This window comes from Misgurnus anguillicaudatus, chromosome 5 (genome assembly GCF_027580225.2).
Source record: "Misgurnus anguillicaudatus chromosome 5, ASM2758022v2, whole genome shotgun sequence".
Lineage (NCBI taxonomy): Eukaryota > Metazoa > Chordata > Actinopteri > Cypriniformes > Cobitidae > Misgurnus > Misgurnus anguillicaudatus.
This window is the reverse complement of record NC_073341.2, coordinates 28,415,919-28,537,814: the sequence shown is the minus strand read 5'-3', so window position 1 is coordinate 28,537,814 and position 121,896 is coordinate 28,415,919. Positions and strand designations below refer to the sequence as shown.

Below are 121,896 nucleotides of genomic sequence, written 5' to 3'. Positions count from 1 at the left end.
TTACAAATTCAAGTGGGCTGCTAAATACACTAATAAAGGCCCCAAACATGCTCCATAATAATAGGCCATTTATAACGAAGACCATTAGAATTCGCATTGCTTATTAAGCAAATGCCTTATTTAAGGAAAGGTGTAAAACCCATTTATTTTTCCCACAAGGAACAAAGCTGTCTTTCCAGATACGTGGTGTATTAACGTATAGTGCATCTCATTTATATTCCCTCCCCTACAGGCGTGTTTTGACTTGACAAACTTGCGCGTGCTTCCTGGTTTGAAGCACTATGATCTCAGGTACAGCCCAAAAACATCTCGATCGAGTGACTTGTGCACCTCGGACCGCTATGGTAGCGATTCTTGTCCTCATATCTGGCTAGCGACAAACTTTTGCAGTAGTTTAGTTCACGTGCGTGATGTCTGAGTCTACCGGGATGCATTTTTACTTCAGCTGTGGGTGAAGCGCAAGTCTGCACGCGCCTTTATCAGGAAGACTTTTGAAGTGTCCGCGCTTCCAAACATTAAGCAACCCGCTCGCCAGCGTACTTTAATTAAGCAAGATGTCTGATTCGGCGTCCAGTTTCTTGCATATAGGGGATATCGTGTCCCTGTATGCAGAAGGGACCGTTAATGGTTTCATAAGCACATTGGGGTAAGTGACTCGTATTGACTTCTCTGTCTTCCTGCCGACTCTCTCTCAACCTCATACAGCTAAATACGTTTGTAGATAAAAGTGTCTAATTTTTAGTTCATGAATTGTGTAGTTTTAAATAATTTTGCATACAGTATGCTTGACATTCCGATCTGTTGATTGCAGGATTTTGTCTTTTCTGTAGTAGCTTGTGTTGTACTCAAAGCTTTGATGTATTCTGGTTTTGGTTTGCAAAGAGACAGAGAGAGTTGCATACAAACAGGTGTTGTAAGTTAAAGTGCAGTAGCTTAAGTCTTGTCTAGAATGTGAAACACGTTTGATACAATAATTGCTGAGTATTTCTCACTTGATGTAGGCAATAATGTAAGAGCCAGTGTTTGAGGAAACATCATGATGTATTGATCACCACACACACACACGTTAGAGATAAATGTTGTTTGATCAAGGACACCTCCCACTTGTTCATAAAAAGTGACTAAAACTGTTTGCCAAGACATTATTTGCAAACCCTTTTCATAAATCAAACCACAATCTTAAACTTACACTGAAACATTTTGAAAAGAGTTTTGTTCGGATTGTTAAGCTGAAACCTTAATGTTTTTTTATATCAAGAGGTAACAGTTTTACTGAAGATAAAGAGTCAAGAAAGCGACAGATGTATATACAGATGTATATCTTAATGTGGTAAATAGTGTGGCTTCCTGAAAAGCAGTCCAGAGTTTTTCCTTGGGCTATTTTAGTTGTTCTGTTAAACAGGCTCACCAGGGTCTTATTGAGCTGACCTCGCAACCAAAAACATGTTTTCTGAGAAACCCTCAAAGACTGCTATAGTTAGTGTCAGGTTACTCTAAAGATAACACATAGGATTTAATAAGCCTATGTAATATATTTAGACCTTATCATTTAGTCAATAAAATATTTATCCCTCAGAACCCTTCTGAAATTGGGACATCCATGTTACAGGCCAGGACTGAAACTTTTATTAGACCCTGTGACCATTTTTATGAGCACTAATGATGTGCATCCCTGTGTAAAGGATCGATTTATTAAGACATACAGTACATGACATTGTGTTTATTTTCCCAGGCTGGTAGATGACCGTTGTGTTGTGGAGCCAGCAGGTGGAGATCTGGACAACCCTCCAAAAAAATTCAGAGGTTTATTCTTTTAAAATAATATTTTACATATATACTTCTATACTATATATTCAACGCCATGTCAATGTGTGAAAATGAACATGTGCAATGTTTACTTTGAAGACTGGTTTAGTCACAAGGCATAGCTATATAATGTTTACTTTATTTAAATGAGTATTGGTTTGTTGGTGCTAACTGTGTCAACAATGCAGCAAGCTAACCTCAAATAATAACCATAAATAAAGCTTTATTAAAGTGATGCCTCTTTCTGTGAAAACCAAGCTAAAGCTATTTTTTGTCATTTTAATGTTTTCGATATAAAATCATCTTACAAAGTGCAAAGAACATTATGTGAAAATATAACCTTGATATCTTATTGACTGAGTAAGGTCATGTCAAAGATTGAAATTAATATTTGTTGCTCTTAATCTCATAATTAAATTATGAATCTTGGATTTCACAGACACGGTCACACGTTATTTAAAAGTAGGGCTGCCAGGATTATGAAATTTGGCTGCCGGTTAATTGCCTAATAAATTGTGGCGATAATGACGATTAATTGGCTGTTTTATTGATTTGACATTTAATTCTCTTAAATTTTTTTTGCTTTGTCATGAAATAATTTTCACACATTGTTGTGATTATTTAAATTAAATATTTTGCAAGGTTTACCTGGCAGCAAAAAAGTGATATACATAACACATTTAATTATTTAATGAATATATCTTTCAAAAACTAAAAATTCTTTATAAGAAATTAACACAATAAAGTGTCTGAAAAATAACTGAAAATAAAAATGCAATCAAAATAAACTGACTATACCAGAACAGGCCCTAAATAGTAGCCAATCCTACTAAGGTCATATAAGTACTGGACCACAAGTCTGTAATTGCTGCAAAAAAATAAAATCCTTACAGATCGTTAAGCATTCTTCACTTCCCTAAATTTGGAATTGCTGTTTTGGAAATGTTTTACCTGGCAGTTCATACTGCTTATCAAAGTATTGATGCATTTCTTTAAATGCAGTTTGTTCCATTGTATTGAACTGCGGTTTATCGCGTTATGCTGCATTTACACCAACCGCGGTAGAGGCGTGAAGCGCGAGTGATGTTAAGTCAATGTGAAGACTAGTTGACCAGCGTCTGGACGTCCCGTCTAGCTCGCGCGAATTGAGCGTTGTGCGCGGTACACGTGAATGGTGCTCTTTGTGCATTTTGCGGTTCACGAGTTGAAAATTTTGAACTTTGGCGGAATTTTGCGTCGCATTAACCAATCAGGAGCCTGCTTGCTGCTGTCACTCAATCAACCAACGCTTGATATTGTCCATGAGCAGTCACCCGAAGCTATACGACACAAGTTCTTATTTCTATAGAGACAGGAATGAAAGGACCTCACTTGGAAGAGTGTCAGTGAGGACTTTGGGCAACCTGGTTGTAATACAGATTTCACTTTTAAGTCACGTGACGTTTATCGACTCGCACCGTTTATTTTCCCCCTATAGTAAGGTTACCAAATACAAACTGGTAACTTTCTCAATAAATGCACAATCAACATCAGTCATCTTGCAAACAAACAACCACATAGCACTTGCCCCTCCCCCAAGAAGCGGGTTTTGCCTCTGACGCGCCTCTAGTCCGCTCTACACGCGCAAATTCATTCAAACTGTTCAAGCGGCAAACTAGGTGCTGTAGAGGCGATTTTGATGCCTGAAACCCGGTTGGTGTAAACGCACCATTACACTGTCAGTTAAGAAGCGCCATCTGATACGGTCTCATTTATACACGCGCTGCAGCTCCCCCTTGTGTTTTTTAAAGAGATGTGCAATCATTGCGGTGATCTGAAATCATCGCGATTAGGTCAAGCAATTGCAACAAGACGATAATTTAATTATTGTGACAGCCCTAGTTTCAAGTAGAACAATTATGTGCAATTTCTCTTATTCGAGGATAGTGAATGAGTGATACTGATGTTGTCTAACTGTTTTTGATCCAGATTGCCTTTTTAAGGTTTATCCCATGAATCGATATTCTGCTCAGAAACAGTTCTGGAAGGCCAAACAGGCAAAGCACGAGAAGGATAAGATAGGAGACATGGTTCTTCTTCAGAAATTGCAAGTAAGCGACAAACAATTCATGTTGACTTTGAATCATCAAACAGAAACCCTTGTTTGCAGAGTTTTTAATTACAGCTGCGAGCAAAGCGGAAAATTGTGATCAATGTGTTGAATGGGTTTGCTCATACGCGTTACAGATGTAAATGTTGTTTGATGTCTTTGACAAATTTAATTATTTCTTTCTTTTATCACTTGTGAAGCATGCAGCTAATCTGGAACAAAAACAGAATGATGCTGAGAACAAAAAGGTCCACGGGGACGTCGTAAAATACGGAAGTGTCATTCAGGTGAGAACGAATAAAATATACCTGTTAAGATTTGCTGATATGTTTCAGGTTTTTTCTTAATCTCAAAGTACAAGGACCCATCTTCAGTCAAGCCTTGGCTTCGTACAAAAGCAGAAGTCAAGCTTTATTTTAAAACAAGTTCGTCGAGGCAAGCGTCCCCAAATTTAAAGCCTTTAATATCTTAAATGGAGAAAATATGTAGAATTTGTGCAGGTCTGCGGCGTAAGCCTTGTTGCTAGAAACAAAAGATTAAGAGGTGTCATAAGGTGTTCAGAGTAATGCATTTCATTTAGAGGCCAAACACCAACTTTGTAACTCAGATTTTATCATTTAGTCCAACGTTGGCCAACATTTACAACCCATTTAACAACAAAACACGTTTTGGGACTTGATTTTATGCACTTAATTTTATGATTGGTCAATTGAATGAATCACGTCAAGTGGGCGTTTCGTAGCAGAATGGAGCAGCATAGCTAATGGAAATGATCTCTGTGAAGAGGAGGGGCTGGAAAGTAAGGGAACTTTGTTTCTGAGGCGTTGGAAAAGGGTCAGAAGGGTCAATTTTAATATCATGTTGACCTGAAAAGTGTAAGAAAGTTAAAGGAAAAATAAACATTGTGAGTTTGTTAATGGTGTTTTAACTACACCCTCCCATCTTTATCTCAGTTAAAAACGGCTTGTTTCCTGATAGTCAGTGACGTCACATACTGTATAGATAATGCGCTTGCAGCAATGCACACACACTATAGGAAACAGGACCTTTTCCTGATACCACGGAGTATCCTGAAATAAAAACAAGCTTCAGATGCATAGTAATTCCTATATGTAATAGCTTTTGCTTTCACATTTACATGACTGTTTTCCTCAGAGAGTCATGATTAAAGCAGGTTCACCCGAAAATGTTTAAAGTTCTGTCATTATTGATCCTGATGTATTTTATAGCCTGCTTCATGTACCTGTAGAGATCTTAGAAAGCATTATTTAACTTGAATGATGAGCTGGCAAATTCATCTAACATATATTGGTTTATAATGTATTAATATAGTCCTGTGGCCATAGACCAGTGCCCTACATAACACATTCAGCTTTGCGGGTCCAATTCTTTGGTATAAAAATGACGTTGCATTTCTTGTAAACACACAGAACTGGTCCCCTAAACCAAACAATAATCATAATTATCTGTCTCAGTGTTTATTTGACATCAAATTAAAACTTGACACATAAAGCCTGCATTTTAAACGAACCCACGCAATCTTTCTGTGGCTTTGTAAGTCTTTTTACTGCTAAAATAACACTCCAGTCATTATTAAAAAAACTGTTAAGTGGTTAAAAATGATAAGCTCTGTTAATGCCATTCAGAAAGCTGTAGTGTGGCCATTCAAACCATTTCCATTCAAGAATTTTTATCTAGAAAAAGGAAGTTCATTCTTGCTGAAAAGCTTCTTATTGCAGCAGCAAAAAAGTGTATCTTGAATGGACTGTAAGTTGCTTTGGATAAAAGCTGTCAAATACATGTATGTAAATCCAAACAAGGGTTCTAATGAATGTTTATGTTTTTTTTAAGCTCCTGCATATGAAGAGTAACAAGTATTTAACAGTGAATAAACGTCTTCCAGCGTTGCTGGAGAAGAACGCTATGCGTGTTACTCTTGATGGGACGGGGAACGAGGGATCCTGGCTTTTTATCCAGCCGTTCTGGAAGCTCAGAGCAAATGGAGATAACGTAATACACACACACACGCACACACACGCACACACACGCACACACACACACAAATATACAGAATAATAATAAACTCGTCCAAACTATGGCATAACAAATGTAACACTGGGAATTATGACTAAAAACATCCAAAATAAATTAAAAGGTATATTTTATCTCAAGTGCGGTCACCCTTTGCCTAGAAATAGCAAAACCATACTGGAGTCATTTTATCAAAAAGCTTCTAGAAGTTTCACCCTACGATGAATTTTAAAGAATATTGAAGGCATTCACATTTAATCTGTGCTCTTATTGGCTGCTTTTCCTTTAATATTCAGTCGAAGTGATCTATTTCAAAAACAATATTTTAAAGCTCACATAAGACATGCTGTTTCTGCATTTCTGATGTTAATCTGGAGTACCTATAGGGTAGTATTACATCCTTTATATCTCCGAAGAGTCTTTAGTTTAATCAGATTTATAAAAGATTAGCTTTACCGGTTCTTTCCGATAACGTACAAAAAAATGAAGAAGGAGGAGTTACTACCGTGGGAGGAGTGAGTACGAGTCATGCAACACTATACAACACTTATAACTTATGATTCACTACATGTTCGTGTCATTTATATAATATGCACGCGCCTATTTCCAACATAAGACAGAAGTCTTACTACCGCATGCAACTCATGACCCGGTTGGAACTTTTCAATGAAATCCAGCGCATCAAACACACACGCAAAACTCCGCTGCTACTCCGGATAATAAACTATATCCATTGTTTTCATAAGGCTGGCTTTCTTCATCTTACATCCAAAAACACACTTCTTCATTCGTGCCATTGTTGAGTTTTAAACTCAAAATTGAGAAATTAAACACAGCTGTCGCGTGATGTGATGTTTGCAAGTTCTAGCGTCTCCAGCTGATTGACGGGTGGGCAGAGTTTTCCGGGGGAAGTGCCCATATAAAGAAGTGATACGTATAGAAACCCCTGAAACGTCAGCTGGACCCGTAATCGAAAAAAACTTTCCGAAACTTGTACGAACCCTGGCGAAGTGCATTCGGCACAAAAATACTCTGTAACACTCCCAACTGCTTTTTTGACACTTTGCCTACGTTTAGCATGAGGAAACAACTCTATAACTGTGTTAATAAGTCGAATGAATGAAATACCATTGAAACACCCCTTTAAAATAAAATTTTCGGTTTTTAATCTGTTAAAATTACTACGAGAGTAATTTCAAGCATCTAACCATAAACCTTCAGATCAAAAGATTTTTAAGATCATCGTTTACATTTCAGTCAAGTGTTTCGAAACTTCTGACTGGTAGTATTTGACTTGTATACTACCAGTCAAAAGTTTTGAAACACTTGACTGAAATGTAAACTATGATCTTAAAAATCTTTTGATCTGAAGTTAAAATATTTCCCAGATATTCACCTTTATACCTGTACACACGCATATGTGCATTTCTTCAAAGGCATATATTCACCTACACATCATTTTACAGTTTGTAGTCTATCCAAATAGAGACATACGAGTTCTGTACACACACACACGTTCAAACTCACAAAGTTAGGAAAATCCATGCAAATGATCCTCATACACATTTAAACAGGTTTACTGAGCTAATACAAGTTTAAATGTTTGTAGATTGCTTATCCCTTGTGTAAAATGATAGAAAGGTACATATTTGCCTTTCAGATATATGTGATTATGACTTTCACACTTGAATTGTTTGTGCTCTGTTTCAGGTGGTAGTTGGAGATAAGGTGATGCTAAATCCTGTTAATGCTGGTCAGCCTCTCCATGCCAGTAATTATGAACTTCCTGATCATCCGGGTTGTAAAGAGGTCGGTCAGCTACATACTGTAGACATACATATTCTGAATTAGAGAGTTTATGGGCGATTGTAAAAAAAGAATCAACTAATTAAATTTAACTTCCAAACAAGAAGTCGTTTGTAAAACCTATTAGTAATGGCTATATGAAGAAAGGTGATGTTATATAAGTAAGTCAGCTTTGTTAAGTAATGTAAGGATGCCCTCTACAGATCAACTCGGTGAATAGCAACACAAGCTGGAAGATCACTCTCTTTATGATGTTCAGTGATCACAAAGATGAAGTCCTCAAAGGAGTAAGTGGCTTGCTGGAGAAGCTTCTCATGTTATTGTTCAGCTCAATCACATTACAGTATAAATCATGGGTGACTGTTGTGTATGTCGTTTTTGCATAGGGGGATGTGGTGAGGCTTTTTCATGCAGAACAGGAAAAATTTCTGACCTGTGATGAGTACAAGGCTAAGCTGCATGTATTTCTACGCACAACTCTCCGCCAGTCCGCTACATCAGCGACCAGCTCCAATGCATTGTGGGAAGTGGAGGTAAGCAGCGTTGTGGTATATAGTATGATTTAGACTGGGAAGTGTGGTTTAGATTTTAATTATGTTATTAAATTTTATTTTCAACTTTATTTAGAGTAGTTTATTGTTAATATGACGACTCTGTTGCAGTTCAATATTTGGACGTCTTGTTTTCTGTAGGTTGTGCATCATGATCCCTGTCGAGGTGGAGCTGGACATTGGAACAGCCTTTACCGATTCAAACATTTGGCCACAGGCAACTATCTTGCTGCTGAGGTAAAACTCTCTGCATAAAAATAACAGGGTTCCCACAAGTCCTTGAAATCCTTGAAAGTTTGTGAATCTGGGAAAAAAATTCAAGGCCCTGGGAAGTTTTTGAAAATATACATGCATAGATACAAGTCATTGAAAGTGCTTGAATCTGTTTAATGCAAGAAGTTTTCTGGAAAATACCCATATTGTTCCCTGTGTAGTGTAGGATAATATCATAAAAATTCTAGACTTTTTAAGCACACATGCTAAACTGTTCGCTTTAAATGCTTATATCTTTTGTATGCGAATGTTGATTCATACCAAAATGCTTTTTTGCATAGTTTTGTTTGACACATGAAAACGTCTTGGGTTACGTATAGGGATGCTTCGATCAATGCTGATCTCCACTAAAAATACATGGCTGATCACTATTCTGAATCGGACAGCCGATCTTATTCACAGCTATTTCATGTACTACGGCTTTTGATCAGTAAGTCCTTATCGATCTAAAATCACTGTTAGTTTTAAACCGTTTATAACATACATTTGAAAAAGCAACACTCGTCAAACATAATTATTAAACATATTCTTTATTATCATAAAAAATACCTGAAAAGGTTTGAAGAACAGCAATATGAATATCCTTAAGCCATTTCCTGGAGCTACGTGTCATCATAGCTGCGTGTGTATTGTTCTTCGTCTACAGCGCATTCTGAGTTTCTGCACGAGAGCGCCCCCGGCTTTTGGATGTAGCGGCATTTCGCCGTAATTCATTGAGAAGCATAGCAAGCATAATCGCCGATCGAGGGAACGAGACGCTGCGTCTCCCTTGCCATAATTCCTGCATCCCTGTAACGCCGTCTTTGGCAATATTTCAGATAGCGATATAGTTCCTGGCTCCCGCGTCACCATGTCTTTGTTGTTAAGCCGGTGAGGCGTAACCGAGACATTTTCATGTGTCAAACACAACTATGCAAAAATGTGTTTAATTTTACCCTTGGAGGCATCCCCAAAGTGTCACCGCAGTGACGCAGTGCGAGTTCCCTTGAAAGGGAACTGTAACAATGTATCTTAAAATGTAACACAATGTAACCTTGCTCTCACTTGAAATGTATCCCCACCAGTGTTGGGTAGAGTTACTTTTAAAAGTAATGCATTACAATATCAAGTTACTCCCAAAAAAAGTAACTACTTTCGTTACTTAGTTACTTTTCATGGAAGGTAATGCTTACGTTACTTTTTAGTTACTTTTGCGTTACTTTTTCTTGGCTGAGGCTTGATCTCTTTCAGGCCTTGCAGGTTTTTTATGACTGAAAAGTTCTGCATTCAGAAATTGCATATTTCATCACAAAAATGTCGAGCTCCGGCCTGCCATCTCAGTTTCTGACTCAATCTGTTCCCACACAGGCGTGTGCACATAGAGTGCATAATGTGACTACGTTTAGTTTAATTCAGTACATAATTTTTTTTGATCGAATTAATTAAACTAAAAAGTAACTTGCATTGTTTTTTTGAAAAAGTAACTCAAACATTAATTTGTAAATTTTTTTAAGTAATGCGTTACTTTACTCGTTACTTCAGAGAAGTAACATTATTACGTAATGCACGTTACTTGTAATGCGTTAGCCCCAACACTGGTCCCAACATTTCCTTGAATTAGTCCTTGGATTTGAGGGTATTAGACCTGGAAAGTCATTGAAAGGTCCTTGAATTTGAAGTTAACTAAGTTGTGGGAACCCTGAAATTAAATATAATGTGTGTTTATTTATGTATTCTATAATATGTGTATTTTTTTGTGCGGCAGGAGAACCCAGGCTACAAAGAAAACAGCAGCAATGAAATAGAAGTAAGTGAAAATGGATAGCTGATGGCTTGCTGTTATCTAATACATAATAAAGCTAGCAAAAAGCCAAAAATGGCACATTGTGGTACTTTACATCTCAAGAGACTCTTTTTTGAGTTCAAGACTCTCCTGAAAACAATACAGATTCTCCTTTGCTCATATATTCTGAATACTATACTGTATGTCTTTTTTAAGGTTGTCACTGAACTGTGTTTTACTCTCAGGTGGACAGTGCTCGCATCAAGCGGAGTCTCGGTGAGAGAATAAAGTACAAGCTGGTCGCAGTGCCTCATGGGAATGATATCGCCTCTCTGTTTGAGCTGGATCCCACCACACTGCAAAAGACCGATTCATTTGTGCCAAGGTATTTATTCGTGTCTCTCTCATGTTATGTTTATTGTAAACCAGGTCTTGATTTAATCCTCTGCGTATTGGCATGCTCTCTTTCTGACAGAAATTCTTACGTTCGGTTCCGTCACCTGTGCACGAACACTTGGATCCAAAGTACCAACATTCCTATCGACATTGATGAAGAGAGGCCAATTCGATTAATGGTAATTTGTGTAAACTAAATAAATGTCACAAAGTCATTTTATTTTTATTTGAATTACGTGTAACAGTTTTAAGGTTGGATTCACTAACAGTTAAGCCATGTGTGCAAGCCATAATACAGTAGTTATTTATCAAATGATGATCTCCATCTCTACACCTTCATAGCTGGGGACCTGCCCGACTAAGGAAGACAAAGAAGCTTTCGCCATCGTCTCTGTGCCGGTCATGGAGATTCGAGATCTAGACTTTGCGAATGACGCCAGTCTTATGTTGAGCACCGTGGTAGACAAATTAAACATTGGTTTCCTAAATCCTAATGATAGAAGGTAGAGTTCATGCAACACAGTCAACAACAAAAACTTAACTTATGGCTTTTTATATTTTGTGTATGTGTCATTGAGGAGCACATGGTTTGTGTTTGTGCACAGATATGCCATTAAACTGCTTGAGGATGTGGTTTTCTTTGTTGTGGACCAGTTTAACAATGGCCAGCCCGCCCTGGAGGTGACGATGAATAAAGCCAACCGAGAGAGACAAAAGCTCATGAGAGAGCAGAACATTTTAAAGCAGGTAAGATCCTAACACCTGGAAAAGAAACAAGGTTTTGCAATGATTGAGAAAAACACATGTGAAAATGCATTTAAGTATAAGGTTAAAAAATATTTTTCATTTAAAAATGAAAGGTTTTTCACAGCGATACTATAGATTAACTATTTTTGTTCCCCAAAGAACCATTAAGTCAAAGGTTCTTAAAAGAACCACTTTCTTATATTTTTATAGTCTTTTACCTCCCAAAAAACTTGTGCGAAACGGAAATGTTCTGTTGATGTTTAAGGTTTCATGAAGCCAGAAATGGTTCTTCTATGGCAATATTTCCCAATCCTGGTCATCGAGGACCCACTTCCAGAATGTTTTAGATGCACCTGATTTAAATCATCAGCTGGTTAGGAAGACATGTTTACCATTTTGGAAGGAGGCTGATACGTCAAATCAGGTGTTTTAAATAAGGAGACATCTAAAACTTTCTGGGAGGGGATCCTCGAGGACCAGGATTGAGAAGCATTGTTCTATGGCATTGTTTAGCATAAGGGTGTAATTTTGATGTCTTATTATCTGCTCAGATATTTGGAATCATTAAGGGCCCATTTAAAGAAAGAGAAAATGAAGGTCCCCTCCTGAAGTTGGAGGAGCTGTCTGATCAGAAGAACGCCCCCTATCAGTACATGCTCAGACTGTGCTACAGGGTTCTGCGTCACTCGCAGGAAGACTACCGTAAGAATCAGGTACTCCAAACATGAATATTAGAGAATACTAGAGAATAGGGGTGGGATGAGACACTTGCTCGATGAGACACAAGATTGGGTCCACGAGAATAAGACGAGACAAGATTTTTTTTTTTTAAGAAATCATTGATGATAAAATACATGAATGGGAAAATGAAGTTGTATAATTTGAAAATATTTAAAAAAACTAATTTAGGACTGTACCTAAAAATGATTTTGCTAATTAATAATAAATGTAATTTGATTTTGTTTTGTAATAAAAATTAGTGAGCAATAACCCTACCTAACCTAAAATGACATATATTAATGATGATGCAATAATAATTGGTTCAAATAGAGTATAAAAACCAAGATACGCATTTTTTTACAAAACAAAAACATAAATATACAGTACTGTGGAAAAGTCTTAGGCCACCACCACCAGACTTGTTGTTTAAGAAGTTTTATTTTGTCCATCCATATTTATTTTTTCAATCTATTTCATTAAGATAGAAATAGAATATACAAGAAATATGTTAAAAAAAAACTAATTTTCAGGACTGAATGTCGTCTTTAGGCATTGTCTTGTTTAGTGTGACCTCTCTTGGCACTAAACAAATCTTGAGCGTTTTTGAGCAGAATGAAGTAAAAAGACTTTAAAATCTTCTCTTTAAAATGAGAAATTCGGATTTAATTTTGTTTAGGTTTAAGAGGTCCTGCAGTTTCCTGCTATTGCTCAAGTGTAAGGGGATTTTACCCTAAAAACTTGACACATTAGTTTACAGTTTTATACAGTTTTTAATACTATATACACATTTTACTGTATTTTCTGGATGTATTCTATTAAAAAGACTGAGAAACAATTATATATGATCACTATAACATTGCAAAAACAACAAATCTAATTCTGGCATGGTGGCCTAAGACTTTGCACAGTACTGTATCTAATAAAAAACAGCATTATCCATTATAACAAATGCCTGCAGAGGGTGCCAGCGGACTCATGATTGTTAAGTTAAGATTGTTACGATAAGTCGCTCCGGAGTACAAGTCGCATCATTCAGAAATGTGTTTTGTAAATAGGAAAATAATATGAAGAGTTTCGTTGCAAAACGAGATAAATCCATTTTTTAACATTTTTGTCAAAACATGTTTATTATTATCTTATCATGTTATTATTTTGTTTTATGGTGCTACTTAGCTGTATTTTTTAAGTTATGAAGGTTTAAATCAAAACAGCAGTTGAATTGAAATTAATTGGAATGCACAGCCAAAAAACGAGATTTCTGAACAATTAACAAAACGGTGGTTATCTCATTTTGCAACGAAACTCTTCATATATGAGTCACAATGGACTTTATGCCGTGTTTATTTAGAAAATAATTTCACAAAATCCAAGCCCAAGAACAGACATTTAATCTGGAAAGGCAACTTATTCAACTAAACAATGGCACACAGAACAGCACACTGAAAAGTTATGCCTAAGTGTTTATATAATATTACCATTTATTCACCGACCACAATAGCATATCGAACATACCTGTTAAATTAACAGGACAAGCCAAATCAAGTTCAAAAAGGTCCCGAAGTCATTCCACATCACTGAATCCATTAAATTACATAAATACAGGAGCTGTAGACAGTAATGGTTTCTCTTGGTTCATATGAATATTTTGACATATAAGTTGCACCTGACTAGAAGTCGCAGGACCAGACAAACTATGAAAAAAGTGTGACTTATATTCCGGAAAACACGGTTAATCTTTTATTTGACTTTTTTACTGAATATGTTAAGTCTTTCACCTTTTTGCCTTATAGGAGCACATAGCCAAACAGTTTGGAATGATGCAGTCTCAGATTGGCTATGATATTCTGGCTGAGGACACCATTACAGCTCTGCTACACAATAACCGCAAGCTGCTAGAAAAACACATCACTAAAACTGAGGTGGAGACCTTCGTCAGTCTGGTTCGCAGGAACAGAGAGCCTAGGTCAGTGGTTCTGTCAAAAAATCATAAATGGACCACAGAGAAAACAATTAAATGATTGTTAATTGTTGACACCCTAATGACTACCTAAAGTGATGCTTAGGACCATACTGTAGTTGGCAACATGATGCACAATGATTGTACCCTTAAACTATTTAAGCTTAATTCTTCCGCAATGGTTTACACACATTCAGTCACATGATCGTTCACACTATATATGCAAAGTGGTCTAAATATTGTTGAAAGTACATAAATTACAGGAAATATGTACATAAAATGTAGAAAAGACCACAGTTTTAAAGGGACACTCTAGCTCCCCTAGAGTTAAACATTTGATTTTTACCGTTTTGGAATCTATTCAGCTTATCTCCGGGTCTGGCGCTACCACTTTTAGCATAGCTTAGCACAATACGTTGAATCTGATTAGACCATTAGTGCTAAAAAATGACCAAAGAGTTTTAATATTTTTCCTGTTTAAAGCTTGACTCTTCTGTGGTTGCATCGTGTAAGACCGACGGAAAATTAAAAGATGTGATTTACTAGGCAGATATGGCTAGGACTATACTCTTATTCTGGTGTAATAATCAAGGACTTTGCTGATGTAACATGGCTGCAGGAGGTGCAATGATATTACGCAACAGCCGAAAATAGTCTCCTTAGTAACTTTCAGTGGCAGGGGACTATTTTCAGGCACTGGCTAATATCATTGTGCCTGCTGCAGCCATGTTACGGCAGCAAAGTCTTTGATTATTATGCCAGAATGAGAGTATAGTCCTAGCCATATCAGCCTAGAAAATCTAAACTTTTAATTTTCTGTCGGTCTTAGTACACGATGTAACTACAGAGTGATGTTTTAAATAGGAAAAACATCGAAACTCTTTGCTTATTTTTTAGCGCGATGCTAATGGTCTAATCAGATTCAATGGATTGTGCTAAACTATGCTAAAAGTGACCCGGAGATCAGCTGAATGAATTCCAAAACGGTAAAAATCGAATGTGTAACTCTAGGGGAGCTGGAAAATGAGTATATTTTCAAAAAAGTGGAGTGTTTCTTTTTGCCAGACTTTGCCATAAGGCGGCTTCTGGCAAAAACAACAAATCTAATGGTGGCCTAAGACTTTTCCACATTACTGTATATCAAGTGTAAACTGAGCCAGTTACAGTAGTCTGTGAATGCTGTTACATGTTTTTTATGTTTTTTTGGGCAGGTTTCTCGACTACCTTTCAGACCTCTGCGTCTCCAATAATGTGGCGATCGCTGTAACTCAAGAGCTGATCTGTAAGTGTGTGCTGGATGCCAAGAACCAGGATATTCTCATGAAAACAGAGTGAGTCGACGCAGTCTGCAGTAAATTGTCATAAAGATAAAGATGCTCTTTATTTGTGTGCATTACTTTGTGTCATGTGTTTGGATTCATAAAGGCGTCGACCTCCAAAAGACGGTCATACCTCTGAATACGTAGAAGAATTTGGAGAGGAAGATGAAGTTTGGTTGATCTGGTCTGATAAGGCGAACGAGACCCACGATAAGAGCATTCGGCAGCTTGCCCAAGAGGCCCGGCAAGGAAATTTGCATGACGAAAATGTGCTTACATATTACAGGTACTGATAAAGTAGATTTTTTTCACTACAAGAATACCCAATCCCTTATTATCAATGATTTAAATAGCATATTATTGCTGAGAAACTGAATAAAAAATGTTCACAACTGCACCAATCAAAAATTTTTTTGTTTTTCTCAAGGTACCAGCTTAAACTGTTCGCCCGGATGTGTTTTGATCGCCAATACCTGGCCATCGATGAGATCTCAAAGCAGCTGGATGTGGAGCTGATTTCTCTGTGTATGATGGATGAAACGCTTCCCTTTGATTTGCGGGCGTCCTTCTGTAGACTCATGCTGCATGCGCACGTGGACCGTGACCCTCAGGAGCTTGTGACACCCACTAAGTTTGCTCGCTTGTGGACGGAGATCCCCACCTCTATCAGCATCAAAGAGTGTGTTGAAATATAGGACACACACATACAGAGCTAAATAAAAAAATACTATGAAGAGCTCAGATGCAAAAGCCGCTAAACGCCACCTCCGTTAAAATAATGTAATGATGATATTAACCAAATTGTCTCGGCACATATTAAATCAAATACTTTCGCTTTAAATCTTAGCCTCAGGGCATTCAAAAATTATGAAACAACCATGGATCACATGTAAACATTGGTCCCTTGTGAGTACTTGAACCTGAACACAACACAAATGTGGCAGCCACATGCATTACAGCGCTCCATGTGTAGTTCAGTTTCTTCATTTTTACATTTTTTAATTCTGACTTCCATCATTTCATCATGATTTTGCATACTTTGTCGTATCCAAAGAAGTAGATAAAAGCTTTATTGCCATTAAAGTGAAATGATTGAACCTAAACATAAGAGTCTGATAAAAATGCTTATTTACAAGAAAACATGTCAGACACACTTGGAGGGTTTTTCATTTGAACTTTTCATATAATACTATAAATACAATATATTGTGTACCACAGTTGCTGAACCAGCAACATGCATCATGACATTTGTATTGTATTACCCTATCGTACACAGTTATGTTAAGACATCACACTCTGAACATTTCTTTGTTTCTTTTTTTTAGTTATGATTCTCACTTGGACAACTCAAGAGACAATAAGAAGAACAAGTTCGCCAATACGATGGCTTTTATGGAGGAATACCTCAACAATGTTCTCATTGATGACCTGCCGTTTGCCAACGAGGAGAAAAACAAGCTAACGTATGAGGTAGAGTTATTAAAATTAGTTTTTGAGGTGTCATCCCTGCTAATAACATTAGCTAGCGGGCTATATGCTAACACTGGGTGTTACTAGTGATAAAATCATTTTGCTTAGTAATACAATTCAGTAATCGTAAGGTAAAGTATTCCTAAGATAAACTAATAAGTTATATAGATAGGAATAAGAAAGTGAAAAAATAGGATTTAGCTGATAAGCTCAACGGAGCTCCGGGCTTGCGACTCGGGGTCACTCGTCTCTCAGCCAACTTAATCGAATTTTAAATATAATGGTCTGCATGGGTCTCTATGTGTTAGGTCTTTTGGGTGGACCACTAAATTGTACTGGAATATGTCTCAAAACACAATACACAAACTAATTTTGTAGTGGTTTTAATGGTAAAAGCTAATGTTTACTAATAGGATTTTTTAGGATGGTTTTTATTGGAGGATGGAGGCATTTTGATTACAGGACTGAAAGTAACATGACTAAGTTTTAAGCATAGATTTGGCAAATACATGAATTATAGCTGCAGTAAATATGTGCCCATAGCATAAAGACACTTAGCAAATTTTAATGATTTACCAAAATGTTTTATTTTAAAATAATCCAATAACATCAAAGAAATAATATAGGTAACAGGACTAAACATTAAGATTGACATTCATAGTAACAGCATCAATATCATAAAATATACAGAAAATGAGAAAAGTGACTTTCACATGACCTTCAGAAGATCCAGATGATGTCACTTCCTCTTGAAAATGTGAGGGGGGAACGTGTTGGGTAACAGGATTGAGTGAAATCCTGGGGACATAACTAAAATGTGCATTTATCTAAAATATTATGACTTTTCAATGGTAAAAAAATATTTAAAGCAATGATGGGATAAGGACCCACATAATTTTTTATTTTATATATATATATAAAATAAAAGAAAAATAAATTATAAAAAATATGTATAGTTTTTATTAATGTTTTAATATATTTAGTTTAAATTTGGTGTGAGATTGACATGCAGGACACTTCGCTTAATAAAAAAATATTTTAGAGTTAGTTTTTTTTTGCATTTTTATACATATGGGGTGGTTTCCCGGACAGAGATTATCTTAAACCAGGACAAGGCCTTAGTTTAATTAGGAAATATAACTAGTTTTAACCAACATGCCTTACTAAAAACATTACTTGTGTGCATTTTGAGAAAAAAAACAAAGGGCACTTATGTATTTTAAGATATGTCAGTGCATGTTGTTTTCAGTTTGGACAGCTATTAAATTTAATTTTAGTCTAGGACTAGTCTAATCCATGTCCGGAAAACCGCCCCTTAATGACCTGGGGACAGAAATGGCACTGAATTGGTGGAATGACCCTTCAACTTTTTTGACTAGTTAGTAGAGTTAGTATAAGTGAATAAAAAGTTGAATAGTCTTAAGTTAAAGGCGGTGTGCATGTTTTTGAAAAACACTTTGGAAAAGGGAGTCGGGCTGAGTACCAAAACACACTTGTAGCCAATCAGCAGTAAGGGGCGTGTCTACTAACTGACATTGTTGCCTGGGTTGCGTATGTGTGTCTACCAAAAGAAGGTCCAGATTCTATTGGGGTAGGGGCGTGTTTGTTAGGTGATTTCAAATATCAACATCAGCTTTCAGAGATCATGCACCCCGCCTTTAAAACAATTTTTGGCAAATTCTATCTTGGCAAAAAGGTTGAAATGACTTGACTTACAAACTTATTATTTTACAATGCAGGGACTTTTATCACCAAACTGTTCAAACATATACCTTGGATGCATTCTTTGCACTGTTTGAACGACAACCTCTTCTGTAAATATTGACACTAACATTACGTTGCTTGTTAGGTGGTGAGCTTGGCGAGACATCTCATCTACTTTGGGTTCTACAGTTTTTTCGAGCTCCTGAGATTGACCCGCACTCTTCTGGGAATCATAGACTGCACTCCGAATGTTGCCACACTCAATCCCTCATTCAACGATGATGGTGGCGGTTAGTATCTGGAAATTAGTTCACATGTGTCGTGTATATATTTATCCGTTGTTGCATTCACAATGAAGAATAATGGAACTTAACTTACCTGAGGTTAATAATTCATGTCCAAAATGTGTGAAATCTTCTCTTCTTAGGCAAGAATGTCAGGCGCTCCATCCACGGCGTTGGACAGATGATGTCCACTATGGTGTTGAACAGAAAGCAGTCAGTTTTTTCCGGCCCTGGTCGTACTGGTGCTATGGACAGCCAGGCTGGCAGTAAGGATAGCATTGACACACAGGACATCACTGTGATGGACACAAAACTGAAAATCCTTGAGATATTACAGGTAAGGTGATGATTGTTGAAAAACCACTTTTGCGGTTTAGTATTATTGGAAACATCTAAAATTCTGGTTTTGTGCAGTTTATCCTCAGTGTGCGACTGGACTATCGGATTTCCTTTATGCTTTCTGTCTTCAAGAAAGAGTTTGTGGAAGTCTATCCTATGACAGATGCAGATGCGACGCATCACACAGAGCACGATGGTAGCTTGTGTTCAAATAAATATGCAGTATGAAACTGCTGTGAATGGCACTAACATACTAACAAACTAACATACACTAACACCGTCTCTGTTTACTAACCTAATCATTGTACTCTGTTCTTTCCATTTTTGGTCTTTGTCTCAGAGCAACGTTCTGGTGAGCGTTCTGGTGAATGTTTAATCATGAATAAATGCTTAGAAAGCATCACTTGAAGGTGATATGTGTGATTTCCAGCTTCATTTAGTGAAACCGCTAAATAAGCTTCCAAGCAAGCTAACTTGATCCTCAAAAAGTATAAACACTTTTAGCATTTGGTCTGACCAATGGCAGACTGAGAAGTGTTCAAGAAACGTATTTGATTATTTCTGTAATTATATTCATAGATGCTACAGTAGTGACACAGAAATTACACATTATACCTTTAAGGGAGCGCCATTTAAAACCAATAGATTTAGATTCAAATTAATAATACTTGACTGAAATGTTCACCTTTCTATTGTGCATTTTTATTATTTCATTTTTATTCAACAGCTTCCATCAACCTTCTGCAAATTGGAGAGCAGGCAGAGGCGATGTTTGGAATCGGGTATGCCAATGAACATCTGCATAACTGTTTATCAAAAGCAATACAATTATAGCATGTGACCTTTAACCTGACTTTTCCCCTACTGCTTAGCAAGGGAAACAGCATTCTGGAAGTGGACGATGAAGGTGGAAGAATGTTTCTCCGCGTTCTGATCCACCTCATCATGCACGACTACCCTCCGTTGGTTTCTGGCGCCCTTCAGTTGCTTTTTAAACACTTCAGTCAAAGACAAGAGGTCCTGCACACCTTCAAACAGGTAGAATTACAGCCTGCTCGAATATACTTATACAACAAAAATGTGTTCTAATATGTGGTTAAAAGTCTGCCTACACTGTAAAAAAAGATTTGTTGGTTCAACTTAAAAAAAGTAAGTTACCTGGTTGCCTTAAAAAAATTATGTTGAATTTACTCAAAATTTTAAGGCAACCAGATAACATGGTAGCTTGTGTTAATACAATTTGCTGTGAAAGAATATTCTCAGATATTGCAAGATGCATTCCCGATAAAAAATAAATTTAATTCTCATTTCATCACAAAAGTGAAGACCAGTTGTACAGAACATTATTAAAGGGGACATTTCACAAGACTTTTTTAAGATGTAAAATAAATCTTTGGTGTCCTCAGAGTACACATGTGTGAAGTTTTAGCTCAAAATACCATATAGATAATATGTTATAGCACGTAAAAATTGCCACTTTGTAGGTGTTAGCAAAAATGTACCGTATTTGGGTGTGTGCTTTAAAATGCAAATGAGCTGATCTCAGTGCAGATTAAAGGGCGGTATTATCCCCTTCTGACATCACAAGGGGAGCCAAATTTCAATTACCTATTTTTTCACATGCTTGCAGACAATGGATTACCAAAACTAAGTTACTGGGTTTTAGGTTGATACAAGCACTGGGGACCCAATTATAGCACTTAAATATAAAAAAGTCAGATTTTCATGATATGTCCCCTTTAAGAAAGTATGTTGAGAATGTGACTCAAAAACTCAAATAACCTTTTCAAAGTCCCATAAGGCTCTGAATGCATGTTGGACTTTACAAATGACATTGGTTTATGTAGATTTGAACAACTATTCTGTTTTGTTTCTCAGGTTCAGCTCCTCATTTCAACTCAGGACGTGGACAACTACAAAAACATCAAACGTGATCTGGATCTTCTGCGCACCATGGTGGAGAAGTCAGAGCTTTGGGTCATTAAGAAAAGCACCTCTGGTGGAGATGGAAAGAAAGACAAGAAAGACAAAAAAGAAAAGAAAGAGAAAAAAGAAGTTGAAGCGGTAAAGCATGCACTTTAATGCCACTTTTGCGTGTTACAGATCAAGGTTGGCCATTCGTGCCAGTTCCGCCGGACACTTCCCGAACATGTTTTCGGGTGCATTCTCCGGAAGTCGCGTTGCTCGACCGCATATATCATCGAGGTTCTCGCATTTCAGTTAAAATACATTAGAAAATTAAGATTTATTTCTTTTATACAATCATTGTAGTTTTATTCTTACCTTGAAATGTAACGGTCGCTTGATGACGTATGCGGTCGACCAACGCGACTTCTGGAGAACAAACCCAAAAACCTGTTCAGGACGTGTCCGGCGCCGGCGGAACTGGCACGAATGGCCACCCTATACAGATGTGGTGATTTGGTGAAAGATTTGCAATCTCCCTTTAATTTCTTTTGCAGCCGCCACCAGAGGAGGACACAGAAGCGAAGAAACAAAAAGTTGAAAGGAGCAATGAAAGCTACCAGAACGTCAAAGAGGTTTGTGATATTTTCTCTTTTTAATAAATGAAAGCAGGTTAGGCAATCACCAATCGCACATTCCATTTATGATGTTGAGAAATATCAACACAACACTGTATATCAGAAATATATCATTCATAACCATTTAACTTCATTAGAGTCTGATCTACTGATGGAAACATCTATTACTACTTGTATGAGTCAATATTTACATTTTTCTTTTGTTCTTAGATCCTTGAGCGTTTGAATAAAATGTGCAGTTCAGGTGTCTTTAAGAAGCAACAGAGGCTTTTGAAGAACATGGGTGCCCACAAAGTGATGTTGGATCTGTTGCAGATCTCTTACGATCGGGTTTGTGATCTCTTTGAAAATAACATCTGTACACGATACTTTATGACGCAGTGCTCTTTCAGGTTGTCTCCCACTCTGATAACTTAATTTTCCTTTTAACAGAATGACACTAAAATGCTGGAGATCATCAAGTACACGCACCTGTTCCTACAAAAGTTCTGCACAGGCAATCTGGAGAATCAGTTTCTCCTTCATAAACACCTCAACCTCTTTCTAACCCGTGGGGTGAGATTTTTTTTTAATGATATTTAAATTTATTAGTTAAGCAGGCCTATGCAGTTTATGCCAGAGTTTTCTTTAAACCTTAAAAGAAGAGGAGTTTTTTAAAAATCGTTCAAAAAAGACGCTTCGTGGCATAAATATATTTCATTTTAATGAAGAATAACTTGTTTATGTTTCTTTTTTGTGTGACATTGATTAAGTTAACCCCTAAGGCACAAACCCCATAAGACATTCTGAAATATATTGAAATGTTAAAAATATAATTCTCTGTTTGTTTGTTTTTGAAATTCTCAGCTCTTGGAGGCAGAGACATTGCAGCACATTTTCAGTAACAATTACCAGCTCTGTTCTGAGATCAGCGAGACTGTGCTGCATCATTTTATCCACTGCCTCGCCACCCATGGCCGCTACATCCAGTACCTCAACTTCCTGCACACAATCATTAAAGCAGAAGGGAAATACGTAAAGAAATGTCAGGACATGATCATGACTGAGGTTTGTCATTGTGACCTTGAGTTAAAATATCCAAATTACATTCAAATATACAAAAACACTTTTGTACTTTATACATTATCCCAAATGTTCCAACAATGTTTGAATCCAGATTTTTTTTTTTTACCAGTGTCTTTTGTTGTGTTGCCTATCAATGGTGTCATGTCCGCATTATTCTCGGTTTCTGCTTTAAAGCAACACTATGTAGTTTCCATGTAAAAATGACTTACAGCTCCCCCATGTGGTTGAAAAACGCAACAGTGCCTGGTATCAGACACTCTTCTGCAGGCAGGGGGAGGGGCGGGGCTGTGTTTCCTACCCTCCACCGCCACTTTCAGAGTGTGTTTGTAGCAGCTAGGAGGCTGCTCAGGTTGCAGCAACAGTAGAATTCATCCAGTTAAGAGTTATTCTATCACTGAAATAGTTTTAGAGACATTATTTAAAGGTAAAAAAACTACATAGTGTTGCTTCATGTGGCACTGCACAAACCAATCAGTGTATGACATCAAAGTGATACTTTGATGTCATACGGCGATTGATCTGTACTGCGTTGCATGCCGAATTTGTTGTAGCATCTAGCACGGCACTATGTTGGCTTACATTATAAAGTAATGGTTATAAAACCTTATATTATTACATCATTCATAAACATGATTTGTGAGTCCACACGATTTGATTTCCATTTGCAGTGGAGGTGAAGACCTCAACTCCCATCATTCCAGTATCACAGGATCATCAAGCTACGCCTCTGTTACTATTTTGTGATCTGTAGCAACAAAAATTACATATAGTACCTTTAATGAACAGTCAGATTAACAGTTAACTCTTTCCCCGCCATTGACGAATTATCTCGTCAATCCGCAATACTGCTATTATGACTTATTATCCGTGACTTATAAAACCCGGAAGTATCGCCCTAGGGCAAACAGCTGTTTGTCCATCTAAGTTTTGAGGATTGTCTGCGTCTGATCTTTATCAAAAGTTTTTTACAAAAATTTTATCATCTCAGCTTTTTGCTCAAAATTTGGTGTTTTTGAAGAAACCTACCCATATTTAAGAGGTTATAAAAAGAGAACTAATGAAGGTAGAATGAAACGTTTTTTGTTTGTTTGAAAGCAGAGGGTCTGTTCTTTAATTTAATGTATTGTATGTTTATATATTTAAAGAAGAACATTTTCTGGGAGGCATTAAACTTTTGTGAAAATCATGAAAAATGCTGACGGGGAAAGAGTTAAATGTGATTGAAAGTGATAAACAAAGGGACTTTTACTTATAGTTCATGGTATATACAGTTTCACGGATTTTGTTAGATAATTACTCTTTTTATTTTCAGCTTACAAGTGCGGGTGATGAAGTGGTCGTCTTCTACAACGATAAGGCATCGTTTGCCACCATGGTTGAACTGATGACACAAGCGAGGGAGGGAGTGACGGAGGACAGCCCTCTGCGTTATCATATCTCTCTGGTAGAGCTACTAGCTGCATGTGCGGAGGGTAAAAACGTCTACACTGAGATTAAATGCACATCTCTGCTGCCCCTAGAGGACATGGTGAGAGTGATCACGCATGAAGACTGCATCACAGAGGTAAGCGGCTGATGCCGAAAACACTCGGTTATACCTACCGCATGTGGTTTGTGGATTTTTGAAAGCTCTTTTGTGCCTTCCAGGTGAAGATTGCCTACGTAAACTTTGTCAACCACTGCTATGTTGACACAGAAGTGGAGATGAAGGAAATCTATACCAGCAATCACATCTGGAAGCTGTTTGACAACTTCACTACAGATATGGCCAGGGTAGGCCCACTGTTCAAACTGATTTATTGAATTTATTACTTCAGCGCTATTGGGAATCTTGTTCATTCTGTTTGTTTGGACTTCCAGGTGTGTTCGATCCGTGAGAAGCGTATGTCAGACACTGTGCTGGAGAAATATGTTATTCAGGTGGTTTTAGACACTATAAATGCCTTCTTCAGCTCTCCATTCTCGGAAAACAGCACCACTACAGAGGTAATCTTTCATAATCTTTTTGCAAGGAAACAAATTAAACAGCTTAACATAGGTTAAGGAGAGGAGCCCCCCTCCAATATGGAAGGGACTTACATAAAAATCGCTGGCATAAGTCCAAACTCTGGAAAAACTCTGTGACTCCACACATACTGTATAAATCACACTGGGTTCATTACACCTTCCCCAATAAAAAGGGTATCCATTCTTGCAACCCAACTTAACCCTTCGAGAAGCAAGGAACTCCAGACAATGTTAATTGTTGATTTGGGCAATTCATATTTGTCCAAATTTACTGTAAGACCTGCCTTTCCAAAACGAGAAAGCAGGTCAGCAACATGACGCAAATGCTGCTCCCATGAATCGCTAATAACCACCACGTCATCCAAATAAACCGTATAACTCCCTCCAAACCTGAAACAAACTTATTTATTAAGTCGCTGGATAACCCCTCAGATCTCCTGAGCTATGGGGTCAACAGAACCTGCCAGTAGCCCTTAAGCAGATCGAATTTACTAACAAATTTCACAATTCTCAATCAAAATTACAATAACAATGCTCAATGCGTAGGTGTGGAAATTAATTTGGTTTAGTCACTTCATTCAGATAAACTTTACCAGCAAGAAATGGGATGCCGGCCGGCTATAAACTGAAATTCAGCTTTAAGATCCAGATCATAGGGGAGGTACGCTTAAAATGTTGGCGAATGGGCTCGGCATCCCTGACATCATGCTTACTGTTAAATGAATCAACATTCAACAAGCGGATGTAAGGGACCACACTGGGCTTAGCATAAAAGAATTTGCTAGAAGTGTTAATAAATATGACAAAAAATTTTCAACAAATATTTTCAAAAATGTGTTATTTATATTTTAACATTCTCTATTCAAAAACTTCAAAACAATGCATGATTTGTTGGAATCTGACAAAACAAGACAGAACTACACATGTTTACGCAAAGCAAAAACAAGATCAATTTATGTTAAATATATGTGTTATTTTTTAATTTTGACATTGAGACAGACAGCTTTAAGATACTGTAGGCTAATGCAAAGGTTTATTATAATGTTACACAACATATACTGTACGTTTCCTCAACATTTAACCAAACATTCACTTCAGATTGAACAGTTTATAGGTCCTACCTGTGTGAATTCTTGTCAAAACAGATATTTGCGTGTGTGTGCATGGAGTTCAGACGTCAGCGTTAGGAACGCTTTTGAGTCTTGTCACTCTTAATAACTCTTTTAACATCAATCAGGTCCCGAACTTTATCTCTCTTAATTATTTTAACATCAAGCAAGTCCTGCAGTCTATTTTGTATCATTCCTTTATGCTTTAAAATACGAACAGAAATTGCGTGTTGCGTTAATCACGTGTTAATAAAATTTGTGGCGTTAAAATGAATTTGCGTTAACACATTATTAACATGTTAATTTTGACAGCCCTATTTTCATGTAAATGTAAATCCATCACGATAAAATAAGGTCTAAGAATGTAGTTTTCATATTACAAAACCTTTTAGCAGTAATGACTGTAATAATAAAAATGCAGTAACTGTAATTGTGACAAGAGTATGCAGCAGACCAACACAAACCTCAGTTTTTTGATAATTGTATGTATTAAAAATAATAATACTTTTTTTTTATTACAAATAAATGTAAACTGCTATAAAAAATATATTTTCACGTCCAGACACATCTCTAAAAAACTTTAAAGTGACTTCTTTAAAAGAAGACCAAAATTAGGCTTCTAGACCAAAACATGCCAGAGTTATATTAATTTGATGATGATGATGATGATGATATCTTATTCAGGCTCATCACACCACAGTCAAACAGCTGCTACAGTCCACCATGCGTCTGCTAGACTGTCCATGGCTGCAAGCACAGCAAAAAATCCAAGTAGAGGCCTGTATTCGAACTTTGGCTATGACAAGTAAGTTTACCTCCTTAAATAAGACCCTTTCTCTTATTTAATAAGACACACATGCACATTATTTAAAACTTTTCACACTGGGCTGTGCATTTTCATTTCTGGGTATACAGTAGTCTGCATGAGATGAGTCACACATGAAAGGTTTCAACTACTGTACAGTATGTGCTTTCATGCTTTGCACACTGTAAATTCCCCAAATTGACAAAATCACAATTTTTAAGAGCTACAGTGCTTCAAAAGTAATTTTTTTCTCACAAAAGCTTTGAAAGTGCTTAAACATGTTCTTGTTTTGTTACCCGTCTCTCCTCACAACAAAGATTCGCAGCATATCTCTACCGGTGGAGCTTGAAGCTCTTGTCAACATGATGTTAAGTCAGAGTAACTCCAACACACTGTCTCGCACCATCCTCACCAGTAAAAACCTGTCACGCCTCACACGGCCTTCTGCTCCCACCAACCCCTGGGACTACAAAAACATCATAGACAAACTACAGGTGTGTACTTGTGTGTGCATGCAATTGTAAGACACCATAGGTCAAAGCTTAAATTGTTTATTTGGGATGTGTTGGTCAATGTATATTTATTTGTGACATCAGGAAATCAGTAACACACTGGAGGAGCGTCTGATGCCTCTGGTTAACGCTGAGCTATCAGTGCTGGTGGATGTGCTACATCAGCCCGAGCTTCTCTTTATGGAAGGCACTGATGCACGGACACGTTGTGAATCGGGAGGCTTTATATCTAAGTGAGTCAGAACTGGTGACTTTAATGCTTTTTCAGTACTATTGGTTTGAAAACATGTGTTTGGATTTTTTACATTTTAATTAAGTTGGCGCCTCACTTTTGTGCAGACTGATTCAACACACTAAAGCCTTGATGAACTCGGATGAGAAGCTCTGCATCAAAGTCCTCAGAACTCTACAGGAAATGCTCATTCGGGAAATGGACTTCGATGAGAAGGTGAGATTAAGTGCAGCAAAACTTCTCCTTAACCAAACTAAATAATAATAGTAGCAATTAAAGGTTAATCTCTATTTATTATGCCACAGGGGTTTGCCTTGAGAAAGGTGTTGCTTCAAAACTACCTCTATACAAACAAAAAGAACATAAAGACAGAAGTTCCTGAACAAGGTGGTGGTAATTTTACCTTTCAGTATTACACAAATTACACCAGAATGGTTAATGCTAACTGGACGAACAATAGGCACTTCTTCGTGAGCTGATGTATTTTGGGTGTGTTTGTGAAGGTGGAGAGGTGGAGAGAGACTGGATTGCTGTTGCAGCATTACAATGCCGACTAGATAGAGAAGGCGGCACCAAACTCTTCATAGACCTCATAACCAGCACAAAGAATGAGAAGATCTTCCAGGAGAGCATACAGTTTGCCATATCTTTGCTGGAAGGGGGCAACACCGAGATCCAGGTGTGAATACAGTTACCATAAAGTCATGTTCATACACTTAATGACTTTAATTGCAGGTGAATGTACCAGTTATTGAATTAAGAGTTTATTACAGTTATGGCGCTTTTCTATTGCATAGTACCACACGGTTTGGTTTGGTTTGGGTCAGGTCGGGTCAGCTCACCTCACTTTGGCGTGGTTAGCTTTTCCACGAGTTTGGTATCACTTTGCAGTGGGAGGGATTATAGGCGTGTCGTTATATTTGCGCTGTCTACTGCTGTGACATCATACAAGTGAGAGCGTTGTTGTACATTCCCATATATTTATTATTTCTCAGTCCAGCACAAAATTAAAATTGGCCACCACAAATAGATGTTTGCACATCGCGTTTATCACTAACGTTACCTCTATCTCACATGACAGTTTCCGTTCAAAGACCCTTGGCGTCAGTCGACCCACTTCGCTGAGCCTCATTTAAGTAGCATTTAATGCTGACGTGCTCGTCGCGAATGTTCCGCCACAAACTGCAAGTTTGGAAAAAAATGCTTATGGTGTTCCTGATTCTCAACCTGTGGATGTTTTTCATCGCTAAAAGGGAGTTTGGGAACTTATAGCAGAGCACAGATGATAACATGTTTGCTCGAGTCAGCGCAAGGTATAGCTAATATTTTACATTATACCAATGACGCTGGTAGTGACGATTCTCTCAGACCAATCAGTGATCTAATGTGTTTTCGCATCACGTTTGGTATCAGCTTGGGTCGCGTGGAACCCCAACTGAGCTGGTACTAAAAAAGTATCGGGTACTATGTACTGCACCCAATGGAAAAGCTCCCAAAAGTAAGCTGACCCGTCCCAATCTAAAACAAACTAAATCGTGGGGTACTATGCAATGGAAAAGCGGCATTAGTCAATCTTCATCGCTAAAAGTGATGAGAGATTGAACTTATTATTTTGTGATAACAACCAACTGACTATACTATATCTTGACGTATATAACTGGTCACCAATATTGATTTAAAATGCAGGACTTTATACTGCCCTACAAAGCCAAAGCGCAGTAACTACGCATTTGGTCAAAATTAAGTTAAGGGTTGAAATGGGCTTTGTGAGATCTGTTGCGTCTTGTGACGAAGTCTCCTGGTTCAATTTTGTCCCATTTCAGAGAAATGTGTGTGCCAAAATTGCAGTTACGTGTTTGACTGGCTGGTGTAAAAAACTTTAAAGGCATTTTTCTCGGTTTCAGTGTTTGCGTAGTTACTGCACTTAGCCTTTGTAGGGCAGTATAGTAATTGTTGTTGTTACAAACTTTTAAGTAGCTTGGATGGGAAGACTAATATCACTAAAGCACAATATTCAGGAATATCACACACTGCTTTATTGTGACCAATCAGAATCGAGTAATCCAGAAAGGCATGTTATAAGATGTAGTTAATGTGACTTGACAAAGAGTTCTGAAATTTTCCAACATAGAAGAGAAAAATGAACAAAACATATAATTTATTTAATGTAATTAACTGTTTTTCCAGATATATGGACCTAACGCTGCATGTTTTCATTTAATTTTAGATGAATCAGTCTCCAAATGCAATAGAATAAAATTTCATTAATTTGAATAAATATTATTATTATTATTATTATTATTGAATGCATGATTTTATTTCTTAAACACCTGGAGGAAACTTATAAAAACAATTATGAACTGAAGAATATTCATGACATTGTTATAAAACTATTTGACTGAGTATTAAAGGAATAGTCTACTCATTTTCAATATTAAAATATGTTATTACCTTAACTAAGAACTGTTGATACATCCCTCTATCATCTGTGTGCGTGCAAGTAAGCGCTGGAGCGCGCTGCGACGCTTCGATAGCATTTAGCTTAGCCCCATTCATTCAATGCTGCCATTTAGAGATAAAGTTAGAAGTGACCAAACACATCAACGTTTTCCTATTTAAGACGAGTAGTTATACGAGCAAGTTTGGTGGTACTAAATAAAACGTAGCGCTTTTCTAAGCGGATTTAAAAGAGGAACTATATTTTATGGCGTAATAGCACTTTTGGGAGTACTTCGACTCGGCGCAGTAACACCCTCCCTCTCCCATTATGAGAGTGAGAAGGGGAGCGGACTTTTCAGGCGAGTCGAAGTACTCCCAAAAGTGCTATTACGCCATAAAATATAGTTCCTCTTTTAAATCCGCTTAGAAAAGCGCTACGTTTTATTTTGTACCACCAAACTTGCTTGTATAACTACTCCTCTTTAATAGGAAAAACGTTGATGTGTTTGGTCACTTCTAACTTTATCTCTAAATGGCAGCATTGAATGAATGGGGCTAAGCTAAATGCTATCGAAGCGTCGCAGCGCGCTCCAGCGCTTACGTGCACGCACACAGATGATAGAGGGATGTATCAACAATTCTTAGTTAAGGTAATAACATATTTTAATATTGAAAATGAGTAGACTATTCCTTTAACACTTAATGACATTTTAATGACAAATTATATTTGTACCACTGTAGTTGAGGTGAAGAAAAATATTAATGACACTGTTATAAAACTATCTGACAAGAGTATTAACACTTAATAACATTTTATTTAAATTGGTATCACTGGTAAAAGTGGTCAGTTGTGTTGTCTCGGTAATGTCAAGCTGTCATGACAAAGACATCTCAAACAATGTCATATTTGCATTAAAAAGTAGATAATTGAGGGAATGACACTTAACGACAGTTGTCATAAACATGCATAAAACCTTCTTCATGTTTGTAGCACGTGTCATGTCATGATTATGAAGGTGTCATGTCAGTCTTATGAACACCTCTTCAAGTAAAGTGTTACCAAACTGAATCCTGTTTATTTTACATGTTTTGACAGAACTCATTCTACAAACTCATGATGGGTGATAACAAGTCTGAGAAGTTTTTTAAAGTGCTGAATGATCGCATGAAGAATGCTCAGCTGGAAGTCAAATCCAACATTTCAGTCAATGTGGGGGAAATGAGCAACAAAGCTAAAGATGACAAGGATCTAGAGCCAGGTAAATCAAAGGAGAAAGCCACATGCATTACTTATTTCTGCTTATTGGATGATTGTGAAAGTGGAACCTTTAAGCAATAACATCATTTTGTGTTAACTTTAACATTTTTTAAATACTAGATGTAAATTATGCCTACACTTTTTATGAATTATGCATTAATGCATTGCTAATAAATGAAATAAACTTCAGTTTTTGGTGTTTGCTGCAGGTGGAGTGCCTTCCTTTGCTCAGCCTGAGCAGGCACCTCAACAGCCTGAGCAGCAGGAAGTCGAGACAGAAATGGGTCCGGTTGTCACCATCATGAAACCCATCCTACGCTTTTTACAGCTGCTCTGTGAAAACCACAATCAAGATCTTCAGGTCTGGCCAACCTCAGAAACTTGCTGAAGTGTTTGTTTTTTCTGGTCGGTTTATGAATTTATAGCTTAGTTTTGGTACCTCTCTGATGCCAAATTAAGTCAAACAAATTAAATCAACAAAGCTGTCTGTGACCACAGTTTGCAGAGTAGTCTGTAGTTTCTGCTTGATGTTGGCTGTTTAAAATCATGCCATGTATATGCCACAGCGTAATTGTATTGTGTACATAGTAGATTGTCTAAGGCCGTGGTCTCCAACATGGTGCCCAGGTTGCCCGCACGAAGTCTGTGAGTTGTCCGCCAAAGCACGTTCTGTTAATAGCCTCAATTTTAATATTTATTTATTACATATTTTTATATGGTTTCTTTTATGTATGTTAACATTTTAAATAATGATAAAACATATCAACAAGTAAAATAAAATAAAACCAACAAGTAAAACTTTAAAAAGTAAAAGTTTTGAATGGACTATTTAAAAAAAGTAGCCCTGCAGACTGTTTATATCCATTGTGGTAGCCCTTGCTCACAAAAAGGTTGGAGAACTCGTGTCTATGGCTATATACCATAATACTGCCCTGCTTTTGTGTGTACATTGAGTTAAACCTCATCCTTCGGTCATATTTTTAAACATGTTATTTCTGTATGTTAATATATTTTTTCACTTTCACCTTAGAATTTTCTTCGCAGTCAGAGCAACAAAACAAACTACAATCTGGTGTGTGAAACGCTCCAGTTTCTGGACATCATGTGTGGAAGCACAACAGGTGGACTGGGTCTGCTGGGTCTTTACATTAATGAGAATAATGTAGAGCTGATCACACAGACCCTGGAGACGCTCACAGAGTACTGCCAGGGACCCTGCCAGGAGAACCAGGTCAGATAATCAATCACAGATACTGCTGAGTGAGAGCTTTTTTTAAATAAAAAATGTAGCTACTTAAAGTCACCATGAAATTGAAATGAAAAACTTTACATTTTTATGGACAGTGCTCTTCATTATTATTATTATTATTTTTTTTAATCATGTGCCCTTATAATCTTTAATCAAAAACGTTAACCTCCTCCTCTTCTTAAAACGATATCTCTCTTCATCTCCTGTTACGAGGAATGCCACAAGGGCGCGGCTATCGGAAAATTGATTTTGCCCGGGATTAGCAATTGCCACGATTAGCAATTAGCAACATGGCTCAAATTCCAATGATCCAATCAGTTCTCAATGGACAAAATCAAGTCCCGCTCATTTCAAAAGCTCTTTCACTCTGATATACATCACGCTACATAAAAGAAGACAGTCAGTGCTTCTGTTTCATGGTGACTTTAAAAATCATTCTGATCAAGTTCATGGTTATAATAAAGTTTTTTTTATTTAAGCTAAATAAGTTGAGCAGCTCATCTTCTTGCTAAATTCAGGAAGTTGCATTTATTTGTTCTCTTTTCCTAAAGACGTGCATTGTTTCTCACGAGTGCAATGGCATTGACATCATCACAGCCTTGATACTGAATGACATCAGTCCACTGTGCCGTTACCGTATGGAGCTGGTGTTGCAGCTCAAGGTGAGCTTTAGGCCTTGTTTACACACTATCCTTGCTTTAAATTACAAATTGCTGTGGCATCGTTTTTTCAGCTCAATTGGTAGAGCATTGCATCGGCATCGCAAAGGTCATGGGTTTGATTCCATGAAGATGTATACTTTTAATGCACTGTACTGTAGGTTGCTTTGGATATAAACATCCACCATATGTGTTAAAGGAACACGCCCACATTTTGGGAATTTAGCTTATTCACCGTATCCCCCAGAGTTAGATAAGTCCATACATACCTCTCTCATCTCCGTGCGTGCTGTAACTCTGTCTGACGCAGCCCCCGCTAGCTTAGCTTAGCACAAAGACTGGAAGTGGGTGGCTTTAGCTAGCATACTGCTCCCAATAAGTGACAAAATAACGCGATAATTTTCCTATTTATGTGTTGTGATTTGTATAGTCAAACCGTGTACAAATAACAAGGTGATATGAGACACAGCGATCTTTTAACAGTATACATACTGAGAACTATATTCTCTGAAGACGAAGCACTGCCGCATGGGCGGAGTGATTTGCACAATTCTGACCGAACTCTCTGCTCCTCACCAGGGGCTTCTCGTGTGCTGCGAGCAGATCACTCCGCCCATGCGGCAGTGCTTCGTCTTCAGAGAATATAGTTCTCAGTATGTATACTGTTAAAAGATCGCTGTGTCTCATATCACCTTGTTATTTGTACACGGTTGACTATACAAATCACAACACATAAATAGGAAAATGATCGCGTTATTTTGTCACTTATTGGGAGCAGTATGCTAGCTAAAGCCACCCACTTCCAGTCTTTGTGCTAAGCTAAGCTAGCGGGGGCTGCGTCAGACAGAGTTACAGCACGCACGGAGATGAGAGAGGTATGTATGGACTTATCTAACTCTGGGGGATACGGTGAATAAGCTAAATTCCCAAAATGTGGGCATGTTCCTTTAATGTAACTATATCCTCAGGATAACGCCTCTAAGCTCCTGCTCGCTCTGATGGAGAGTCGTCATGATAACGAAAATGCAGAGAGAATCCTCTTTAACCTTCGACCTCGGGAACTGGTCAGTGTGTCACATGGTTGTTAAATGTGAATTACAAGTATGAATTGTAATAGTCTAACAATAGTGGGCTTTTTGTCTTCAGGTGGAGGTGATAAAAAAAGCTTACTGGCAAGAGACAGAATGTGAGGAGGGGGAAGTGTCACCGCGAGAAGTCGGACACAACATCTACATCCTGGCACTACAGGTGGGCCATTGCATTGTAGTGGTTAACTTGCAAAATAATCCAGTATCATTTTTGTTAAAGATTGCATGGGGCAATAGTTACCCGAACACCAATACATTTATCAAGAATTGTATTACTATTATAATTTCTTAGGCATTTCCTATACATTGTACTTGCTAGTATGATTATTGACCTGTATGAACACAGTTGTTTATTGTTAAGCGTAAAGACCGAATTACATTTATCGGCACTAGTTCCGATTTTAACCGCTGAAATAAAAAATATTGGTTAATATTTCAAGTGGTCTATTTTGTAATATGGCAGTTCTGTTTTAGATGCTCTGATGATGAAATGTTGCTTCTGTTTCTGCAGCTTGCCCGACACAACAAAACGCTTCTCACGCTGCTCAAACCACAAAAGAAGATGAACGGTGAAGGAGAGGAGAGCATCTCCTCTATGGTGACTTTTAAATATGGATGGTAGCTGTTTCATTAAGAAATTTTTGAATAATCTACTTATAAAATACTTTTGCTTGCTTTTACTGTAGCTCACCTTGAACAAGCAGGAGGAATCAAAAGAGGATCCTTTAGAATACTACGACCATAAAACATCTAACATTGAGGTCAGTTGAGGTCAAAATGTCTCAGCTGTTGTAATCTTTTTGCACATACTGTACAGTACTGCTGTATGTCATCCAAATAACTAACAACTGCACCAAGAATGAAGTAAAATGGTTATGAAGGTTATGATAGATAAAAGATTGTTAGATTATTATAGAGAGTAAAAATAAAACATTTAAATGAAAGTTTAGCTCAGGGTTTTTTAAACTGGTGTCTAGGGACCCCAAAGAAGGTCTTCTAAGGGGTTCCCCAAAAAATTTCAAATTAATTAAAGGAACAGTATGTAAGAAATTTATATCAATTAATCATAAAATGACCCTGATATGTCACTAGACATAAGAAATAATTTTCATTTCAAATACTCATATCACTGACAACAGTGGTCTGGCCAGGATATTGTCATTTAAAAAGTGGAGTTGCAGCCTTCAACTGATGTTTATGTTGTCATTTTCTGTATTGGCCACCAGTTGTGTGATTGCAGTACCAGTTTTAGCCACAAGTTTTGTGATTGCAATACCAGTTTGGCCACAATCCTACATACTGTTCCTTTAAATTGTAGGTCTGCATGTAGCAAATTAATTAAATTTGGAAACAATATGTGACCCTGGACCATAAAATCTGTCATAAGTAGCACAGGTCGGGTATATTAGTAACCCAGCATTGGGTCAGTTTTAACACAGCGGTGTGTTCGGTCCAATATTTACTCATTGTGGGTTAAAAATAACCCAAATAATTGTGACGTAGGAGCAGGCTTCACTCAATTTCTTATTTATGTTATGAGAGTGCTTGACCAAACATACAGCGGGGAGAATAAGTATTTGACACATCAGAATTTTTATCAGTAGGGGGATCAGTAAGTGAGCTATTGGCACAAAATTTCCACCAGATGTGTCCATCAAGCCAAATATTGAATTCATACAATGAAAACAGAACATTTAAGTATACAAGTTGAGTCATAATTATTATATCGCAAAAGGATAATCATATTTTTTTTTAGCTCACACTGCAATTTTTTTTTACTTTTGTTTTGTTTTTAGTACAAATATCTAAGAATTCTTAAATCAATATACATTTTCTTGATAAGCAAACAAGTCTAGTTTTTAGCAAAAAAAGTTTCAAATTTAAGTGAATTTGTCCTTAAAGGCGGAGTCCATGATGTTTGAAAGCCAATGTTGATATTTGAAATCACCTAAACAAACACGCCCCTACCCCAATAGAATCTGGACCTTCTGTTGATAGACCCGCCCCACACATACGCAACCCGGCATTTGATTTGATTTGATTGGCTATAAGTGTGTTTTGGTAGTCGGCCCGTCTCCTTTTCCAACGCGTTTTTCAAACATCGTGGACTCCGCCTTTAAGACAAGCAAAAAATCTTCCAATGGGGTTAGCACATTTTCTTGAATTAAATGTTTAGGAAAATTAGATTTTTTTTTGTCTAAAAACTAGACTTATTTTCTTAGGTTATTTTGCATATCAAGATATTATTGATATGATTTAAAACTGGTTGTGTAAGTTGCAAAATAACTTGCATTGGAATATCACATGCAGATCGTGCGTGAGGACCGCAGCATGGAGCAGATCGTGTTTCCTGTTCACCCCATTTGCGAGTTTTTGACAGAGGAGTCAAAGTTTCGTGTGTTCACCACCACAGAGCTAGACGAGCAGGGCAGCAAAGTCCCACATTTCTTTGAACAGACCCAATTCCTGCACAATGAAATGGAGTGGCAGAAAAAACTTCGCAGTAAGTTTTGGCCCTAAACTGTGAGAATGTAAGAAATTTAAGAAAGAGCTACATCTCATCTTTTAACTCATCCTATATAGTTAAAACTGTGCTATACTGTACTGCAACATGTTTCAGTTATAGTGACTCAGGAGCAGTTTGCCAAATGTAAATCCTTTGACACCGATGATAAATTACTTCTTTAAAGCAAATCAAGCAATATATTATAGGAGATTATATATTATATAGGGGATTTCTGGGCTATTGACACAAATTTCCACCAGATGTAGCCATCAAGCTAAATATTGAATTCATACAAAGAAATCAGAAAATTTAAGTATACAAGTTGAGTCTTAATAAATAAAATGAAATATAACAACAGTCCCAATAATATATATTATATTTATTATTATTATTATTATTATAATTTTAAAAAAGTATCTGCCAGGGTTGGGACTGTTGTTATATTTAGTATTTAATATTTGGGTATTTAGTGTTTTTCCATTAGGTCTGTATATTTATGCATCGATGTTTATGTGTTACCCAAGATATGCAAATGAGCACAGGCTATTTTCTCTGTGTACAATGCATCTTTATTTACTATTGATAAATAAACCAATATATGAAAATTTAGGAACGTGGAATGTTGTATTGGCTCATTGATTATGTATTGAAATATAATGATCTGTATAATATTTTTTAGGTATGCCAGTATTGTTCTGGTTCTCCCGCCGAATGTCTCTTTGGGGCACCATATCCTTCAATCTGGCTGTCTTCATCAACCTCATCATTGCTTTGTTTTACCCGCACGATACTGATCAAATCGGTAAGTTCCCAGTATGTTTGTATGAATTAATGTACAGTATTAATGTGTAGCTTTATAGCATTGATTAGAAGTACCATGTCTTTTTTAACAATTTCAACTATTTCAAACCAACATCTTGTTTTATTTCACTCCAATTACACTAACATGCTGTATGCACAATATAGTTTTAGATGCAAATGTTATTTTACTTGAGTTTTAACAGTCTCTTGTGCTTTCAGGTACCATAGACTCATCAATGCTGATTATGATGTTTTGGGGTTTTTCCGGACTGGCTGTCGTGGGTTTGTTATCTAAGCGTTATGGGTTCCAGGCTCTCACCGTCACCATCACTCTGCGGTGCATCTATCACTTCGGCATCGGACCCACGCTCTTCCTGTTGGGGGGTCTCAATGTAAGAATTCGCTGATCTGGTGCGCTTCAACAGAAGCAAACATCTTTTGTACAGAAGAGAGTTGACCTTTTTAACCCTATCTTTTTTCTTTAAACAGTTGATCAATAAGATTGTGTTTGTGGTGAGCTTTGTGGGAAATAACGGCACTTTCATCATGGGTTACAAAGCCATGGTAATGGATGTTGAGTTCCTGTACCACGTGGTCTACGTGGTGATCAGTACTCTGGGGTTGTTTGTCCATGAACTCTTCTATAGCCTATTGCTGAGTATTAGCTTGTTATTATAATTTATTGCATGTTCATTCCACATCATCTCATGTTCCTCTTTATCTCCTTCAGCTGTTTGATCTGATCTACCGCGAGGAGACACTCCTAAACGTCATAAAGAGCGTCACGCGCAACGGACGTTCGATTCTTCTCACAGCTGTTCTGGCCATCATCCTGGTCTACCTTTTCTCCATTGTGGGCTTTCTGTTCCTCAGGAATGACTTTATCATGGAAGTGGATCATCTTGCTGCCCCAGATACAGGTATACAGTTTACACTTGTAATGTCGAGATGGGGGTTGATAGGCTTTCTAACGTGCACTTACAGATCAATAAAGCAAGTGCTGCTTTATTATTACATCATCTGTACTTTTAATATTGAGATTTGTGAATGTCTAACAGGAGCAGATGACTCTATGGAAAGCTGCGGTGCAGATGGAGTAGATTGCACAGAGGAAACCGGTTTGGTTGCACCAGCAGAGGGTGAGAGACGAAAATCCAAACTTTTAACCAACCTGCACTGTAACCAAACTCCAACTAAAGTATAAACAAATTTAGGATGAGCTTACGTGGAACAGTATCATCATAAATACAAAATTACGAGAATTTAAAGGTGGGGTGCACGATTTTTAAGAAACGCTTTGGAAAAGAGAGTCAGGCGGAGTACCAAAACACACTCATAGCCAGCAGTAAGGGGCGTGTCTACTTACGACATCATTGCCTGGGTTGGGTATGTAAGGGGCGGGTCTATGAAAAGAAGGTCCAGATTCTATTAGGGTAGGGGCGTGTCTGTTTAGGTGATTTCAAATGTCAACATTGGCTTTCAGGGATCGTGCACCCCGCCTTTAAAATGATTTGAAGCATCATGCGTGCGTATTTTTTGGTTTAGTATTGTAAGTGTGAAAATGGCATCACCACTCAGCAATGTGTAAAATTTTGTGGCGTTGCAGAAGAGGAAGATAACACTGAAAGAGCTTGTGACACTCTTCTGATGTGCATTATTACTGTACTGAATCATGGGCTGAGGAATGGAGGAGGTGTGGGAGATGTTCTGCGCAAACCATCTAAAAATGTACGAAGACCCACATTCACATAAAACTTATACAAATGCCGCAAATACTCATACATGACTTGAATCTAATAAAATGTTCATCATCCTACAGGAGCCCTTGTTCCCTGCTCGGGTGGTTTATGACCTTCTCTTTTTCTTCGTTGTGATCATCATCGTCCTCAATTTGATCTTCGGTGTGATTATCGACACTTTCGCTGACCTCCGTAGTGAAAAACAGAAGAAGGAGGAAATCCTGAAGACCACCTGTTTCATCTGCTGTATGACTTGATACATTCTGATGATGTCATTGTCTGTTTATTGTGCATATGCTTAAGTTTGGGGTTAAGATTTAAAACAAATTAAACCCAAAAATAAATTATTAGAGATCAGAAAACCAAAATGGATTTTTTTGTGTTCTGATTTCTGTTTTGACAGGTCTTGAGAGGGACAAGTTTGATAATAAAACCGTTTCATTTGAAGAGCACATTAAACTAGAGCACAACATCTGGAACTACCTCTATTTCATTGTCCTTGTGCGAGAGAAAAACAAGACTGACTACACTGGCCCAGAGAGCTACGTGGCCCACATGATAAAGGTAAATGTTAAAATGGATACTTATGGTTCTAGGCTACGATCCATATTTCTTTACACGCTATCATTGTAGTAATAGAAACTTATACATTTTTTTTACTATTTCATACTTTACCACGTGCAAGGATGACACATTTTAATTTATTAAAATAGAATTTTAATGACAATTTCTGTTACTTTTTGAATTATTAATTATGTAGTGTAGTGCAATAATTAAGTCATTTAGGGACATGCTACAGTATATGGTATATAGACCTTTTGCGAGTCGACGTCACAGTTACGTCACACGCGCAATGTAGTGGCAGAAAAACAGTGGAAATGAATTAGACATGAGTGAAATGAACAATATAACTCACTAGAAATGTTTTGTTGTGCTGTTGAGTGTCAGAATAGGAATGCCAAAATAGATGACCTTCATTTTTATGGTATACCGTCGTCGAAGACACCATTTGAAGATAAACGTAGGTGTTTATGGTTGCAATAAGCCCTCAACCGGACACACTGGAGTGATGAAATCATCTCAAAATCTTTTAATAATTTGAATAGAAAATAATTAGTGAAGATATCCGGTGTTCTGTCGAAGTCTGTTCCCTCTATGTGTCTCTTATAGCGTTTTATCACGTTACGTTTATAATTTGTTTAGAAAGATTAAAGATTTGAATGAGTTCATAATATCAATAATATTACCATTTATTAAAGTTTTCATATTTTTTTAGTTTTCTATTACTTCTTTTTACCTTCTATCTTAGCCTATGTCTTCTTCCTGTTTGTTCTAAATGATGGTGTTTACTAATAATATATAAACATAGCACACACACACACACGATATAAAGTGTTAATAATATATAAACAGGCCTATACAAATGAATTTGTATGTAAACATAATAGTTTTAGAACAAACACGTAGGCTATAAATATAAGGAAGAAATTGAAAACAGGAAAATGATGAAATATTTAATAAATGATATTATACAGAATACATGCACACATATCAGTAGCCAAGCCATTTAAACTTTTAATTTATTTTAAAAATAAACATAACTTGGTGAAAATGTTATAAGAAACATTACACTTAAGAGAAATATAGGGGAAACAGACTTCTACAGAACACCGGATCCATAAAAATCACAGTTTAACGCTAAAACACTTCACACCGCTATTGCAGAGCTGTCACTTTCTGCCACCAGTTGGGATCCGCCCACAAAAAACGTCATCTCTGTTTGCAAACATGCAAAAGGTCTCTATACAATCGTTTTTAAAGAGCCCCTATTATGTTGCTTAAAGGAATAGTCTACTCATTTTCAATATTAAAATATGTTATTACCTTAACTAAGAATTGTTGATACATCCCTCTATCATCTGTGTGCGTGCACGTAAGCGCTGGAGCGCGCTGCGACGCTTCGATAGCATTTAGCTTAGCCCCATTCATTCAATGGTACCATTTAGAGATAAAGTTAAAAGTGACCAAACACATCAACGTTTTTCCTATTTAAGACGAGTAGTTATACGAGCAAGTTTGGTGGTACAAAATAAAACGTAGCGCTTTTCTAAGCGGATTTAAAAGAGGAACTATATTTTATGGCGTAATAACACTTTTGGGAGTACTTCGACTCGGCGCAGTAACATCCTCCCTCTCCCATTATGAGAGTGAGAAGGGGAGTGGACTTTTCAGGCGAGTCGAAGTACTCCCAAAAGTGCTATTACGCCATAAAATATAGCTCCTCTTTTAAATCCGCTTAGAAAAGCGCTACGTTTTATTTTGTACCACCAAACTTGCTCGTATAACTACTCGTCTTAAATAGGAAAAACGTTGATGTGTTAAGTCACTTCTAACTTTATCTCTAAATGGTACCATTGAATGAATGGGGCTAAGCTAAATGCTATCGAAGCGTCGCAGCGCGCTCCAGCGCTTACGTGCACGCACACAGATGATAGAGGGATGTATCAACAATTCTTAGTTAAGGTAATAACATATTTTAATATTGAAAATGAGTAGAATATTCCTTTAAGAGAACATAATTTTGTGTATTTGGTGTAATACAATGTGTTCATGTGGTTTATGGTTCAAAAAACACTTTGTGTTCCACATATCATATATTATTGTTGTTCTAGCGTAGAGCAAATATGGCGCTCCTTACCATATTTGGAAGATCATCTTCCAATAGAAGATAATATCGTCTTTACTACCTTATCAATATAAGCCTGAATCTGATACAGAAAATGGAGATGACCAAGCTGAATTTTGCCAGTGCAGCTTGAGCAGAACGTAACAGATTGGTAAAGATACCTAAACATAAAAGCATGTCTGCATTTGTGACTGTAGAAACGAAAAACAAGCGCTACTCTACACTGGTCAAAACTTGTGTTTGAATCATGGTTTAAATAGTCAAAAATTCTTTAAATATAAAAAAACATAGGCTACTTACAGGCTGTGAGTTAAAAGCGGGAGGAATTATGATAATGTACAGTGAGTCCACGTCTACCAGTTGCGTAATTAAACGGTTACCTACAATCCTGAAGTTCATTGTAATCCAAGAAAAGATACTGTAATTCAGTTGGAGACGAAAACTTGAGTCATCGTAGACTTTGGGATTTGTAACTTTGCAGATTGTAGTTTGTACTAACACACACTTACACACCAAAAGAATGCAAAATCATATAAAGGAAAATAGAGGCTCTTTAAAGCAGTGGTTTTCAATCTTGTCCTAGGGGACCCACAGCTCTGCATATTTTGTATGTCTCCCTTAACTGACACACCCAGTTCTGTTCATGGATCTCTCCCTTAATGAGCTGATGATCTGAATCAGGTGTGTTAGATAAGGGAGACATGCAAAATGTGCAGGGCAGTGGGTCCCCTAGGACAAGATTGAAAACCACTGCTTTAAAGGAAAACACCACATTTTTTTAATATTTTACTATGTTCTTACCTTAACTTAGACGAATGAATACATCCCTATCTTTTTCAATGCATGCACTTAATCTTTGTACAGCGTGTTGTGAATGTGTTGGCGTTTGGCCTGGCTCCATTCATTCCTTGGGATCCAGGCGGGGATGGATTTGGAGGCCACCAAACACTTCCGTGTTTTCTCTATTTAAAGAGTTACACAAGTATGGTGGTACAAAATAAAACATGGTGATTTTTTTAAGGGGATAAAAAATGAGAAACTATATTGTATGGCGGAAGAGCACTTAGTTTGCAGCACTTTGACCTCGGGCGCGTAGTAACATGCCTAGTCCTCGCTCAAATTTCCATCAATATTACTGCATCTGAGGTCAAAGTGCTGCAATTTAGGTGCTCTCCCGCCACGCAATATAGTTCTTATTTTTTGTTCACTTAGAAAATCGTCACGTTTTATTTTGTGCCACCATACTTACTTGTGTAACTACTCATGTAACAGTCTTTGAATGGGGAAAGCATGGAGGTGTTTGGTGGCTTCTAAATTCATCCCTGTTTGGGGTTTTCCTTTAATAGTGTATTTTAAAATACCATGGTTTTTAAAAGCATTCTCTGGATACTTGTTCTGTAACTCAACCATTTGGCTCGACACCAAAAAAACATACTGATCAAATGTATAACTTAATGCACTATAATTTGGGTCAAACAAAAACATCAGCCAATGGCATAAATGTAAATACCAGCCTATGATTGAGGCACTCATTCAGTGATGTCATCTCCTCTTTTAGAATAAGAACCTAGATTGGTTCCCGCGCATGCAGGCCATGTCCCTTGTTGTAACAGAAGGAGATGGAGAACAGAATGAGATGAGGAACCTCCAGGACCGTCTCAGCTCCACCATGAATGTTGTCACACAACTCACAGGCCAATTAATAGAGCTGAAAGAACAGGTATTTTTCTCAATATCACTCAATACATACCAGTTGCCACATAAAAAGGTTAGAGCAAATGCGTAACATTTGCACCCACAAAATGTGTGGAGTAGTTTTTGGAACCAATGAGATCTAATGGTGAGCAGGGCTATCCATAAAGCAAGAAATCAACAAATGGTACTGTTACTTGTAGATGCTTCTGCTTTAAGCAAATGTTTTTATTTTTATATGTTTGGTATAATTAATGTTCTTAATGTATCCAATTTTGTTATACTAAATTCAGAATCTTATTTAATAATTGTTTGTTTGTGTGTTTAGATGACCGAGCAGAGAAAGAGAAGGCAGAGAATGGGTTTTGTGGATGTTCAGTCTGGCCCGAACCCTGGCATGCCCCTCCCTCCTAGTGCTGCTGGGGGAAATAATCAGGCCTTTAAGTCCTAACTCCCCCAAATAATCCTTTATAAACTTTATAGGAGCAATAATGGGATTCATTTCTCCTGATGTTCTTCTCAATCCAACAATGGTGGTTACATTTTAAACTGAATGTCTGATTGGATCTACACGTCCACAGAAGCACTACTGACCCGATCGTTTGGTTGTTCTTTGAGGGGCTGATGCTTTTAATATTTTTTTTATATATAAAGCTTTTATTTAGTTTTTTAGCAACCTTTGGTTGAGATATTTAAAATGTTCATTTATTTAAAATTCATGGCTGTACAGATTATGTAAGGCAGGTGAAGATGCACAAGCTGAATAATCTTGCATCATGCACCTGTCTGGATATGAATGTAATGAGAACTCAGAAGTGTTTTGAATGTGATGATATGATAGTAAATTAACCATACATGAAGTCTTTACCACATGTATGTTAAATTATGTAATGCCAATATCAGGTTTAAGAATTTAGTTATAGTATACAGCGGGTATATCTGCTATGAAATAGTTTATAAATGGGATTATGCATAGCAGTGTACTAAATTGTGAATAAGTTTATACTGTTTTAAGTGCCTAATATCACATCTGTCAAACAAACGTAAACTGACTGTTCAGGAAAATAACACATTTATCTGTTATAGAAACAGCAGTCTGATGTAAGAATACTGTAGCGCAGGTGTCTTGTGCTTTTAATAGACATACGAATATATGTGCATATTTATATGACTGTATTTTAATCATGTATTGCGTGACCAAGATTAAGTTATATATCATCTTTTACTATGGATCATTTATAATGGGGCCACAAAAGAATGCTGGAACATACTTGTATTTTGGCCTTTTATCCTTTATAACCAATTCATCTGTAGTATTAATGTCAATTTAAGAACTCATTTACATTATGTTACTTATTGTTTATGTTGAAATGGTGAGCCTTAAAATAAAACATTAGCCTTTCGACATACAGTATGTCTGAGCATTGCTGTCAGTGTTGTTGTGTCCATTAATCCTTGCCCCTAATCTGTCACGAAGTATTTTGGGTGGGAGCTGAATGAGGGTCTCAATTCTTTCACTGTTCGCGTGAGAGTCGGTGCTGTTCAGAAGTTCGTCCTCAGTGCAGGTCAACAGGTAAAATTGTTACATAATATTTTAAAATCGTGTCGCGTTATACAGACCTGTTTAACTTCGCATACATTTACTACAGGCTACCGTAAAGTAAATCTCCTTTTGGATATGAGAATTACAGTTCTATGGGTGTTTGTCTGATAGAAAACAACCGTGTTCACAAATAGGGTCATGCAGCCTAGGTATTCTGTTAGCAAACCTGTTGATTTGTTTTATAGAAAATGTTTCTTACCTGATTGTTTAAATGTTAATGGGTGGTATTTAATGAGCAGATAAAACCACACGTCAGTAACTAATTTGAATTCCTCCATGTAATTCGTAAAATAGTTTATAATGGAGATTACTACGCTAAATTATCCAAATAAGGAAATACATTTAAAGAACTTTATGTACTCCATTCTAAACTATTAAAAGCTGCCATGCTTTTGTTGTTCTTTGCTTTAATGTGTTTTCTTTGTTTCTATTTCATGTAAAGCAGTATATAAATAAAATTGAAATTTCATCCATTGAAAACAACTTTTGACAACATCTAAAGTGTAAATGGCCATATGGCGTTTAGATGGTTTTCCAATTCACATAATAACACTTTACAATAATGTCCCATTTACTAACATAATCAACGTAACACTTTGCAACACTTCAACCTAGCTAATGTCAGTTTTTACATTCATGAATGTGTATGTTTACATTAGTTATTATTAACCGAGTCATAGCCAATGCATTAATTATGTAAACAAACAAGACTTTGTTGTAAAGTGTAACCCACCTTATTTTTAATAATAAACAACTTATGCTTTAATTTTACCAAAGTTTTGTAAATCAATTCTTGAAATTAAATAATTTGCATTAAGTTTGTGAAGTGTCTATCCGGAGTAAATGTTTTTTATTATTTAACAAATTCACAAAAACTCTCGTAATTGTTGACGTTTCAAAATGTTTGGCTATGCATTGTCGATACTTCTCATTAAACATAATCAAGCCTTTATCAGTACGCATGACGCACATTTCTAACTTTGAGAGGATAGGTTTGTGGACAGCGCACATCTGCGCGCTCCAGATAAAGCGCGCTATCAACCGCGCCCAGGTGCCCGACGCGACGCGCCCTGCGCTCCACTGCGCTTCGCTGCGTTCAACTCGAAGCAACTAGAAGTTTTGAGTAGCTTTATTAAAGTCTTTAAATGATTGAAATGCTAATATTATGTAATCCAATTTAATTGGGTCTGAAGGTCAAAATGTAAGCGCAAATAAGATACGTTGGATTTAAAAAAAGTTTTGTAATATAGCCTATATTTTATGGACATTCTTAAAATTAAGATTTTAGATGTTTTTTACCGCGAATAATTTCTTTCTTACCTTTTAATAGTCTGCAGAACAAAAAAGATTTTGTGGAACAAAATGGAACCATTCAGCAGCCCCACAAAAAACATTTCTGGAAACTCTAAAAATGGCTGGGTTATTTTTGACCCATAATGGGTAAATATTGGACGGAACTCTTGCTGGGTTAAAATTGACTCAATGCTGGGTTGTTTTAACCCAACTGTTGGGTTATTATACCCCCATTATGCATAACAACAACCCAACATTGGGTCATTTTAAACCCAGCATGTGTTCCGATATTTACCCATTATGAGTCAAAAATAACCCAGCCATTTTTATGGTGAACCTTTATTTTAAAGACTATAATGTTGGGTTGTTTCAGCCCATCCATAATTTATCCAGATTTTTCCACATTTTACCCAACCATAGATTGAAATGTATGTGGAAAGTAAATATTCTGCAATCAAAACTTATCCTATTATTAATAATCATGTTCTCAATATCTACAGCTGTTGGAGTCATGTCAGCTTTTCTTCATCACTGCCCATTCCTAAAGTCCACTCCTGGTCCATCTCTAAGGAATGTGACTGCATACCTTGGCTTGGCTGACCGATGTCCCATCATTGTCCGCCAGATGTCTATTAAAGCCACCCAGTCTGTTGATGAAAACGGTAATGCTTTGGTGTACCTGCTTGCGAACTTAACAAATACACCTTTATCTACTTTACTATAATGTACCAGATGACGTGTGCATTGAAATGGACAAAGACAAAGTTTCTTGTTTACATTTCTGTTTAGGTCTGCTCCCTCATAAGGAGCCAAAGAGACAGCTGGCCACCACTGCAACCCAGGTGGCGATCTCCATGTCCAAGGGCTGTCCTTTTGTCTCCTCCAAGATCGGATTGGTTAAAGCCAGTCCACAGGTACAAGAGGATGTTCAGGCAATGCAGATGAATGAAGCCAATGATTCAGGTCAGTTTCATAGATGTGTGTATGGAAATTTTGGTTAATCTACAACTATTTAAATGTCTCACAAAAATTGTATCAGCTGGACTTCAAATAAACATCATGTTATAGCTTTTGTTGATGTATTGCTTATGAAGCAGGCATTGTCCATATGATTTGATAATGTGTTATAAAGCCTGATTGCACTTATGTCTCATTTTGCCACCACTGTATAATTAGTTTGATGCTGAAGTGGCTCTTTTATCTGAATAGTCTATCATAAAGGGGTTGGTTGCATAATAATACACAGATTGGAGAACATTCTCCTTTCTGCAATTTGCACAATTTATCTCCAATTTGAGAGAATCCTTAGCTGTGAATACCAAACAGATAATGACTCAAAGACTGCTTATGTAACAAATGCAAGTCTTTAGGCAATCGCATTATACAACTTCATACAGCTGTGTGTGCACTCGAAATTAACAAGATTATTGGAAAATTGCGAGCTGATCTAATTTACTTAAAATAATCGTAGAAAACATTGTTTTTGATTCAACAAATCGGTTTGATGGCATATATCTCTGTTCTCAAGGCATGATGAACTCGCTGTTCAATGGTTTACAAAGTTATCACTCCCTTGGTCTTACACACCTTCTTCAAGACAACATTGCTCAGCTTGACAAAAAAATGGCCTTTTGTTCTTTTATTCTTTCTTTTTTCCAATTTGTTCACTCATTTTTTTTTTAAATTCAGCTCAGCCCAGTTTCGGCTATGATGACTTCTTCACTCAGAAGATTGTGGAGAAGAGGAACGATCACACCTACCGTATCTTTAAGACGGTGAACCGTTCTGCTGAGGTTTTCCCTTTTGCTGAGGATTACTCTGTCCCAGGACGCACGAGCTCCCAGGTGTCTGTGTGGTGCAGTAATGATTACCTTGGCATGAGTCGTCATCCCCGCGTGGTCAATGCTATACAGTAAGTACATTAAATAATAAAAAAATTACTTTTTTTAACTGTTGGTTTGTTATATGTTATTAAGAGGTTTTAATCAACCTTAAAATGACATAATAATGGTGTAATAATCAAGGACTTTGCTGATGTAACATGGCGGCAGCAGGCGTAGTGCTATTACGCACTGCCCGAAAGTAGTCCCCTGCTATTGAAAGTAACCAAGGGGACTATTTTTGGGATTCAAAAATGGTAAAGGGAGCTGGAAAATGAGCATATTTTCAAAAAAGTAGAAGATCCCTTTAAACAAAGGTACAGGAAAGTAAGCATTTATCAAAATATTTGCTACAGTAAATATGTGCATTTTATGAAGCATATATTAAATTACAATAATATAAAACAATCACCCCTGTCTGTGCTAAAGTCTCATAGTCTTAGATGAGATTCAGAGCATTAAAGTTTGATTTCAATCTTTGACATGACCTAACTTAGTCAATATTAATCATGCCAATGATTTTTAGAGAGGCTTTGGAAAAACATGGTGCAGGAGCCGGTGGCACCAGGAATATATCTGGCACAAGTAACTATCACGTGGCCCTGGAAACTGAGCTGGCCCGTCTACATCAGAAAGATGGAGCACTGGTCTTTTCTTCCTGCTTTGTGGCAAACGATTCAACCCTCTTTACTTTGGCTAAAATGCTTCCAGGTATCCAATAAAATAAAAGCTGCTTTTTTACAATAGAACATTGACATTTAAACGTTAGGATTTTTTTAACTAATGGTAGGCTGAGATCTATTTTTATGTAATAGAAAGTACAAAATCTACCAGACAGAATTGTTAGAGCATGGGCATATTTGTAAAAAGACCTAAAGGCAGCGATTGTCTCAGTTATTTAAGGTATTTACAACAAATCTTAAATGTCTTTTCACTATACAGGCTGTGAGATTTACTCAGACATGGGTAATCATGCCTCCATGATCCAGGGCATCAGAAACAGCGGTGCCAAGCGTTACATTTTCCGGCACAATGATGCCAATCACCTGGAAGAACTACTCAGTCGTTCAGACCCCCTTACTCCCAAAATCGTAGCCTTTGAGACTGTGCATTCAATGGACGGTGAGTACGAAGGGGACATCACAGACCTGACTTTGATGTGGGACATATTTATTTATTTAACACTAGTGTTGGGCAAAGATTAATCGCGATTAATCACATACAAAATAAAAGTGAATTTTAGCATTATATATAGCCTATGAAGAGTTTGGTTCCAAAACGCGATAAACACCATTTTTGAAAAAAAAAAATGAGTTTCTGCCAAAATCAGTGGTTAAAAGTAAATTCTAAATTTTACGCAAAATCCAATATCCGCCGTGTTATTCTGTCATCTTTTCTCCCTTTTTCCCCAAAATTCGATAAACGCCACTCCTCCTTTTTTACAGAAAGCAATAAATCCATTCCTGAAATTATAGCCCACCAGTCACGCAATGTAAACAAACAATGGGGGCGCGCTGAGTACACGGAGTCCTAGTTTTCCTCATCTACTTTGTACTTCGTGATCAACAAACAAAACAAAATTATACTTTAATAGCATTGATAAACCTGTGAGGGTTTTCTGTGACGGGAAAGAAACGTAAGCAATCAACATCTAATAATTTCCGTAAGAGGCACTTGGGTGCTTGTTCTCCCGACAGGATCAAGCTTCTCATGCTAAAACATTGACCCCAGAGGATCTTATGAAAAACTTTACATTATTTTACTCAAAGTCAACGAAAATCGAGCAGTGATCGCTGTGAAAAATGTAAAGAGACGACGTCAAGTATAACTGCAGCAATGACAGTGTTCTTAATATAACAAAGTAAGTGTTTTGGTTAATGCCATTAATGTTTATTTTTTAATCACTGTTTCCACTAGTCAACTAAATAAATATAAAATGGTAAAGATGAATGCACATTTATACATTGATTTAATAGATTTATAGCATATTGAAATAAAAAACTGTCATGTATTTATAGCATTTTGTGGAAAAAAATAATTCGTTTTTATAATAAATCTTTGAAAATCAAGTTATGGATTTGAATTTTTTATGTTTTTATAACCTAAAGATGCTATGTGAAAGTTTGTAACAGAAAATAGTGGTTTTCATCTCGTCACTTTCTTGGTATAGAAAACACGTTTTTACCGAAATTTGTCCAAATGGATTTATTGCGTTTTGGAACCAAACTCTTCATATATTAGCATTATATAGTGAGCATATATATATATATATATATATATATATATATATATATATATATATATATATATATATATATATATATATATATACAGGCAGTGCCGGCGCCAGCCGAGCGCTGATGAGGGGGCGTCTTAAATACCAGAGGGGGCGATCACACAAAATGCATTTAACTCCCCAAGCTAGAAAATACATATAGCTTTGGTACGTCCCTTAAGCTTTAACGTGTTATAAACAAACATCTCTGGAATACAACCACAAAAACTACAGCTATAGTGAGCAACGTACATGATCTGAACACTTTTACTATATAAAACAACAAAAAAGCATAGCCTACCTAACGTTACTTAACAGCACAACACTGCTAATTTGAAGTTCAGACCCAGCCAGAGGTAGTTTCTTTTTAATCCATTTCGAATGTCCATGGTGAAATTAGTTAATGCAATATAATACTTTGTGTTTGCTTTCCGAAGTGCAAATCATTTTCACGTAATGGTGGGGGACAGTGTTTGCAAATGGTTTCTAGCGCAAAAACGGTCCAAACGCAACATTTTATCTAAATTTTGGTTCAATTTGATCATTTAACGTAGTTGTTTTTAACTGCCACAAGTAAGTCACCATAAGCTAGCGAAACACCAGCAGATAGAGAACCACAATAGCAAAATGACAATAACTCGTTTACACATTTAGCTATGCTTTAGGATAGGCTAATTCAAATACCTGTTCGTTAATTATAAATTCAATGTCTGTTTTTTATCTATTAATATTAATACATGTATTTTACTTCTGATAAACAGGTGTGTGTGAGAGAGATGCTTACCTTTAACGTTAAATGCAAAACAAGTATAGGTTGGTTGTACTTTAACTTGCAAGGATGCTGAAGAACATAAACATCTCAACTTTTCAAAACTATGTACAGTCTGCTGAAGTTAATGCCAGAATTGACATGACAGCCGAACATTTGGTTCTGTGCATCTGAAATGCTCCGGTAATAATCCACGCCACGGCATTAATTGATGTGTGATAATCCGGAGTCCGGTTTGCAGAATTTGCAGTGCTATTTTCCATATATCCATTGCTACAGGGCAGGACCGGGTCACTCTCCCACTCCTTTCTGTAACTTTTGATATACTTTCGCACTTCGACATCTTGATTTCCCGCTGAGACTGAGAACGCGGGGTCATTGTCGACGTGGGTCAACCCGTCAACACAAAAGGCTTGTTCAACTCCATGCGGCGCTGCAAGAACCGACAGCCGGATGACGTCAAAGTACCGCGAGAACGATTCGAGAAATCATGCAAAGTGTAATTTCATCTCGCTCCCGCGGCGCTTTGACGTCATCGCCTCACAGTTCTAGTGGCGCCGCTTGAAGTGTAACAAGCCATGGAGTGGGCGTGTATTTATTAATGTCACGGTAGACAACAGAATACATGCACACTTTTTTTGTTTTGTTAAATAATTAGACTATTAAATTCACTTTAGGAAGACAATACACAAGGCAAATGTGATTTTTAAATAAAATTGTATCATTAAAATCCCATTCAACATTAATGGTGATATAAGGGGGCGGGAAAGTGCCGGTGAGGGGGCGACGCCCCCTCACGCCCCCTCGTGGCGCCGGCCCTGTATACAGGGTTTAAATTGAGCCGGGGCCGTCCGGGGCTAAGCTCCGGCACATAGGCTGAAGGTCTCGCTCTGCTCGTGCCAGTGTACCCGCTGCGCTTGTGCTTGTGTACTCGCTGCGCTGGTGCATGTGCACTGACGCGAAGGGAATAATGTGTTTCCATTCATTATGGGGCATACTCACCAACGCAAGTTCAACGATTTGCGCGAGTAGATTACATACAAAGTCAATGCAAAGATGCAACCAGACGCGTCCTCGCACGGGGCGATGCAAATGACGCGAATTGGGCGGCGCAATTGCCGCGGAAACACGCGCTTTTCCTTTTACACGCGTCTTCGCGCAAGTTATGCAACTCGAGCGAAAAAACTCAGGAACTTCAAGAACGCGCTTTCACACTGGATCATTTGACATTGTAGAGACAAGAGAGAGAGAGAGAGAGAGTGTGAGAGAGAGAGAGAGAGAGAGAGAGAGAGAGAGAGAGAGAGAGAGAGAGAGAGAGAGAGAGAGAGAGAGAGAGAGAGAGAGAGAGAGAGAGAGAGAGAGAGGTAATAATGGTGCCCACGTCTTTAGAAGGACTAAAGTATGTATGTCACTCATCTAATTACAGTATGTTAACTAGATAACACTGCATATAACTCATTGTATAGTTTAATACATTTATGTATTTTGATTACACAAATCAAACCTTACGATTGTTTTAGCTGCTGACCAGCATAGGGAATCTCTATTGCTAATTTATTATACATGTTGATGATACAGTACTGTGTGTTGTACCTTTTCTTGTTAATTTAATATTTTTGGGTAGCCTATCTTATAGAATTATTCAAGGAGGTGGATTCCTTTTACTTCATTTAAAGTTTGATAAATTGTGCATAATGACATGTGCAACAAATGGATATAGGGTGTCAAACTCATAGATTTGCATAATTTAAAATTCAGACGCTCTTTATGAAATATTTGTGGTCAATCTCTGGCACAGATTTAAAGTTGAAACTTATCAAATCCTATCAGAGGTCCAGAATGTCATTAAAACACACCAGTAGCTTTGCTGTCATCAGTATTAAACATGTTACCCCTTAAAGTACCCTCCCTGCAGAGCCCCCCCCCACATAACAAATCCCAATTTAACCCCTGTATATATATATATATATATATATATATATATATATTAGTGATGCACCGATGTATCGGCCGCCTATATTTATCGGCCGATTTTTGATGAATTTAAAACCATCGGCATATCGGCAATAGCACGAGAAAGGCCGATACTGATTGTTTATTAATTAACTGCATAAAGAAATCCATTATATGTAAAAAATGAGTTAATGTTATTAATAAAATAAATGCTGAATAGCAAAAACCACCTTTGAAGGTTGATAATGCTGTCTTATTATATTTGTTTTAGCTTAATTTGTGCCTCTCTTATTATGTTGGTCAGTTGAATGTTAATTAGATCCAATCCATGTTTAGTAAAAAATAATTTGATGCAGAAATAAACTAGCTAATAGACCAACTGTATAGTATTGTATACAAGTGTTTAATATCGGCATCGGTATCGGCCATAAGTTGTCTGTTTAAATCGGTATCGGTATCGGCCCAAAAAATCCTATCGGTGCATCCCTAATATATATATATCTGAAATGTGTATGTGAGTGTGTTTGAATATACATAATAATTACACACAGCACACACACACATATTATGTAAAAATTAACTATTATTTTGTATGCGATTATTTGCGATTAATCTTTGCCCAGCACCTAAATTTGCTAAGCAGCTTGTAACAAAGTTCAAAGAATGAAATACAATTTGTTTCCCAGGTGCAATTTGTCCACTTGAGGAGCTGTGCGACGTTGCACACAAATATGGAGCTCTGACTTTTGTGGATGAGGTTCACGCTGTCGGCCTCTATGGGGCACATGGAGCGGGTGTGGGAGAAAGAGACAACGTCATGCACAAAATCGATATTGTCTCTGGAACTCTAGGTGAGAGAGAGAGATGCATGATTTTAGCTGTTAACAATTTATTCTATTAAAATTTTATTTTATTTATCATTTTTGGATGCATATCTTCAGGAAAAGCATTTGGCTGTGTTGGTGGGTACATAGCCAGCACCGCCGCCCTGGTGGACACTGTGCGCTCCTACGCTGCTGGCTTTATCTTTACTACCTCCTTGCCTCCCATGGTGCTGGCGGGGGCTTTGGAGTCGGTGCGTGTGCTGAAGAGCCCAGAAGGTCAAGCTCTACGCAGATCTCATCAGAGGAACGTCAAATACATGAGACAGCTGCTGATGGATGCCGGGCTGCCTGTGATTAACTGCCCCAGTCATATCATTCCCATACGGGTCAGTGTTTGTACACGCCTATGGGGGGCTTTATCTGCATTTTGCATGCTCAGTTACTTGGAACAAAAATTAGCTTTTCAACCTGCATATCAATCTGAATATATTTTACTTATATTTTGATCTATCATTACGGGTTGGAAATGCAGCGAAAAACTCAGAGGTGTGCGATATTCTGTTGGAGAAACACAATATCTATGTGCAGGCCATAAATTACCCAACAGTGGCTCGTGGAGAGGAGCTGCTCCGACTGGCTCCATCTCCTTTCCATAACCCAATTATGATGAAATACTTTGTTGGTAAGCTATCAAATGACAAGAAATGTTCAAGTAAACTTTAAGAGTTTGTTCTATCACGCACTGACTTCACATATTTAGATATTAATGTTAAAATTTTACTTTGGTATTTTTATCATTTTATGTATATTTTATGTTATACAGAAAAACTCTTGGACGTCTGGCAGGAGGCGGGGCTACCGCTAAACGGACCAGCAATGGCTTCTTGCACTTTCTGTGAACGTCCTCTCCACTTTGACCTCATGAGTGAGTGGGAGAAGTCTTACTTTGGAAACATGGAGCCAAGATACATCACTGTGGCAGCACAGTGAATCATCCAATCACCAGACCAAGATGGCGAAGATCTGTTTTATCAGATTCAATTGACACTTCAAAAAGTTTGACATTTATCATTTATTTCATGGTAGCTAAAATAAATGTTAAGAATGCTCAAATAAGTATTTTATGCACTGTTTATGGCAGTTTAAAGCATTTCTGTGTAGTTTGTTGTGCCTGCTATTAATGATGCAATAAGAATTCATATACAGTAAATGTACTACTGAAATATAGTTATTCACACTGGCTAAATTCCCCGTTATTGTGTGTTCCCTTTGCATGACAAAAACCTGCACATGGGCACTTTTGGTAATGTATTTGAATTCAAGTGTATATTACATTTATTCATTTCTTCACTTGTTTAAGCTATCGTATGTACACATGAATCAGCATGTTTAATAACAGTTTACACTGAAACCATATACACTGAGGCCAATATGTCCTGTTTGTGTTTTTGGACCTTGAATTTAAATTGATAAATTCTGAAATTCAATAAACATCAGTCCTAAAAAAAATCACTTCAGATATCTCATATCTAGTTGGTTTAAAATACAAGCAAAAACAATAATAAGATAAGGATAATGTATTGGATATTCTTTTTTTTCTCCTCAGGTGATTGTATTTGTACTATTGGCAAGATAATATTAAATAGCATAGTATAAGTGCAATTAAGTTTACACAACTCTTATATGTTTTTTATTTTATTTTTATTGTTCTGAAACTGATACAGTTTTTTATTCTGAGTGGTCTTTAATAGGTGGCCATGTTCTGTAAGAGATTGGAAAGGAAAATGTTTGCAAAATGACAATCATAGTCCAAAATATATACATCGTTAATATTTGATTGCTATTTCAAAACACTTGCCTTGCTGATCCAGTCAATGTAGGCGCTCACGCGAATGAAGACGGTGGGCTTCTTGGCGTAGTTGCAGTAAATTCCAGAGCCAAAGCTCACAATCCCATGAACTTCCCAGGCTCCATCATCACCCTTACAGTTCAGAGGTCCACCATAGTCCTCCTATGTCATGTGATTTTCAAAGGATTTACATATTAGACATTTTAATGGAACAGGAACATTGCTGTTTTAGAAATATTGGTCTAATTTGGAAATTGGAAAATCACTGATATTTAATAATAAGGTAAGTCACATTTATTTACTTACATTACATCCAGAGACAATACCATCTCCACCAGCGCAGATCATGTTTCGTGTAACTTGAGAGCCCCACCAATCAGACTTAGAGCAAGTTTCATAATCCACCACAGGCAGAAGAGCTTGCTGCAGGTTATCAGCAATGGGACCATTGGCTGGTAAATGGGAAAGTGGATGAGAGAGAAGTTAAAGGGATAGTTCGGCCAAAAACGATATTAAACCCATGATTTACTCACCCCCAAGCTGTCCAAGTTGCATATGTCCGTTGTTTTTCAGACAAACACATTTTCGGATATTTTAGAAAATATTTTAGATCTTTCAGTTGATCAAATGCAACACTACGGGGTCCAGCCATAGTCCACGACCTTCAAGTCCAAAAAAAGTGCGTCCATCCTTCACAAATTAAATCCAAACGGCTCCAGGATGATAAACAAAGGTCTTCTGAGGGTAATCCGTGCGGTGTTGTTGTAGAAATATCCATATTTAAAATTTTATTAACGTAATTAACTAGCTTCCGGGAGCGCCGCCATCTTAGACTCAGGAGTATTAGCGTAGTGTACGCACTTTTCTTAGTGACGTATGACAAATTCGGAGGGCGGGGGGACAGAGCACCAGCAGAGAAACCTCTGTACGCTGCGTAAGCTCTCATCCTGAATGCGGATGAGTCTAGGATGGCGGCGCTACCGGAAGGTAGTTAATTACGTTAATAAAATTTTAAATATGGATGTTTCTGCAACAACACCGCGCGGATTGCCCTCGGGGGACCTTTGTTTGTCATCCTGGAGCCGTTTGGATTTGGTTTGTCAGGGATGGACGCACTTTTTTTGGACTTGAGGGTCTTGGACTGTGGCTGGACCCCGTGATGTTGCATTTGATCAACTGAAAGATCTAAAATATTTTCTAAAATATCCGAAAATGTGTCTGTCTGAAAAACGATGGACACATGCAACTCGGACAGCCCGGGGGCGAGCAAACCATGGGTTCAACATCGTTTTTGGCCGAACTATCCCTTTAAGGTGAAATACTGTATATCACAATATATCATCAATATACCACAATAAATATCCAAATAGTTGCTCTTTAAAATTTACTAACAAAACGTACTCTAGAGTATACTGTAAAAAATTGCAAAAATGCAGCACGAAGTTAAAACAACTTAGTTTTTCAAGTCAATTCAACCTACTATTTTAAGTTTTGGCTTAAAAAAAGTTGACATAACTTAAATATTCAAGTTGAATATTAAATGAATGAATATCTGCCATAGCATTACACACTGTAATAAAAATTGGTATTGAAGTCAATTCAACCTACTATTTTACATTTTGGCTTAAAAAAGTTGACATAACTTAAATATTCAAGTTGAATATTTAATGAAAATATGTGTTGATTTGACAAAAATGCTACGTATTTTTTACAGTGCAGTTAAAAATGTATGCAAAAGGTAATCTATTCCCAAAGTTGCATTAATTTGGCACATGAATAAGGCTTTTCTTCACCATACATTCTTACTGTAAAGGCTTCCCCAGCCAGTGACATAACAGGGCTCGTTGTGGGGTAAAATGACCCCATCAGCAGGCATACACGCAGGCATGATGGTGTCACTTGGAGTGATGGGATTTTCCAGTTTGATCAGGGCGATGTCATTGCTGTGGTCAGAACACAAAATTAAAATTGAGATAAGCTAATTCATTGCCATCATTAGCACAAGCATTTGCAAAATGTGAATGTTTGGTCTTAGCAACGAGCCCATACCGTAAAAAGATGGAATTCCTGTTCTCATAGTCAATGATTTTAGCAGGGGCGATGGCGAGCGACCCCTCCTCCTTCTCCTTCTTCAGGTTATGTTTACCCAGGTACACTCTATAAGTTCTGCTACTGCTGCACAGGAAAAAACAAAACAGTTCAGAACTACAAGAGTGATACAAATAAAGCGGTTATTAACAATTTACTAACAAAACGTACTCTAGTAGTACAACAGTATACTGTAAAAAAAATGCAGCACGAAGATAAAACAACTTGGTTTTTCAATCAATTCAACCTACTTTTATTTTAAGTTTTGGCTTAAAAAAGTTGGCATAACTTATAAATTCAAGTTGAAATTGTTTAACTTATTTTTTACGTTAAAGTAACATAAAAATATATATGTTGATTTTGACAAAAATTACACATTTTTATCAAGAGGTATCAGAGGTATCAAATAGTAATACTTTGAGATATTTACAATGGTACACTGTAAAAAAATTGCTGTAATTATGCAGCTGGTTGCCAGTAACTTACTGTAGAAGATGAAGACTGAAAATGTTTCATGTTCATTTAACTTTGAACAAACTATTGCTAGTAAATGACATAAATGTAAAATCTACAGTAAGTTACTGGCAGCTAGTTACCAGCAATTCCCAGTAATACTGTAATTTCTACAGTGTACTAAATTACTATATTTACAAATCATTTATTTCATAGAATACCATGGTACATGTGCAGTGATTGATTGATTTTATTTGACCACTTAAATATAAAATGTAAAACAGTCCCCTGAGTCATACATTAAAATACATAAATACCTGCAGTCAGCATGTAATTCTATGGCAATTATTATATTACACCACAAAAAATGAATTTCTTACATTGTATTTTTGTATTGTTTCCAGTATAAATATACAAACATTCTTAAGTTCGAGATACATTCATTTGAGAAGCAAAATTACCTAAAATTTAGTCTTGTTTACTGAAAAAAAGTAATGAGTTTATGCTTAAAACAAGTAAAAATATCTGCCAGTGGGGTAAAGTTAATTTAATAAAATATTAAATATTAATCAATAATAATAAGTTAATTATTAGCAGATTTTTTTTTACTTTTTTAAGCAGAACTCACCTGATTTCCATAATATTTTGTTTATTTTTTTCCATAAAACAAGACTTAATAGGTCATTTTGCTTGTCAGGTAAATGTATCTCAATTTCAGATTTTTTTAGAGACTTGAAATCAAGAAAAAAAAAGATATTAATTATTCGTAGTGTACTTTACAGTCTGATAATATCCTCAGCCTAATCTTCATCCCATTCAAAATATTTGTTCAGTAAAAAATTTGCTCAATATAAAGGTTTTCATTCCACTTAAAGTGCACCATGCATAGAAAACAGGAGAAAACAGGATAAGACAGGATAATACAAAATGTTTTATCCAAGTAACTTTGGATGAAAGTAAATAAATGTAAATAAACGTAAAACAAAAGACTGGACTATAAAGCTCTACTAAAGGTTTCTGCAATGTAACCTCTGGTATTTTACCTGATACAGTAAGCAGCAGTAAGAACCCACTCATTAGAAATGAGGGTTCCTCCACAAATGTGGTGCCAGTTACCACCGCTGCTATACTGAAGAGAAATCTGAAAAAATAAGGACAGCAAAACATTGTCTGTCTTATTTCTTATAACTTCATATATGTACACAAATCTACCTGCAGGTAATAATGTGCTTTAACACTTCTGAAATTGAAATTGTAAGATAAAAATCTTGTTTATTAGGATTTTACAGAAATGTTAAAACAATTTAAAAATCTGTATAATCTGTAATTTATTAATAAAACAATTAAATGTGAATGTACCTGCCAGGGCCAGCTATGTGGACGCACATCCTCACCTCCTACTACCCTCTTCACAACTGGAGGATATGTGGGCAGCCCACACCCATAAGCTGATGAGAAAAAAACAACACATTACAATACAAAAATTATTACTATAAACTTTTTCTATTTACCAAAAAGTCCTTAAAGCTTCTTACCTCCAACAGTCAGAATAGCCAGGAGGACCACAAACCTCATCATGTTTGTATCTTTAGCTTTTCCACTGTGAACTGGGGTTTATATTTTCAAAAAAAGGATTTGGCTGTGTTAATGAGCACATTGACCATTTCACTTTCAATAAGTCAGTAAGCAATTCTTAGGAACCAATGTCCTTGATGCGTTTGGAAAAACAAACAGAACGGACCCCAGCTGGTGGCCCTCTGGGTTCAACTTAACCTTGATCATTCACACTGAAAATATATTTCTTTACATTTACATTAAGGCATTTAACAGATGCTTTTTCCCAAAGCGACGCACAAAAAAGGTTGAAAACAACAAAGCGATTTGTCTTAAGGAAGCAATAAAATGAGACAAATATTACACTATTTACTAAAATAAATACATTTGAATTGGATCATCAGCATATACTGTAAAAAAATACAGTATAGGCCTTAAAACATGCAAACAATAATATATATACTCATCACGTCTGTATTTACCAAAGTATTATTTCACTATCCTCTTCAAGATAATGTAATGCATTTCACTGGCCGCAAATGTAAGATAACAAATATTTGTTGTAATTGGTCTAGGTTGGTTATATAAATGTTAGGTGTTTGCATGTAGCCACTGCACTCAGACATCGTGAAATTTGTGATCTTGGCTTTGGTCATTGCTGAAGGTAAAATTATTTGTTTTTACTTTGTGCCCATTAAAACAAACAAAAGTTTGTTATGTATCATTTATTTTGAACGATGAACCAATATAACTATTTATCCTAGTCTATGCTTGTATTAAAGTCTGCAACTGTGGGCAACCCACCATTTACCCCATCCTCTCAAGGGTTGTGGGTGTTACTGATGTTAGACCAAACAGCTGGCTGTGTTCCTTATCATCCTGAAATGATCTGTAATTTTATGTTTTCAGTCACGTTTTCCTGCAATTATTTAGACTAAGTATCAATGAATTTAAGTGAGATTATGCGACAGCATTGACATGTTTCTTAGCAATTTATAGTTAACTGTTAAAAACTTTAGCTTTCCCTCTTTAACTTCATCTTACTCGACAACTTCCACTGCAATATTTTACTGGGGACGTCTGTGAAGTACTGTAAGAGCTTTACATCTACTTAAAGGATATGTCAGATTGGATTGTCAGGAATTTTAATTCTGAAGTTTATAGGCTCAGTGTATGCCCTGTATTCAAGCATACTGCTCACAATAATACACCAACTCGGTTTTCCTTCCAGCCAATGACCCCATTGCTGATATCCTGCAGCAGGCCCTGGCCTGCTCCCTGTTGTGGACTTTACTACCTGCAGCAGGTCTGAATGGTGGGGCAACCTGGTGATCAACCTTATTATGTGCGCTGGTGGAGAGGGCTTGGTGTCCAGCTGCAATGTAGGTTGAAGTCATTATTATTTTTCTCTATTTTCCGAGTATCCTAATATAGAAAAAATGAAATGCATGTTTGATAAAACACAGACTATAATGATAGTCCATATTATCCAGGTGTAGTTAGATTTTAAAAGCTGTTATGTTTGAATGTTCGATCATAATTAAAAAGTGTATGTAAACTATAAGCTCAAGATCATTTTGACGTCATTTCAACGCTGGATTTTGACGTCAGTTCAGTGTTGGGTCTTGACATTTCCATTTCTGTTTAACATCAGTACAACATTGGGTCTTGACATCAGATCAACGTTGAGTATTGACGTCGGGCCAACGTTGGATTTTTGCGTCAGATCAGTGTTGGGTCCTGACGTTAGATTAATGCTGGATTTTGAAGTTAGATCAACATTGGATTTTGACGTCAGTTCAGTGTTGGGTTTGACATCAGGCCAACGTTGGGTCCTGACGTAAGATCAGGGTTGGATTTTGACGTTAGATCAGTGTTGGATTTCGATGTTAGAGCAACGTCGGATTTTGATGTCAGTTCAATGCTGGGTCTTGACATGCAGGCCAACGTTGGATTTTGATGTCAGATCGGCGTTGGTTCCTGACGTAAAATCAACGTTGGGTCTTGACGTCAGATCAACGTTGGGTTTTGACGCCAGATCAACATTGGATTTTGATGTCAGATTAACGTTTCTGTTTAACATCAGTTCAACGTTGGGTCTTGACATCAGATCAATGTTGAGTATTGACGTCAGGCCAACGTTGGATTTTGACGTCAGTTCAATGTTGGGTCTTGACATCAGGCCAACATTGGATCTTGATGTCAGATCAGCGTTGGGTCCTGACGTAAGATCAACGTTGGTTCTTGATGTCAGATCAACGTTGGGTTTTGACGCCAGATCAACATTGGATTTTGACGTCAGTTCAATGTTGGGTCTTGACATCAGGCCAATGTTGGATTTTGACGTCAGATCAATGTTGGGTCCTGACGTAAGATCAATGTTGGATTTCGACGTTAGATCAACGTTGGATTTTGACGTCAGTTCAATGTTGGGTCTTGACATCAGGCCAACGTTGGATTTTGATGTCAGATCAGCGTTGGGTCCTACTGACGTCAGATCAACATCGGGTTTTGACGTCAGATCAAAGTTGGGTTTTGACGCCAGATCAACATTGGATTTTGAAGTCAGATCAATGTTGGATTTTGATGTCAGATTAACGTTTCTGTTTAACATCAGTTCAATGTTGGGTCTTGACATCAGATCAATGTTGAGTATTGACGTCAGGCCAACGTTGGATTTTGACATCAGTTCAATGTTGGGTCTTGACATCAGGCCAACATTGGATCTTGATGTCAGATCAGCGTTGGGTCCTGACGTAAGATCAACATTGGTTCTTGATGTCAGATCAACGTTGGGTTTTGACGCCAGATCAACGTTGGAGTCTTGACGTCAGATCAACGTCGGGTTTTGACTTCAGATCAACATTGGATTTTGAAGTCAGATCAACGTTGGATTTTGATGTCGGATCGGCGTTGGTTCCTGGCGTGGAATCAGCGTTGGGTCTTGACGTCAGATCAACGTTGGGTTTTGACGCCGGATCAACGTTGGATTTTGGGGTCAGATTAATGTTAGATTTTGATGTCAGATTAATGTTTCTGTTTAACATCAGTTCAACGTTGGGTCTTGACGTCAGATCAGCGTTGAGTATTGGCGTCAAGCCAACGTTGGATTTTTGCGTCGGATCAATGTTGGGTCCTGACGTGAAATCAGTGTTGGATTTTGAGGCTAGATCAATGTTGGATTTTGACATTAGATCAGCGTTGGATTTTAAAGTCAGTTCAATGTTGGGTCTTGACGTTAGATCAATGCTGGATTTTGACGTTAGATCAACGTTGGATTTTGATGTCAGTTCAATTTTGGGTCTTGACATCAGGCCAACATTGGATTTTGATGTCAGATCAATGTTGGGTTTTGACGCCAAATCAACATTGGATTTTGAAGTCAGATCAATGTTGGATTTTGATGTCAAATTAACATTTCTGTTTTACATCAGATCAACGTTGAGTATTGACGTCGGGCCAACGTTGGATTTTGACGTCAGATCAATGTTGGGTCCTGACGTAAGATCAATGTCGGATTTTGACGTTAGATCAATGTTGGATTTCGACGTTAGATCAGCGTTGGATTTTGACGTCAGTTTAATGTTAGGTCTTAAGGTTTAATCAACATTGGGTCTTGACGTCTTCCCAACGTTCGGTATTGACGTCAGGTCAACATTGGATTTTAATGTCAAATCAATGTTGGATTTTGACTTCAGGCCAACTTTGGGTCTTGACCACAGGCCAACGTTGGATCTTTTTACTGACGTTTTGGCTTTACTTGCGAAAACACAGGTAAAGAACTACACTACCCACAATCTTTAAGCGAGATCCAATCATGAGACCTCCTGCAGGGGGAACCCTGTTTGCTTCGAATCGCTCTCCAGGTTTCTGTGGCCTAGCATGATTTCGAACACAAGTGTAAATTATCACTATTAGTAGTAATGTATCAATGTTCAGATATGTTTTATTAAAAATATTTAAAATTATCTTTAATGAGCATTATAGCCTATAGATTTCTGCTGTTTTGTCTGAATGCTAGGGTATGGTGACTGCAATACTGTGTCATACGGAAACACTGCCTCTACTCGTTGGGGGTGCAGAGTGCAAGAAAAAATATAGAAATATCATTAAAATAAAAAAATGTAATAGCTATTATCATATACAAATAAAGAAAACCATGCGTTTAAGCAATCGGATCAGTGTTTCTTTTATTGCAGAAATAAATCAGGTAAAACATTTGTGCTGTATTTTAGCATAACATTGATTTATCTGACATTTCATTATTTAGTAATTATTTACTTCAAACATTTGTCACCAGGGGATGTGTGTCTTGGACATTGTATTGCATACAATGGAAACATTTCCAGAGTTATTTTGTGGGCAAGAACAGTACACATTAGTCTCTGAGCCACTGAATAACTTTGTTATTAAAACTAACATGATCAGTGTTGAATTTAGAGTCATGACAAATAGAACCAGTAACATTGTTTTAAAGGGGACATTTCACAAGACTTTTAAGATGTCAAATAAATCTTTGGTGTCCCTAGAGTACGTATGTGAAGTTTTAGCTCAAAATACCCCACAGATCATTTATTGCCACTTTGTAGGTGTGAGCAAAAAAGTTTAAACAACTCTTATATGTTTTTTATTTTTATTGCTCTGAAAATGGATGATACAAAATCGTTCTGTGTGGTCTTTAATAGGTGGCCATTTTCTGTAAGAGATTGGAAAGGAAAAGGTTTGTCAGTAATGTTTGCATAATGACAATCATGGTCCAAAATATGTGCATAATCAACCTTTGTTTGCTATTTCAAAACACTTGCCTTGCTGATCCAGTCAACGTAGCCGCTCACGCGAGTGAAGACTGTGGGCTTCTTGGCGTAGTTGCAGCTAAGTCCAGAACCAAAGCTCACAATACCATGAACTTCCCAGGCTCCATCATCACCCTTACAGTTCAGAGGTCCACCAGAGTCACCCTGTGTCATGTGATTTTCAAAAGGATTTACATATTAGACATTTTAATGGAACTGGAGCACTGCTGTTTTAGAAATATTATACACTTATTCAAATTCTTTCAATCAACATAGACCGTGTCACAATTAATATTTTCTAAAGAAAATCACTAATATTTAATAATAAAGTAAGTCACATTTATTTACTTACATTACATCCAGAGACAATACCATCTCCACCAGCGCAGACCATGTTTCGTGTAACCTGAGAGCCCCACCAGTCAGACTTAGAGCAAGTTTCATAATCCACCACAGGCAGAAGAGCTTGCTGCAGGTTATCAGCAATGGGTCCATTTGCTGTTAAATTGCAAAGTGGATGAGAGAGAAGTTAAGGTGAAATATTGTATATCACAATATATTGTGTTGTATGAATTTGAACAAACATGTGGTGTCGGTAGATCATGACAAAATATTTAAATTGAAAGCGAATGATCTTTGGTGGCACAACTGATAACATCAATGTGAATGTGTGAATTTCTGCAAAAGCTTTGCACATGTTTTTTTTTTACAATATTCCATATATTTATTAAACGTGACACTATATTCTCATAAGCATTACTTACTGTAAAGGCGTCCCCAGCCAGTGACATAACAGGGCTCGTTGTGGGGTAAAATAGCTCCATCAGCAGGAATACACGCAGGCACGACGGTGTCACTTGGAGTGATGGGAGTTTCCAGTTTGATCAGGGCGATGTCATTGCTGCAGTCAGAACACAATATGAAAATTGAGATAAGCGAATTCATTACAATCATTAGCACAAACAATTTCAATATGTGCATAAAGGCTTGGCAAGGAGTCTTGTCGCCCCCATACCGGATAAAGAAGGAACTCCAGTTCTCATGGACAATGATCTTAGCAGGGGCGATGGCGAGTGACCCATCCTCCTCCTCCTTCAGGTTATGTTTACCCAGATACACTCTGTAAGTTCTGCTACTGCTGCATGACCACAAGAAGAAACAAAACAGTTCAGAACCACAAGAGTGATACAAATAGAAAGTGATAATAAACATTTTACTAACAAACCATACTCTAGCAGTACCATAGTACAACAATGGTATCAAATAGTAATACTTTGAGATATTTACAATGGTACTGAATAATTACTATATTTACAAATTATGGTATTTACAAGGTATTTCATAGAATACCATGGTACATGTGCAGTCAGCATTGTAATACTAGGCATTGTAATGGCAACTGTTATTTTACACCGCAGAAAATGTTCATTGTATTTTTGCATCTATTAAATACACTAGAAATAAAAAATAAATGAAAAATAAGACATTCATTTAATTACATTGCAGTGTACTTTTTTTACAGTATCTAGGGCTTATAATATCCTTCGCCTATTCTTTAGCCCCTTCAAAATAGGTTTTCAGTTAAGAATTTCCTAAAAAAAAGCAGGTTTTCAATCCACTTTTATGGATTGCATCAGAGAAAACAGGATAGTAATACAAAATGTTAACTGCCTGCTCCCTCTAAGTCGCTTTAAATGAAAGTAAATAAATGTAATACATGAATGTAAAACAAAAGAGTGGACTCCAAAACTCTAGTGAAGGTATCTGTAATGTAACCTCTGGTATTTTACCTGATACAGTGAGCAGCAGTAAGAACCCACTCATTGGAAATAAGGGTTCCTCCGCATGTGTGGTGCCAGTTACCACCGCTGCTGTACTGAAGAGAGATCTGGGGAAAAAGGATAGCAATACATTTTTGTCTTATATCTTATAAGTTACAGAAACATAGTACAGTACCTAAAGTGCTTTAAAACTTCTGTAATTGAAACTGTAAGATAAACTACATTAATTAAAATCTACATTAATTTATTAATAAAACAATTAAATGTAAAGTTACCTGCCAGGGCCAGCTGTGTGGACGCACATCCTCACCTCCTACAACCCTCTTCACAACTGGAGGATATGTGGGCAACCCACACCCATAAGCTGATGAGAAAATAACAACATATTACAATACAAAAATACTTGAATATAGTAGTATAATTGTTACTAAACTTGTTGTATATAATATTACTTTTACTTTTTCTGTTTACTAAAAAGTCTTTAAGGGTTCTTACCTCCAACAGCCAGAATAGCCAGGACCACAAACCTCAACATGTTTGTATCTTCACCTTTTGCCCTGTCAACTGGGCTTTATATACTGACCATTTCGCTTTCTATAAGTCAGTAAGCAATTTTTAGGAACCAATGTCCTTGACGCATTTGGAAAAACAAACAGAACGGACCCCAGCTGGTGGCCCTCTGGGTTTAACTTAACCTTGATTGTTAACACTAAAAATACGTTTTTTATTACATTTACATTTAGGCATTTAGCAAGTGCTTTTTCCCAAAGTCGCTTTGGGAAAAACAACAAAGTGATTCATCTTAAAGAAGCTAGTATGAGAAAAATGTTACATACAGTATGTTACAGATATGAGACAAATATTACAAATATAATCAAATCAATCTAAATCAATCTCTATTCTATAATTTTTCCATCCTATATATTTATTTGTAATTTGCCGTACTACTCTGTATTTAGTATTGTAAAGCTGCTTTGCTACAATGCAAAATTATGAAAAGTACAATAAAAAATACATTTAAATTGAATCATCAGCATATACTTAAAAAAATAAATAAATACAGTACAGACCTACACACAATAATGCATCAATACGCCAAAATCATCACGAGTGCAATCTACAGCATTATCCACATCAAGATAATGTCATCTGTGCATTTCACAGGCCCCAAATGTCAGATAACCAATATTTTGGGACGTTTATCAGCAAGGTTAAATGATACAGAGAATGCTGTCAGTGCATTTCTGAATTAGTTGTTATCGGTCCAGGTTGGTTACTGTATATAAATGTTGGGTGTTGACCTGTAGCAACTGCACTCAGACATCATGAAACTTCTGATCTTGGCTTTGTTCATTGCTGGAGGTAAGATGATTTCTTATTACATTGTGCCCATAAAAACAAATAAAGTTTGTTATGTAGTGAATGTGCACTGATGCTTTGATATGGTTTTTTATTAAGGATTTATTTTGATGAACCAATATAACCGATATTTATCCTTGTCTATGCTTGTGTTGCAGCCTACGGTTGTGGGCAGCCCAAAATTGATCCCATCCCTTCTAGGGTTGTGGGTGGTACTGATGTTAGACCAAACAGCTGGCCATGGCAGGTATAATAAAAACTTTGGTTCCTTAATATCATCCTAAAACGCTCTGTACAATATATTACAGTCATATATAGTAAGGTTTTCCTGCAATCATTTAGACTACATCAGAATAAATGCACTTAAGTCAGATTAAGCGACAGCATTGACATGTTCCTTAGCAAAACTTTAGCTCTCCCCGCTTTCTAACTCCTTTTTTCAGGCATCTTTCCAGTACCAGAGTGGCTCTAGCTTCTACCACACCTGTGGTGGTACTCTTATCTCCAGAGAGTGGGTCCTGACTGCAGCTCACTGTGTTGGGTACGGATTAGCTACTGTTGCTCTCATAACTGGAATCATCGATTAAAAGACAATGCTGCATTTATCCTAATAGATTGAGTTAAATAGCATTTCAAAGAGATGGATTAAAGCGACATCTGTTGTGCTTTTGTCGAGCAGCAGCCGAACTTACAGAGTCTACCTGGGCAAGCATAACCTGGCAATCAGTAATGAGGCTGGCTCCATTGCAATTTCACCTGCTAAGATTATTGTGCACGAGAAGTGGGACTCCTACAATATCCGGTTGGCATTTAACTGATTTTTCTTATAAAATAAAGGGATTTAAGTTTAATCTGAAAGTGTTTTTATGTAATTGTAAACCTATGTGTGTTTCCAGCAATGACATCGCTCTGATCAAGCTGTCGACACCAGTTGAGATCTCTGACAGCATCTCGCCAGCTTGTCTGCCTGTGGCTGATGACATCCTGCCCCACAATTTCCCCTGCTATGTCACTGGCTGGGGACGTCTCTGGAGTAAGAGCATTACTACTACTTGTTGGACTGGATTGTCAGGAATTTTAATTCTAAAGTTTATAGGCTCAGTGTATGCCCTGTATTCAAGCATACTGCACACACTTGTTTTTCACTCCAGCCAATGGCCCCATTGCTGAAGTCATGCAGCAGGCTCTGCTCCCTGTTGTGGACTTTTATTCCTGCAGCAGGTCTGACTGGTGGGGCAACCTGGTGACCGACCTCATGGTTTGCGCTGGTGGAGATGGCGTGGTGTCCAGCTGCAATGTGGGTTTGAGTCACTCTTGGTGTTTTAATCATCTAAATACATCCTATATTTTCCTAATATAAAATAAAAAAGCATGTATAAGAAATACAGACTACTATGATAGTCCATATTGTTCAAATTTGTGCTTTTTACAATAATTAAAAAGTATATGTAAAGTTTATGATCATTAAGTAACTCAGTGGTATTACTCACTGTTGCAGGGTGATTCTGGTGGCCCTCTGAACTGCCAGAGAGCTGATGGTACCTGGGATGTTCATGGTGTTGTGAGCTTTGGCTCCAGCTTGGGTTGCAACTATCCCAAGAAGCCCTCCGTCTTCACCCGTGTTTCCGGCTACATTCCCTGGATCAACAATGTGAGTTGAAGTGCATTTAACAACTTTATCATTTTTATATATCCTTTTGATATACATGTAATCTGAATCTTGACACTTTTCAGGTGATGACCTCTAACTAAATTCTGGAAGGCCTGGTTACTTCATAAGCATCACAATTGTTAACTGTGTGAATCAATAAATAAGCATTATTTTCCCATCTTCTTTCTGTTTTCTATATCAATGACATAAGTGTGTTTTAATAAGAACAGAAAATATAAATAAATATTTTATTTAATTATAGGATTAAAACCATAAAAATATAGGCTAAGAAAAAATGAAGAGTACAAATGTAATAATTATTATTAAACAATTATTATATGTAGCAAGAATAAGTAGAACAAGATAAAATACAGTAATTGAAAAATAAAGAAATAGATTACATTCAAAATTCCCTTAGAAGAAATAAAACACTACTAGCGTACTATATACGATCCAAAATTATGTATAAATGAAAAAATATTTCGCTCGTTCATCTACTAGCACAAAAGAATAACAAGTTAAATCATATTAAGCAAATTGATATAAATGTCTTCACATTAAGGTGTTTATCGTAAAATGAGTATCTCGACTGAGGGCGCAGTGCAAGAATATAGCCTAAATAAAAAATACAATTAATTATTTATCAGTTATCATACGAATAAAGAAAACCACGCGTTTAAGCAATACGATCAATCTTTCTTTTATTGCAGAACAAAACCTAAATACAAATAAATCAGGCTACAGATGATGCATATAGGCTAGAATGTGTGAATAGCGAAGTAAATAATGAAGCAAAGCATAATAATAAATTAAAGTCTCTGAAAGAGAAAAATAATTAAATAAAAACACGGAAATGCTGACATACATGAATACATTTAGCAGCTTTCTTGTTTATCAGATTATTAATAGAATTTAGGTATTGCTTAACTTCTAATTGGAAAATACGGAATAATGGTTTGTAATCACCATATTTACATTAAAATGTACTAAACTTTGCCAACAAAAGTAACATATTAATCAAATAATATTTCTTATGTAAGGAGATATCATAAGAGAAAAAAATCTTTAAATAAACTGTCACAAAGTTAAAGTGTTCCGTCGTTTACCCGTGCGAATGATTGACGTCCGCTCATCCCGTCAGAGAGGAAGTTGAGCTGAGGGCGGAGCTCCACGTGCCTTCAAGTTACCATGACACTTATACACAACCTAGAGAGCGTGACTGAATGTAACATGTCAACTAACTAAGTACACACAGTTTGGACAAATGCAGAGGAAAAGTGATAGTGGTGAGTTAGCAAGACACAACAATTGATCGGTAAAACATTTTAAATGAGCGTTGCTGTACATTTTTGCCAAATTTAAAAACACCCCGGTTATACATTCAGCTGTTGATTAAAAGTCTAGATATATTCTTATAGTTTACCTTCACTACAATGTGTTATTTAACCGATAAAACTGTTTTTGTGTGTTTTATGGACAGACTGAAATGAGGGGTTACCTCAAAACTTTAAACTGGGTATTTAAACTTCAGCCTAAAAGAACAACTATAGGAAAACAGAAAGACTCTGATCTCTGTCTACAGGTATTAAACCCTAATTCCTTACATTACCCTAACATTTAACATAACATTAATGTATCAGACATTTCACTTTTTAGTGAAAAATGAACTTTTTATTAAACTCTTGTATCAACACCAGGCTGTGTCATCTCTGTAACCTTAGGACATTGCATTGCATTGTATTGGTCTAAATATTATTTCTTTTCCTGAGAATGCTGGTGTGGATGAGTGTCATGCCATCATTGACTGGTGTGACGTGAATAGCTGCTATCTTATAAGTGACCTGAACTCTGCCCATGGCACCTACGTCAATGACTGCCGCATACACAATGCCACGGTGCGTCTCTCACCGGGAGATAAGCTTCACTTTGGCTACGGAGGATCAACCTATGAGTTCACCATTGACACGGAGGAACAGGTAATATTTATGATGTGCTTGAAGTTTAAAAGTAACAGGTTTGTGTACTTGTTAACTGCTGTGTTATTTAAATGGCCTCGTGACAACGTCTTCACTATGTATTTACACATGGCAAGAAAGAGTAAATACTCATTAGTTGTATGTAAAGAAATTGGGGCTATTATGTTTTATACCCCACAGTTTCCTTTTCTGGCTGCCCGATCTTCCACTCCCCAGGCCTGGGTACGGACTCGAACACCCTCTGTTACACCCCACCCTCCCACCAGACCTCGTCCCATGAGCGCTGGGTCTAAACAGGGTCCAAATACACCGGATCGCAAGACCTATTCTAACAGACCAGGTAAAAATTAGCATAACGCATTTTGTAAATGAAGTGTTCCTGCAGCTGAGCTGGTAGCACAGTGCTTTAGCAATGCAAAGGGTTGTGGGTTTGAGGCTAAGGAACACTTTTACTTCAAATGTAAGAAATGCTAAATCAAATTAGTTTTAACTAAAAAGTTTTATAAAGATATAGCAAACTTTGCTATATCAGTAGAATAGTAGTTAAGGAACATTTTTGCTATTTGGTTTATTAGTTATTAATGTACATTTGTTGAAAAAAATGGGAAATAATAATTTTCCAAATCCATATTTTTGACAAATAACTAAAAATGTGCACTGTTATTTGTGCCCATTTTGTAGGAAGCTGGAGTGGTAACACGGGAAGAAGTTGTTGCCTGAGAAACAAGACTCCACCTCACCCCTCTCATAGCATTTACTTTTTGCCAGTGGAGAAGGTGAGTCCAACATCCTGTTTTAAAATCTCCCCAGCCTCCCTTTGATGGACTGCCCATGCCTGCGAGGCCATAAAATGACAGGGCTAATACATGAAACTGATTAATCTTCTGACTAATCTTCTGATTAATCTTCCAATCTTGATTCTCTCTCAGGAGGAAAGGTCACATCGGCTGTTAGAGGGATGCGGTGCTGCGTCTGTGTGTCCTGAAGACGAGTCTCTAAAGAAGGATGATGTGATTGCAGCCTTGAAGGAGGAAGTGTCGGCTCTCAAGCTTCAGCTGTGTCAGAAGAACCAGACTGATCCAGAGGTCACAAACAGACTGCGCTGCCTGGAATGTGACATCAAGGAAAAGAAAGAGCAGATACAACAGTTAAAGGACCAGGTGTGATATTTACATTTATGCATCTGGCAAAGCATTTTATCCAAAACAAACTATATATTTTATCAGTGTGTGTGTTCCCTGGGATCAAACCCATAACCTTTGCGCTGTTAATGCAATGTTTTACCAAATGAACCACAGGAACAAATAGTATCCCAGTGGCTTAATGGAAAAAGCATCAGGTGCTGGACCTGGCGATTGTGGGGTCAATCCCACCCAGTGGCGGCTTGTGACTGCTCATCCAAGGGGGCGCTAATCCAAAATAAGTGTTCGGAGTGTCACGTGTGTGGTTCCCTTTTCCAAAATATGTGTTCTGCGTGTTGAGAGATCTTGTGTGCATCACGTGTTTTGTCAAAATAAGTGCCTGCTGCTCAAGCGTCAAAACTGTTTATGATAAAAGAGATGCTCACGTTCACAAAATACACGCAAGACACTCCCTTAATTGTAAACTCGCATGAGATTATGCGAGTATCTGACAAATGCGAGCGTCTCTTTTATCATAAAACCTTTAGACGCATCTGCAGCAGGCACTTATTTTGGCATGACACGTAATGCACACAGGATCTCTCGACGCGCAGAACACATATTTTGAAAAAAGGAACCACACACATGATGGGCTACATACATGTCGTGATGAATTTCTCATCGAGCGCCCTCGAAAAAAGAAGTCACCGGCCATCACTGGTCCCACCTGAAGAGGCCAAATAAAAGTTAATACGACTTCAAACTGCAAGCATCATTTCTGTATGTCTTGTAGATGCTGGAGCTTCAAAGCTGGTTTGGAGAGATGATGGGACAGGCTGTGACAGAAAGAGACCAGAAGATCATCAGTCTCTCAGAACAGCTAACCAAAGTTAGAAGTGAAAATAAATCATCTACAGGTGCATATGTATATGTAATACTAAAGAAAATGTACATTTACAGATTTTAATAAACTTTAAAATGTACTTACTATTTACAGAAACCACATTGTTGCATCTTATCAATTCTTTTTATTTTATTTCTGTTTAATGTCTATTAACCCAGCCTTGGTTAGCAGTTTGCGGAGAGATCTGACTGCTCGAGAGAAACAGGCTTTTAAACTAGCTGCTGAGGTGGACAAACTCAGACAAGATGTGAGACACAAAGATGCCAAGCTCACAAGCACAACGGATAAGATGGTTTCTATCATCCCTCATCCTTCTTCCACACTGCTGAGTTTTATAAATCAATGTTTACATTACATTGTTTATATCAGAACTGTTTTTATACTCACAAAGAATAAATGTTCTCTTTGAATTGAAAGGTGAAAGAAGCTCAAAAGCATAAAGAAGAGCTTCTAACCAAGCAAAATATGGTAGAATCCCTCAAGAAGGTACTGTAAGCATGTTTCCCCTTAGACTCCATATTACATAAATAAACCTTACTTTTACGACCCAGGTGGGACTTGAACCCACAATCCCCAGCTCCGGAGGCTGATGCCTTATCCATTAGGCCACTGGGCCCTACAAAACTTTTTGTATCTGTTTAGGAACAGGCTTCTTTGCTGACCGAAATGGACAAACTGAAACAGCTCCATCAGCAGACTCAACAGAGGGAACAGAGAGTCCAAGCAGAACTCAAATATACACAGTCAAGGGTGAGAGAAATAACTAGCTGGTATGATGACTACCACTACAACTATACATGTATTACACTGAGCTTTCTGAATTTCTTTCAAGTTTGACAGTTTTCGGAAGCAAATTATTGCGGCTGCTCACCTAAACTCTGACAAGAAATCAGACCAAGAGGTAAATAATATTATTTATAGGTAATATAAGCTAATCCTTTTCAATGTTTATAGCACCATTATTGGCGATCTAGTATTCTAGTTACTGTTTTTGTTTGTTTTGGAGGTGCTGGACTGTTTTTTAGAAATAATGAAAGCAATGGAAATGCACAAATCCAAGCTGCACCAGTGTGAGGTGAAGCTCGAAGAGGAAACAGATGCACAGAGAAAAACGTTGGATGAGACACAGAAATTTCGAGCCAGGCTAGAGGAATGTCAGGTAATGATGAAACATTGAAGAAATCATGGAAAATGAATTTGTAATCTGTAATGCTTTATGTTTGTGTTACAACAATAGATATTTTCTACTTCTAGATAATGTCTCTTTGCGTTTGCATATTTCTTTGATGCAGAATCGTGTACAGGACACATGCATGGCAGATATGGTGCAGATGGAAATATCTGGCCTGCAGGGCATGAATTTAAGTCCTGCGCTCAGCTGGGTTCAGGCGCATTCGCTTTTTGTACTTAATATCTTGCATGCGCTGATGCATAAAACTGCTCAGAGGCTACAGGCAGCAGGGGTTGCTGTGACGGTGGAGACTGGAGGTAAGACATAGAGATTGAAAACTTTAATGGCAGTGTTGAATTTGCTGTGTCATTTTAAAAAAGTGCAATCAATTTATATGAATTTATGGGCAATGACTTTAAACTTCATTGCATTTCTTAAATTATACTAAATTGGATCATCTGGAGTCACATTAAATCATTTTTTTATTTTTTGAAACGCATAAAAATGCATAAAGCGGAAAATTAATGTGAATTAATTGTTTTTGTCTTTAGGGGTCTCAGGCGCCTTACAGATTTTGTGCCAGAAGTACAAGGACAACCAATCAGAACTCGGGAAACTAAAGGTATAGCTACAAAGTATTTCACAGTTGTTTCAAAATCAGATACAGAAATCTATCAAGAGGCACAAATATAAATCATAATTTCATAATCAGTGTTGGGGAAAGTTACTTTTAAAAAGTAATGCATTACAATATTAAGTTACTCCCAAAAAAAGTAACTAATTGCGTTACTTAGTAGTTACTTTTCATGGAAAGTAATGCTTACGTTACTTTTTAGTTACTTTTGCATTACTTTTTCTTGGCTGAGGCTTGATCTCTTTCAGGCCTTGCAGGTGTTTTTATGACTAAAAAGTTCTGCTTTCAGAAATTGCATATTTCATCTCAAAAATGTCGAGCTCTGGCCTGCCATCTCAGTTTCTGACTCAATCTCTTCCCACACAAGCGTGTACGCATAGAGTGCATATGTAACTACGTTTAGTTTAATTCAGTACATCATTTTATTTTATCAAATTAATTAAACTAAAAAAAGTTACTCAAATATTAATGTGTACATTTAAAAAGTAATGGTTTCACTCTCTTTCTATATTGAAGGAAGAAATACAAAGCCTTCATGAGAGAGACATGCAGAACAGAGATCTCCAGAGCAGATTTGACTCTGTTCAAAAGCAGTATGAGATGGAGAAACTACAGGTACTGCACAGATAAATTCATCACTAAATGAAGTTAAAATTAAGTTTCTCCTAACCCTTAACTTGTTAATGGTGCAGGCAGCCGAGAGACAGAACGAAATCAAAAGCACAATTATGCAACAACTGGAAGAGGCAAAAACTGATCTACATTCAGTCAGAAAAAATGAGGTGTGTTAAAAATAACAATCGAATTGAATTCATCACCTCTCAATTGCTAAAATGACTATGACTGTATTACCAGGATGCCTTGCGTAGGGAGCTTGAGACACGCAGGGCCGAGTGGCAATCCAAGATGGAAGAAGCCAAGGTCCGAGAGGCGGAGCTGCAAGAAAAGATATGCGAGTTACAGCTCCGAGAGGATGAGATGATTGACAGACTGAAGGAGTGTGAGGTAAAAGAAGTGAGGGCCCTTCAGAGAGGAGCTGAACAGGAGAGAGAGATACACAGGGTTGAGGTGGAGGAGTACAGGGAGCAGGTGCGACAGCATGCATACACTATCGTCGCCATGGAGAATCAAATAAACAGAGCCAAGCAGAGTGAAGACAGATTGAGAGAGGTGGAGATGGAGAGAAACTCACTTGAGGAACAGCTTAAAGGTGAGAGGTTTTACTTACACATACACAGAAAGAATATCTTTATATGTTCAATAGTTTTAGGATTTTCAGCTCTATGGTTCGAGTTTGGATATGCTGCAGTTCAAGGCTTTACCCATAGAGGGCAGCATCTCAATAAACTATACAGTAGCTACATGTACAGTGTGTGTCTTGTATGGGGCAGCACAGTGGCCCAGTGGGTAGCACTGTTGCCTCTGAGCAAGAAGGTAGTGTTGTAGTTAAGACCACCTAAACCGTGACCAAGTCATGACCAAGACCAAGACATGCCAAGACAAGACCAAGACTTTAAAGGGTCGAGACCGAGTCAAGACCAAGACCAAGACAGGCCAAGACCAAGTCAAGACCAAGACCATTGCAAGTCACTGCATTAAAACACTTATGATAAAATGTGGAATATGCATATGATTAGGCACTTTTTGTCTGTGTGTGTGTGCGTGCGTGCGTGCGTGTGTGTGTGCCATTAGAGAAGTTGATAAAATAATCAAAGGCATTGCAGATATGTGGGAATTTATCTTTGTCTATAAGCAAATAAAAGTGAACAAACACTAAAGAGCTGAAATCAACTTAACCATTTAATCTGAACTGTCTTTCCATGGCGTGCCATCCACTTAACACAATGCAAGTGTTTTTAGTAATAAAATTAGAAAAATTGTCATTGGGAGAAACTTAAACAATGCTTAAACAATGCCAACATCATATGCCAAACCTGAATAAACTGCATAAAATTAATGATAAAAAATAAATTTTCAAGAAAAAATGTTCTTAGTATTTGTGTCTTGTTTTCAGTAAAAATATCTAAAAATTCTTAAATTAAGATGCTTTTTCTTGATGAGCAAAACTACCCAAGAAAATTAGTCTAGTTTTTAGACCAGGAATGTCAAGTTTAAGTGATTTTGTGCATAAAACAAGCAAACAAATCTGCCAATGGGGTAAGCAAAAAATCATGAAAATTTTTCTTACACACTAAATTCAAGAAAAATTCAAGAAAATTTTGCTTACCCCATTGGCAGATTTTTTTTTTTTGCTTGTTTTGCACAAAATCACTTAAATTTGATATTTTTGCTCTAAAAACTAGACTTATTTTCTTGGGTCGTTTTGTTCATCAAGAAAAAGCATCTTGATTTAAGAATTTTTAGATATTTTTACTAAAAAAAAGACAAAAATACTAAGAATTTTTTTTCTTGAAAATCATTTTTTTGCAGTGTGCCATCAGTTGTGGTCTTGACCGGTCTTGAAATAAAATTCAGAGTCCTCTTTGTCGAGACCGAGACGAGTAAAAATACAGTCGATTCCAAGACGAGACCGAGACCTTTAAAAAGTGGTCTCGAGAACTACAACACTACAAGAAGGTTCCTGGTTCGATTCCCGACTAGGTCAAGTGGCCTTTCTGCGTGTAGTTTGCATGTTCTCCCTGTGTTAGGGTTACCATGTATGCCATTTTCCCCAGACACGTCCTGGCCAGGATTTCGGGTGCGTCCTCACGAGGTCGCATTAGTTGACCACATACGTCATCGCGGTATAATATTCCAGGTTTTATTTCAAAAAAGCAACCTTTACATTTCAAGGTAAGAATAAAACTACAATGATTGTATGTCTTAAGAGAAATAAGTCTTAATTTTATAATGTTTTAAACTAAATGTGAGTACCCCGTTGACGTATGCGGTCGACAAATATGACTTCTGAAAGACAGACCCGAAAACCTGTCCAGGACGTGTCCGGGGAAAATGGCACGTATGGTCATCCTACCCTGTGTCAGCATGGATTTACCCTGGGTAGGCTGGTTTCCTCCCACAGGCAAAAACATGCAGGTTAGGTAAATTGAAGATGTCAAATTGCCTCTCCCCCAACATGTATGGATCAACTTGTGGGTTAACCAGTCCAGTTCTTGTCATAAATGCTGGAATGGCGTTAAGAAAAAACATTCAAACAAATATGTGTCTGTGTTTGTGATAAAGGTTTTTTTACTTGTCCCACAGAGGCACTTAAAAAACTTGAGGACTTTGAAAGCAACAACACACCCTACATAACAGAAAAGGAACAGGAATTAGAAAAGGCCATGCAATCTGTAAGGTATAATACAGCTCCAACATATCACTACACTACATAACATAGGTTTTGGGCATTCGGCTTGCTCTGGAAGCCACTTTGTTGTTTGCTACTGCGTGTATTACATGCATTATCCTTTAATATAAATAATAAAAAAAACTATTGAATTAAATATTACAGTTCATTTATGGGAAATGTATATCTCTCACTTTAGGTTTAGCAGTTATTATGCACAAAATGATTTATTTACAGTTCATATAATGTGCTTTTATGCATAATGCATGATGTTTAATGTATATATTATTTATGAAACTCATGCTTAATAACCAATTACACAGTTCATGTCTTCTTTTTAAATCATCTCATAGCGGAGGCACTGTTACATTATCTAGTTGCAAATCAGCCTCTCTCATAGTATATCACTTCAATTAAAGGACATTACAAGCCTTACCAGATGGATACTTAAAAATATGGCATAAAATAACACAAAATATAAAAAAATTAAGTGCTTAGTCTTTTCATGCCAGATTGTGTTTACAGTCTAATTGATTTTGCTCTAGATATTTTTCCTGAATATCAGTGGCGGCCGGTGACTTCTTTTTTCGTGGGCGCTCGATGCTAAATTCATCACAACATGTATGTAGCCCGTCATGTGTGTGGTTCCTTTCATTTCAAAATATGTGTTCTGCGCTTTGAGTGTGTGCATGTGCATCACATGTCTTTCTTGTCAAAATAAGTGCCTGCTGCAGACGCGTCTAAAGGGTTTATGATAAAAGAGACGCTTGCGTTTCCCAGATACTCGCATAATCACATGTGTAATCATAGTTTAATGTTAAGGGATTGTCTTGCGTGTATTTTGTGAACGTGAGTGTCTCTTTTATCATAAACGGTTTTCACGCGTGTGCAGCAGGCACTTATTTTGACGAAACACTTGATGCACATGGTTCACATGACGCAACAAACACATATTTTGAAAACGCAAGCAACACACATGACACTCAGAACACTTATTTTGAATTTGCGCCCCTCGGATGAGCAGTCACGAGCCGCCACTGTTGAATATCCTGTAAAAACAAAGGGTTACGAACAGAACAGAACACACACATGATCAAAAATCACTTTGTTTCCAGTTGCTTGTGTTTCTGTACTTCCTGTAGGGCATCTTTAGTCGCATCCCAACAGGAAGTGACTGACCAGAGCGAGATCATCAATGCCTTAAGTCGTGATCTGGCCCAGGCTCACGCTCGCCTTTCTGACATGACAGGTGAAAAAAACAAAATAAATAAATAAATAAAGAGCACCCGCTGGATTTTGTGTGTGCCCAGTAGTTTTTGTGTTTCTGAGTGTGCATCTCTGTGTGCAGGCGAGCTAAGCGAACAACAGAAGATAGAGTTAGAGACTCACAGAGCTTTAGTGGTGGACCAGAGGATTCAACTGAGCATGCTCACACAGAAGCTCACTGCAATGTCACAGCTGGCGGAGCAAAAAGATGAAGAGATAAAGAAGCTGGCAGAAAAACTGAAGTAAGTGACAGTTATGCACAATAAACCTCGCTGGCATTTCTGAAGTGCTAAGCCAAGACCGAACTGTGCTGAATTGAAGTGTATCTGTTTTTTGAAAAAGTATTGCTTAAATATTGCTAGACAAACAGAAGAAGACCTGAGAAGAACAACAGCATTCATAGAGCTGGAAAACTCAAGCCTTCAGCCAACAAGAACCACTAGGGTAAGCAATACAATTTTTAAATTTGTCATGTTTTACTGTACATTAAAAACAAGAAACATGACTGCATTACACAGTCAATATGTTGAATATTTTATGCATTCGTTTTTTAAATAAATGTAAAGATGGCCTGAATCATAATGACTGAATGTGGCCTTCACATACACTGGGATAGTTGAAACAAGAAAGGAAATAAGTCTTTATTTTCTCATGTCAACGGTTGATATGTGATGGGACAAATAGGCAACAAGAGACACACACAAAGCACTCTAATAGATCACATATGGACACCATGCTGACTGTTATATGGACATTGTTTTCAGGATGTGGCACTTATGACAGCTCCTAATGATTTCATCAATCAGAGATCAAAACACAGAGGTCATCGCAGAGATGAATTGATACTTCAGCAGCAGGAAGGTTTGCGTGACGTAAAGGAGCGAATCAGAGCTCTTAAAAAGAAGTGGCCTGGTAGTGAGTCTTATAAGCCTTATTGGCTGAATGCCCGTTGGTTGTGGATGAATTCACAGTGTTGCACAACTAAAAATGATCATAAATCTGATCTTAAATTAAACTTATGTTACAAAATGTGCTTAATATGTTTATCTTCTGTGTGATGTATAGCACATCTTGCCAAGCAGGAGGTGCCAGAGAGTCAGGGTCAGATGAAGAGTCAGAGGCTTCAAAGATCTGCGGCTCGAAGAGGATCCAACGGCTCTATGGTATAAGCATCACCAAGCTGTATCTTTGAATGTAGTATACAAATGTATGTTTTGATATCGTCATTCTCACATCACAGTACCAGATCATGGTACCATGGCAAATTCATGATTTCTTCAGGATTATAAAAGACGAAGAATACAGAATGGGCTCCAAAAGTCTGAGAATACATTATTATGGGGATTATAATGGGGATCTGGGTCTGATCTAAAATATTTTCCATTCATTCAAGCTACAGGAAAAAATTGAAAACTTAAAGGGATGTGTATGTTTTTCTTCTGCTAAACAAAGGAAGATATTTTGAGCTATATGTTTCAGTGCCGCCTTGTGACTTCTTTTTTCACGGGCGCAGGATGCAAAGTTCGTCACAACATATATGTAGCCCGTCATTTGTGTGGTTTGTAATTTCAAAATGTGTGTTCTGCGTGTCGAGTGAACCTATGTGCATCACGTGTCTTGTCAAAATAAGTGCCTGCTGCAGACGCGTCTAAAGGGTTTATGATAAAAGAGAGACTATAAACAATCCCAAACGGGGCATAAGGGTCTTATCTAGCAAAACGATTGTCATTTTTGACAATAAAAATAACAAATATACACTTTTAAACCACAACTTCTCATCATGTAGATCCGGTCGTGATGCGCCAGCTGACCCCACGCAATACATCATGACGTCAAGAGGTCACAGAGGACGAACGCGAAACTCCGCCCCAGTGTTTACAAGTGTTTTGAAAGAGGACCGTTCCTACGTTGTTGTATGTCAACTGATACTAAGTAATGTCTTTGTGTCAGTTTATTGTTTAAAATGGTCTGCAAATGTGCGTTTTATATATGTAACACGTGACCTCCCTACGTCACTACGGATTTACGTTAGGTCGCGCTGGATCGGATCTAGAAGAGAAGTTGTGCTTTAAAAGTGTATATTTGTTATTTTTCTTGTCAAAAATGACAATCGTTTTGCTAGATAAGACCCTTATGCCTCGTTTGGGATTGTTTATAGTCCTTTGAAACTCCGTTGAAAAAAACTGTTAAGTGTTGAGTTATGTATTAAATGTTGGGCTCTATTAAAGTCCATTAAAATGAGAAAAATCCTGCAATGTTTTTCTCAAAAAACATAATTTCTTCTCGACTGAACAAAGAAAGACATCAACATTTTGGATGACATGGTGGTAAGTAAATTATCTGGATTTTTCTTTTAAGAAAATGGAATATTCCTTTAAGGGAGTGTCTTGCGTGTATTTTGTGAACGTGAGCGTCTCTTTTATAAACGGTTTTGACGCGTGTGCAGCAGGCACTTATTTTGACAAAACACATGATGCACATGGTTCACATGACGCAACAAACACATATTTTGAAAACACGAGCAACACACATGACACTCCGAACACATATTTTGAATTTACGCCACTCGGAAGAAGCAGTCACGAGCCGCCACTGATATGTTTGTAACCAACCATTTCCGAGCACCATTGACTTCCAGAGTATTTGTTTTTCCTACTATAGAAGGCAATGGTGCTCCTGTTTTGTGCTTCATTACAAATATTTTTTTTTGTGTGTTCAGCAGAGCAAAGTAATTAATACAGGTCTGTAACAACTTCAGGGTAACAATACATTAACACAGGGCGAAAGTGTTAACGCTTCTCATTTACTTTTAATTGCTGACGTCATGCGTTGCCGATCTGAATTGTGGATCCGTCAGCGTCGCGTCACTGCCGTTGCTCGGCGCAGAAGTTAAACATTTCTCAACTTTTCAAGCGCCAACGCATGCGCCAGCCAATCAGATCGCCTTATGCGAATAACCAAGTGCGAGACAGCCAGTTTTGTTTATACAAGACCGGAGCATGTGTTGCCACTGTGACTGGCTGTTGGCTATGCTTCAGACAAGCCTTCTGTCAAGCGTTAAAGCTTTCGCCCTGTGTGAATGTACCATAAAATTGTCATTTTTAGGTGAACTATACCTTTAAATCTCTTGCCTTCTCAGACTTTTGTTGAGCTGTACATTATTGTGGATTTGTGATGCGTGTCATACAAGTGCTCATTTTGTTTCTTGCAGAACGGTTTTGTGTTTCCCGAAGCTTTAAGCGATGCAGCGCGGGAACGTACAGCCAGACTAGACATGTCTGATGCTCTGGATCTCAGTGAGAAGACAGTGAGTGACAGCACGTGTGTGTACATGCAAAAGACATTTGTGGCCCTGCACACCATTCTTGGTAAAACATTAGTGGATTTCATCTTAAAATGTATGTTTCGTCTTTGGTTTAGTTCCTGGAGCTAGCACGGGTGCTGCGTGAGGCTCTGGAGCTAAGCGAGGGTGAGCTGTCAGGCTGTGCAAGTTTAAAACACCTGCCCCCTGATGAGAGACAGCACATAGTGTCTCAGAGACAAACAGACCTGGAGTTTCTGAAAACGCACCTTGATCTACAGAACAGCCGGAGCCAACAGCAAGACCTGCTGCTGGAGGAGAACCAGAAAGAGATAAACACACTAAGGTACACATATTAAAGACAAATATGCTCTTTCTAAATGTGCTCCTGTCGTTTCATCGGTTGAGTGGTGCAAGAAATACCAAATTTGTGTAACACATGAACTAATAAAATGTTCAAATGCATTAAACAGTCCAAAATAAGAAGAGAAAAAGTACAATTCGAACCTGAATCTTCTCCATTAGTGTTTATTTTGTTCTGACCCAGTCGGTGGGTATCTGTGACCCTTGATATCTTTAATATTACCTGAGTAAGACCATGTCAAATATTGAAATCCATTAGTAAAATCAAATTTTGATGCTACATAATCTCATAAATAGATTATGAGACTTAGGCTGGATTTTACAGACATGGGGCCTCATGTATAAAACTGTGCGTAGGATTCTTACTAAAAGTCTACGTACGCACAAAAGCCAAAAATGGCATCCCTACTGAAAAATCCAGCTGAGACCAGCATAAGCTGGTGAGCTGGTTTTGGCTGGTCCCCAGCTTGGTTTTAGCTGGTTTTGCTGCTGTAGGAAGAGGGTTTTGCTGGTGTAGCAAGATGGTCTAGCTGGTTTTGGTCACATTTTAAGCTGGTCTAACTGGACTTAGCTGGTCATGCTGGAATACCAGCTGGCCCACCAGCATGACCAGCTTTGTCAGGCTGGGAGGACCAGCGTAAACCACCTTAAACCAGCTAAAACCAGCCAAAACCAGCTACCATCTTATGCTGGTTTTAGCTGGATTTTTCAGTAGGGATACACCAAAAATTATGAAGACTTCTAAAACAAAGCAATGTTCCCTTTATAAATAACAGATCACCTGCAAGTGTGCGTACATGAATCATCCTAATATCCCACCCTGCAAGCCCATTCTCCCATGAAGTTAGTTTTTTTTATAAATCCCAACCTTTGCGTGGGAACTGGCGTACGCACATTTCCAGCCCCATTTTGTGGGTACGCACGCTTTATACATAAGGCCCCTAATTTTTGGTGTATGCCATTTTTGGCTTTTGTGCGTACGTAGACTTTTAGTAAGGATCCTTAAGCACAGTTTTATACATGAGGCCCCTGGTCTTTTTGTTTTTTACTCAGAGAGAACCTGATGTTGGAGCACCAGACACAGGCTGAGCTTGCGAGTATGAAGGCAGAGCTAGAAACCCAGAGACAAGAGACTGAACGGCTTCGACAGACATTGCAGGATCATATCGACCAGCTGCAGAAAAACCAGCAGCAACACAGTGTTGCCATCAGAAATAATAAGGTATCACTTGCACACAGGCCAACAGATATATAGCACTTCTGATTTTGAAAGAAAATTATTAAGCTGTCTGTAATACTATCTTCACAGGGTTCGAGCCAGGAGAAAATGGGCAGAAAGACTGTAAGAGTGGGCCATCACAACTGTATACCAAATGAAAGCTATGAAAAGGTGATGCAAATCAGTGTGCGCGCATGTTTGATCTCCAAAACATATGTGCAGTCTGAACACACGCTGTCTGCCACAGGCTACGATGCCTGGAGTTTTATTGCGGAAACCACGCTGTGCATTTAATAGACTTTTAGCCACACCAACAAATTTGTCTTTTTAGCCTGATCTTGTATCCTCTCTACTGTAAATGGAGCACCAACCTATTATTCAGTTACATTTATGCATTTGCCAGTCATTTTTATCCAATGCGACTTAAAGTGTATTCAAGCTATACATTTTATCAGTATGTGTGCTCCCTGGGATTAAAACCCACAATCTTTATGCAATCTTTATGCTTTTGATTATGGTGACATTGGTGACCATTCAAAAGTTGACAAGTATTTTTGCCATAAGAGGAATACTGGATAATCTTCTCCAGGTATTATAGACTGTTTGACCTATGTTATGCTATATTTACAGATCCCAGCGTTAAAGAAACGGACCACACAGGGGAGGCTAAAGAAGAGAGAGATAGAGGTAGAGAACCAGAAGAATGAACTGGAGCAGAAAGAGAGTCAGATCTGTCCGATGGTCTCCGATTTGGCCAGTCCTCTACAAACCCCAGAGAGCTCCCGACTCCTCCTGCTTGCTGAGGCTCACTGACATGGATATCTGTGATCAAACAACCATGAATTTAATTACACTTGATTACTGAGATAACAAGTCCAGGTTGTTGAAGAAAAAGATTTTGCCAAGAGATTTTCTATGGTGTATAACATTATTAAACATACCGTTATTATAATTAACAATGATATAATTTAATTAGCACTTTTACGATTTACAGCAGCACTAAACACCAGCAGGTGTTATTTAAACTAAGTACAGTACATCTAAACAAACTCTTATTAAAAAGAAACATTACAAGAGTGACATTACAGTATGGATTGTTTTTGTTTATTAATGTGATATGCTTCTGTATAAATATGAGTGCTCTTAAAGGAACACACCACTTTTTTTGAAAATAGGCTTATTTTCCAGCTCCTCTAGAGTTAAACATTAGATTTTTACAGTTTTGGAATCCATTCAGCTGATCTTAGGGTCTGGCGGTACCACTTTTGGCATGGCTTGGCATGGTCCGTTGGGTCTGATTGGACCATTGGCGTCGCGCTCAGGAGTGACCAAACAGTTTCGATATTTTTTCTTCTGTAGTTACATCATGTACTAAGATCGACGGAAAATTAAAAGTTGTGATTTTCTAGGCAGATATGGCTAGGAACTATACTCTCATTCTGGCCTAATAATCAAAAACCTTGCTCCCTTAACATGGCTGCAGTAGGTGCAGTGATATTTTGCAGCGCCCGAAAATAGTCCCCAGCTATTGAAAGCTACCAAGGGAAATATTTTCAGGACTGTTTATTACAAAATAAGAGTTAAGTTTTAAATAGGAAAAATATCGAAACTCTTTGGTTATTTTTGAGCGCGATGCTAATGGTCTAATCGAATTCAATGGATTATGCTAAGCTATGTTAAAAGTGGGGAGCTGAAAAATGACTTTTTTTTTTAAAGTGGAGGGCCCCTTTAAAAAGTGTGAACTTTTTCTTTGATGCACACCACAGTATAGTGAAGTGCTTGCGTTCTCATGGTGCCATACAGGTGCTGGTCATATAATTAGAATACCATCAAAAAGTTGATTTATTTCACTAATTCCATTCAAAAAGTGAAACCTGTATATTATATTCATTCATTTTTCTGATATTTTTCAATTTTTTATTTCTTTTAATTTCGATGATTATAACTGACAACTAAGGAAAATCCCAAATTCAGTATCTCTAAAATAAGAATATTACTTAAGACCAATACAAAGAATAATTTTTAGAAATCTTGGACAACTGAAAAGTATGAATATGAAAAGTATGAGCATGTACAGCACTCAATACTTAGTTGGGGCTCCTTTTGCCTGAATTACTGGAGCAATGCAGTGTGGCACGGAGTCGATCAGTTGTTATGAGAGCCCAGGATGCTCTGATAGTGGCCTTCAGTTCTTCTGCATTGTGGGGCCTGGCATATCGCATCTTCCTCTTCACAATACCCCATAGATTTTTTTATGGGGTTAAGGACAGGCGAGTTTGCTGGACAATTAAGAACAGGGATACCATGGTCCTTAAACAAGGTACTGGTAGCTTTGGCACTGTGTGCAGGTGCCAAGTCCTGTTGGAAAATAAAATCTGCATCTCTATAAAGTTGGTCAGCAGCAGGAAGCATGAAGTGCTCTAAAATTTCCTGGTATACGGCTGCGATGACCTCAGAAAACCCAGTGGACCAACACCAGCAGATGACATGACACCCCAAACCATCACTTACTGTGGAAACTTTACACTGGACCTCAAGCAATGTGGATTGTGTTGTTAAGAGTGGCTTGACACAAGGACAGCTGAAACCGAGGTCTTGCATACGTCTGTGCGTGGTGGTTCTTGAAGCACTGACTCAAGCTGCAGTCCACTCTTTGTGAATCTCCCCCACATTTTTGAATGGGTTTTGTTTCACAATCCTCTCCAGGGTGTGGTTATCCCTATTGCTACACTTTTTTCTACCACATCTTTTCCTTCCCTTCACCTTTCTAGTAATGTGCTTGAACATAGAGCTCTGTGAACAGCCAGCTTCTTTTGCAATGACTTTTTGTGTCTTGCCCTCCTTGTGCAAGGTCAAGCTATTCGAGAAAAATCTTAAGGAGCTGCAAGCCGAATACTCTCGCGGTTATTTGATCTCGCTCTGGTCAGACGCATGAATGAGCTGCGTACCTACAAAACAGCATTTTTTCATTTATCTGTGAATTGTTTTTGCTCATTATTTGTTTTGAAACTCGAACGTCTGGACATACAAACAGGAACAATGGACTTTACCACTTCAGTAGAAGTAGGATGGTTACTGGTTAACAAGTAGTTTAAATGGGTCACGTTCAGTCGCTATATCATACTTGTTTTGTTGTCTGACAACAGAAGTAGAGCATATACAAATGAGAAAACTTTTTTATGCTTTCGGCTGTATTAAAATGCAATTTATTACAGTTTAGAAACGTGAAACAAATTTGAAGTGCCAATGCAGTTAGAATGCAAACACGACGTGAGGATGCCACTGATATGCTAAATACGTAATGTAGCGACTTTCAAAGAAGAAGGTTGAGCTAATTTTGCCTTTAAAAATCCCAAGCTCTACAGGTAATATAGACCACTTGCATACAGTATAACTTTATTAGTTATTGTGACAGTTATGTACTTTATCAGAATCATATCTGACATATCAATAATGTCACACGACAAATTACCATTTCCAGATAACAGACCTCATTTAAATGACCCAAGTAATCATAAAAAATACAAAAATCAGGTGTGTGGATTATTCCCCATTGTTCTCTCATTATAGTCCCTCTTGAGTGAGAATTATCTCACATCTGTTCGGAATTTAAAGAGCCATCTGACAACAGGACAGAGCTGAATAAACTGTGATATATTACATTAATTAAATACACTCAGTGTTGTGTAGACGGCCATCAGGGCTTTATCTGTTTGTCTGAGTTACTGTCAGACAATTGTGTTTGCTTTTTAGGGATATAAGCAGATCAGGGACAACATTACAAATAGTTTTCAATAAAGGAAAGCTCATTAATGTGACCAGTTAACTACCATGTTACACACACTGATAAACCATGTTAATCTTTCCGTAGTGCCCAATTTGCATCCTATCTATATCTGTTGACTTTTTCTCTGCCTATAATCAGATTATGAGAAAAATTCCAGCGGGATCCGTAATATTTGAAATTATCCTCCTCTTCCTCATTACTGCTGATCATTATATGCAGTGGGTGGATGCATTCCAGCTGGCTTTTGTTTTATTCATATTACTGGCATCAGTCCAGCCCATTACAGGATCAAGAGAGGGAAATCAGTTCAGATATTGGAAGGGAGTTCAATCTTTTGTTCACGACAAATGAAACTGTACATGCAATGCTGATCTCCATAAACTGTCTCTTTCAATTCAGACTGCTTCCCCGTGGACAAATGTTGGTATTACAATATCAGATTGCATTACACAGCCTGTAACCTTCTCTATTAACCATACAGTGACCTCACAAAGTATTGGGTCATGTGCAAGAATCTCACTGCATGCAATATATATATATATTACCTTTACTGTAAATGTCCTGCTTAAGAAGGGATCAAAAGGTCTCAATAGGGTTTAAGTCAGGTGAAGAAGGGACCATGTCATTAGTTTTTCACATTTAAGGCCTTTACTGGCCAGCCACTCAGTTGAGTACTTTGATGCATGTGCTGAAGCGTTGTCTTGCATAAAAAAGTCTTATTGAAAGATGCAGATTTTTTCCTGTACCACTGCTTGAAGAAAGTGTCTTCTAAAAATTGGCAGTAGGTCTGAGAGTTGTTTTTATTTCCATTTTCAACACAAAAAGGTCCAACAAGCTCATGCTTAATAATACCTGTCTGTGCCTGCCTGCCTGTAATGTGGGGGACGCTTTCTTCAAGCAGTGGTGCAGAAGGGGGTTTGCATCTTTCAAGAAGACTGATTATTTTGTAGGACAGCGCTCCATCACATGCATCACAAGTACTCCAATGCATGGCTGGCCAGTAAAGGCCTTAGAGATGAAAAACTAATGACACGGCCCCCTTCTTCACCTGACTTAAACCCTATTGGGACCTTTTGATCCCTTCTTGGGCAGGACGTTTGCAGTGGGGGTGGACCGTGCACCTCTCTGGGCAGTGTCTGGGGGGCTGTGGTTGCGTCTGCACGGGGTGTTGGTTCGGACCGGATCGGGAGGCTGACTGGGTCCGTGAATGGAGGGCTTGTGGCTGTTATCGAAAAGAAGGGTGGCTATATTGGTCACTGAGTTTATATATTTTTTTATTTTTTATTGTTTTGTAAATGTAGAGTTTGTTTATTATTTTCACTTTAACAGTTAAAAAAAAACAAGTGAGATGGTAAAATCTTTGTTTTTCATTTAGTTGCCTAATAATTCTGCACACTAATAGTTGCCTAATAATGATGTACATAGAAATATTCTCTTAAAAAAAGCCAAAATTTCACTTTTACTACTTAAATGTTCAGGTTTGAGGGTTTGTTAACATTTTGAATTGACCAAGAGCACTGTAGTTGTACAATAACAAAAGTAATCCTCAAAAATACAACTTGCCTAATAATTCTGCACTCCCATATATATATATAGTTTTTAAATGTTATTAAAACCATATACATAAAGTGTAACTTTAATTTCCAAATAGAGCCTTTCAAGGACTTTCCAGGTCCAATACTCTCAAATTCAGGGACTAAAGGACACATTTCAAGTGAGAGCAAGATTGTGTTACCTTTTAAGATACATTGTTACAGTTCCCTTTCGAGGGAACTCGCGCTGCGTCACTGTGGTGACACTTTGGGGACGCCTCCAGGGGTAAGTGCGTCTGAATGTGTATATCAAATTCAACCAATGGTAAGGCTTAACGACAAAGGGAGCCAGGAAGTATATCGCTATCTGAAATATTGCCAAACACTGTGTTACAGGGACGCAGGAATTATGACAAGGGAGATGCAGCGTCTCGTTCCCTTCTCAGGGAACAACAGTTACATATGTAACCAGAGACATTTTCATGTGTCTATGGAAAAAAGCATTTTGGTATGAATCAACATTCGCATACTGAAGATATAAGCATTTAAAGCAAACAGTTTAGCACTTGTACCTAAAAGGCTAGAAATTTTATATTATCCTACATTACATACACAGGGAAAAATATGGATTTTTTTCCAGAAAACTTCTTGCATAAAATAGATTCAAGCACTTTCAATCATCTGTATCTATGTATGTATATTTTCAAAAACTTCCCAGGGCCTTGAATTTTTTTACCCCAGATTCAAAAACTTTCAAGAATTTCAAGGACCCGTGGGAACCCTGTTATGTATAGTGTGTGTGTATATATATATTAATACATCTTATACATTTTTTACATACAGACAGCTACTGACAAAACATGAAGCAGCTCCCGAGGTGACCAAGGGCCACGGAGTGCTGATGGACCATTTTATCTAAAGCTATTCTATCGTTCACAGATACTCAATGCTCCCCTGAGAAAGATTTGAAATTGTAGACGTTTACCCATCTTCTGCCCTCATGAAAATGCTGATGACTTTGTGAAGGAGAATGACAGAAGCGCTCTTGAGCGGGTCCATAAATAGAAGTGGATAGTGTTGATGGACCTGACACGGAGTAGGGATGGTACCTAAATGACCAAAATAAATGACCGCTCAATCCATTCACAAACACAGTTTGTCTTCAACTGAATTCTCTGTGACAACCTGTCCTCCCTGAACAAATGTTAAGCTCTGATGAACTGTAGTGTGTGCTATGATCTAGATCAGTGTTTCCCAATCCTGGTCCTCGGGCACCCCCTCCCAAAAAGTTTTAGATGTCTCCTTATTTAAAACACCTGATTCAACTAATCAGCCTCCTTCCAAAATGGTAAACATGTCTCCCTAACAAGCTGATGAGTTAAATCAGGTGTGTTAAATAAGGAGACATCTAAAACTTTTTGGGAGGGGGTGCTCGAGGACCAGGATTGGGAAACACTGATCTAGATTTATAGTGTGATGCGGAGGTGTGCTGCCATGGGCTATTCGCACCTGTAGATGGCACCACAAAGCTGATGCAAAATGTGAAAAGCTCCTTGCACGCTTTTCCAAATAATTGTTTTTAATTCCTAATTTGTGTATCTTCTATTTAAAAGTGAAACGTAACACCGTGCATAAGCAAATTGCAATGAGGCCTAATAAACCTCTTTATTTTAAGTGAAGAATGTTTGTTGGTTAGATCTTCACTTTTCTTGACATCTTGTACTAAGAAAAACAGCAAATGTGGTAAGCCTGTGTTATTCTAGGTTCCTCTGAGGGTGTTTTATCAATCCCCATGGTTCTGTTCTGGGTGGGATTGTGGTGGAAACAGGGTGTGTATGTGAAGTGTGGGTCTACCAGTGCTGTCTCATAGGCTGGCTCCTCATTGGAGATAACTTTGTTCTTGGGGCCCTTACAGGCGACATCATAACAGATGATCACAGAGCAGCAGGAAATGTTATCAGTGACGCGTTCAATAACAATAACCCAACAACACTCTTTTACGTACACATGTACCCTCCTGCTCATTCCCAAAAACTGCTTTTTATCAGCTCGTGGTAGATACATGCACATTGCGCACACGCACAAACAGACCCAGAAACCTGAGGGGTATACGTGTATGTAGTTTTAAAGGACTGTATGGACAGAGGACTGTGGGTATGATAGAACCTACAGGAATATATTTTGTGAAAAGCATTTTTGAATTTTAAATCTGGATCATCGAGTTGAACGCACTCAGGGTAAGTGTAATTGTATTCATAAGAACATAACAATTCTTAGGATGGACTTGACCAGGCAAAAGGTTTATTTACAAAATGTTAATTACTGCTTACCTGAACTCCTCTTTACTTCCTTTGGTAGGACAAACCTCAAGTTTACACCATTGGTCAGGGCAGTCTGCTTTGGTAAGTCCAGTGTTTACTCTTTTAGCCTTGAATGCATGGAAATAGGTTTGGTTGGGGGATAAAGTGTAAACTGTATATGTTTTAATAGCTCAAAGCATTGCATACGTACTGGTAGTTTAAACCAAGTGAACACACATATTGATAAAACTAGGTTGCTTTGCATCTGCCAAATGCATAAATCATTCTATGGTATAGGGGTGATTCTCATGAAATCCAGATTTAGGTGTCCAGCATCAGAATTTTTAAAAAGCCCTTGAAGCCAATATTTTTTTGCACATATAAGATTAAGGTCTGAACTTACTATAACCATTATTTTTAGAGGATTTAAAAAATATTTCCTATAGAATTATTTACATTTTTAGATTATCATTGTAAAAAATTATCATTACCGGCGCAACATGATATTACATTAAATATATTCCTTTACAAACTCATGGTTCGGTAATGAGAACTAAAAAGATGTCTAGGTACACTCTCAGAAATAAAGGTACAAAAGTTGTCACTGGGACAGTACCCTTTCAAAACGGTACACCTTTGTACCCAAAGAGTTCATATTAGTACTTTGAACTGCCAAAATGTACCTTTAAAGGAACATATTTGTACCTAAATGGTACATATTAGGACCTTTTTTAAAGGGTACTGCCCCAGTGACAGCTTCGTACCTTTATTTTTGACAGTGTACTATGACAAACAAAATTTCAACTTTTATCTGGAAAGAAAAATAAGAACTGCTTACCTGGTAGCCATCTTGAGTGTCACAGTCAATTATGTCCCTTCCAACCTTCTTTTTTGAAAATGTTAGTTCCTTGAGGGCTTAAACAATGATTGAAAATTGTTGCGGAGGATGAGAAAATTGGTCTTGGACACATTTATATTCCTTATTATTGAGTCTACATTTACCAATGATCACCAAATACCACATGTTTCTTTACTGTAACATGCACTGAAGCTTTTCATTTTTTAGATTTTTTAATTATAAATTTTCCATGTCAAAGAACCCAAATCCAGTCATGGACACGTTGCGGTAATGAAAATTTTCCCTTTAAATGTGGAAAAAAAATTTGTTTTGTTTGATGTCATTTGAAATCATGTGCAAAATAGTACATAAAGAGATGTTTGTAACCGTATGCTTCTTATTTTTATACTCTTACTTTGCATTTACTTTTTTAATCAAAATGTTTCATGACACCTCATAAGTCTAATTTCACGAGAATCACCCATAAACATTAGGAAATATTGTACTTGCTAGTTTTGAGTATTAAAGTTGTACCTCCCCAATCCCCCTTATAAACACACCCTGGCTGGAATGACTTATAGATGTCTCTGTATTTGAAATGGGATAGGAGTAAATATTTAAAGGAACAGTATGTAGGATTGTGGTCAAAACTGGTACTGCAATCACAAACCTTGTGGCTAAAACTGGTACTGCAATCACACAACTGGTGGCCAGTACACAACATGACAACATAAACATCAGTTGAGGGCTGCAACTCCACTTTATAAATGACAATATCCTGGCCGGACTACTGTTGTCAGTGATATAAGTATTTAAAAATGAAAATTATTTATTAATGTCTAGTGACATATCAGGGCCATTTTATGATTAATTGATATACATTTCTTACATACTGTTCCTTTAATATGAAAAGATATTACACATTTTTATTTGCTATTGGTTACATACTATAATACAAACACACTAAATGTATCTTGTCTTTGCCCTTCAGTTATTTTTGCATGGTCTGGATTGCATTGATTGGACGATGTGCAGGGTTCTGAACATCTTATTGGCTCTTTTAAGTCGCTTCCTGTTTGCGGTGCATGGCGTGCTGACAGTGTGGCGAGTGGTAGAGGTGACAGGGGAGTCCTCCTATTGGCTGCTGCTGATGGGCGTGGCACTGCTGGGCGTCGAGATGGCAGTCACAATAAAATACACGCGCAACGCTGAATGGAAATGGTGATTATGGCTCCATTGATACGATCATGTTGTTGTAGTGACAGATGCAAAACATTAGGGCCTGTATTCAAAGAAATTTAGCATTGAGTAAAATTATGGGCTCAACAAACTATAAACTAGACAAAAATGATTATTTTTTGGTTGAATTATCCCTTTAAGTTTTATTTTCATATACGATCAAGTGTCGACAAAAATAGCCTCGGCACTCACAGAAAGACAAAAATTCATTTAACTTTTTCTAAAATAACTCTGGATGTTCGGCTAAGAAGAAGTGTGGCACGATAACAGGAAAATTACATTCTCCATTTTTCAAACTCTGCTCTTCTGTCTTTCATGCAGGGATGAGTGATAATAATAACCCCATCTCTCAACACACTGACGCAAAAATAACCTTTACCTTCACACAGAGAAGCACGTGATCGCATTCAGCCAGGCAGAACTATGTGAAGACTGCTGTGCTAGAAACCTACAGTATTAATGAAAACCGCCCCTTTCACTGACATGAATGAAAAAACATACTCTTTCCCTTCTAATCTTCATCATCGCATTCACTCTTCTACAATCTACCCATCTCTCATGGGTGACACTTTCCTATGCATACTATCTCTCTTCCTCACATTACACTTTGAAGTCTCTGTGCTCTTTTGAGAGTCTTGTCTGTGTCAATGGGGATTTGCATAGCTAATGGGAGTAATTTGCAATCTGCATCGGGCTGGTGGGCGAGTTGCACTGGACTCTGTGGTGTGATTTAGCTTTACAATCCCATCAAGAGCATCTGACACAGAACTATTTGGAAGACTTCAAAGTAAGAAATTGAATTAATCCGCTCCATCAATAAAATGCTGTTTGATGGACTCTCTTACAGGTTCTCTCCTATGGTCTTTCTTTATCTGAGCACTGTGATTCCCTCTATCTGGTTCCTGGAGCTGAACCTTGTGCAGTCGAACCAGCCCATCAATTCCAGCAGCTCTGATCCACAATTTTTCTCCCAGATTCCTCTGACTATGGTGGGTGGAAAGGATCAGAAAAACTCAGACATTCATACTTAACCAGTTCAAATAAGTTTAGCTTTGAGTAAGTTAAATCTTCATCTTTATCTGTGCTGGAAATGACTAAATGATTCACTAATAAACACCTTTAGCATCTTTACACTCCCAGAATAAAAGGTACAAGAAGGTACAAAAGTTGTCAGGGGGAAGGTACCTTTTGTACCTAAAAGGTGAATATTTCAAGTACTTCATACTAAAAGTACACATTGGTTAGAGGTACATATACTGGTACCTTAAATGTTCACATCTGTACCAAAATGGTACATATTAGGACCTTCTTAAAAGGTTCCATCACAGTGACAACTTTTGTACCTTTTTTCTCTATAAACACTTTAGATAGAAGTTGATGGGTGGATGTAAAATTCAACTGCTTTAGTTTTGGGACAAATTTCATGCAGAAGAAAAATAAGTAAGACTGTTAGAGAGTTCTGTTTCACCTATGCCTTCTACAAAAAAAAAAACATAGACTGTAAAAAAGATGGACGTAGTGTCTGTGACATCACCCATAGGTTTCTGAAGATCATTTTTGAAGCTTAAAGGGATAGTTCGGCCAAAAATGATATTAAACCCATGATTAACTCACCCCCAAGCTGTCCGAGAAGCATATGTCCATCGTTTTTCAGACAAACACATTTTCAGTTATTTTAGAAAATGTTTTAGATCTTTCAGTTAATTAAATGTGAAGTTATGGGGTCCACGACCTTCAAGTCCAAAAAATGTGCATCCATCCTACACAAAATAAATCCAAACGGCTCCAGGATGATAAATAAAGGTCTTCTGAGGGTAATCCGTGCAGTTTCATTGTAGAAATATCCACATTTAAAACTTTATAAACCAAAATAACTACCTTCCGGTAGCGCCACCATCTTAGACTCCTCTGTACTCAAGAAAGAGTATTAGCGTAGTGTACGCACTTTTCTTAGTGACGTATGATAAATTTGGAGGGCGGGGGCACAGAGCAGCAGCAGAGTAACCTCTGTACGCTGCGTAAAGCTCTGATCTTGAATGGGGACGTGACTAAGATGGCGGCATTACCGGATGCGAGTTATTTTTGTTTATAAAGTTTTAAATGTGGATATTTCTACAATGAAACTGCACAGATTACCCTCAGAAGGACTTTGTTTGTCATCGTGGAGCCGTTTGGATTTGTTTTTGGGGGATGAATGCACACTTTTTGGACGTGAAGTTCGTGGACCCCATAACTGTACATTTGATTAACTGAAAGATCTAAAACATTTTCTAAAATAACTGAAAATGTCATTGTCTTAAAAATGATGGACATATGCATCTCAGACGGCTTCGGGGTGAGTGGGTTATGGGTTTGGTATCATTTTGACCGAACTATCCTTAAAGCAGGCAGTGCCTGCCGTCGCCATCACTCGCGGATATCCGAAAATGGGTAAAAAGGCGGGACGTGGGTGAAGCTGGGTGACTGGTTGCTGAAACCATGCCCCCCTAGCTCGTCTATAGTGACAGCAGTGGCTGTTCAACCGTCACTCAAGTGGTCACCCCCTTAATTATGCAGACCTTTAAGGCTTAATATAATTTAAACGGATGAGTTACAAAAAAATTCACCCCCCTCACAGTTGTCATGAAGGGCAAAATTAGCTATATAGACCAAAAATAATTTTGTACCAGGCTGTAAACATATTGTTTTCTACTGTAAAGTTGGCTATTTTAACATGAAGGTCTATGGGAATTGACTCCCTTTTGGAGCCAGCCTTTAGCGGCCAGTCGATGAATTGCAGTTCCGTAAATCACTTCCGTATTGGCTTCATCAGAGAGATCGGAAGGTTGCCCCTCGGTCAAAACCCAGAGATCACACAAACTCCAAGGATCTAAGCACAGTGATTTTTTTAACACTAATTCATGTCGACAGGCTCTAAATGTGATCACGGCTAAGGGGAAAAGATTTAGACAGATTTGCCACAGCCTTTCATATCAAAACCATATAAATTCATATTAAGACAGCCATTGACTGGAGCATGTACTATAGCTTCTATTGCACAGTTTTATGTATTCTAAATACTTTCGTAAACTGTGCTTTAACTGTTAACTAAGTTTCTAAGTCCTAGTCCATACGTAGATGGAACTGTTTTGATTAAAAAAATCTTACTCCATATGAAAACACACAAACATGCCATGAAGTGCTGCTGTCAAGAGCTTGCCAAACCAACAGGTGGCGATGTAACCCTAACCGAAAAGCCATGTTGGCCAATCAGAAGCCTGGAAAAAAGTAATTACCGGTTCTAGTAGTAAACCGGAAATCTCATAAACTCTGATTCACAATTCAAATGAATCCCCGGTTTCACCTGGGGCACGTTCCATCTCACACTGGTGCGGAACGTTTTGCTACGGTTTCCGGGTTGAACGACATGTTTCCTTTAAATGGTGTGCAACGGAATGCAACAGGTTTTGGAAGCGTTTTCTCTTGTTTGGTGGGTGTGTCAGAAATGTCGGCCCAATCAGCGGCAAGATGTAAAAAACCACGCGGTAGTAAAGAGACAGCTCGCTCAATGGGTTCAAGTTGGAATGTTGTCTTTCATTTTGGACGGCAAGGTCAGTGACTGTAACATCGAGGATATTTTACAGTATTAAACACACATTTATAACGATTTCATCAGGCTTCAGGAACATTTAAAAAAGAACACAAAGATTGGCCTCTCAGCTACCGTAGTTGCAACTCTTGCATCATCACAACAGGGTGTTCAATGCCTCACCGTTTCAGTTTAATAAACGTTGTGCAACGTTTAGTCGGGGCTGAACGCAGCCCTGCTGTAAATGGAGTATCTAAAAATCTTGGCAGGAGTTTTCAATAAAGTACATTTTCAAGTATTCGTATTTTTTTTAGTGTTTTTCTTTGGGAAACATACATTCCAAAGCATATTATCATAATTTTTACTCCACTACATTTACTACATTTTACTCCACTATTTCAAATTTTTGGTTTATATTTAATATTTAAGTACATTAAACATCTAGTAATTTTTTTACTTTTACTTAAGTAAAAAGTACTTTCATACTTTTACTCAAGAAAAGTAAAAGTACACAATATATATGTAATTAGGGATTAAATCAATTTTAATATGCAATATAAAAGGAATACACAGTATGATTCTATGCTTTAGAATGTAGTGACATTTTTTCTCAAAACAAACACTCTGATAAAGCACAGATGCTTGGAAAATGTAACTAAAATACTCAGTATAGTGTCCACCTCTGAGTTTGGTTTCAGTGACCTGATGTGTCACGTGATGACAAACAGCCAACCCACATAGAAAACGCTGCGGTTTTGAAGATACCTGTGTTCGTTTGAACCGGGCCTTCGTAATCCTAAACTTGTTAGAGCTCAAATACAATTACAACAAAAGTTGTTTTCTCGTGATCTTGACTTAACTCTTTCCCTGCCATTGACGAGTTAACTAAATTAAGAGAAAACTAGGGATGCTCTGATCAGAATTTTTGCAGGCCGATACCGATCACCGATTTGTTGTCTTCGTGATCGGCCGATACCAATTCCGATACCGATTTTTTTCAAGCTGATATGCAAGCTCTTTGATTACTGTAACTGTAAAAAAAAATTCTATAAAGAAATACCACAGATGTTGCCTTTGTTATATTACTTGCAGTAATTATGTATATTATTGTTTTAATAGAGAATCAAATAAATTAGCACAACAAATATTTCTTCTGCAAAGAGAAATTTAATATGCCTTTAAAATGTCTTATGTCTGTAAAAACTAATGAAAATAAAACACTTCAAAGTCTTTACTGTATGAATTAAATATACACGCATTCGTATGAAGTACAACAGTTCTTTAGTGAAGAGTAGAGACTGATTTTATTGAGAGATGAATTAGGTTACTGTAGCTTTAAGACTTGACAGAGATCGCTCTGTTCACGTGCACTGATGACAGGCTGCTGTGTGTGCGCGCGGCGGGTGTATGCCGACGAGAGCAGCTGTGAGGAAAATTACAGTTTAAATGCTCAAAACTTTAAAACGCATGCAAATAATAAACTTTTGACATGAGGATGCAATTGTCCGCGATAGATATGTGTTGTATACGCTGTTTGATGGGGATGTGAAGACGGGTCGCGCTGTTAAGACCGGACCGCGTCCTCATAGAAAATACACATATCTCTGTAAAGGCAAAGAGAGAAATGCAAATCTGCACGTCGCTCATGAGCCACGGGTTATAAAAATGCTCTCACTGCGTAAAACTGGTCTCTAACTGCAGCCGCATTGAGGAGCCATATCATGACAAAAGTAAACAGAAAGATCGGTTCACGAGATCGGCAAATTTAACGAGGACCAATCGAGTCATTTAATGCCGTTATCGGCCGATACCGATCTCTGGCCGATCGATCGGAGCATCCCTAGAGAAAACGCTTCCCTGCCAATGATGAGTATTTCCGTCAATCCGCAATACTGGTGTTATCCACCAGGTGGCAACTTATACAACCCAGAAGCAACGCCTCACGTAAAAGAGATCAGATTCAGAGCGATTCTCAAAACATACACAGAGTTCTTACTCTATCAAAAGTCCTTCACAAAAATGGAATTATCTCAAATTTTTTAAATTTGGTGTTTTTGAAGAAACCTACCCATATTTGAGAGGTGATAAGAAGAAAAATAATCAAGGTGGGATGAAACTTAATTTAAACTAAATTTAATTGAAAGCAGAGGGTCTGTTTTTTCATTTGATATATTGTATGTTTATATATTTAAAGAAGATTTTCTGATAGGCATTAAACTTTTGTGAAAATCATGAAAAATGCTGGCACTGGCTGGCAACTTAAAAAAAAATGCTGGCAGGGAAAGAGTTAATTTTCTCATGATCTCAAGATAACAAAAGTTGTATTCTTGTGATGTGATTAAAGTTACTCGATAGAACGTGTCGTTTTTTTGTAATCTGCAATTATTAGCTACATGGTAACGGCGAAGACCCCAACTCATATGCATCAGCAGTCCACTTTAAAATACGCTAAATATTATCAACAGAAAATGACATTTGTATTATTTCAGGATAATGAGAAAACAACTTTTATCATCTCGAAATTAAATCGTGATCACGAGAAAACAAGCAAGAAAACATAATAATAGTGCATGGCCTCTCTCAGCTTCCGTAAATCAGAGACTTTACTGAAAAGATTTATGAAAAAACGTATTATATTAGTTAATTATATTAGTCCTCTTTTATTAATTTAATACTCAGATGGATCTTTTGTTCAGACACTCGAATGAGTCAAAGCAACATTTTTTTAATAAACCGTTTGAAGAAACATTCTTAATCTGGTGTTACAATAACATCTTAACATCATTTTTTATTCATCCATTCAAATGATCAGTCTTGCTGTGTGCTCTCACTGTCTGGTCTGTTACCATGGTGATTAGCCTTGTCTCTCTCTCACTTTCTCTCCCTCTCTCACTTTCTCTCTCTCTCTCTGTGTGTGAGAAAGGGGTTGGAGGAACTTGATCCTGAGAACTGGGTGGAGGCCTTGGAGCAGACCATGTTGATTGTTTTGGTCCTGGGCCGCTGGCTGATGCCGAAGGGCGACATGTCACGAGACCAGCTTTCCCAACTCCTCATGGTTTACGTGGGGCTCGGGGCTGACATCTTGGACATCTTTGACACCTTTAAGGAGCCACAAGTGAAAACCAAGCAGACAGTGATCATTGTTGGGCTAAGTTTGTTCTCCTGGGCCTTAATGCAATTCCCACTCGTTCTAACCCAGACCAGTTGCCCCAGTGTCCAGGAGGAATCCCAGTCAGAGATCACCCAGCCTGGGTTAACTGCCTGTAACAACATCTGCTGCTCCAGTGAAGTCTGGAGCATCTTGCTAACGGTCGGTCTGCAGGATGGACCATTCCTCATTTACCGCCTGTACCTCATGATATTTGAAAGTGTTCTGAACCAGCTCATGATCTTCTTCACGTGCAAGAACATCATCATTGTCCTTTTAGAGGTCTACAGGATCTGTGTGGTCCACTTTGAACAAAGCAGGCCTGACGGTGGAAAACAGTCACATGAACAATCTCATAACCAGTCAGAAGAGATTAATGGTCAGGCTGCAGAAGCCAGCTTTCAGGAATAAATCACAATCATATCTATCTATCTATCTATCTATCTATCTATCTATCTATCTATCTATCTATCTATCTATCTATCTATCTATCTATCTATCTATCTATCTATCTATCTATCTATCTATCTATCTATCTATCTATCTAAACTTTACAGGTTGAAGTAGCTCTACTGACCAGCAGATGGCAACAAACTCTTGGTTAGAACCAACTCAATCATGAAAATAAGAAATTGCCATGACTGTTATCATGAAGCCTCTTGACCTGTACATTGACATGCTCTCTCTGCACCCATCAACCTGGGACATCTAACAAAAGATCAACGGAGAACACATTTGCTTTGTTTTTCCAGCTTTCTGATATTTGTAAATGTTTTTTCCATGGCTGTTTCATTACTCATAGTTCAAACCTTTCTTCTGCGCTGAGCTCTTGCGTCTCTTTGACTGTGAAATGTTTGGTTGAAGTACTTTCACGTAACCCGAAATAGCACGCTGACAAATACGGTGCGATGTGAATACGCAGTTATAAGATTACATGCAGAATACAATGTCACCATTTGTGATTTATTCTAAAACAGCAATTAGGATATCACTGAGAATAAAAACACATATAATACTGTAGCAGTTGTTGTTTGTTTTGACACACTTTGTGATAACAGGACAACCTAAAAAGGTTGACAGACATGTGAAAAGAAAGAAAGACATATCTCAAAGAGAGCTCTGTCATCAGTGCTGTTCTGTCACAAAATCTTTCATCCTGTGATGGCTGACAGTGGCTTTGACAAAAGAACCAGAGAATAGAGATAGGAGTCTCTCTCTCTCTCGCTCTACTCTCAGCTCTCCATGAAAATAAAGCAGAAACAATTAAAGTCCCCCGAGAACAACATAACATAATGAAACTGCCCTGCATGGTTCTTCCCTTGCTCCTTTAACACCCCTGGACTCCCCAGAGTCAACATTTTCATTTTCAAAGTCCTCTACCCAAAATTCAGTGCTCTGTGAATAATGTGGTTGATACAGCAGGGGAGGAGAGAGAGTAAAACAGAGAGAATGAGTGAGAGGGTGAAAGAAAAGATAAAGAAAGAGAGAGATGAACTGCACGCTTTAATGAGATTTGAACTCGTGGGAGGAGACACTCAGTCAGCTGATCAACCGGTTAAACAACGACCTGCCCTAGATAGACAGCATGAAGAGAGGAGAAGAGGAAAATCAAAAGAGGACAGAAATAATTGAGACACACCAAGTTTATTAGAAACTCCACAGATTAAAGTTAAGGGGTCTTAACAGTGCAGCAAATGTCTTCTTTTCTTTATTTTTACCTTTTTTTACAGCAATATCACATTTTCTGATTTGTATGTTTATAAGTAAGTTTGTAAATTTACCTTTGGTTTACTAAAGTTTAGTATGCTGCAGTGGCGGTCGGTGACTTCTTTTTTTGAGGGCCCACGATGCTAAGTTGCTGTAGCCCATCATGTGTGTAGTTCATCATTTTAAAATATGTTTTCGGCGCGTCGAGTGATCCTGTGTGCATCACGTGTCTTGTCAAAATAAGTGCCTGCTGCAGACGCATCTAAAGGGTTTATGATTAAGAGACGCTCGCTTTTGCCAGATACTCGCATAATCTCATGCGTAATCAGAGTTTACTGCTAAGGGAGTGTCTTGTTTGTATTTTGTGAACGTGAGCGTCTCTTTTATCATAAACGGTTTTGACACGTGTGCAGCAGGCACTTTGACAAAACACGTGATGCACATGGTTCACATGACGCAACAAACACATATTTTGAAAACACGAGCAACACACATGACACTCCGAACACTTATATTGAATTTGCGGCCCTCGTATAAGCAGTCACCACCAAAGTTCATAAGCATTTTTGAAGTGTCAAATAGCTTCACTGGTACTGTAAGTTCCTACCCTATCTCACGGCAAGTCGTGTTATAGTCAAAATATTTGATTAATTTATTTGTTTCCATGGCACGATATTCTGCTTTTTTTTCGTGCCATTAAGCACGAATGTCTTTTTCGTGTCACTCGGCATAAATTTCTATATAGTTTTTGTGTCCGTGACACAACTTTCTTTATCGTGTATGATATTTTATATTTTGTTTCCTCATTGTTTTTTCCTGGGTTGATAAGTTCATAATGGCATAGTGAACAATGCTCATAATTGTCACGGTGCGGTAACACCAAAAAAGGGAAAATAACAGAAGAACCCAAACGCAAGAGATGTATCAAAAATAAACTATGTATTTAATAAAACAGAACAGAAAATACCCACGTGGGGGTAAAACAGAGGATGAACTAATAATAATGTGATAGAACACAAACATAAACACGGGAACAGATCTTTCTGGAACATGAACACATCAACACAGAGATACAACAACGAACGCGCACACGACAGAGAACGAGAGGGCATTATAAAGACACCACATCAATGGGAAACAGGTGAACATAATTAATTACGTAAGACATGAGTACATAAGGGAGTAGAGTAAAAGTGACAAGACACTGGGAACACGTGTCACACATAATTGATGTGCAAAAAACACGTGTCCCCACATAAACCACAATGCTGCCCTGACCTTGCCCTCAGACATAGACCTGAACCTAACCTAAGGTCTGGCAAGATCACGACAGCGACAAGACACTGGGAACACGTGGAAGCCACACACACAATATGACTCCACATGTCCCCACACAGAACATAATACTGTCATGGTCCTGTCAGATGCACTCAGACCTAAATCTAGCATAGAAGTCTGACCGGACCATGACAATAATATGGGGCAGTTTCCCGGTCAGGGTTTAGGTAAAGCTAGAACTAGGCCTTTATTATATTAGGACATTTAAAGGGGACATTTCACAAGACTGTTTTAAGATGTCAAATAAATCTTTGGTGTCTTCAGAGTACGTATGTGAAGTTCTAGCTCAAAATATCCCATAGATAATTTATTATAATATATTATATTATAACGTTAACATTGCCACTTTGTAGGTGTGAGCAAAAATGTGTCATTTTGGGTGTTTCCTTTAAAATGCAAATGAGCTGATCTCTTAATCTGCAGAGTGCAGATTAAGGGGCGGTATTATCCCTTTCTGACATCACAAGGGGAGCCGAATTTCATTGAGCTATTATTTCACATGCTTGCAGAGAATGGTTTACCAAAACTAAGTTACTGGGTTGATCTTTTTCACATTTTCTAGCTTCATAGAAGCATGGGGACTCAATTATAGCACCTAAACATGGAAAAAGTCAGATTATCATGAAATGTCCGCTTTAGGTAGTTTTTACAATAATAACTTACAAAAAATAATACTGATGTGCATCTTGAGACAAAACAAATGGCACTGATATATGTTAAGAAATGTCAGGGCAAGGTATTTTTAAATTAAGGCAGCTCAAACATGCATTTTGTCTAAAATAAACCCTGTCTGGGAAACCACCCCTACACAGTATGTACTATGAGAGAATTGATCATGTCTAGTTACTGTCAGTCCTTTATACCAAGACTATTACTGTAATAGTACAACATTATAATACAAAAGTAATCTGACAGTAAATACAGTTCTGTAATAAATTAAAAAGATGCATTTTGTCCTCTTGTAAAAAATAGCATTTGACTCTCTGTCAAGACATAAAAAACGCCACACAAGTATTTTGCATAATTTTAGTCTCGTACATCACGAGCTGTCTGTCACTTTCCCTCAGGCTTTATATCAGATGATTTACATATGATGGCATTAACTCTCTGTTTCCACCCCCTCTGTTGCTCACCCACTGCACTGCGCTCAGCCGCTCCCACTTTGATGGAGAGGGAATGATAAAATATTTTAGATGTTTCAAAAAGGCATTAAATATAGAGGATTTTAAAAAACAGCAAGCCCCGTTTAGAAAAAGTGAAAGAGCAGCCATGAAACTGGATTAATGTGAAATAGAACCAATAGAAAAGATAAAACCATAACTGAGAATCTCAAATCTCTATACTATCTCAATATTCTTCTAGACATCAGTGAGATTAATTGGACTTTTAGAATGGCAACTTTTTCGTGCCGCTGGCCACACCCACATCACATTGCTAACACACTCACTGCTGTGATATCACCTTAAATCAAAAACAATAATTAAAACGTAACTCTCCTCCAGTCACTTTGTCTCTGCAAATAGATCTCAGTATGAAGATTATTCAAGCGCGGCATGCAGAACAATTCAACGCAATACACCTACACTTTAAAATTCAGCACAAAGCATTTCCCCAAACTCCCACAGTCTTTCCACATATTTTCACGGCTCAAGCGAGTGTCTATAAGGTCTATAATTTTGGAGCAGAGGGCAGATTAGTGGGTGGACAGCTGCATGAATCTTTTCACATGAATTACTCGGACGACATACTGTAAGAAGCCAGCGAATATATTGAAGCCAGCGAACTGAAGACACTTTCATAAGATGATTCATTGGGGAATATGCCTCCTTGCCAAAACCTATAAGGCAAAGATTACAGATAATTATGCAGGGTTTGGGAAAATCCTGCATTTTTATCTGGTCTGATTTGCTAGTTGGGTTATGGACATGCAGGTGATCATGCTGAGAGACCAGTTGCTCCATTAGCAAACCCAGCTGAACACCATAAAGACCACCTTGGCTGTGCCCGGAGATGATCCAGCTGACGAACTAAGGCTGGTTTTAGATTGTCTTGTCATTAGGGTGATTCTGGGAATAAGCTTGACACATTTTGTTGGTTGCATTACGCTTACCTTATTTACATGAGTTCTGGAGGCGAAAGAGGGCAGATAGGGGTTTGATTTAAGCTAAAGTGGCAGCGTAATATCCTCTGAATCATTTTATATTTGTATTAATATATAATTTTGGAGTTATGTACTAAACTTGGCAGCCGGTGACTTATTTTTTCGAGGGCGCACGATGCGAAGTTCGCCACACGTGTATGTAGCCTGTCATGTGTGTGGTTCGTAATTTCAAAATATGTGTTCGGTGCCTCGAGTGAATCTATGTGCATCACGTGTCTTGTCAAAATAAGTGCCTGCTGCAGACGCGTCTAAAGGGTTTATGATAAAATTCTCGATTCTCGTGTTTGCCAGATACTCGCATAATCTCGTGCATAATCAGAGTTAACTATTTTGTATTTTGTGAACGTGAGCTCTTTTATCATAAACGGTTTTAACGGGTGTGCAGCAGGCACTTATTTTGACAAAACACTTGATGCACATGGTTAAAGGAATAGTCAATTTTCTTAAACAAAAAATCCAGATAATTTACTCACCACCATGTCATCCAAAAATGTATGTCTTTCTTTGTTCAATCGAGAAGAAATTATGTTTTTTTTTGGAAAACATTGCAGGATTTTTCTCATTTTAATGGAGCCCAACACTTAATACTTAATCTGTTAATAGAGCCCAACACTTAATATTTAACTCAACACATAACAGCCTTTTTCAACGTAGTTTCAAAGGACCATAAACAATCCCAAACAAGGCACAAGGGCCCCATCCAACGAAACGACCGTCATTTTTGACAAGAAAAATAAAAATATGCACCCCTAAACCACAACTTCTCGTCCAGGTCCGGTCACGATGCGCCAGCGTGACCCCACGCAATACGTCATCATGTCAAGATGTCACAGAGGACCAACCCGAAACAACGCCCCAGTGTTTACAAGTGTGGAGAAAGAGGACCGTTCCGACATTGTTGTATGTCGAATGATACTTATTAATGTCTTTGTGTCAGTTTATTGTTTACAATACGTCACTACGCATTTTTACGTTAGGTCACGCTGGGGTATCACAGGATCGGACCTAGATAAGAAGCTGTGGTTCAAAAGTGCATACCCTTCATTTTTCCTGTCAAACATGACAATCGTTTTGCTAGATAAGACCCTTATGCCTCGTTTGGGATCGTTTATAGTCCTTTGAAACTCCATTGAAAAAACCTGTTAAGTGTAGAGTTAAGTATTAAATGTTGGGCTCTATTAAAGTCCATTAAAATGAGAAAAACCCTGCAATGTTTTCTTCAAAAAACATAATTTCTTCTCGACTGAACAAAGAAAGACATTAAAATTTTGGATGACATGGTGGTGAGTAAATTATCTGGATTTTTCTTTTAAGAAAATGGACTATTCCTTTAACATGACGCAACAAACACATATTTTGAAAACACGAGCAACACGCACGCCCCTCGAGAAGTCGCGAGCCGCCACTGGTACTAAATGTGTTTTTATCAAATGAGACCACAATTCACACTGGGATAAGAAGTTAATTGTTTAATTAATACTTTTACATTAATAATAATAATAATAGTTAATATTATTATTAACTAATTATTTTTTCCCTCATTTAATAGATCGATTTGTTTATTTAACTACTGTTGTTAGATCTTTAAAACCGAACTCCTCATTTTGGCTGACTCCGTCAGATCAAGAATGCAATTAGAAAACAGCTTAATTTCCTTCTCTCATGAGTTGCAGAGTCTGCGCAGCCCTTAAACCGAATGAGAAAGTGTTATCTGTAGCCTGCACTTTGCCTCCAGACAGTCAGTCAGTCACTCTCCGACTGAGCACAGGAAAGGCTTTACAGGAGTGTCTGGTCGGGGATGAAGCTATCTCTAAGCAGTACTCAGGGTTTTCTTAAGGAAGGAGTGCAGCCAGCGAGATATACATGTGTGCTGTCTTTCTTTGACACACACAAAATCTCACAGAGTTCAAACATCTTCACTGGCATACAGGAAGATGTGTGTGATAATTAGACTTTAAAAGCACCACAGCTCCGAAACGAGATAAAATGCCTGAATTTGAGCTCTTGAAATGGCATTAATAGATATTGCTTTCTGTGTAAATTGATACAGACCTACACAAGCTGTACAGACAGCTGATCAATAACAGAAGTTACACACACATTAATAAATAGCATAAGCATGTCTGCAGTATACCGGCTAAGAGATCACACAAAGAATATATAATATTTAGTCTTGTTCCTGTAGCCTAATTAATAGGGCACTGGGTTTGCAAAACAAAGGTGGGATCGATTCCTAGCGAACACGCTACTGATAAAATGTACAAGTAAGTCGCTCTGGACAAAAGCGTCTGCCAAAATGCATAAAAGTAAACAGCTGCACAGTAGCAGATAGACTTTAATATTCAATATTTAATATGCATAAATATGCAAGTACACAAAGAAAGTAATATTACTTATTAACAATATGATTAAGGTTATGCATATTCACACAACATACTGTATGCCTAAAAGCTGTAGCTAATTTTCTTTATGTAGATATTTTCTTTATCACCTGACAAGCTAAATGTCAGTCATATAATCCCAGTAATCCCTTAAGCGACTTTTACTCATGCAATAAATTAATCATAGCTGGCTGCTTAGATTACTCCTGTATTGGCTAGCCCAAGAACAAAACAATACTCATACTGAAAAACATGGGTTATGTGGATGAGGTACTTAGAAAATAAAACCAGGAAATCTAAACCAGAAAGTGATGTATGCTTTTTATCCGTTTAATAAAAACAACTAGGACTGAACTACAAATAGCTACCAAAGCCATGTTGCAAAACTTTAAAGAGTGGCTTATCTGCTTACAGTATATCTTGACAAACTGATATTTGTGGCTTAATGGTTAAAGAGTCTTGGAACACAAAGGTCGCTAGTTCAATTCTTGCGGACAGCAGAAAGCACAAAATTGTGAAGGTTACCTTTAAACTTTCTACGGAAACAGCTTGTTTGAAGCCAGATGGCGTGTCACATGCAAACGGTGTAGCGCAGTGTAGTCGAACAAGGTTATTTTATTTAATGCATCCAAAGCTCATATTGGATCCAAAAATTACGCAGATGGTCGGCTCCCCACGCAGCCCCTTTTCGACTCTCCTTCCAGATTATTGACCATCATTTGTCATGTACAGTGGAAAGGCGGCTTTAAAGTAACCGCGCTCCTTTTAATTCAGACAAAGATGACTGGTGGGCCAGATAAAGAGAATTGGAGGGCCGCATTTGGCCCACAGGCCGCCAGTTCACTAGCAATGAACTACACTAACACTAGTGCAAGGTTTATTTGGGGTGTTGTCGCTTTAAGACCTAATGTATGTGTCACAGGTCGAAGTAGACCACAGATGTCGTGGGTCATGCCCCTTCCTAGTTTCCACTCGAGGAGGTCCCAAGAACACCCCAATGACCAGACACACGAGTGAAGGTAAGTATGATTAAACAAACTTTATTTAAATTAATTAAAAGATGATCGGGGAAGGGAAATCTAAAATCAACTCTCTCAGTAGGAGAGGATGGGCCTGGTGAGCCTGGACGTCTTTCCGTAAGTGACCATAAGGGGGGGGGGGACTCCTTCGTCCTCACGCAGGAATCACACTGAAATATCCAACTGATCCTGGGTCCTTTTCTTGCAGGCTTGATTATTCGTGGCGCCCTTCGCTTCTCCTGAAGGCAAAAGAAGAAACACGATGAATAACAGGTGAGACGAAGAGGAATACCTTTTCCGTGTATTTGTCTTTTCCTCAGGATTCGGCTCGCAAAGCGCCTGAAAGGTTTTTCCACTCCATTGGACTTCCAAGTAGATCCTGTACAGCAAACACTGATTCCTGAGGGCACAGGTAAGTAAGCAGAGGTAAGTAACAGTTTAGCTGAATTTGCAGAGGGCCGGATCGTCGTGGATGGCATACAAGGGCACGTCCGTGGCTAATAACTGCAGCTGGGCCATGTTCAGGGAAAGTAACTTTAGTTACATGCAAACAGGTGGGTATTTAACAGGGTAACTGGATCTTCACACTGGGCATACAGGGGCGTATTCGAGGTCAATAGCTTTAGCTCGTGCAAACAGGTATATATTCAACAGGATAGCTGGATCTTCACACTGGGCGTACAGGGGCGTATTCGAGGTAAGTAGCTCTTGACTTGTGCAAACAGGTAGGTTTTTAACAGGGTAACTGGATCTTCACACTGGGCGTACAGGGGCGTATTCAAGGTAAGTAGCTTTTAACTTGTGCAAACAGGTAGGTATTTGACAGGGTAACTGGATCTTCACACTGGGCATACAGGGGCGTATTCGAGGTAAGTAGCTCTTGACTTGTGCAAACAGGTAGGTTTTTAACAGGGTAACTGGATCTTCACACTGGGCGTACAGGGGCGTATTCAAGGTAAGTAGTTTTTAACTTGTGCAAACAGGTAGGTTTTTAACAGGGTAACTGGATCTTCACACTGGGCATACAGGGGCGTATTCAAGGTAAGTAGCTTTTAACTTGTGCAAACAGGTAGGTATTTGACAGGGTAACTGGATCTTCACACTGGGCATACAGGGGCGTATTCGAGGTAAGTAGCTCTTGACTTGTGCAAACAGGTAGGTTTTTAACAGGGTAACTGGATCTTCACACTGGGCGTACAGGGGCGTATTCAAGGTAAGTAGTTTTTAACTTGTGCAAACAGGTAGGTTTTTAACAGGGTAACTGGATCTTCACACTGGGCATACAGGGGCGTATTCGAGGTAAGTAGCTCTTGACTTGTGCAAACAGGTAGGTTTTTAACAGGGTAACTGGATCTTTACACTGGGCGTACAGGGGCGTATTCAAGGTAAGTAGCTTTTAACTTGTGCAAACAGGTAGGTATTTGACAGGGTAACTGGATCTTCACACTGGGCGTACAGGGGCGCATTCAAGGTAAGTAGCTTTTAACTTGTGCAAACAGGTAGGTATTTGACAGGGTAACTGGATCTTCACACTGGGCATACAGGGGCGTATTCGAAGTAAGTAGCTTTTAGCTCGTGCAACAGGTAAGTATTTAACAGGGTAACTGGATCTTCACACTGGGCGTACAGGGGCATTTTCGAAGTAAGTAGCTTTTAGCTCGTGCAACAGGTAAGTATTTAACAGGGTAACTGGATCTTTAGACTGGGCGACGAAGAATAGCAACCACTGAATACTCCTTGACAATGGCACTGACCCTAGCAGATAAATGGGGGAAAACCATACATCAAGGTCGAATGGGGTTACAAACTCCAAGCTGCTGCTCGTTGGGCCTAGTACGGCCGATGGTGTCACGGTGGACAAGGTCAGGTAGGTTGGCTACCCCCGGTATGTACTGTGGGGCCGATTCGCCTGCTTCCCTTTCCTCTCTTCCAGCCAACGGGACAGAGATCTAGATAGGGGCGGACAGCTGGAATCGCTCCACAATGCAGTAAATATACACAGCAGACTGTTTCACCTATGATGGTCGAATGCTTCCTTTCAATAAAATGGTTTTCCCCACAATATCCATTCAGTACCTTAACTTGCGTTCACAATTCGCCTCCTTCAGGCTGGAACCCGGGGGGCAGAGTTATAAGCGGGCGTGTATGAAATAGATGGTCACACCCAAGGCAGCGTACGTTCTGTCCAACAGGAACTTTCTCGGCCTAGAGGGTAAGTACAGACGACAGGGACACGGCACAACACTGCATAACTTCAGTTGTACACACGTCAAAGACCGACTCACCTAATGCACTACACACACTTCAGTGATTTTTAGGGTCGATACTCCACACCCGTCGGGATTTGTCCTGGAGGAGGTTAGAGTCGCTGGCACGGTAAGTGATCCAAGCTTAAACGTTGTGGCCACAACCAAATCGCCTCACTTGACTTCGGCTCACCCACTCGTCTCGTCCTCCACGATGGGGCCGCTAAACACGCTGTTACACACTCCAGCAGATACTAGTGATCCATCTTCAGGTATAAACAATGATATAAAGCAGTACAATGTACTCACAGTTTTCTTGATACTAATCTTCTCCCGCTCTCTTTCCCTCTCCAGCTACTCATTGATACCCGGAAGGGCTGTTGTTATTCCGCCCTGGTTTCGTTCTCTTATGTGGCCTTCATGTAACAGACAACTGGTAAGTATAACTCTCTCCCAAAAACGTTGTTTTTGCAAACCTGATCTGGTAGTCGAATCTCAATCGTCCAGTTTGCTTAGCGAATTCACAAGTTGCATATATCTGCTTCGCCCTGTTCCAACCCCCAAACACTTCGTCTCACCCGTGGTGTTCCTTGGAAAGCAACAACAACTTCCTGTATTTCCAACGTCCTCTTTATACTCCTTCCACTGTCCGAATTGCCCAATCTGCAATCGCCACGTTTATTAACACAACTGTTGTTGATATCTCTTGATTTTCGGTTGCCCGGAGTTTTTCCTGGAAGTGGTGAGTGTTTGCACATCTCGGTCCGGGCGGAACTTCTTCTCCTACCTTTGGTTCCGCCCTCACAAAGTCACTCCGTGACATATGGTCCAATATACTGTTACTGTGCGTGCACACCTCCAGTGTCTTTGTCGCTGTGTGTCAGTAGTCTCTTTTAATAAGGTTGTTAGGAGGCGTTCCTAATACTGGTTGTCCTAGTAACAACTATAAACAAATGAGTAAAGGGCCGTCCAAATTATAACGATAACTATAACTATAAAAACTTGAAATGACAGTGGAGAAGCTCATTGCTGAGGTCTGTTACATAAAATTACCTCAGATATCCAGCGCTGATGCAGTTGCTGTGAAATTCACTACGTAATCCTTTTTTACTACCACATTGACTATGTCAAAAAGTAAAATATTAGATTACACAAACTACTAGATTCACTGTTTAGAGTTACACAAAACGCAACATGTTGGGGTCATCTGCTGGTTACCCGCTGTGTTAATGCAACAAGAACAGCATATTTACATATTCAGTGACAAGTAAACAATTGCAAAAGTTTTTATTACAAGACATATTCAATATTAGTTGATGCCATTAAAGGCAAGAGATTTGCACGAGTGTCGCGTCGTGAGCGAATTACAAAAAAGTTATTGCTATCGTTATCATCCGGTGATGTGGATGCTAATATAGTTATCGCTATAGTTAACATTATAGTTATTGTTATAATGCAAACAGCTTCACTCTCTTCACTCTCATTGGTTGTCGCTCCCAAAAGTTGCCTGAAATTACGTCGCTTGCTAGTCGCTGGTGGTGTGCATGCTGTTTTAGACGCTTTAATTTTTGAACTAAAGACCTACTGTCATTGACTATGTCTATGAGAATAATTGCGGCACTTTGAGTTTTGTGTAAACATGTCAAGTGCAAGAAAACATGAACGTGGTTGAATTTCTGTATAGTCTGAAGCTTTGAAATGCGGCTTTGCCTTCGTGTGCACACACAAATCTTTCAAAACAGCGTGTTAGTAGGGCATTGATCGTGTCTTCTTTGATTGAATATTTAAATTGGCTAGGCCTTAAAACACGTGTACATGATAAACTTTCAGCGGCGAATTGGCCCACAGTTCTGTCAACCCGAGCATGGTTCAAGCTGGCCCCGGGCCATCCTTATTGTCGAGCCCTAATACAAAAGTAAAGATTTATGGGGGGAAAAAATCGCAGCAAATTAAAATGTAACTAATCTTATGTCATATTTAAGATCAATCTCCACAACGCGACTAATACTTCTGATAGGAAATGAAATAACAGATTTCATGTCTTGTCAAAATTTTATTTCCCTGGTGGTTTCAGTGATTCTGTCCTCAAATCTTAAACCAAAATTCATCATTTACTCCTGTAAATGTACTCATAGTCCATGCTGCTCCCAATCTTTACAACTCTTCCTGTATAAAACACCAAGAGATGATAGGTACAACTGAGAATGACCATCAGTCATACAAAAAGCTTAAAATCTGTAGCTATGGACAAAACTCCATTTATATCTACTAGGTCATAAAAACAAATGCCAACTTAAAACAACCCTTAAATAATTGCTTTACAGACTCCCATTATTCTTTTAAGACTTTTGGAAAGCATCCATTTATCTGTGCTCCTCTATATAATTATGCATTTTCAAGTCACATCAAGACAATCAGACAGAGACATTTACAGTAAATGCTTGCCGAATCCCTGCACCATTACCAATTCACATGCACACTAAAAGTCTTTAAATTCAAACTGAACTTCTGAGCCGACAATCAGAGAAGCAAATTCAATTATGAACAGCATGTTAAAAAAATCCCATTTTCGCAAGCTGTTGTGTTGCTGGGTTGAACTTTGTACGACAACTTCAGCTAGTTTGATAATTGGATTTTCAGCCATGAAAAATAGGGATGACATTTGTATCGGGGACACAAGATTGCGATTAAATGTGCCGGTATTCGTTCTGCTAGCTGCTCCCGCTGGGAAAAGAGCTTTTGGATGTAAATAAATATTGCACATGGAATATAAAAATCACTTCTGGCTAATAAATACAAAAATGAAAACCAAGACCCCCGGCCTCATTTCCGTTACATTCTGAGACAGATTTTCTCATTTCTGCCTGTAGTATAAGTGTGGTCCTTTCCTCAAAACATCCCACAGGTAATCAACACTACGACACACACTGTTTATTCATAAAAATAAATCTACTTTCTTTAACTATTAACCCACTTCCCAGAATACACACAACATTGTTTATTCATTAAAATAAATTTACTTCCTGTTACCATTAACCCACTTCCCAGAATACATATTTCCTCACACTTCACAAGTGTTCCAAGGAGAGATGCTGCTTCTGGCGGCAGTGTCCCACATATTCGTTATGTGATTTCAAAAGATAAAGAACAGAAACAGACCAACAAAAAATTTTACAGGTTTAAAATGTGTGGACAGCTACATCAATGCACCTGACACAGAAAGGATTGTGATGTCACAGATGAATTTGATCATGGACTAACATTTTTTTTCTGATAGAAGCACTGAACTTGGCAAAAGCTTAAGAAACTGATGGCCAACCATCCTTAAATCTGTATTGTTACAGCACACTGTAAAACATTACATGCATGGCCGTAGCCAGTTATGAGGTCACTGAGGTCCGGAAATTTTTCATATTAAAAAATAAATTTCTCTGAAATCTCAAATCTCTCAAGTTCTCTGAATGACTAATTCAATGAATCTGCATATATAATTAAGTTTGGACAGTTTACTGTATTAATCAGGACCACGTGACGTCACTGTGTGTCGTCGCCGCCGCCATAATTGGTTCCGGTCACAGCTGCACACTCTCTTTTAGTTTATAGTCACAGCAGCCACAACTACCAGATGAAGATCAATAAAACACTCCCAGGAGGTTCACAACAAGATTACAATTTGCCCGGGATATGTTGCAATGCTGGCTGTCGTCAGAGGAACCCCGAACTACAATTTTATTCTATTCCAAAGGAGTTAAATCAGCAGAATAAAGGACTGCCTTCAATCAGAACTGACCAAGGATAACTTAAATGCTTGCCTAATGTTAAATGAAGTAATTAAAGTAATAAAATAATCAAGAAAACGGTAAGTGATAATAATATAAGAACAGAGAAACACATTTAATTTATTATTAAAGAAATAAATATAACATTAAGTAGCTGATTGTTTTTTGACTAACATATACAGCTGTCACTTTAAAAGCGTACAGTAATGGATTCATACGTCCTAAACCACTTTTTCCCTACACTGTAAAAATACTTTGCTGCCTTAAAAATTTTGTTGAATCAACTTGGATTTAACTTATAAAATTAAGTTGACTTTTCTCTATATTCTATATTTTATAAGTTATGACAACTCATCTTTGTTGACATGACCAGGCAGATTGACAGCTGGCCCGCCCAATCAGAAATGTAAAAAATACTACTCTGTATAGTTACTGTTATGTTAAAAACAGTAAAATTATAAGTAAGCCTGATAACTATTTAAAAACTATTAAAGCAGTTGAATGTTGCGTTATAATGAAATATTCCCGAGCAGCTTTCAGCCATGATCACTTTGAGAACTTTTTTTGCAAGCAAGTAGAAAACGTATTTTGAATAACAACACGTTATAAATATGTGCTGCGCGCTTTCCTCTCAATAACATAAACACACAACAAATATGACAGCGGGGTAAAAAATAGAAAGAAAACATCTGATCATAGTGATGTTGTTTGATATAGCGATATAGCAGCACTATAAGTCACGCCACGTTTATTGCTACACTTTATACAATATAGCTTATTGCTTTTAAGCAACAAATAGCCTATCATAACAACCTATAAGCCTACTGTGTAATTGAGACATTAATTTAAGAAATGCATTAAAGCAGAAAGACGTAGGCTGCGGAAATATTGTGGGTTCACTTCAATCCACACCACAGACGTTCTTGGTTTGCTTCTTATTTATTAAATCGAGGCAATTGTTTGATCAAACATTGATTAATATTAAGATACAATTTATACAAAACGAAATTCACTTTAAAGAAAGTCTTTCTACAAAACAAACCTCGCAAAATCGCTTGCCCGACGTCCATTACGGGCTATGGCGAATTCCTGTCTGGCTAAAAAAAATGATGCGCCTTGGCCGTCGGGCGGAGGAAAAAATATTGTAATGTGTTTGCATTCTCTCAGATTTAGTTAGGTAATTATGTTGTATGTAATTCGGCGTCATCTTGTTAGCCATTACTATCCTCACTAACAAGTGAAACTGTCAGGAAATGAAGTGAAAGCATTAAATCCATTATTCCTTTCGTTCACGTCTGATATGCGCGCTCCTCGGCTCCGCTCTTCACGAGTAGGCTCTTGTGCTCATCAAAAAGTATATTAAATGTTTATTTATTTGTCATTTCGTTTAACCCCAGAGTCTAACATTATTCTAGCAATTCCCTTTTTCTTTTCTTTATTTAGTAAGTTAACTTAAATATGTGAGAACGAAAATATATTTTTAGTGATTTGCATGAAGAGAATATGATGTTAGAAGCTTCATTTTAAGCATTTAGTAGCCGTATTTATTTAAACACTTTAATAGGTTATTTAAAAAAGTATAAGGTTTTTTTGGGTTCATTTATATTTCCTGTCACTGTGTGCAGGTTCTTTTTTGTAGGCTATGAGAGCCCAATATTTTTTTTACCAAAAAGGCTTAATAAATGTCACGTTGCATTACAATTTAAAGTATCAATAATGTCAAAAATGTGACGTGCAGTTCGGGTGTGTGTGTATGCTGTTTAAATTAGTGTTCTGAAGTTTTGACGAATTTTATAGACTTGTTATAGTTTCTTATTCAAAAGTGACACCCATAGATTCAGGCCCACCCGGACTTAATCCATGCCCACCCATATGTCACGTTCTGCATCCGCCACTGGACATGACTTGTAAATAGTTGATTTCACAAACATTTTTAAAGCAGCAAAGTTTTTTTTACAGTGTAAACTTTGCACTTTACACATAACCTTTTTTATACACATTTATATATGCCAATGGACATTTTGACTTAATTATGAGCATATGTGACCGTCGCCTGAACGATCACAGTTCTGCATGTGCACGTTTGTTCCCGCTGAGATGTTAGCAGACTTTCTTTTGTGTCCCAGCAACTTATTTTAAGCACCACAAAACAATAAATTGTAATACATTATGACATTGCTTTACCAGATCCTTGCATATGTACCGAGCCCCTAAGTTGTCATTGAAGTAAAAAAATCAAAAATTTAGTTTCATGGGCTCACGTGAAACTTTCATGTGCTCACGCGAAACCTTCATGTGCAGATTTTTTTAAGCTTAGTTTTGCGTGCTCACGTGAAACTTTCATGCACACGTGAAACTCTCTCGCGCACGTGAAACTATCGTATGCGCACATAAAACTACCGCGTTTAGTTTTGCATGTGCACGTGAAACATTCACCTGTGCATGCAAAACTAAACGCGGTAGTTTCATGTGCACATGCAATAGTTTCACGTGCTCATAGGAAAGTTTCACGTGAGCACGCGATAGTTTCACGTGTGCACGCGAAACTAAACTTTATTTAATTTTTGCTCCATGTCCCCTTAGGGGCTCCGTACATATGAGACAGCAGGTGCGCCAACCTCACTAATTTTCAAACCCTGGCTATGGCAACTTCCTTCAGCTTCAATCCTTAATGTATGCCTCTCTATCGCCATCTCTGTTTGAAACATAAAATTGCAGGTTACTTTACGTATACTTATCCAACTTGATCACTTTGGTATTCGTACGTGTTTTACAAGTAGGCTAATATATTAAATCATAAGAAGTGAATTGCACAAAAACTTAATAATTATTTGAAAAAGCAATAATGATACACCTCTCCTAAACCCATCCTTAAACCCAAAGTCACAGAGCAAAGAAAAATGTATGCATATCAGCCAAATCGTAAAATACATATGAACTGCCATGACTGGCGTGTTGACTTAAAACAAACAAAATGTTACAGATTAAAAACAATACTGTAAGTTACAGCAACACTGTTAAATGGCTGCAGTACGTTTTTGTGCACAATCAAATTGGCTTTACAAGTCATTTCAAGATACTATTTTACATATTTAAATATGTTTACATTCTTTCCACCTTTTAAAATAAATTAAGCAATTTTAACTTGTTTCATAATCTACAGCAACTCATCGCTGATCAACTTAAAATAATAAGTTGAAATGACTTGGAAAAAAGTATGACTGACTTAAAAATTTAAGGCAGAAAAAATATTGTGAACTTGGTGAACTCATCACTAGTCAAGATTTCAAATACGTTGAAATGACTTAAACAGTCAGTTTGATTACACTTAAAACTTGAAGGCAGCAGAAAATGTTTTACAACGCAATAAAGGAACATTCATTTAAAAGTCCTGACGTGACTTTGAAACTCCATTACTTACGGTTTTTTAGCCCCATTTAGATTTTGCATGGCAAGAGATTATTAGGCATCATTTTTTACAATCCTCCTTTGTCTTGACATTCGAAATATAAATGCTAATGTATTTAGCAGTTCAAACAGACATTTATAAAATGCATGCATTTGCTGCGACTTCCTCGTTGCAGTTTTGTACAAAAGACGTATATAATATGAATATTTATGAATGAAGTCAAACATTTATGAGGCCGTCATTCGTCAACATAAAGTAATGCTGAAAATGAGCCAGTAATGAGACTGTGATACTCATTGTCCCTAAGTACCTCATTTACTCACCGAGACAGCTCTGCAGTGGACCACAGTCGCACGGCTCATTTCCGCAAACCTTCCTTTCGCAGGCCAATAATTGAAAGAAAAAATATCGCTCTTTAAAACATTTCTTTTGCTGTTGACTGACAGCTCATCATTATCACTTTCATCAGTCCCAGCTCATCAGAATGTACTTTCTCGTCACCACAGTGATAAGGGATGGCAGTACGGGTTATCTGGCCCTTTGTAAGTCTCTCGTCAATTTAATATATAAAATACACTGATTTGGAAATCTTCATACGATGGGAAAGAAGCAATGGAACGGATGGCACGGGTCAAACAGAATAGGAATAATATCTTTAATGGCCCCTAACCGAGAAAGCAGAGTAGAATATAATTTCAATGGAGCAGCGGTATTATAGTATTATATAACAGAACAAAACAACAAGGATTGTGTAGACGGTAATTATCGTCAATTAGCCGTGATTTATGCATTTAAATGCCCATAAAGAATACTGCATTATTGCTTCTTCAACCTGATTGCTTTATCTCTTCATAATTCATTCAGACCTTTGCAGTTTTTAATGTATTTTTATTATTCTGACATCAGCTTCATTTAAATGTGCTAATGAACCATACTGACTGGAGGACATGTTTTGATAACGTCTGAATTGTCTATTCAGGTATGTTTAACCGAGTACTCCATCCTCATAAAACACAGTGTCAAATACTCAAGAACATCATTAACTCCAGCGAGAAGATAAAAAGAAACCCTTATTACACGAAATGTTTTCATCCTCAAAACATTCCCATTTCTAAACATCTATTAATTTTCCAGCTTGCATTATGGAGGTATGCTTATTCTGTTTCTGTGTGAATATTTTAATTGTGTATTACTGTACGCCCATTCCCGTGACAGCCTGAGATGACATTACATGCACAACAACAAATGAACAATCTTATGTGCAATATTGTTTGCTCAGACAAACGGACTCACTTCTAACAAAAATGCAGACAATTCTGGTCACGTAAGATTGTTTTTGAACTTCTTTTATGCAGTTTAATAAGTATTACAGAGACGCTTTCCATGCGAGCTCATTATTGACACAGCAATTTGTGAAAAGACTCTATAGCATGACGGAAGATTCCGGGTGAAGACTGTTGTTGATAGTTTAATAAGGCCCTTTCAAGATAATCTTTATAATTATACACACATAGAAAACATAATAGATTCGCTTCTTTGATTTTGTGTCCAAACTTGTTTACGATTTTTATTTTTTATTTTTTTTGGTTAGGGATTAATCTGTAGCATTTCTCATCAGTGGATATTGTGTCAACTGTTGAATACAAATGGAAAACCCGATTATAGCTCATATCTGCGCACAAGCAGGTCTCTAAATTCATTTGCAAGTGCATCAGAATAAACAATTTCAATTGGTTCAATCTTTCCTAAAACTGAAACGACACTGTACACTCATCCCTAACCTGGTTACCCTACGCTGTCTGGAATACAGATACACACTGTCTGCCAAACTAAAATAAAATACAAAAACTTAAAAGCTATTGACTAAAAGAGAGCTCCACTTTTAGAAAAAATTTACAAAAGGGTGCATATTAAGTGCAAAAGGTATATATAGAGACATCAAAAGTACATATTTGTACCTGAATGTCTGTCCCTGTCCCAAAGATTTCAAACATTCATCATAAAAAATGCACTGAACCTAAGTGACATCTCAGATATTACTTATTTAATTAACTTCATGTGGACTTTAGGTCTTATGGCCTTAAATTGCGTGTGTTTGCTTATTCTACGAGTCCGTAGAGTGACCCATCTGTCATTTTAATGCTATGAAGTATGCACATCAGTGCCCCCTTTGCACCCTTGATGTGGTCTTTGGCAAAGCCCGCACTGCTGCAGGCTTCACGCACTTTACCAACCCAGAAGTCCTTGCAAAAGACCAATCAGACGAAGGATGGTAGGAGTTCACACTGATGGGCAACGTCTTTTCATATTTCCGGCGTGACGCTCGAGTCTGTCCCAAAATGGCCCTGTCCGAAATGACACACTCTGGACTGGTGGACTTCCTAAGAGTCCACACTTTGATGACATCATGTAGTGCAGACCTTAGGGACCC

General features: G+C 37.8%; 6 protein-coding genes and 1 non-coding gene across 15 annotated transcripts; 5 read left to right on the top strand and 2 right to left on the bottom strand.

The window, feature by feature from the left end:
• Positions 1-247: 247 nt before the first annotated feature.
• Positions 248-45,058, top strand: itpr3 (inositol 1,4,5-trisphosphate receptor, type 3). 5 transcript variants are annotated; one of them, XM_073867912.1, is made up of 59 exons: positions 248-646; positions 1,733-1,803; positions 3,775-3,896; positions 4,096-4,182; positions 5,747-5,905; positions 7,637-7,735; positions 7,936-8,019; positions 8,119-8,265; positions 8,425-8,520; positions 10,301-10,342; positions 10,564-10,703; positions 10,794-10,893; positions 11,057-11,217; positions 11,320-11,461; positions 12,013-12,174; positions 13,972-14,144; positions 15,350-15,469; positions 15,564-15,743; positions 15,885-16,136; positions 16,783-16,927; positions 18,777-18,921; positions 19,059-19,252; positions 19,330-19,450; positions 19,595-19,606; positions 19,982-20,036; positions 20,127-20,292; positions 21,133-21,318; positions 21,717-21,794; positions 22,008-22,127; positions 22,230-22,352; positions 22,644-22,844; positions 24,175-24,426; positions 24,510-24,635; positions 24,723-24,848; positions 26,663-26,783; positions 27,096-27,277; positions 27,380-27,528; positions 27,635-27,743; positions 27,833-27,920; positions 28,031-28,206; positions 31,063-31,225; positions 31,434-31,585; positions 32,255-32,455; positions 33,025-33,135; positions 34,101-34,196; positions 34,279-34,380; positions 34,732-34,818; positions 34,907-34,981; positions 36,531-36,723; positions 37,406-37,528; positions 37,747-37,919; positions 38,017-38,184; positions 38,261-38,447; positions 38,586-38,666; positions 39,134-39,255; positions 39,347-39,512; positions 39,670-39,830; positions 43,511-43,672; positions 43,973-45,058. In XM_073867912.1, exons 1-59 carry the CDS (start codon positions 555-557, stop codon positions 44,093-44,095), a joined length of 7,950 nt encoding a protein of 2,649 aa, XP_073724013.1. In that variant the 5' UTR covers positions 248-554; the 3' UTR covers positions 44,096-45,058. The 5 variants fall into 5 exon arrangements, with proteins under 5 accessions (XP_073724013.1, XP_073724012.1, XP_073724011.1 ...); XM_073867911.1 differs by having other exon boundaries at positions 19,595-19,618; positions 27,833-27,914; XM_073867910.1 differs by having other exon boundaries at positions 19,595-19,618; positions 27,833-27,917.
• Positions 45,059-45,065: 7 nt separating this feature from the next.
• alas2 (aminolevulinate, delta-, synthase 2) lies at positions 45,066-55,701 on the top strand. The gene is made up of 11 exons (XM_073867914.1): positions 45,066-45,217; positions 47,041-47,202; positions 47,330-47,503; positions 48,069-48,152; positions 48,236-48,452; positions 48,947-49,131; positions 49,363-49,542; positions 54,104-54,268; positions 54,359-54,629; positions 54,763-54,923; positions 55,065-55,701. Exons 2-11 carry the CDS (start codon positions 47,052-47,054, stop codon positions 55,229-55,231), a joined length of 1,755 nt encoding a protein of 584 aa, XP_073724015.1. The 5' UTR covers positions 45,066-45,217; positions 47,041-47,051; the 3' UTR covers positions 55,232-55,701.
• A 147-nt stretch (positions 55,702-55,848) lies between these two features.
• Positions 55,849-67,410, bottom strand: ela2l (elastase 2 like). Of its 3 annotated transcripts, none has more exons than XM_073867915.1 (8): positions 67,255-67,410; positions 59,991-60,079; positions 59,675-59,772; positions 58,140-58,265; positions 57,897-58,033; positions 56,397-56,542; positions 56,100-56,252; positions 55,849-56,003 (listed from the first exon to the last, which is right to left on the bottom strand). In XM_073867915.1, exons 1-8 carry the CDS (start codon positions 67,292-67,294, stop codon positions 55,986-55,988), a joined length of 807 nt encoding a protein of 268 aa, XP_073724016.1. In that variant the 5' UTR covers positions 67,295-67,410; the 3' UTR covers positions 55,849-55,985. The 3 variants fall into 3 exon arrangements, with proteins under 3 accessions (XP_073724016.1, XP_055023652.2, XP_055023656.2); XM_055167677.2 differs by lacking the exon at positions 67,255-67,410 and adding an exon at positions 60,167-60,324; XM_055167681.2 differs by lacking the exons at positions 55,849-56,003; positions 56,100-56,252; positions 56,397-56,542; ... (2 more) ...; positions 59,675-59,772; positions 59,991-60,079 and adding exons at positions 64,800-64,881; positions 64,991-65,143; positions 65,331-65,476; ... (2 more) ...; positions 66,769-66,866; positions 67,035-67,123 and having other exon boundaries at positions 67,255-67,326.
• A 578-nt stretch (positions 67,411-67,988) lies between these two features.
• On the top strand, positions 67,989-69,947 carry ela2 (elastase 2). Its single transcript, XM_055167682.2, has 8 exons — positions 67,989-68,121; positions 68,277-68,365; positions 68,562-68,659; positions 68,798-68,920; positions 69,015-69,151; positions 69,270-69,415; positions 69,617-69,769; positions 69,853-69,947. Exons 1-8 carry the CDS (start codon positions 68,085-68,087, stop codon positions 69,868-69,870), a joined length of 801 nt encoding a protein of 266 aa, XP_055023657.2. The 5' UTR covers positions 67,989-68,084; the 3' UTR covers positions 69,871-69,947.
• Positions 69,948-70,904: 957 nt separating this feature from the next.
• LOC129413874 (forkhead-associated domain-containing protein 1) lies at positions 70,905-85,985 on the top strand. Of its 3 annotated transcripts, none has more exons than XM_073867908.1 (28): positions 70,905-71,055; positions 71,250-71,351; positions 71,539-71,745; positions 71,926-72,085; positions 72,427-72,521; positions 72,675-72,905; positions 73,660-73,783; positions 73,929-74,062; positions 74,188-74,256; positions 74,413-74,520; positions 74,603-74,671; positions 74,777-74,929; positions 75,063-75,258; positions 75,493-75,563; positions 76,092-76,190; positions 76,268-76,357; positions 76,431-76,785; positions 78,780-78,873; positions 80,007-80,113; positions 80,213-80,372; positions 80,493-80,574; positions 80,895-80,991; positions 81,196-81,293; positions 83,342-83,437; positions 83,551-83,777; positions 84,848-85,016; positions 85,104-85,184; positions 85,644-85,985. In XM_073867908.1, the coding sequence occupies exons 2-28, from the start codon at positions 71,256-71,258 to the stop codon at positions 85,824-85,826; spliced, it is 3,651 nt and encodes a 1,216-aa protein (XP_073724009.1). In that variant the 5' UTR covers positions 70,905-71,055; positions 71,250-71,255; the 3' UTR covers positions 85,827-85,985. The 3 variants fall into 3 exon arrangements, with proteins under 3 accessions (XP_073724009.1, XP_073724008.1, XP_073724007.1); XM_073867907.1 differs by having other exon boundaries at positions 80,895-81,042; XM_073867906.1 differs by having other exon boundaries at positions 80,895-81,045.
• Positions 74,314-74,386, bottom strand: trnar-ccg (transfer RNA arginine (anticodon CCG)). Its single transcript has one exon. It is a non-coding gene; the product is annotated as a tRNA-Arg (tRNA).
• Positions 85,986-94,480: 8,495 nt separating the features above from the next.
• Positions 94,481-102,438, top strand: LOC129414885 (transmembrane protein 26). Its single transcript, XM_055169003.2, has 3 exons — positions 94,481-94,691; positions 95,557-95,698; positions 101,201-102,438. The coding sequence occupies exons 1-3, from the start codon at positions 94,498-94,500 to the stop codon at positions 101,834-101,836; spliced, it is 972 nt and encodes a 323-aa protein (XP_055024978.2). The 5' UTR covers positions 94,481-94,497; the 3' UTR covers positions 101,837-102,438.
• Positions 102,439-121,896: the final 19,458 nt, after the last annotated feature.

Bases quoted from the DNA above. Each gene is read 5' to 3' on its own strand.
- ela2 (XM_055167682.2), top strand. From the start codon at position 68,085: ATGAAACTTCTGATCTTGGCTTTGTTCATTGCTGGAG. The intron at 68,921-69,014 runs GTTGGCATTTAA...GTGTGTTTCCAG, and splicing joins TGGGACTCCTACAATATCCG to CAATGACATCGCTCTGATCA. The intron at 69,152-69,269 runs GTAAGAGCATTA...TTTTCACTCCAG, and splicing joins TGGCTGGGGACGTCTCTGGA to CCAATGGCCCCATTGCTGAA.
- alas2 (XM_073867914.1), top strand. From the start codon at position 47,052: ATGTCAGCTTTTCTTCATCACTGCCCATTCCTAAAGTCCACTCCTGGT. The intron at 48,453-48,946 runs GTAAGTACATTA...AATGATTTTTAG, and splicing joins CGCGTGGTCAATGCTATACA to AGAGGCTTTGGAAAAACATG. The intron at 54,924-55,064 runs GTAAGCTATCAA...TATGTTATACAG, and splicing joins TATGATGAAATACTTTGTTG to AAAAACTCTTGGACGTCTGG.
- itpr3 (XM_073867909.1), top strand. From the start codon at position 555: ATGTCTGATTCGGCGTCCAGTTTCTTGCATATAGGGGATATCGTGTCC. The intron at 16,928-18,776 runs GTAGAGTTATTA...GTTGCTTGTTAG, and splicing joins AAAACAAGCTAACGTATGAG to GTGGTGAGCTTGGCGAGACA. The intron at 27,744-27,832 runs GTGAGATTAAGT...ATTATGCCACAG, and splicing joins AAATGGACTTCGATGAGAAG to GGGTTTGCCTTGAGAAAGGT.
- ela2l (XM_055167677.2), bottom strand. From the start codon at position 60,209: ATGATGAGGTTTGTGGTCCTCCTGGCTATTCTGACTGTTGGAG. The intron at 59,773-59,990 runs GTACATTCACAT...TTATTTTTTCAG, and splicing joins CACATAGCTGGCCCTGGCAG to ATTTCTCTTCAGTATAGCAG. The intron at 58,034-58,139 runs GTATGGGCTCGT...TTCTGACCACAG, and splicing joins AGGAATTCCATCTTTTTACG to CAATGACATCGCCCTGATCA.
- LOC129414885 (XM_055169003.2), top strand. From the start codon at position 94,498: ATGTGCAGGGTTCTGAACATCTTATTGGCTCTTTTAAGTCGCTTCCTG. The intron at 94,692-95,556 runs GTGATTATGGCT...ACTCTCTTACAG, and splicing joins CGCAACGCTGAATGGAAATG to GTTCTCTCCTATGGTCTTTC. The intron at 95,699-101,200 runs GTGGGTGGAAAG...TGTGTGAGAAAG, and splicing joins CCCAGATTCCTCTGACTATG to GGGTTGGAGGAACTTGATCC.
- LOC129413874 (XM_073867906.1), top strand. From the start codon at position 71,256: ATGAGGGGTTACCTCAAAACTTTAAACTGGGTATTTAAACTTCAGCCT. The intron at 74,521-74,602 runs GTGAGAGAAATA...ATTTCTTTCAAG, and splicing joins TCAAATATACACAGTCAAGG to TTTGACAGTTTTCGGAAGCA. The intron at 76,358-76,430 runs GTGTGTTAAAAA...CTGTATTACCAG, and splicing joins ATTCAGTCAGAAAAAATGAG to GATGCCTTGCGTAGGGAGCT.